Here is a 121,896-nt window from a genome sequence, read left to right as displayed (position 1 = left end):
TGCACTCATTTACATTCTCACCAGCAGTTTAGGAGGGTTCCCTTTTCTCCATACTCTCTCCAGTATTTGTTATTTGTAGACTTTTTGATGATGGCCATCCTGAAGGTCTCATCTTTAGAGAAGGAGTTGGCTGCTTTCCATTTCCACTCCCCTCTTCCTACTGGGTGGGAAATGGTAACAACAGGAGCTGACAGTTTGAATCCAGAGAGGGCAGCCCTGTGTTATGGCTGGCAAAACCCAGGGTTGTTGCATGAAAAAGAAAAACAAAGCAAAACAAACTTCTCTCTTATTTAAGGCATTGCATGGTAGGCTCTATTACAGCACTGAACCCTTCATGATACACTATCCTTTAAGAATTTCCTTGATGACTCCACAGGTTGACTATCTTTGTTCTATATTCCAGTAGCATGCCTGTGCTTTCCTTCTTGTTAATACCCTGACCCATGCTAAGAAATTCATGAGGCCAGGAATCCTATCTGTCTTCATTATGGTCATATCTTCCTTTCCCTCCATAATGATTGACACACTGTGTACGCTAGATGCTATTTGTTGGTTAAATAAAATGAATGATTGGGCAAACAAATGAATATATTGAAACAGCTTGGGTGTAATGGTAGAAAACTTTTTGCTATAAGCAATAATGACTTAAACAAATGGGGGCTTATTTTCTCACATAACCAGAAGTCAGGAGGTCAGTGATTCCATGCTAAACAGTGCAACAGTTTCAAAGTTCTTTAGGAATTTTTTTTTCCTTGACCTTTGCCTCTTGGCTGTTAGATGGCTCCAACAGCTCCAAGTAGCAGTTTTTTACATGACAGCATTCCCATTCCAGGAAGGGAGCAGGAAGGAAAAGAATTCCCCTTCCAGGCATTTCTCCTTTGTTAGGGAGGGAAATCTTTTTTCAGCACCCTCCCAGCAGATGTCCCTTATATCATGTGACCGGAACAAGGTCACATGACCACCCTTAGCTACATGGGCAGTTGGGAGAGGAAATGTTTTTCATTTTTAAGACCCAGCTGTGTTTTGCTACAGTGGGGCCCACTGAGGCTGGTAGGAAGAAGCCAGTTCTAAGAGCCCATGCCTTTCTTTAGCCAAATGGTCCTTCCATTCGGGAAGTCCCAGGAACCACAGGGTATCATGATGTGGTCACAAATAAGAGCATCATGCACTGTGCTTAATGCTTGCTGGAGAATGTCACTTTCTGCCTCTTGAAATTCTTTCCTCAACACTGACCTTCCCAGGAGCCTGAGCTCTGCCAACAAGCTTACCTGTTCCAGTAAAATCCATTGACTATCATCTCTGTGGTCACAGCAGTAACTGTCCACCCACCACGTGCCCATGTGCCTGAGGACTGAACCAGTGAAATAACCTCATTGTTCCTCCTCCTCCTTGTTTGTCAAATGGGGCTAGTTATCTCATAGGATTGTTGTGAGGATTAAATTAGTTAATACATGCAAAGTGTACCTGGTGCACAGGGCTAAATAAGAGTTTGCAGTTGTCATTTCATTATATCCCAGTCTCATACATGAGATTATATGCTCAGAAAGGTTAAACAGCTTGCCCAAGGTCATGCAGCTGGGGGAACCATCAGTCAAGCCTGGTCTGTCTGACTCCAGAGCCCATACCCTTTCTTCTCCGACTACAGGCCTACTCTGAGATAAGTTTCTCCTGAATGTCCCAAGGGTGGGGTGTCTGGCCACAGACACTTTAGGGCCCGGATGGAATGCTACCTCCTTCCAGAAGCCTGTCTGGAGACTTGCCCTCTACTCCTTACTGGCATGTGGCAGCCTTTCTGGAGAACGTGAGAACTGCCACTTGTCTCTTCCTTTGAGGCAGAGAAGGTCAGTCTTGTCCTCTGTTGTGATCATCAATACAGATACACTGTTAGTCCTCCAGGAGCACCTCGTCATGGTAAGGACACTGATGCCTGGGTAAGCTGCTCACAGCAGGTCGGACAGCCAGTACTGACAGAGCCGTGCCTGCAGCTCCCACCGCAAACTCCCCATTCAGTAGCCCCTGCTCAATGCTCCTTCCATGAGGTGAGCACTTTGCAAGGACAGCGGCTTATCCCAAGGAGACCTTATTCAAGTTGGGCCAAGCATGGGGCTCCCTGGGAGATTGTAGCCTGAGCAGTAAAAAAAGATCATCTCTGATTGCTCACCTCCAGCCCCTGTTCCTCCCTGGGCCCAGGTCCTGGGTCCATCTCCTGCATGTGTGTCAACTGACGCCTGAGTGCCTGTAATACAGATAGTGACACCAGAGGGCGACATCATTACTTTAATCCTTGTGAGCACAAGGGCTTCAAGCAGCCTCTCAGACTCAGATGATGAGGAAGATGGTGATGATGATAACCACGGCCAGGGTTAAGATTTTTTAAGCCAAACCTCTTTGTAATAAGCATGCATCACCTCTGATCAGGAGATCTTCCTGCGTGCACCCCCTTTCTCCTGCTGTGTTCTGCATCTCAGAAAACTGACCACGTGCCCCCAGTCACCCAAGCCTGAAACCTGGGCATCAGAGACCGCAGCTTCTACACTTGCTCCCCACCCAGTATCACTCACTCCTGTCCACTCTACATCCTAAATCTTAACCCATCCACTTCTCTCCATTCCCACTGTTTGTTCTCTGCCTCCAATTCCTAGTTCCACCTACAGAGAACCACAGGCTCTGGCCTCAAGCTTGGTGTAGGCCCGTGGTTCCCAAACTTTGCTGCTCATTAGAACCACCTGGGGAGCTTTGAAAATGCTTGCTGCCACATCACAGCTCAGATGAGTTAAGGCAGGAGGCGGAGGGCATGGGTGCCTCCCTGGTAGCTCAGCTGGTAAATTCAATTCCTGGGTCGGGAAGATCCCCTGGAGAAGGGCTGGGCTACCCACTCCAGTATTCCTGGGTTTCCCTGGTGGTTCAGACAGTAAAGAATCTGCCCGCAATGTGGGAGATCTGGGTTCGATTCCTGGGCTGGGAAGATCCCCTGGAGGAGGGCATGGCAACCCAGAATAAATGCTTCAGTATTCTTGCCTGGAGAATCCCCATGGACAGAGGAGCCTGGTGGGCTACAGTCCATGGGGTCGCAGAGTCGGACACGACTGAGAGACAGCACAGCACGGAGGGCATGGGGGTGGGAGCCAGGCATCAGTACTTTTTAGAGATCCCTAGGTGGTTCCAGTTTGCAGTCAAGTTTGGGAACCACTCTCCCCTTGTTCTGAGATCCTCTTGCACATCCTTTCACTGGGGCAATGTCCACTTAGTCTGGCAGGCTTCTTTTTAACATTGCTGCCTCCTGGAAGCCTCCCTGAACACACAGATCTAAGCAACTGCTCCTTCCCAATGTTGACACTTAGCACATTGTGTTGTTATTGCTTTTTCAAATGTCTGTCTTTCCCCCACCTTCCCCCACTTACCACCACCTCCTTCCCCACTCAGTGGATATGTGCATGCAACTAATCTTCACAACAAGAGGCAAGTTTTATTAACCTTATGATTTTGAATGTTGCCCAGATTTTAATTTTTGCCATTTATCTGTTTACAGTGTTTGAAGCATGAAGAAAAGCATTTTCTCTTTAAATGTGGATATAGATACAAAGGGGGCTTCCTAGGTGGCACAGTGGTAAAGAATCCACCTGCCAATGCAGGAGAGGTAAGAGACACAGGTTTGATCCCTGGGTCGGGAAGATATCCTGGAGGACGAAATGGCACATAGATGTAAAGATGTCTGTTCTTTGAACTCTTCAAGCCAGTTTTTATCTGTTTCCTATTTGAAATTCCCAAGTGGTGGCTAATAATTACCCAGGGAACTCGAGACTGGGGAAAACACCCTGTATTTAAAACTGATTTGTTATTTCCTGTCGATTATCTGTTGACATTGCTTCTCTGGTGTCCAGATTCAAGAGCTAAAAATGAAAACTCTAGTGTTTGTTTGATGTTTGTTTCTCTTTTAAGGAAGCTGCTCTCTCTGCTGTAAGACTGTAGTTTTTTCTCTTTTTCTGTAGAATTCAGGTATAAATTGACAAATTTATATCAGGTGTATAAGGGTATTGGTTTTGAATATGATACTCAGTGAGCCCTTTCAGTTTGAAAACAAGTTTTTCTTCACAGGGAATTTTTCTTCTATAATTTCTTAATTTCTTATCATATTATGTAAGAATGTAGCAGAACAATTGAGTGAAGAATGACTTGAATAAATAGGTGCTTATTTTCCTTCCCTCACAGGGCTCTGGGCAGGCAGCTGCTGACTTGGGTTCTGTTGTCTGACAGCATCAGGGTTTCGACTGGTATCTCCTCACTTCTCTTGGCCTCTTTCTTATGGTTACAGGATGGCTGCTGCAGCTCCAGGCATCATGTCTGCATTCAACATAGGAAGAAAGGGGAAAAAAATGTGACACTAATTGTCACGCGAGTGTATGTTCCTCGATTCTTTGTCTCGTCACAACGAAGATTTGGAGTGACAGACATTTAAAGTCCCCTTGGTGAGTCACAGCTCTCAGGTCTTGGATAGACCGTGTTATAGCTCTTAGACAAATCAGTGTTACAGCTCCTTTTTATTTAGAAGATAGCAGGAAAATCCATCTTTGAGGCGTGAGGGCATGTCGATGTAAAGACACGAGGAGAAGAGCGCCCCAGCACGCAGGAGAGAGAGAGAGCTGGCTCTGGCTCCTCTATTTATATGTTTCTCTCTCCCTGGGCCTGTCCTATGTACGTTGGGCCAGCCAGGAGTGGTGTTTGTTTTACCTGAGGTCCTCACTCCGGTCCTCGGACCTTCTTTTGTTTCATTTCCGCGGGCTTTTCCCTTCCTTGTCTTGTAGCCACCGCCATATTGGACTCCTCTTCCCTGTTCTACCTACCTAACATTCCCCCCTCAAGAGATGGGAGGCCCAATTCTTTGGGAATAGGGGCGTCGAGGTCTTTCTGGCTACTTCCTGCTGAACTGGGGCAGCGAGGGGTGTTGGGCCTCCCCCTCTTGCTAGTCTCAAGCCTCAGAGTCCTTATAGCAGAGTCCATCTAAGGGTGTGTGATATTTCCCATGGTCGGCTGGAGTTTTACATCTTTGTGGAACTGGCACTGTATGTTGTAGCTGGTTGACCTGGGCAGAGACAAAACAGGTTAGACACCTGAGAGTACATGGAATAATCATAAGCATCATCAATATAGCATAACAAGGACTAGTAGGGGCATTAGTCATTTTTAAATTCACATCGCCAGGATGGCTCAAGTCCCTCCTTGTTCAGGGATCAGAAGATCTATCTCCTGTCTGTTTTGGAGTACAATCTCTGTCAAGCTGCGTGGGCTCTTTAGAGCTATCCTGAGAAATCTTATCCCCAGAAACTAGATTTTGGGGGTGCTCATTAGAATGGCACTCATTGGTAGTCCTGAAGAGGTATCTGAGATATCCCAGGGGCTCACAGGTGTATTGAGTGTCCTCTTCTGTCTTCTTCCCTGGCTTGACTCGTGAGTAGTGAATTCAGGAGTCGTGTCCTGGTACCTTGACTGTTGCGGGTAGAAAGTATTACAGGGTAGGGGCCCTTCCATGTGGGCTGGAGTTGAGCTTTTGGGAACCCATCTTTCCAGACTTTAATTAGGACTTGAGTCCCTGGAGCATATAGTGTTGACTCCTTAGAATCTTTTGGGTCCTGGTTCATACCCCACAAGCGTATATCCTGTTGGAATTGCCCAGTGGCCATGGTATAAGACTGGAGGGTCTGAGCCTCGGATCTAGGAAGAGGTCATTGACATAAACGAGAGGTCTCCCATATAGCATCTCATAAGGACCAAGACCCAGCTGTTCCTTAGGGGCAATATGGGTGCAGAGGAGGGCTATCGGTAAAGCCTCCTTCCATCCCAGGGAGGTCTCCTGGGTTATCTTTTTTATTGCTGATTTCAAGAATTGATTGGCACTCTCTATTTTTCTCGAAGATTGAGGCCTCCAGGCACAATGGAGATAATAAGTAATTCCCAATGCTTTTGAGACCCCTTGGGTGACCTTAGAAGTAAATGATGTCCCATTGTCACTTTGTAATGACCTGGGCAGACCAAATCTTGGAATGATTTCATGGAGCAGTTTTTTTACCACCTCCTCAGCTTTCTCAGTCTGGGTGGGAAAGCCTCCAATCCATCCTGTGAATGTATCTATCATGACTAATAGGTATTTATACCCTTGAGAAACTGACATCTGGGTGAAGTCCATCTGCCAGTCCTCTCCTGGGTAGGTCCCACGTCGTTGGACGGGGTGGGCCAGCTGGGGTCTTCGAGCTCCTTGGGGGTTGTTTAATTGGCAAGCGGGACAAGAAGACACCACCTGTCTTATAGTTGTTTGGAAGCCTGTTCCTCTGAAGGACCTTTCTAGTAATCTTTGGAAGGCCTTTTCTCCTAAATGAGTAGTGGCATGTAAGGAGTTAACCAACCTCCATTGGAGGTTCCCAGGCAGAAAAAGGAGTCCCTCCGTTTGGAACCACCCCATATGATCTTCTTGAAAGCCCTTGCTTTAGCTTTAAGAGTCTCACCTTCAGTATATGAAGGAGTTTCTGGCAAATTAGTCTGTGGAACTAAGGGGGCAACCCCTATTAGGTCATGGTTCTGTAATGCTGCTCTCTTAGGTGCCTGATCAGCTGCTTGGTTCCCTCATGCCACTTCTGTGCTCCCTTTTTGGTGTCCTTTACCGTGGGAGACTGAAACCTCAGTGGGCAGATGGACTGCCTCCAAGAGTCGAAGAATCTGATCACCATATTTGATTGGGGACCCTCGGGTGGTCAAGTGGCCCCTTTCTTTCCAAATAGCTGCATGTGCATGTAGCACCAGAAAGGCATACTTGGAGTCAGTGTAAATGGCTATTCTTTTTCCTTTTCCCAGCTCTAAAGCTCGAGTCAGGGCTATGAGCTCAGCTAATCGGGCTGAAGTACCTGGTGGCAGAGGCTTAGCCTCTATGGTCTCAAAATTGGAGACTACTGCATATCCATCTCTTCTTTTTCCATCCAAGACAAAGCTGCTTCCATCAGTGTACCAGATTTCCTCAGGGTTGGTCAGAGGATCTTCTGACAATCCTTCTCGGGGTTTTGTCCAGTGGTCCAAGGTTTCTAGACAAGAGTGAAAGGGGAGAGAGCCCTCGGGGGTAGGCAGGAGGGTGGTTGGGTTAAGAACCTCACAAGGGGATATAGTGAGGCCTGGATTTTCCATCAGCATTACTTGATATCTAAGGATTCTTTGATTAGACATCCATAAATGGCCTCTCCCATTTAAGAGTTGTTTTACTTGGTGGCTGGTAAAAATAGTTAGTTTGCCCCCAAAGGAGAGTTTTAAAGCATCTTCTAGCATGATTGCAATAGCTGCAAGATTTCGAAGGCAGCCTTGGGTAGTTGGATCAAGCTTTTTGGATAAGTAAGCTACAGGCTGGCGCTCAGATCCCAACCTTTGAGTTAACACTCCCAAGGCTATTCCCTCTCTTTCATGGACATAAAGTTGGAATGCTTTTTCTGGGTCTGGCAACCTCAAAGCAGGTGCCCGAGTTAAGGTCTGTTTTAGTGTAGCCTCTGCCTTCTTTTGCCGAGTTCCCCATATCAGTGGGATTGAATCATCTCGTCCCTTTAAGCTTTCATATAAGGGCTGGGCAATTAGACCATAGTTGGGTGTCCAGATTCTACAATATCCAGTTAGCCCCAGGAAAGCTCGCAATTGTTTTCGAGTCATGGGGGAGGGCAACTGGAGGATTTCTTGTACCCGATCAGAGGACAGCCTCCTGGACCCGTGTATAATCTGAATTCCCAGGTAAGTGACCTTTGTCTCGACCATCTGTGCCTTAGCACAGGAGACCTTATATCCATTTTCTGCTAAGCAGTTTAGAACCTGAACTGCATGTTGTTGGGCACTTTTCTCATCTGGAGAGCATATTAGTAGGTCATCTACGTATTGTAATATTTTCCCATTAGGTCCCAGGTCCAGATCTAGGAGATCCCGGCTAAGGGCCTGTCCAAACAGGTGGGGGCTATCTCTGAACCCCTGAGGTAATACTGTCCAAGTCATCTGTTGGTGTTTTACTCCTGGGGCCTCCCACTCAAAGGCAAAAAGATATTGGGATTCTTTAGCCAGCGGTATGCAAAAAAATGCATCTTTGAGATCCAAGACTGTAAACCACTTGGCACTGGGTGGGATTTCTCCCAGGATTACATAGGGATTGGGTATTGTGGGATGGAGGGGGACTACAGCTTCATTTATGATCCGGAGATCTCGAACCATTTGCCAGGTTTCGTCCTTTTTCTTTACTGAGAGGACTGGGGTGTTACATGGTGAACTGGTGGGGACCAATAGCCCACAGGCAAGGAATTTATTTATTAAAGGCTGTAGTCCCTCTTGAGCCTCTTTTGAGAGGGTATTGTTTCCGGTTAGGAAACCGAGTGGGATCTTGGAGGACAATGATGACTGGTTCAGCTTGGTGGGCTTGTCCAGGAATCCACTGTTCCCACACTTGGGGGTTAATTTTGTCTTCCCATAGTTTTTGGTCCCTCTCTGTTGAAGGTGTAGTGGGTTTTTCAGTAGTAACCAGGAGCCGCAGGGCTCTAGGGGCTGAAAAACTTCCCATCACAAGGGTGGTCCCCAGTTTCGTGAGTATATCTCTTCCAATAAGAGAGTAGGACACTCAGGGACCACTAGAAACTGGTGGGAAAATATTTGTCCATCTTAGCAACAAAGAAGTGCTCAGGTGAATCTTTAGCACCCAAAATGGTACAGGTTTGGGAGGAGAAGGGTCCGGAGTAGGAGATCAAGACAGAGTAGGTAGCCCCTGTGTCAACCAAGAAATTTTCAGACCTACCTGCCACATCCAGTTGCACCCTTTGCTCCAGCCCCGTGATGGTTATCTGTGACAGGCGGGCTGGCTGGAGCGGGCCGCTTCACTCCTCTTGAACCATCATGAGGGTAGGCTTGGCGCTTGACCTTGAGGCTCTTGGGTCCCGAGGGCAGAGTGCCACCCAGTGTCCCAGTTGATGGCATTTGTGGCAAGCTGTTTTAGGAGACTTGTCATGGTTTAGACACTCTTTGGCCCAATGCCCCGCCTGTCTACAGATCAGGCATTTGTCTTGTGCCTGTCCTTCAAGGACTCGAGATTTGCCATAGGGCTTCCCTGGAGGGCAGCCAGCATCTGGGCATGCCTTGTCTCTTTCTTTCTCTCCTTCTCCTTGGCCTTGGGCTCCTTCTCCTGTTCTGTTATAAAAGGTATTGGTGGCTGTCTGGACCATCTCATCTAAAGAAGCAGCGGAGTCCTGCTGTTGTAGCTGTTGTACCTTAATTCTGATATCTGATGCACATTGGGACAGGAATTGGTCCTTTAAAATCACCTGTCCCTCGTAAGAGTCCAGATTGGTAAACTTTTGGAGTGCCTCTTTTAGCCTTTCCAGAAAGGCAATGGGGTTCTCATTGGGCTCCTGAGTTATTGCTGAGACCCGGGCATAGCTAATTACTTTTTGTTGGGCTGCTTTCAGTCCTGCCTTCACACAGATTAGAAAATGATCTCTTCCCCAGATGTGCTCAGGGTCATTATAATTCCAATTAGGATCGGAGGAGCGGACTGCAGTTTCCCCTACTGGGTATCTATCACTGGACACGTGAAGCCCTGTTGCATACCTCTGGGCCTCCTTTAAGACCCTAGTATGTTCAGGGTCAGATAAAGTTTGACTAAATATGACCATGATGTCTTTCCACGTCAAGTCAAAGGCCAAGGTAATATGTTGGAATGTATCTATGTATTTGCCTGGGTCATCTGTATAGCTTCCCAGATCTTGTTTGATCTGTCTTAGTTTTAAGAGGGAGAAGGGCTTATGGAACCGGGTTGGTCCGAATTCTCCTCCAGTTTCAACTAAAGGACATACTTGAGCTGGCTTTTGTAGAGGGGGTGCTCCCGGATATGAGGGCACGTTAGGATACAAGGAAGGAGCACCAGGCAACTCGGGAGCTGTGGGTGGTGAGCCTTCACGAGGGGGTTCCTTCTCTTGGTTGCCTGTGCCTAACACCATGTGCCTAGTGGGCTCACTTTTAGGGCGTACAACAATCCCATATTTAAGACAGTTCCTTCATATCCCTTAGTCGGAAGAAAATTTGGACATGGGGATCTCTTTCAATTTTTATGGGTGGACTTCCTTAGGGGTGAGTCTTTTTGAAGCTTATCTTACCCAGAACTGTTGCAACCTGAGAGCCAGGCGTCTCCGGGTCACGGTGCAGATCTCCAGGCAGGCTGAGGCGTGACAGCCTCCTAGAGATCGAATCCCTGGGCAGGCCGAGGTGTGACAGCCTCCCGAGAATTGGGTCCCTGGGCAGGTTGAGGCGTGACGACCTCCTGGGACCCCTGGGACTAGCGGATCCCCGAGCAGGTTGAGGCATGACAACCTTTCGAGGACCAGATCCCTAGGCAGGTCAAGGCGTGATGACCTCCTGGGACCCCCGGACTGGAGTTTGGGAGTCCCCAAGGTCTCCAGTGTGACCAGTACTAGGTAGGATTAGGGGGTTGGATATTATAGAGTATTTCCCTCCCAAGACCAGTTATTTTCTGGCTGTCTCTCCAGAAGATTGTAGAGGAAACCTTGTGGGTCTGGATGGGACTCAGGAAAAGAGCATGAAACAGGAGGAAAGGGGGCAGAGTATAACCTTTGAAAGAATGACATAGCACAAGGGTATAATGTAAACCAGTTAAAATCAATTGGGTCTAAGATGACAAATCAAATTCAAGTAGACCTTAATCTCCAATCTATAAGCCAACAGACACACCCAGAGGTGGCAGGACAGCTCCAAGGCACTGTGAAAGAGATGGAGGAGTGGGTGGTTCCCCAATGGCTGGGATGATCCTCACACTCGTTAGCATATGAATTTGCCCCTCTAGCAAAACCGAGCCAGGCCGCATTCAATGGCCAGTACCCCGTAGAATGCAGCACTTTTTTCTGAATCTTAACAAATCTACCTCTTATCTATCGCTTTGCCTCTCAATGAATTTTTGTAATGAGACCTCAGAGCCTGAACTTTATTAGTTTTGGCCGGGCTTGAGTCCCGGGAGAGAGCTGAAGGACAGGAGGAAAAAAGCAGTGGGAAAAACATGCCAAGGAATCCCATTCATAGCCCGCCGGAAAATTTGCTAAATATCTGACCGGTGCTCACCGTTTCTTTGGTCTGATCCTTGGCACAGAGAAGAGAAAGGACAGAAGAACCCCCACCGGCTTGTGTAACAGCTACTGGGGCTCAGCAGATAGTGCCTTTGGGACATGCTGAGGAGTAGCCCCTCCAGAGTCCCTCAGTTGTGCCCCCTGCAGCCCGCCTGTTCGTGGGAGGTTCGAGGAAACAAGAAACGAGAGGTTGTAAAGGAATTAAGATTTCGTTAGGCATGTCCCTCAAGCCAGAACAGCGAGGACCTCTTACCTTAACTGGAGGTCTTCTGGGATCTGAGACTGGGCCGCGTGGGCTTTCCGCCGTCCCGGTTTCCAGCACGATGGGCCTTCCCCTGCGCTGGATTTTCTTCGCATTTCGCCTCTACCGCGGGAGCTTCGCTGAGTTGGGCTCTGGCTGTGCTTGGCCTCTTCCACGCGGAGATTGTTTCAGCCAGGTTATCTCCGAGTCACGGCCCCATAGATGTCGCACGAGTGTATGTTCCTCGATTCTTTGTCTCGTCACAACAAAGATTTGGAGTGACGGACATTAAAGCCCCCTCGGTGAGTCACAGCTCTCAGGTCTTGGATAGACCGTGTTATAGCTCTTAGCCAAATCAGTGTTACAGCTCAGTGTTACAGCTCTATTTTATTTAGAAGAGAGTAGGAAAATCCATCTTCGAGGCGTGAGGGCACATCGATCTAAAGACACGAGGAGAAGAGCGCCCCAGAGCGTGGGAGAGAGAGAGAGAGGGAGCTGGCTTTGGCTCTTCTATTTGTATGTTTCTCTCTCCCTGGGCCTGTCCTATGTACGTTGGGCCAGCCAGGAGTGGTGTCTGTTTTACCTGAGGTCCTCACTCCGGACCTCGGACCTTCTTTTGTTTCATTTTCACGGGCTTTTCCCTTCCTTGTCTGTGGCCACCGCCATTTTGGACTTTTTCCCTGTTCTACCTACCTAACACTAATTATATCAGAAAAGACAAAGAATCTTTCTGGATGTCTACGAACCAGAACCGTTTCAAGCAAGGGAAGCTGGTAATAAGTATACTTCACGTGTCCAGCCTCCACAGTGAAGTCAGAGTGGGAAGGAGGAGGTTGGGAACAGAGTTGAGTTAGCAGCAGCATCTACCACATTCGTCCTGGACCTGGCCTCCACATCTCTTCATCTTTTTCTTCTAATCCACCTCTTTGTGTTTTTCCTCTGAATTCTGAGATACTTCTCTCTCTGCCTTTCAGACCATTGACTCAATGTGCAGCACAAACTGTCTCTATTGGATTGTTATATTTGAAAGTCATACTTTTTAGTTTGCAGGAATCTTTTTGTGTGTGCTCCAACTACGTCTTTCCGTGACCCTTTTTTCTCTCTTTGAAGTCCTCTTCTGTCTGTCTTGCTAGTTCTAATTTACACGTTCACCTAGGGCTTCCTCCCGTTGATACTGAGTCCTTTTAAGCAAGTGTGATTTTTCTTTACTTGCTCATATTTTTTTTCCCTTGGTCCCCCTAGGGGTCAGGCTGTTGACATGCCCAGAGCGGGGCCGAGCCAATAAGTGGTGGAAGACACAGCCCTTTCTGCTCTCCTGGGCCTTTGGCAAAGCAGGGGTCTGGCAAACAGTCATTCCTTCACCGCTGTCCACCCGAGGCATCCTCAGATGTTCACTGGCCGCCTGGGATCCACCGGTCCCCCAGCGCAGTTCCCCTCTGGTCCATGGTGGTCAGCTGGGTGGGGCAGGCCCCCCAGGACCACACACAGCTGGAAGGCAGAAGCAGTCCGCTCCCTGAGAAGAGTTAGGGTTCTACTGTGGCGGGGGGGCGGGGGGGGGTTCACCTCTGGGAACCAGGAGTTCCTTTCTACCTCATGCCAAAAGGAGCTGTGCCTTTTTTCCCACCACTGGTCCTTGAGCTGTGACTCTAGAGGGTGGGGCCCCAGACCTTCTCTTGTCCTTGGAGATGTAGGGGCTCCCTGTGGCCTTAGATGCTCTTTCCTGGCTTCCTGGTTATTTCACCCAGAGTGAGTGGCAGGCAGGGGGAGGGGATATGCACTCCGTGCTCGGTCAAGGCAATCTCAGGATTCACTTGAGCCAAGTTTGTATGGGTTATGCTTTTGCTTAATACCTGGGTAGTCTCTGTATAAACAAATGTTATAGTAAATCCTGGTGTAACTTACCTGTTTGCTGAAACAGGCCTGGCAGGGCTTCTCTGGAGGCATTTGGTCAGCAGTTTGAATTAGTGATTTCAAACAGTGGGTGACGACTAGTGTTTAAAGGGAGACCGTAGAAAATACAGGAGCGCGTCCTGCGGCAAAGGTGACTTTGTTTCATGCAGATTTTCTGAGTTGCGTGTTTTGTACACTGGACTGTAATGTAAAATACAGTTCTGCATCATGTTATAAAAAGTTGTTTAAGCCGGGGAATTCCCTGGCAGTCCAGTGGTTAGGGCTTGGTGCTTTCACCAAGTTGGAGTTCAATCCCTGGTTGGGGAACTAAGATCCCACAAGCCACCGGGTGTAGCAAAAACAAAACAAAACAAAACTATAAGCGGTGTTGAATTGGAGGATGTTCTAGGGGCAGTTGTTTTGGCGTCACATGAAAATAAAAATAGAAGAGGATTAGATCCTTTACCAGAAGAATTCCATGACTCCCTCCACCCCAGCTGCTTTTAAACACAGGTTCCTAAGACATCCTGAACTAACTAGTATTTAGCAGCCTAAATTTTCAGTGTTCTTTCCCCAGCCCCCACTTGACCCTCCAGAAGTGAGACTAGCCTGCTTTCTCTGCAGTTCTTGTGAAGGTTTGGGGTCATTTGCTGGGGGCAGAGAGGGAGCCCGCTTTGTTCCAGTGTTTGGGGGGACGACTGAGGAGGCTCAGCAGGAAGCAGAAACCAGCCCTAGCCTGCGTGTAGACTGTAGGGCTGCGTGCCTTTGGGCACACACTCCTCATGAATAAAGCAAGAATTATCTTCCTTGTCTAGTTTTGCACCCAAGGCTATTCTGATGACCCATGGAAAAGGAAAAAAATCCCTCAGTCAATACATGTTTGTAACAGAAAATGGAGTTTTGCTAATGGAAAGCCTTTTATTTTCTCTGAGCCGGACAGAGAGGGACTTGGCAATGTAAGACAGAGAGTAGCAGCCGTGGCTGATGCAAATTGCTCAGCAAACAGGAAAGAGGAAGTTGAAACGGCCTACAGGGAAATGTAGGCCTTAGGAGTCTGCAAGTCTGGGAGAAGGGAACTGGCTCCTCCCAGGACATGTTTTACATTAAATGTCTGTGGGACTAGGTTTCTGGTGGAAGCCCTGGGGGAGGGCGGAACCTGCAGTCTGAACGAAGCTGCAGGCAGAGGTGGCTCATGTGGCCGTGTCCACGTTTAATGAGCAGCTATGTGTGTTCAACACTCCACCAGGCCCTCAGATGCCAATTGGTGAGATGGTCCTTGCTTCATGGTGCCAACAACCATGGGGAAGGAGGGTGATAGCCAAGTAAATCTAGGAGTGGTGAGGGCTCTAATATGTGGGTGAAAGCACTGTGTCAGCTCTAAACTGGGTGGTCTGCCCTTAGGCCTACCCTTGCTGGGGGTCCCCTAGCAGCCAGCACAGGGCAGGATGCTGTGGCTTGTAAACCTTCCTGACATAGATCAGCAAGTCCATGAACGTTTTCTGAGTGTAAAAGCCTTACATCCCTTCCTCAGTAGCTACAGGATCAGGTTCAGACCCCAGTTCTGTGTTCCCCAAGGCCCAATCTTGGTACCTTCTGACTGCACTGGGGGCCCAGCCAGCTCCTCTGAGGCTCCCCTCCCCCAGCAGCACCCAGTCTTCCAGAAGCAGCTGCCCTGCTCTTCCGCATGACAGGTGGAACCACTGCTGCAGCCCTGATGCCCGGGTGCCCGCCACTCCCAGTGAGTCACACAGCCCTGGCCCAGCACCAGTGTACCCAGGCTGCTTTCCCAGAATTCCCGGCCAGGCCCCAGTGAGGTCAACCCCTGCAAGTGGCCAGCTCCGAGACCCTTCCTCTGTTTGAGAGGCCAGCCTGGAGTCTTCTCCAGAAGGGCCCCTCCCCTATGGGAAGAAGAGGTGGGAATGGCATTTCCCCCGTCTGTCAGCCCTTGGCATTGCCTACTTAAAGGAATCTATTAGTTAATTTTAAAATGTACAAAGGGGAAAAGGGGGCTTCCCTGGGGGTTCAGTGATCAAGACTCTCTGCTCCCATTGCAGGAGGCATGGGTTGGATCCTGGTATCCCACATGCTTCACACCGCAGCCAAAGAAAAAATATACAGAAAATAAAATCATAAAATTTGTAAAACTACAAATGACTAATCAACATGTAAAACTACACTTGACTTCACTAATCATAGAGGATATGCATATTTAAAAACTGTTCTTTTCAAAAAAGAACAGTTTCTTTTATTGTGCAATATAACACATATAGAAAAGGGCATTAGGTGTAAATAGACAACTGTGAGCAGGATGCTGGCTTCTTTTAGCTTGAGTTCCTCTGTTCATTTATGAGAGGGGTGGACTGAATGATCTCTGAAGATCCTCCCAGCTTGGCCACTCCCTGAATCACGACTGTCAGACTTGATTTACTGCTAATTTCCTCTCTGGTCTGTGGGGATGGGGTTGATGTCCTAACCACCCTCTTTTCTCATTTGTAATCAGGCACACAAACACGGAGTCAGCCTGCCTCCCAGTGCTGGCAGGTGGCTCCAAAAAGTTTGAAGGAGAAAACCAGCCAGAGGATAAATGCCCTGGGAGGGTCAATGCCAAGCACAGGGTCAGCACCCAGGCTGTGAGGGAAGGGAAAGTCTGTGAGGTCAGTCCTACCACCCACCATGTCTACTGGTCCCCATTGGACTGGGCCAACTGTGGGCAGATCTGACTCAGTTCTTTAGGACCAGCTTTGTTTTAAGTACAATGCTCGATAATTTCATTTGGTTACCTTGTAGGGTCCCATTTCACAGATGGCTTTGGTGTCTGAGGAGGGTAACTCGGGTTCCCAGAGCCTCATTCAGAGTTGATTGGCGTGTGGTAGGGCTGGCATGTAACCCTGCCCCTACCCCAACCCCCCCAATCCTGAATCACTGTTTTTCTCACAGCTGTGCTGCTTCAGGGAGCTTGACTCATCCTCAGCATGTCTCCTTGGTCCCTGTCCCAAGGGATCCCTTAGAATGAACTTTTCCCTTTCCTCTCATGACAGCCTCCAGAACCTGAAGACACTGGTCCTGTCCCCTCAGTGTTTTCTTCCTCTTTCTGTGACTTTGGGGGGCACAGTCTGAAGCTGTCTTGCCCTGGCTACACCCCTCTGAACATCTGTGAGATGATGGAAAGGATGGAAAGAAATAGGATGACCAGTTGTCCTGCTTTTGCACTGGTCCTTCCTAGTTTTAGCACCCAAGCTCCTCCAGTCCCAGGTGGACTGTTATTTCTTGGGACTGTCCCAGTTTTAAATGTCCCACAAACCACTAACAGACACTAGTGTTTGAGATGTTAAAGCTGGTGTCTGGGGGAAGATAGAGGTGTGCAGTCAAATATAGTTGAGAAAAGCTGCATCTCCCTCTTTCTTACTGGAGAGAAATAATATCTGTTCTCATGGTAAAGGCTTTGAAACAGTCCTTCAGCATTTCCCAGACTTATCTGATAGATCCTTTTTAACAAAACACTTATCTCACAGAACTACTATCTTGCAGTAATGCACAGTAATGCTACGGAAAGTTGCAACTCTAACCAGTATTGAACTCAGTATCTGAGCTATGGTGTATTATTCCAGTTGCTTTTTAAGCCACATAGTTAACTCATTTTACTGTAGCGCAGCTGGGCCACATCTGCATTCGGTAGAAAGCACATTATTTGCTGGCTCATAGAGCATTTGGACTTCCCACTGGAGAAAAATCAGTTTACTTCTTTGAACCTCAGTTTCCTTCATCTTTCAACTGTAAAGTGGGATTCATCAAATCAAATTCTATGGGTGGTGAGAAATTAAGAGGTAGTTATGTGAAAGCCCTGATGCTTAATAAATAACTGGTCGGGAATAAACAGAGATCCTTGAGAGTTAAGATGGCATGCGAAGGAAAAGTGGCCTAAATTCTGAGCCATGAGATGGCCCCCAAAAGAGTCACAGAAAACCTGAAGGACAGCAAAAGTCCCTCCTCCAGAAGAAATAAATTGACTCAAACGTGCAGTACTTTAGGGGAAAAACTGGAGGAATGATTTAAATTGATCTGATGACTCTCAAACTTATATCATCTAACTTAAACTTCACTTCTGAGTTCCCTGGACAATTCTACCTGGGTTTTAAGAAGGTATCTCAAAAAATTAAATGGCCAAAGTAATTGATTTTTGACCCACATTCCCCCACCTCCCCCCCACCCCCTGGCAGCAGCATTCTTCGTAACATCCCTCACGTTTGTAAATGGGAGCAAACTTTACCTGGTTGCTCAAAGCAAAAACACTTCGGAGTATCTTGATTTCTCCCTTCCTCACATTCCACACCCAATCTGTCAGTAAACCCTGGTGGCTCTGTCTCCAGGATACATCCCCAGTGCAGCTACCTGTCACCATTCCCAGTGTGCACCACTAGTCCACAGCCCTTCACACTGACCCTGTGCAAAGGCTCCCTAACCAGCCTTCCTCACCCCCAGCCCTGGCCCCCTCCCATCTGTCCTCCATGCGGAAACTGTCTTCTTTTTTTTTTGGTTGTGTGGCATGTGGGATCCTAGTTCCCTGACCAAGGATCAAACCTGTGCCCCCTGCAATGGAAACTCGGAGTTTTAACCACCAGACGGCCAGGAAAGTCCCAGCTGCAACCGTCTAAAATTTAAATCAGATTCAGGATCACGTCCCTGCTAAACACAGTACCCATGGCCCTCACTAAACCTGGAAATAAATCTGAGCTGTTTACAAAAGTTGTGAGGATTCTTCCCATGCCTCTGATCTCTCCCCATTCTATTATATTCTCCTGAGGTCCTTGCACAAGCCACATGGACCTTCTCAAAGCTGCAGCTTCTCTCATGGCCTTTGTACCTGTTGCTTCTCCCACTCAGAACGTCTTCTCCTGCATCTTCAGCACTTGTCAGTACCTGAAATTATCTTTGTCTTGTATTAGTGGTCATACATGTTGCATATCCCCACCCCACCCCCCACCCCTCCAGTGCCTCAACAGAAGAGAATAGGCGCTGTTGTCTATCTTGTTTATTGCTGTATCCCCAAAGCCCTGGGCAGGGCTTGAGTCACAGGAGAAGCTCAGCGTTTATTTGCTGACTGATTTGTCTGTGAGGACTATAGCTAAGATTGTTAGAACTAGAAAAGAAACAGTCCAAACTGATGGTTTCACAGAGGGGGAAACAGAGGAATGGATGCCAACTTATGCCAGCCAGGTTGGTTGTGCATAATCGGTAGGTTTCTTTTTCATAGGCGTAGTGGCCACTAAAGGTGAGATTAGTTATTTCCCCCTACAATCTCCCTGCCAGGTTATCATGAATTAGGTATCAGAACAAACTCTGCTACCCATGTAAGCATACAGCAAGCATTTCGAGCAAGGAGCCACAAGACCAGTTCATACAATGTGTTATTTGAAGTCAGTGAAGCCCCAGTTCCCTGTATCATCTTGCATGAAGAGTCCAATCAAGACAGATACAACAGGGACTTCTCTGGTGGTCCAGTGGCTAAACTCCATGCTCCCAATGCAGGGGGCCTGGGTTTGATCCCTGGTCAGGGAACTAGATCCCACACGCTGCAACTAGGCACTCGTACCACAAGTAAGAGAAGTCTGAGTACTGCGACAAACAGCCGGCATGCCACAATGAAGACCCAGTACAGCCTAAATAAATAAAATTAAAAATGTAAAAAAGACTCAATCTCTTAAAAAAAAAAAATACAGTATCCTAGAGGCAGAATTCAGTTAGCTAGATGGTCACATTAGGCAACCAGAATCCCTCAGGATTTGGGATGCCTCAAGAGTTTAGCCCAGTGCATCACCCTTAAGTAAGATTTTTTTACTCTGAAGAAAGAATCAGTAGTGCCCTCAGTCATTTTAGCCAACCCATACATCTTGAATGCGACAGGCACACCTTGTTTTCTTGCACTTCACTTTATGGCATTTGGAAGATACCGTGTTTTTTACAAATTGGTTGGTGGGAGCCCTGTGTCAAGTCCAGCAGCATCTGCTCACTACATGTTTCTGTCACATTTTGGTAATTGTCACAGTAGTTCAAATTTTGTCCTTATTTGTTATGGTGATCAGTGATCTTTGATGTTACTATTGCAAAAAGATTACAACTTGATGAAGGTTCAGGTGATGATTAGCATTCTTTAGCAATAAACTATTTTTATTTTTTTATTTTTATTTTTTTTAATAAACTATTTTTAAATTAGGCATCGACATTGCGTTTTTAGACATAATGCTACTGCACTCTTAATAGACAATGGTATAAACCTATCTTTTATATGCACTGAGAAACAGAAATTCATGTCACTCACTTTATTGCAATATTGGAATCCTCAACATGAAATATCTCTGAGGTAAGCTGGCAGTAAGTTCATCAAAGAATAGCTCATTTCTAACACCTGTTGTGCTAATTAATAAGCCATGGGTTTCACTGATGCATTCATTATGGCACTCCCTATGCTAATCAGTATTGAGATAAGGAAAGCTGTGGGGCTGTGTTGAGCTGTTTGGGTGTGACTGTGCACATCTCAGACATGGTGGGAGTATTTACACCATGGAAAGTGGCAAGAGTCCCCCTCCGCACCCCCTACCAGAGAGCTAGTTACTTAACTTTGACCTGCATACCACTGGATAGCTGAGTCTCCTCAGGAATGTGACCTTTCTGATAAAATTCTGACTGACCACCTCACCCTCATGACTACCTCTAGACTGGCAATGCCTGCTCTTTAGAAATTACCTGGGACCTTTACAATAATACTGATAACTGATACGCAGGTCCCTGTTGGTGGAGATGCTGACTTGACTGGACTGGGGTGGGGCTTGGAAATCAGGAAACATTGAAAGCTCACCACGTGGTTCTAAACTGCAGCCAGGGTCACACTCATGCCTGTATGTCATATTGGGTTGGCCAAAAATTTCGTTCAGCTTTTTTTTCTGTAAGATATTCGGGAATACGATTTATGCCACATATTCTAACAAAGTTCATGATTGAACCCGGCTTGGCATCAGACCTGCTGACCCGCAGCCAGGAGTTTCTGGCAAAAGGAGAGAAAAACTGGCACTTCCCTGGTGGTCCAGCAGCTAAGATTTTAAGCTCTCAATGCACAGGGCCTAGGTTCGATCCCTGGTCAGGAACTAGATTCCACATGCTGCCACCAAGAGTTCACGTGCCACAACTAAACATCCTGCGTGCCACAATGAAGATTAAAGATCCCATGTGCTGCAATCACCCAGTGCAGCCAAATAAAGGGAAATAATTTTTTTTTTAAGTGGAGACAGTGAAAATACGTTGTCACCGCTTCTGAGATCTCAGTGTTTGCCAGTGTGACTGAGGAGTACCCCATAGCACTTGTGATCAGGTCGGGGATAGGGAGGGACAGCAAACTTGCTCAGGAACTGGGGAAAGGCTGTGCTAGCCCCAAAGAGCTCCAGGCTTCCTCTGCAGGGGTGTCTCAGCCTCATCACTCCAGGGGTCATTGTACAGGGGCTCAGGGATTGCTGAGAGGAGCCACTCAAATGAGTGCATGTCATTAGGGAAGATTTGTAGAGGAGCGAGTGCAGCTAGCTAGAAGGCCAGGACTAAGACAGGGACAACTGAAAGAAAATCCCAGTAGGGAAGGAGGCTAGAAGGTTAACCCCAGGGAGAAGGAGACAGACAACCCCTCCGAGGGCATGGTGCTGAGTCAGTCCTCCTGGGGATGGAGCACCTCAAAGAGTAGGTGTAAGGTGAGGGCTGGTGAGGAAAGTTAGTCCTGTAAAGAGGGGTAAAGAGTTAGCTTCTTCCTCCTTAAAGGACAGAATATGGGCTTCTCTGATAGCTCAGTTGATAAAGAATCTGCCTGCAAATGCAGGAGATCCCGGTTCCACTCCTGGGTGGGGAAGATCCCCTAGAGAAGAGATAGGCTACCCACTCCAGTATTCTTGGGCTTCCCTTGTGGCTCAGCTGGTAAATAATCCACTTACAATGCGGTAGACCTAGGTTTGATCCCTGGGTTGGGAAGATCCCCTGGAGAAGGGAAAGGCTACCCACTCCAGTATTCTGGCCTGGAGAATTTCATGGACTGTATAGTCCATGGGGTCGCAAAGAGTCGGACACCACTGAGTGAAACCATTCAAAGGACAGAAATGACAACTTCTAACCTTGCGGTAGGATGCCTTTGAAGCCCCAGGTTATTCATTTGAAGGTGACCCTCAGCAGTCCCTGGTTCCATGTCTCTATCCAACCTTGCAGGGTTTGCTCCCTTGTACCAGGAAACTGGCTTCCTTTCAACCCCTGGGCATGACATTGCTTCCCTCCCCACCCAGACCTTACTTGCTTCCTTCTACAGTAAAACCGGCAGAACTCTGGGGGCTGGGCCGCCGGTCTCTATCTGTCTCTGGCAGGCTTGGGAATTCAGATCCCGGGAATGGGACAAGAGTGCCATTCCCGAAGTCGCCACCAGGGACCACACCCAGCCCTGCCTTGAACTCTCATATTTAATTCCTGAATGCCACAAACATGGATTGCCTGGTTCCCAAGTCCCCAGATGAGCTAGGCCTGCGGGGAAAGGAAAACAGCAGTGAGTCAAGCAAGGGCCGTGGGAGAAAGACTCACAGCCAGGAAGACAGACTTTGACCCCAGACAGAGGAAAGGCTGGGCGGAAAGAGGCTGGGTCAGACCTGGGCTGTGTGCAAGGGCTGAGGCCCCTGAGTTGGGGCTAGTGGGTGAGGGCTTCTCGGAGGAGGAGGCCATGGGGGCAGGGTTGCTACCTCACCTAGTCCCAGTGAAGGATAGGATCGGGGACTTGGGGGAAAGCCTCCCACTTTTACAAAAGGAACTGTGGGGCCTTCCATGAGGGCCCTCTGCCCTACCCTGGTCTGCGGCGCCTTCCCAGATGCGACCCTCCCGCCCTGCTTAGTCTGAACAACTCCATTTCCTTATTCCATTCATGGCTTGCACACTTAATTGCACATTTTTTAACGCCTTAAGCCATAAATTCCTGCTCTTTCCCCATGGTCTTCCCTCTGGACCGCAGTAGAAAGCGGGCATTCTGTGTGCCCCGAATGAAGCACACTAGCTCTCTCCGTAGCGACGCTCTGCACACTCTCTCCCACGCCCCCCAACGCGCCTTAGCACGGGCGCTTCAAGATTTGCCCGCGACCTGGTTCGCACCACCCTCGCCCCCGCCCCTGCCTTGGCCTCCTCTGGGTCCAGGGCCTCCGCCCCGCCCCAGGCCCGCCCCCTCCCCGAGCGCCCATTGGCCGCTGGGGCTGGCCGGTCCCGGGCCGGAGCTGTGATTGCGGCTCGCCGGTGTCAGTCCCCGAGCGAGCGCGGGTGGCGGGGCCGGGAGCCGGTCCGGCAGCCGCAGGTGGGGCTGCTGGCAGCGAGGGACCCAGCCCGGGAGCCCCCCAGGATGCCCCGCGGGGACTCGGAGCAGGTGCGCTACTGCGCGCGCTTCTCCTACCTCTGGCTCAAGTTCTCGCTCGTCATCTACTCCACAGTGTTCTGGGTGAGTGACCGCAGTCGGGCCCCGGGATGGGAGGGGGAGAACGCACTCCCTTGTTCACCCGCACGATGCGCCGGGGGGTGGGGGGATGGGGGTTGGGTTGGGGGCAGACTTGTCTGCTCCAGGGAGGGGGCAAGAAGCGCACAACTGGATTCTCGTCCCACTTTCCTTGGGAACCAGGAAATTTTGGCTGCTCGAGCTTAGCCTGAATTTCAGCCGCCGGGTGGGGAGCCTTAGAGCTCGTTGGCAAGGGCTACGACGAAGGAGCTCCGCGTGGCTCACCTGTGTGCACCTGACCAGCAGTTTGGTTCTAGGAGTCCACCAGCCTGCGCTGGTGCGGTAGGCTGTGGTTACCACGTTTGGCCGCTCCCGCCCCGCCTGCCGGGTGTTACTGAGTTCGCCTCCCCATCATTCTGTGGAGCAGCGGTCAGGCTTTGTGGTCTGGGGTTGGGGGACCTGGACTCCTTATCCTGTTCCACTATATACCTGCCGACGTCCTCCAGGATGCCTCCCCATTGTGCCGCTGTTTCCTCTAGGGTGGAAGGAGGATGCCTTGTGGGAGGCGTGGTCAGGCGGATTCCACCAGAAGTGTCTGAGGATATCTCCAGCTGCTTTTAGGTGCTCAGATCTTTAAAAAGCCCCTGCACTTTACCTTCTCTTCTCTCCTGTTGGGGGACAGGATGGTTGTGGTTGGACATGAACCAGCTTCAAATCCTGCCACTACCACTTTCCAGCTGAGTGATAGTGGGGAAGTTACTTCCTCTCCTGAGGCCATGGTTTCCTCATGTGCCAATAGAAACAGTGATGATACTCAACTTTCAGAATGGTTGTGGGGATTAACTGAAACAGGTCAAATCCATTGCTTACTACAGGGACCAGCAAAGAGCTCAAGAAATCTCAGCCATTGTTATTATGGACAGGGGAGCTGACCCTCCTGGTAAGCTGACCCAGTAGACTGGGTTTCACTATGGAGATTTCGGACTGGGCTGGGCCCCCTCCTAGAAATGAGGACTTCTTTCTACAGGCCAGTGCCAGCCCTGCCACTCTAGAATAGTTCCCCTGCCCCCAGTATGCCACAGGGCAGACTTGCCCAGGTACCTGACACCCATCCCCTGCAAACACATGAACACTCTGGTCTCTTTCTCAACCTTCATTGAGTCTTTTCTTCTGGTGGGAACTGCGAGATCTGCCATCAGGCTTTCCTTGTGACCCCTCTGTGGATGTGACCTTACCTGGTGTCCAGATCCAGATTCTCGATTTGTTCTGTTACTGACTCAATGGGAGATCTTAGGCAAGTCACTTCCCTGTTTGGGGCCTCAGAGCTGTGAGTTGACTCACCCAGCTCCCAGTTCAGTTCTCTGACTCTATGTAATGAGCAAGAGTGATGAGCAGTATGTATGGGGGCTGGAGCACAGACTCACTGATGGATGGTCCAGGGAGGCAGAAGTGTTTCGTTTTGTTTTTTAATATTCTTTTATTTTGGCTGCGCTGGGTCTTCGTTGTGGCACGCGGGAACTTTAGTTGCAGCATACAAACTCTTAGTTGCAGCATGTGGGATTTCCTCAGTCAGGGATCAAACCTGGGCCCCCTGCATTGGGAGTGTGGAGTCTTAGCCACTAGACCACCAGGGGAGTCCCAGGGGCAGAAGGTTTTATGTGAAACTGGGATGGGGATGATCTGAGCTGTCACTCAGCGGTTCTCTCTCAAAGTTACACCAGAATCAACTCAGAATTTTAAAAACACTCTAGATCCCTGGGCCCTGGCGTACATATTTATTTAAACTTATTTAACCTCCCCAGGTAAGTGTATAATAAGCGTTAAAAACTGCCGGGCTAGATGGTCTCATGGGCCCCTTGATTCTGATTCTGGGATTTTTGTTGCCTGCTCCTTGTTTGTCTGGCCTCAGAAGCTCCTTCCCTGGAGGTCGGAGTTGGCAGGGAGAAGGCTAAAGTTGATGGGTGGGGAGAGGGGGAAATAGGAGAAGACCAGGAGTCAGAAGGTGGGGGTTACTTTTTTGGCTTCACTGCTTCTCTCAACATTGTCACTGTCAGTCGCTAAGTTGTGTCCGACTCTTTTTGACCCCATGGACTGCAGCATACCAGGCCTCCCTGCCCCTCACCATCTCCTGGAGTTCTCAAGTTCATGTCCATTGAATCAGTGATGCCATCCAACTGTCTCATCCTCTGCTACCCTCTTCTCCTTTTGCCTTCAATCTTTCCCAGCATCAGGGTCTTCCAATGAATTGGCTGTTTGCATCAGGTGACCAGAGTATTGGAGCTTCAGCTTCAGCATCAGTCCTTCCAAAGAATATTCAAGGTTGATTTCCCTTAAGATTGACTGGTTTGATCTCCTTGATGTCCAAGAGACTCTCAACAGTCTTTTCCAACACCACAATTCGAAAGCATCAATTCCTTGGCACTCAGCCTTCTTTATGGTCCAACTCTCACATCCATACCTGACTACTGAAAAGACCATAGCTTTGTCTCCTAATTTCTTTGCATCTCCATTTTTCCATCTACAAAATGGGTAACTGATATCCTGCCCCACACCTCAATGGATTGTTTTTAGGGTTAGCCATGTGGGGAGAAGGTGACACGTGGACAAACCAAGTGCTATAAAAAAGAAAGTCACACAGTTAAAATGAAACTTGAATTTTCAAGACCCTGCTTGCCACTGTCCCTGCAGCCGTAAGAAAAGACCACTCTCTGGCCCTTGCTCTGTCCCTTCCGGAGCAGGGTGGGACTCAGAACTCAGAATCCTCCCTTTTCAGCCACCTGAGACTGACTTTAAAAATCTTTAACTTCCCATCCCTGGAGGTATTAGTGCTTAATAATCTCCTTATGCATGCCAAGAACCCAGCCACCTGCCAGGGCAACTTCAGGTGCCAGAATTTGACTTCAGGGTGGAGGCCCAGTTTAAGTGATTTGTCTTAGACTGGGTTTCTTGTTATTTGGAAACCATTACAGGAAAGCTTATTAGCTCAGTGCCATCCCTTGGGAGGAGCAGTGGGGCCAAGGGTTACTTGCTTTGTAAGCCCAAGGAGCTAGCATTTTCATCTCAGTTATCTAAGGAGCTAAAAGGTTTACCATAGCTATGCACCTTCCGTAGGACTTTATGCTTTAAAACTTATTATCAAATAGGAAATACAAGGACATTGTACAAAATTTAAACATATGAAAGAGTAATCATCAGTTATAAGCCTTCCTCCAGTCCCTCTCTGGTATGCCCTGTCCATAACTGTTGTGAGTTTCTTTAGCCTTCCTATTTTTTTTGGCCTTGTCTTGTGGCATGTGGGATCTTAGTTCCCCAACCAGAGATCAGACCATGCCCCCTGTATTGGAAGCATGGAATCTTAACCACTGGACTCCCAGGGAAGTCTCTGTTAGGAGTTTCTTGTGATTCTTTTCTGAGATACTATCCCAGGCACAAACATGTTCATGTGTTATATGGCCCCCCCCCCTCCCCGCCCCGCATAAAATAGCATTCTGGGCTTCCCAGGGGGCCCTAGTGGTAAAGAACCTGACTGCCAATGCAGGAGACTTGATAGCCATGGGTTCAATACCTGGGTCAGGAAGATCCCGAGGAGAAGGAAATGGCAACCTGCTCCCGTATTCTTGCCTGGGAAATCCCACGGACAGAGGAGCTTGGCGGGCTTCAGTCCTTGGAGTTGCAAAGAGTCAGACACGACTGAACACACACACACAAAGTAGCATACTAAACACAGTTCTGTCCTTACCTTTTCACTTAAATTTAAATCCGTGTAAATTTTGGAGCTCTGATAGGGGCTGCCTCATTCTGTTTGATGGCTATGTAGAATTTACTGTGGATGCGTGCTAAGTCGCTTCAGTTTGTGTCCGACTCTGTGACCCCATGGACTGTAGACCGCCAGGCTCCTCTGTCTATGGGATTCTCCAGGCATGAATACTGGAGTGGGCTGCCATGCCCTCCTCCAGGGGATCTTCCCGACCCAGGGATCGAACCCACATCTCTTTTGTCTCCTGCATTGGCAGACAGATTCTTTACCACTAATGCTGTCTGGGAAGCCCAGAATTCACTGCAGGCTATGCCAAAATATATTTCATCTGTCTCCAGCTTGGGGACTCAGGACTAAATCTTTGATTACTGCAAATAGTGCATTTTTGAATGTGTCATTTTACACATGTGTGTGTATGTCTGCAGGGTGATTTCAAGAGGTGGAATTGCTGGGTTAAAGGCTATATGAATACATAATATACATATAGGAATGCACTCATCTTAAGTGTATACAACTTAGTGAATTTTTACAAAGTGAACATCACTGTATAATCAGCCCCCAGGTCAACCAACAGAACTGTCAGCAGAACCAGAAACCCACCTTGTGTCCACTGCCAGTTGCTACCACCCCTCACCAGTAGTAATCACTATTGGGATACCTAATAACACAGAAAAGCTTTGGCTGTTTTTGTACGTGCATTAAAACTTTTCATTAATGTTGTTAAAACAGCCATACTAGAAGTTATACGTATTATAAATTATTTATGTGTAATATTATATTACTTTAAACTGATTCACTTTTTAAACTTAAATTTATTTCCCATGTGACTTGCAGGATCTTAGTGCCCCAACCATGGAGTGAACTTGTGCCCTTGGCAGTGAAAGTGTGGAGTTCTAACCACTGGACTGCCAGGGAATTCCCTACACTTAAATTTATTTTTAAAAGGAGGCTTTATATCACTACTTCCAATGGAGAAGGCTTCCTAAGTGGTGCAGTGGTAAAAAATCTGCCTACCAGTGAGAGAGAAACAAGAGACTCGGGTTCGAGCCCCAAGTCAGGAAGATCCTTTGGCGGACTACATGGCAACCCACTCCAATATTCTTGCTGGAAAAGTCAATGGACTGAGGAACCTGACGGGCTACAATCCACAGGGTCACAAGAGTCAGATACGACTGAGCGCGTGCGCACACACACACACACACACACACACGGGGAACCAAAATTCCTCATCGAAAATAGCTGGTAACAGTGACAGTAATACAGTGCAGGGAGCAAAATCACACTGTGACGTCCTAGCTGGACACTGCGGGTGCTGGAGGCTGCGAACCTGAGGCTTGCCTGGGTTGTCCCAAAGGCAGCTTGGCAGATGTCTTGAGAGGTGTAAAGACAAACTGACACCAAAGCCGAGATTTGCTCCATGATGAGACTGGAAGGATCAGAAGGAAAATGAGCAACAAAAACTTCTCTTAGACTGGGAGTCAATATGAACATGACCTTGAACCACTTATGAGATCTCTTTTGCCATGCTTGGGGGCCCTCTCATTTTTTTTAGAGGGTGACCCCAGGGCTCCGACAGGGCATGTCTCAAGGTCACTCAGCACAGCTGGCACTAGCCTTCAGGTGTCCTCGTTTCCAGTTCAGTGAGAAATGAGCTCATCCACAGGCTCTTGGAGCCTCCTCTTCCCACAGCACGGGTGAATCATTCTGACACATGTGCCCTCAGCCCACTGGGGACACACCTCTAATTATAGCACCAACCACAGGGTATCCTAGAGATCTGTTTACATGACTTTTTTCTCACTGGACTGTGGGCTCCTGGAGGTCAGGGGAGTAGCTCTTTCATGTCCTCTTCTGGTCTCAGGGCCGGGCACGCAGTGGATACTCAGGAAAGGCTTGTTGCATTGGGGTGGCTGAGTCCCGACCTATACCTAGGAAGCAGGGATTGGAGATATGGGCGCCTGGATCAGAGGCCAAACTGGGTGTGTAGCCAGCAATGGTCAAGTTTGCTGATGCTTTGAATTTGCAAAGTGGGCTGGACTGATCATGGAGACACTGGCTGTCTAGAAAGCACCAAGCCTATCCCCTTACAATGAGGTAGGGTTTTCGGTTGGGTAAGGGTGTCAGGGCTGAGCGGTGTCTATAATTGGGAAGGCAATGGGTGCGGACAGGTGGTGGAGGTTATAAATGCCGGAGGCAATATTAAGTCTTTCTTGTCCCTTCAAGGATGGGCCTCATTACCAAAGTTCTTGTTACCCAAAGTTTAATGGTTAAGAGTGTGGACTCTGTACCAAGCTATCTGGGTTCAAATCCGGACTCTGACACTTACAGGTTGAGTGACATAGGCATTAACTTCCATCTGCCTCAGTCGTCTTATCTGAAAAACAGGTGACACCAGAACCTACCTGAGAGTCGCTGAGACCCTTAAATGGATTAATTATTGGAAGGGCTTAGAGCAATGCCTGCCACACGATAAACACTACACCAGCTACTTAAGAGTTAGCCATTCTTTCCCTGCCCTTCCTTTCTATTCTTCAATTAGAAGGGCCCGTGAAGGCACCTCTAGTGTGAACTTTTCATTTTACTGAGAAGGAAACAGGCCTGGAGAGGAGAAGCAAAGATCGGAGACCCCACAGCAAGTTAATGACAGACCCAGACCAGGACTTAGCCACCTGACTTCAGTTTCTTCATGGGGTCACCGTGACCTTTACCAGCAATGGTATCCCCCTCCCCCATCCCCCGGTGGCCCTCCACTTGTCAGGGCTCCAGGTATAAGTGGACAACAGCATTTCTGGAAGGAGCTGGGTAACTAGCCTCCCTCTTGAGCACAGCAGGAATTTTTAAGTTTTGAAAAGAGCTTTGTTTGTGCAAGAATAATATGTGGCGCATAGTTGAAAAAGAATTCCAACCAATTCAGGTAAGCACAGAGATGAAAATAAAAGTCACTTTCAATGCTATCAGTAAAAGGACCATTATTGGGGTAAATACTCATTTGGACATCTCATCACACATTTATGCGTGCGTGCTAAGTGACTTCAGTTGGGTCTGACTCTTTGCAACCCCAGGGACTGTAGCCTGCCAGACTCCTCCGTCCGTGGGATTCTCCAGGCAAGAATACTGGAGTGCGTTGCCATGACCTCCTCCAGGGGATCTTCCCAACCCAGCGATCGAACCCCCGTCTCTTACGTTTCCTGCATTGGCAGCCAGGTTCTTAACCACCAGCACTACTTGGGAAGTCCCTTCCTTGTACATATATGTAGATATTTAATTTTTTTTTTTTTACTGTGTTTGATTGATTGGGAAGTTTTATTTCCTTCTTGTTCTAGGCAAGCATTTCAAAGAGAAAATAGTGAAACTCAAGAAAATGAGGCAGCCTAAATAGTGGAGATGGTCACGGTGCCTCATGGGCCCTCCCCTAGCCGGGCCACAGGACCTTTACAATCCAGAGAATCCAGAAGGCTGCCCCTGAAGGGGTTTGGAGAATTGTCTAATGCTCTCATTTTCCAGATGAGCAAGTAAGGCCCCAAGAAAGTTTCTTTGTGCTTAGTCGAGGCTTCTGTGGGTAAACCCGCCTTTTCCTGGAAGAGAAGGGTTGTTTTATGCTGTAGGACTGGGTTGGGAGCTCACTGCTACCTTCGGTTGTTGTTCTTGAGAAGCAGGAGTAAGTAACAGTCTGCCCTTCTCCTTCCCCCTGCCCAGTGCCTCTTCTCTCTGGGTGGCTCACAATGCCGACCTGGGGTAGGACTCAGAGTCAACCAGACTAGGGACTGATAATGAAATTTTTGGAGCAGCTGGCTCCAAATACAGGGGAGAGATGTCTTCTGGGTAAGCCTGGGCATGGGGGATTGAAAAGACAGACTTTTCCCAGAGAGCACCTCTGGATGTGAGTGGGTTGGAATCGACGTCTTCATGGAAGGCAGGAGAGTCCAGTCTTGACACGCCATTCCCTCCAGGGTGGGGATCATTTGTTTGCTTATTCAGTCAACAAAATAGTTATTTAATGCCTACTGGGTATACCAGGCACAGTGATAGTTAACCAGGAAACAACTGTGAACAAGACAAACCACTAAATACACATAGCTGCGATAGGTGTTAAGGAGCAAATTAGGGAGGAAGCGGGGAAAGGTGGAAATTCTTACTTTAAATGGGGTGGTCAGGAAAAGACTTTATGAGGAGCTCAAAGACTGAGAGGCTTCCCAGGTGGTTCAGTGGTAAAGAATCAGCCTGCCAATGCAGGAGATGCAGAAGATGTGGTTTTGATCCATGAGTTGGGAAGATCCCCTGCAGGAGAAAACGGCAACCCACTCCAGTATTCTTGCCTGGAAAATCACATGAACAGAGGAGCCTGGCGGGCTACAGTCCATAGGGTCGCAAAGAATCGGACACAGCTGAGCAACTGAGCATGCATGCAAAGACTGAGAAGGAGCCAGCCACACAAAAGGCCTGTAGAGAACATCTCAGATGGATAGAACAGTAAGTGCACAGGCCCTAAGGTAGGCAAGTATGGTTGCAGCACATGAGGAAGCCTGCTGCTGCTGCTGCTGCTGCTGCTGAGTTGCTTCAGTCGTGTCCGACTCTTTGCGGCCCCATAGACAGCAGCCCACCAGGCTCCCCCCGTCCCCGGGATTCTCCAGGCAAGAACACTGGAGTGGGCTGCCATTTCCTTCTCCGATGTGTGAAAGTGGAAAGTGAAAGTGAAGTCGCTCAGTCGTGTCCAACTCTTCGCGACCCCCTGGACTGCAGCCCACCAGGCTACTCTGTCCATGGGATTTTCCAGGTGAGAATACTGGAGTGGGGTGCCATTGCCTTCTCCGTGAGGAAGCCTGCTGCTGCTGCTAAGTCCCTTCAGTTGTGTCTGACTCTGTGCAACCCCATAGATGGCAGCCCACCAGGCTCCCCCTGTCCCCGGGATTCTCCAGGCAAGAACACTGGAGTGGGTTGCCATTTCCTTCTCCAATGAGGGAAGCCTAAGAGGACCAAATTATGGGAGGAGAGACTGGTGGGAGTCTGGTCATATGAGGAGTCTGGGGTCTGAGTGACCTAGGGGGCGGTTTCATTGTCAGGACTTGATGGCAGTGCCATCTGGAGACATGGATCAAGTGCTGGTTCTGCTGTGACTCTGAGTAAAGAGCGGACTCTCTGAGCCTGCTGGATGACTCATCTATGGATGCTGTGGGGAGGATCCCACAAGATGAGAGATGTGGAAGCTCCCAGCTCACTGTAGGCCTGGTCCACGGAGGTGATGGAGACTTACCTGGGGAGCCTTACAGAGCTCAAGGGAACTGGGACATTAGATGTGATAACTTCTGGAACTTGTCTTATCAGAGGAGGTTACTTTCTGCTGAGGATGCTCTGCCTGCTTAGAGCAGATGGCTGTGGCTTTGCCCTCGGGCGGAAAAGTCTGACCCCTTGGGAGAACATGTGGCTTCTTCTAGGAGCTGGGCCCTTCCTACTCTTTACTTCCTGGCTTTAATGGTGCACCAGTAGAGGCTCTGTGCCATATGCTGAGCATGTGAGTCTAGCTTAACCAGAAGGCGCTGAGAACACCCAGATGAGAGAAGAGGGGATGGGAAAAGCACTTCTGGGAGTCTAGAGGCGGGGTCTGCCCTTGCCAGAGAATGTCAGACAGATGATGTCAACAGGGGCACTGTTCAGCTCCAGGCTGGGCCTTCTTGCCTAGGCCAGGAGGAGGAGACCAAGGAGCAGATTAGGAGAAGAGAAGATGAAGAGGTCAGCCCACGAGGGAGATGGAAACTGAAATCAGGCAGCAGTTGCCAGCTGGAGCTGGTGTGTGGTTTTCTGCCGACTGTCTGGCTGTGACTGCAGAGGAGCCCTGGGGACACTTCCAGGAGGTGGGAGCTGGGCTGGAGGGGCGCAGAGGCCAGGCTGAAAGGAGTGGAGATAAGCTTCGGGAGGGGAGGGTGGGTCACTGCAGAACTGGATGTTTCTTGGGCCCGGTTGTTGAGGTCAGAAACAGCCACTGGGGGAACTAGGCCTGGAGGCCCAGCTCTACTAGGCAACTAGTTAGGAGAATGAGTGCTTCTTGTTTGATGGGTGGGGAGCAGGTCTGATTGACTGAGTGACCGTGGACAAGTCACGAGCAACTCTGTGCCTCAGTTTCTTGTCTGTGGAAATGAGGTAACCCTTGTACCTTGAACAGAACCAGGCTTGGGTGGGCAATGCTTCCAGAGCTCTTAGCAGGGTGTCTTGTGTAATAAGCATCAGCATGGATGCCGGGAGAAGTGGCATCATTGGGTGGGAGCCAGGTGGCAGCTTGCTGGGTGTTGGCAGAGAGGCTGGAGGGTGGGAGGAGCCTCCACTTTGCACTTACATTTTGCACTTCACTTCTCTGGGTTCTCAGAACAACCCTGTAAGCTGGACACTCGTCCACTTTTACAGCTGAGGGGACTGAGGCCTAGAGGGAGACATGACTGACACAACCCACTGTTTGCTTCCATCCCTGAGACCAGAGCTGTTTCACTGTGAAAATTGTACCTGTTGTGTTTTGTTTAATTCTTTCCAAAGGAGACTTTCTCACTAATGGAGATATTTGCATCTTAGTCTGCGGGGAAGTAAATATTTGCCCAGAGGGTAGAAGGAGAACAGCCTTGGCCTGGTCATTCTCAGAGCCCTCCCCTTCCTGCGGGAAAGCCCCTCCCAGATGTGGCAGGTGGCCTTGGACAAGTCAGGGCTCCCTGTTGCTGTTTGCCATCCCTACCAGAAGATGGGCTGTACTGGGTTCAGTGCAGGGGGCTGCGGTCAGTTCCTGTGCATCCACTGAGAGCTGGGCTCTGGGCCCAGAGAAGGGCCCATTGTGCTTGGTGGTGGGCAGACGGCAGCCTCCAGCCTGACCCATCACAGACTGGGGCCAAATACCCTGCTGTGGTGGAGTGGGGTGCTGGCTTCCGAGGCTGGCACGAATTTAGAGACTGGGTCACTTCCTGAGGTCGAAAGACAGGACCTTCTAGGCCATTGGATCTGTGAGGCCTCCCGTCTCACGGATTTCACAAGCACATGTATCTAAGATCCATTTTCACATCTGATTCCATGGGTCTGGTTTGGGGCCCAAGCACCTATAATTTTTAAACTTCCCCAGGTGATTCTAAGGAGCTGCTGGAATAAAACCGCTCATGGCAGTGTCTGTGAGGGAATTCTGGTGGAGTGGCCTGCTTTCCAAGCCGACTTTCTCACTAGCTGAATCCTGATTGATTTGCTGAACGTTTTCCCAATCCTGCTGACCATCTGGACAGTGTGTGGGCTGGGGAAGGCGGTATGCCTGTTTGAGGGAAGCTCGCTGGGAGGGAGCTGTCCTGGAAGTGGAGGGAGCATGCTAGGTGGGCATGGACAAGTCGGGGATGTGAGGGGTGTTGGCAGCACCCAGTCGGGGCTGGTGGAGGTTTGTAGAGACTACCAGCCTTGGCATTTGGGTGACTGTGGAGGCTGGGCTTCTCTGGGGATCTAGATGTATCTGGTTGTGGGTGGGTATCCATAGTTCTAGAATTCTGTATTCCTTTCGTTATCTTTACAACATTCCTTTATCTGCTTTAAAGGCAACGCTTCTCTGTAGTTAACTTTGTAACTTGAAGACGTTTCTATAGAACCAGACTTCAAGTTTCTTGAGTCAGGGATTCACACACTTAGAGGGTGAGCTGTGATCATTTCTCCCCTTCAATTATGTCTCCAGTTTGAGAACAGCTGATCTGTTAGCATTGTGTTGGAAGGCTAACTGTGATCTACTGAGTGTCAGTGACCTAAAGTAATGACCCTACAGGGGAGGTGCGGCAAGGAGGGAAGCAGAGTTTCAGATGGCTGTGATGAACCTGCTTGGGGTCACTGTAATGGCCCAGTTAGTGGAAGGATGAGGACTTGACTTCTGACTCTGACCATGAGCTCTGTATTGGGTTGAATGGTTCCCTCCCCCGCATCCCCAACAACAACATAAAAGATATGTTCATGCTGCAGAACTTGTGAATGTGGCCTTATTCAGGAAAAGGGTCTTTGTAGATATAATTGGGCTCAGAATCTTGTGATGAAGTCACTCTGGATTGACAGAACATGGCTTAAACTGAAATGACAAGCATCCTTGTAAGAGAAAGGCAGAGGGAGCTTTGAGGCAGAAGAGAAGACGGACATGCCGAGGGGAAAGCCGTGTGAATGCAGAGGCCAAGGAATGCCTGGAGTCACCTGCAAAAGCTGGAAAAGGTGAGAGAGGATATTCCCCTGGGCCCTCTGGAGGAGGCATGGCCCTGCTCCACCTTGGTTTCAGGCTTCAGTGCAGTTCAGTTCAGTTCAGTTGCTCAGTCATGTTCGACTCTTTTTGACCCCATGAATCGCAGCACGCCAGGCCTCCCTGTCCATCACCAACTTCCGGAGTTCACTCAGACTCACAGTCAGTGAGGCCATCCAGCCATCTCATCCTCTGTCGTCCCCTTCTCCTCCTGCCCCCAATCCCTCCCAGCATCAAAGTCTTTTCCAATGAGTCAACTCTTCGCATGAGGTGGCCAAAGTACTGGAGTTTCAGCTTTAGCATCATTCCTTCCAAAGAAATCCCAGGGCTGATCTCCTTCAGAATGGACTGGTTGGATCTCCTTGCAGTCCAAGGGACACTCAAGAGTCTTCTCCAACACCACAGTTCAAAAGCATCAATTCTTCAGCGCTCAGCTTTCTTCACAGTCCAACTCTCACATGCATACATGACTACTGGAAAAACCATAGCCTTGACTAGACGGACCTTAGTTGGCAAAGTAATGTCTCTGCTTTTGAATATGCTATCTGGGTTGGTCATAACTTTTCTTCCAAGGAGTAAGCGTCTTTTAATTTCATGGCTGCAGTCACCATCTGCAGTGATTTTGGAGCCCCCCAAAATAAAGTCTGACACTGTTTCCACTGTTTCCCCATCTATTTGCCATGAAGTGATGGGACCGAATGCCATGATCTTTGTTTTCTGAATGTTGAGCTTTAAGCCAACTTTTTCACTCCTCTTTCACTTTCATCAAGAGGCTTTTGAGTTCCTCTTCACTTTCTGCCATAAGGGTGGTATCATCTGCATATCTGAGGTTATTGGTATTTTTCCTGGCAATCTTGATTCCAGCTTGTGTTTCTTCCAGTCCAGCGTTTCTCATGATGTACTCTGCATATAAGTTAAATAAGCATGGTGACAATGTACAGCCTGACGTACTCCTTTTCCTAGTTGGAACCAGTCTGTTGTTCCATGTCCAGTTCTAACTGTTGCTTCCTGACCTTCATACAGGTTTCTCAAGAGGCAGGTCGGGTGGTCTGGTATTCCCATCTCTTTCAGAATTTTCCACAGTTTATTGTGATCCACACAGTCAAAGGCTTTGGCATAGTCAATAAAGCAGAAATAGATGTTTTTCTGGAACTCTCTTGCTTTATCCATGATCCAGCGGATGTTGGCAATTCGATTTCTGGTTCCTCTGCCTTTTCGAAAACCAGCTTGAACATCAGGAAGTTCACGGTTCACGTATTGCTGAAACCAGACTTGGAGAATTTTGAGCATTACTTTACTAGCATGTGAGATGAGTGCAATTGTGCGGTTCTGGCCTCCAGAATTTTGAGAGAGTGCGTTTCCGTTTTTCTAAGCCCTTTGTGGTAATTTGCTGTGGCAGCCCAGAGAACCAGTGCAAGCCCTTTCTGCTTCACCCGGTTGCCTGGCTAGGGAGGGGCCCAGTTGAGCAAGGCCTTGAAAATTCCTTTCCCTTCAGCAGGTGCTGAATGCGGAGGAGAAGGGGTGGGGTGGGGGGAGGAGCCTGGCTGGCCAGGTTGAAGGCCCATAGTCCCACCCCACTGGGGCCCCGCCCCTCACGAAGCCCCGCCTCTCAAGCGGCCCGGCTCCACGCAGGCCCCGCCCCTTTCCAGCCTCTGCCCAAGCAGATCGAAGGCTGTGTTCTACAGCTGATTTCTCAAGGGTTTTTCCTCTGCGAGGAAAGCCTGATGGAAAGAAGTTAAAGCATGGGAAGGGAGTACAAGTTAGCTCTCAGGAAGGACTTCCAGATTCTGAAAATAGTTAAATCTAAGCTGCTTGCCGAGCGGAGCTGTGAAACACCCATTGTTCCCCTACAACCTCTCAGAACAGGAGTGTCACCCACCCCTTGGGGCATTTAGGATGTGGTGGAGTTCCAGTTGGGCGAACTTCGAAGGGCCATGGAGAGCATCTGGTGTAGCAACACCTTCCTTCCGGAGCAGAGGGTACTGAGACCAGACCACACAGAAAGTGCCTCTGGTTCGAATACCTCCATTCAGAGGGGACAATAGGAACTGCTTCGTGATTTCACCCCAGTGACAGCCTCTCTTGCTGGCATTGTTGGTGTCCTCCCCTGTAAACGGGCGTGCTGCTGCACCTGCTGCAGAGGCCTGATGTGTGACCTGTCACAGACTGGCCTTCTCTGCAGAGCTAGAAAGAACTCAGGCAGCGGGAACTCTGTACCTGCCGCTGACCTGGTTCTCTTCAGCCTTTGACGAGGGAGCTCTATTTGCCTGACGCTATGCTGGGTCAGGGGACAAATGTTCCAGTCATGTCCCTGTCCCTTGAGAGGCTGGCACTCACTGCGTCCTAGCAGTGTGCTCAGGACAGCGGCAGACGTTCTGTGATTGGGGTGGAGCCGGCCGGCAGCTCCCAGGAAGCTCCGGCTGATGGGGAGGCTTATAGGGAGGCTTAGTCAGCAGTGGAGGCTTGGGTTCTGGGCGGAAGCAGCCACTTGACTTTCCATCCTGGAGAGGAGATGGGCTTAGCATCAGAGCAGAAAGAAGACGAGGACAGGAGTTGTTCAGGGGCCCACAGTCCTGAGACAGGAGCGGCCCTGTTTTTGTCTTCCTTTTCCACTGCAGTCGCCTTTACTCACCTTACTTAGAATTAAGCTTTCCCTTTGCAATTAGAAAACCTCCCTTGTCTGCCCTCTGTCTAATCTGGTTGTGCCTTGTGCTTCCTCTTTTGTCTTTTTAATTTTTATTCCAACTGTATACGTTTAAGGTGTACATAATGATTTGATGATGGTTTGAATTAAATCATGAAATGATTATCACAGTAACTTTAGTTACCATCATCTGATATATCAATAGATATAAAATTAAAGAAATAGAAAAGAAAATTTTTTCCTCATGATGAGAATGCTTAGGATTTACTCTTTAAAAAGTTTCATGTATGACATACAGTAGTGTTAATTATATTTATCATATAGTAAATGACATTTCTAGTATTAACTTACCTTTTAACTGGGCATGTGGGATCTTAAGTTCCCTGACCAGGGATTGAACCCGTGCCCCCTGCAGTGGAAGTGAGGAGTCTTAACCCCTGGATTGCCAGGAAAGACTCTTGTCTTTTAAAAGCTAACAATGAATGAGCCCTTCCTACGTGCTAGACTGTGCTCTTTCTTAGACATTCTTTCCTTTAATCCTCCAGCAACTCTGAGAGCAGTTTTAGGCTTATTGCCCCACTCTACACTGAGGTAAAGAGAGGCTCAGAGAGGTTAGGGAACTTGCAAGTAAATGCAAAGCCTTACTCTCTCTTCTGGCAAACTTCTCAATGCCTTCCTGTCCCAGGTATTTGTCCTTAGGAGGAGAACACTTTTAAGGGAGGTGGGCTGTTTGGGGATGAGTTGTTTGTTCTTTGGTTCTATCCTTTAGTTACTCATTTAACATTTCCTAAGCATACAGGAAATACTTGGGGGCTTCCCAAGTGGCGCTAGTAGTAAAGAACCTGCCTGCTAGTGTAAGAGACGTGGGTTCGATCCCTGGGTCGGGAAGATCCCCTGGAGGAGGCATGGCAATCCATTCCAGTATTCTTGCCTGGAGAATCCCATGGACAGAGGAGCCTGGTGGGCTACAGTCCATAGGGTCGCAGAGAGTCAGACACGACTGAAACAACTTAGCATGCACACGTGCATGCAGGCATACAGGGTCTGTCAGATTCTCCCTAAGATGCTGCTAGAGGAGAAAGGGCACTGGAGTGGGGACCGACTTTCTGGCGCAGGGACCCTGGGCTCCTCAGGGAGATGGGTTGACTGCCCCACTCTGTGGAAAGGGCAGGGGCAGCCCTGAAGTGGCCCAGGTGCCCTGGGCCCAGGTGCCCAGTCCTCTTCAGGCTGTAGGCTCCCTGGAGCTACAGGAAGGGAAAAATGGAGCCTTCAGAAACATCACTGTCCTTCAGAAACAGGTTTTTAAAAATTTTTCTTTTAGGAGAGGATGTGCCAGGGTGTGAGAATTCTTTATTCCCAATGGGAAAAGGCAGCTTGCCGTGGAGAGAGCACTGGCCTTGGGAGTCTGGAGGCCTGGGTCACAGCTGCTGACCGAAGGCTAATGTGCTGTGTGACCTTGTGGGAGTGACTGCTTCTCTCTGGGCCTCAGATGCCCATCTGCCAAATAAGAGAAGGGGGCTGGAACAGCACCATCTCCTTAGTGCTGGTGGCCCACAGTAATTTTAGGTGCTTCTGGGGGGGACATTTTAAAATTTAATATGTGTGTATTAGGTGTAATGTGTATTAAAGAAAATAATTAGTACTTCAGATTTATGACTTCATAGATGTAGATTAGGTTAGGTCAGGACCGTATTTATCTTAGTAAGAAAAGTCAGTCAATTTAAAGAAAAATTGTGGCATTTCCCGGTCAGGTGTAGGCACTTAATAGTCTTTGTATCTGCTGAACCTTAATGAAAGAATGGGGATTCTCATTATGTGTTACAGCACTTTACAAAGGAACTTCCCCTTCTCACTGGGTCCTTTGAGTGACCGTTAGGCAGGTATTATCATTCCTTTTTGGGTGCTCTAGTGGTAAAGAGGGCTTCCCTGGTAGCTCAGCTGGTAAATAATCTGCCTGCAATGCAGGAGACCCTGGTTCAATTCCTGGGTGGGGAAGTTCCCCTGGATAAGCTACCCATTCCAGTATTCCTGGGCTTCCCTGGTGGCTCAGACGGTAAAGAATCCACCTGTAATGTGGGAGACCTGGGTTTGATCCCTGGGTTGGGAAGATCTCCTGGAGGAGAGCATGGCAATGCACTCCAGTATTCTTGCCTGAAGAATCCCCATGGGCAGAGGAGCCTGGGGGCTACAGCCCATGGGGTCACAAAGAGTCAGACATGACAGCGTGTGCACATGCACACATCATTCCTATTTAGCAGCAGAGTCAACTGACTCTCCAAGAGGAAAGTCGTCTATCCAAGGTCACACAGCTCCTAAGTGGGCTCAGCTGGCACATGCTCTTTGCCCACCAGCCCAGCCTCAGGGAGTGCAGTTCACATGGCCTTTGGCTGACACCGGCTGACCTCATATTGTTGGTTTCCCATGTGCATCTTCTCTGTTCTAACTTCCTTAAAGCAGAGAAGGATGCAATTAAAGGTGACGAGAGACTCTCTCTGTCCCTTCTCCAAGCTTTTCCCCCAAGCATAGGAGGAGCATGTCCCACAGCCCCGGGTGCTGTTTTCCTGTGTTCTTGCTGGATGGGTAATAGGCAGGTTCCCAGCACAGCCAGTATTTAGTCCTGGTTGGCAGTTAGTGGAACATCTGGTGAGGGCATCAATTCCAGGCCAGAGGAAGCTGCCGGCCCTGAGCCCTCGTTGAGCCGGCCCCTGGCTGTGGCCACTGAGACCTCCCAGGCCAAAGGGAGACTCAGACTGTGAACAGATCCTCTCGTAGAAGAAATGGAACTTGGACCTTGCTTGCTGCTTCAATATTTTTATTGTAAAAAAAATTGTAAACATAAAAAAGGTGAAAGAATGATAGTGAATACCCATAAGCTTACTTTGCTGTGCTGTGCTTAGTCATTCAGTCCTGTCCAACTCTTTCGAGCCCCGTGGACTAGCCCGCCAGGCTCCTCTGTCCATGGGATTCTCCAGGCAAGAATACTGGAGTGGGTTGCCATTTCCTTCTCTAGGGGATCTTCCTGTCCCAGGGATTGAACGCAGGTCTTCTGCATTGCAGGCAGATTCTTTACCAGCTGAGGTACAGGGAAGCCATATATGCCCACTGCTGCTGCTGCTGCTGCTGCTAAGTCGCTTCAGTCATGTCCGACTCTGTGAGATCCCATAGACGGCAGCCCACCAGGCTCCCCCATCCCTGGGATTCTCCAGGCAAGAACACTGGAGTGGGTTGCCATTTCCTTCTCCAATGCACGAAAGTGAAAAGTGAAAGGGAAGTTGCTCAGTCGTGTCCGACTCTTAGCGACCCCATGGACTGCAGCGTACCAGGCTCCTCCGCCCATGGGACTTTCCAGGCAAGAGTACTGGAATGGGGTGCCATTGCCTTCTCCAATATATGCCCACTAGCCAGAATCAATCATTTTAACATGTGGCAATGTCAGAATAAGTTGCAGACAGTTCACCCCAGATATCCAGGATGCATCTCCTTTTAAAAAAAGTGTCCTTAGATATAGCCACAACACCATCATCATGCCTAATAAAAAAACAAGTCCATGTGAAAACTTTGCCAGTTGTCCTTAAGATGTTTCTCACGGTGCATTAGAAAAAGTAATCAGGATCCAGTAATACATTGAATCTCATTTTGACAAAAAAGGTCCCAGTGCATCTGAAACACGAGGGGTGATCTCTGAGGCCCCAAATGATACAGATTCTGGAGTCCCAGGAAAGATGATCATGTGTTACTTGCCTACATTTGCCTAATCCACCAAGAACTACTAGGGCCTGGCTTAGGGAAATTCAGAAAGTGGAGAAGGAGGAGCTTCCTTGGTGATCTGGTGGCTAAGACTCCGAGTTCCCAAAGCAGGGAGCCTGGGTTCAATCCCTGGTCAGGAAACTCGATCCCACATGCTGCAACTGAGTTTGAATGCCACCTAAAGATCCTGCTCGACGCAATGAAGATCAACTATTCTGAGTGCCGAAACTAAGACCCGGTGCAGCCAAATAAAATAAATAAATATTTTTTTAAAAAGAAAGAAAGTGGAGAGGGAGAGGCTTGCTGGGCCTGGATATCCATGTGGATCTGCCGGCCCTGCCTGCACAAGCCCTCTTCCTGTCTCTTCCTGTTGGAAGGAGCACTGCTCAGTGGCTGGAGCCTAGACACTGGACTCCCTGAGTCCCACCCCTTCACCCCGCCCCAATCACCAGTGGCACGTGCTCGGCCCTGTGCCAGGTGCTGTGGGGCGATGTTCTGAAGAGCTATGAGACCTGGGTCCAGCTGCCCGCAGTCTGCAGGGACACCCCATAGATGCTCTGTTTGCAGATAACCAGCGTGTATGGATCGGAGAAGGCAACGGCAACCCACTCCAGTACTCTTGCCTGGAAAATCCCATGGGCGGAGGAGCCTGGTACGCTGCAGTCCATGAGGTTGTGGTGTCGGGCACGACTGAGCGACTTCCCTTTCACTTTTCACTTTCGTGCATTGGAGAAGGAAATGGCAACCCACTCCAGTGTTCTTGCCTGGAGAATCCCAGGGACGGGGGAGCCTGGTGGGCTGCCGTCTATGGGGTCTCACAGAGTCGGACACGACTGAAGCGACTTAGTAGCAGCAGCGTGTATGGATGTGTGGGGTGGAGCCTCTTTGTTCCTTGGCTTGGCTGCCTGGGTCTGGTTGGGTTGGAGTGGGAGAAGCTTCTTGCGTAAGATGGAAAGCACTAAATCAATAGTGCCTAATTAGCCGTGACAGGGAAATGAACTTTGAAAAAAAAATTTTAAACCCATAGAAAATTTGAAAGAGGAATTCAAAGAATACCTGTATGTTATTATTAGCATCTTGTTTTAATATCTCTCTCCCTATCTTTCTTCCCCCAAACCCTTCTCTCTTAATACTTCTTTTTTTTTGACTGCAGCTTTTGTGACCACAGCCTTACATACCCCAGGCAAGCAGGTTTCCAAAAGGGGCATTTTTCCACATGCTGCCATTGTCCATCTGAAAACAAATTACCGTTAGATAGAACCTATGCCGTCCATATCCAGATTTCCCTCCTTGTTCACCAAATGTCTTTTGTAGTGAATATTTTACCCAATCTAGGTCCACATGTTTCGGCTGTGACGTGTCTCTTTCATCTCCCCTAACCTAGACTCTCTTCACTGCTTTTGATTCCTTTGAAGCCTCCAGGCCCTTGTTCTGTAGAATATCAGCATTCTGGATTTACTTTATGATCTCCTGGTAATTAGGTTCAGGCCATACATTTCTAGCTGTGGTGCTGGAGAAGACTCTTGAGAGTCCCCTAGGTAGCAAGGAGATCAAACCAGTCAATCCTAAAGGAAATCAACCCTGAATATTCTTTGGAAGGACTGATGCTGAAGCTGAAGCTCCAATACTTTGGCCACCTGATGTGAAGAGCTGACTCAAAGGAAAAGACCCTGATGCTGGGAAAGATTAAGGGCAAGAGGGGAAAGGAGCAACAGAAGATGAGATGGTTGGATGGCATCACTGACTCAATGGACATGAGTTTGAGCAAACTTCGGGAGATAGTGAAGGACAGGGAAGCCTGGTGTGCTGCAGTCCCTGGGGTCACAAAGAGTCGAACATGACTTAATGACTGAATAACAGCAACGTAAATTTCCCGTATGAGTGCTTCACAGGGTATGTGGAAGGTATAGGAAGCGTGATGCTCAGCCACTCAGCTGCTCTCCATGCCAGCCTTGACCCCCAGCCCTCTCCATTGCAAGCATGCATTTCCCCGTGATAACGAATGCCTGAGCTGTGGGTGACACCTGAGGCTGTGTGAATATTCTGTCTACCAAATAACTTTTGAAAGCAAATCTGAGCATGGGACTCCCTGCTTAAATGATGTCAGTGATTTTCCTTCAGAATATATCCAGTCTGCCTGCTTCTTGCTACCTGCACATGCCCGTCCTTGTCCAGGCCACCATCACCTAGCATCTAGGTTGCTGCAGTAGATTCCTGACCATTCCGATCCCGTATCTCCATCCCCCAGTTCTCAGCACAGCAGTTTCAGAGTAACTCATTTAAAAATCAAAGTCAGATCAGATCACTCCTCTGCAAACTTGGAGTGCCTTTCACCCACGCAGAGCAAAAGTCAGAGTCCTCTCCATAGCTTCAAAGGTTCCGCCTGCTCGCACACCGCTGCCCTCTCCCCTTCTCCCCTCCGTTCTCCCCACCACTGGGCTGGAGCAGCTATTCTCTGAACACATGGGCACATTCCAAGGTCTTGGTAGCTGCTTGGATGTTCACCTGTGTATCCGTGTGGATGGTAGAGAGCCCCCTACCCCTTCACGTCTTCACTCCAATATCACTCTCCCTGGCTGTGGTATTGAAAATGCCAGCCCCCTCCATCAGCCTTCCTGGCCTCCTTTCCTGTTTCTGCCTTCATAGCCCTCATAACCAAGACATACCATATACTTTTTGTTTATTTATTTCTCCCCAACTGGAACATGAGCTCCCCCATAGCCGAGACACTTGTGTTTGGTTGGTTAACTGCTAGCTGGGCCCAACTCCCCATCCCACACCCCATTCCATTTTTTTTTTTTTTTAATGTGGAGCATTTTTAAAGTCTTTATTAAATTTGTTACATTATTGCTTCTGTCTTATGTTTTGGTTTTTTTGGCCAAGATATGTATGGGATCTTAGCTCCTCAACCAGGGCTCAGGCCCATACCCCCTGCACTGGAAGGTGAAGTCTTAACCACTGGACCAGCAGGAAAGCCCTCCGCACCCTGTTCTTAGCTGCTCCCAAAGTGTGCTCCAGGAATCCTTGGTGGGTGGAGCCTTTTCAGGGGATCTGTGAAGTCAAAATCATTTTTCTTGGTAATACTAGGATGCTATTTACTTTCCTGCTGTCATCCTCTCAGGATTGCCTAGGGGAATTTCAAGGATGTATGATGGTGATGTGGCAGCAAATTGAGTGAGGAGCAGCTTCAAGAATCTACCAGCTCATCTCATCAGACAGATATTTACATTTGCAAAAATGTAAAGCCCATGCTACCCTTCCTCTCGCAATTTTTTGGGAAAATTTTTAACAAAAAATATGCTATTTATGTTTACATGTAACTCTATTATTGTTATTTCTAAATTTAGTTCAGTTCAGTTCAGTCACTCAGTCATGTCCAACTCTTTGCGACACCATGAACTGCAGTATGCCAGGCCTCCCTGTCCATCACCAACTCCTGGAGTTCACCCAAACTCACATCCATCGAGTTGCTGATGCCATCCACCCATCTCATCCTCTGTCGTCCTCTTCTCCTCCTGCCCCCAATCCCTCCCAGCATCAGAGTCTTTTCCAATGAGTCAACTCTTTGCATGAGGTGCCCAAAGTATTGGAGTTTCAGCTTTAGCATCAGTCCTTCCAAAGAACACCCAGGACTGGTCTTCTTTAGAATGGACTGGTTGGATCTCCTTGTAGTCCAAGGGACTCTCAAGAGTCTTCTCCAACACCACAGTTCAAAAGCATCAGTTCTTCGATGCTCAGCTTTCTTCAAGTCCAACTCTCACATCCATACATAACTACTGGAAAAACCATAGTCTTGACTAGACGGACCTTTGTTGGCAAAGTAATGTCTCTGCTTTTGAATATGCTATCTAGGTTGGTCATAACTTTCTTTCCAAGGATTAAGGGTCTTTTAATTTCATGGCTGCAATAAATATTTAAAGTAGGTCTTTTAATTTCTTATATAGTAAATAATCGATAGATATAATCACCCAAAACAAAAACTCTAGGGCCCTCAGAAGTTTGTAAGAGTAAAAATGAATCCTGAGACCAAAAACTTGGAGAATCACTGGCTTACACAACCTCTCAGTAAAGAAAGATCAAACAAATGAATGAACTTCTTGGTTTAGGCTGAGAGACTTTGCCATGGTGGTCTGACTTCTGAGCTCTTCCCTGTCCTCCTCCATCCCCTGTCTGCCTCTTCTCGGTTCTAACTATGCCGACCTGCTTTCCTCGTGGCACCTTCATGGGCATCTAAAATTCCTTGTCCATTTCAGAAATTCTTGCTTGTCCATTACATTCATCGAATGGAACTCAGTTTGAACTCACCTCTCCCAGGACACCTTCCTTGATCTCACTGGTATTGCCCGTGATTTAGCGTCTCCTCGTATCTAGCTCTTCTGCACACTCAGTTACCTCTACCTCAGTGTCCCCATTTCTGTTGCATTTGTTGGCATACAGATATGTCTTACCAGACTGAGCTTCTTGAGGACAGAAACTAGATCTTACCTTTTTGTGTCCAGTGCCTGGTACATACTAGGAGGCACTTTCTAAAATATGTGTTGAATCAGTGAGTGATGCCTTGGAATTCAGAATAGGGACTTCCTTTCTTCTGATTTATCCTTGGACCAAAGTGCCTCTAAAGGGGGCATGGTTTCTGGCATCTGATTTGAGTCTTGAAATGTCAGGGTGACAACAGTGCTTCACCTTCACTCAGAAGTAACGTTTATTGAGCGCCTGCTGGGTGCTGGGGAATTTTGCGTGGTATCTTGTTTCAGGGGCACTGTGGTTCATTAGGCCATTGTGAACTGGCTTGGGCTCTAATCACTTTTCATATGGTTTCTATGGGGATAACATGGTCTGGGAGCTAAGCTAAACTTCCTGTGAACTTCTGGGACTAATGTATTTGTATTATACATGCAGACTGTGAGGTTGTTGAAGTCAAAGATGGTGTGGTAGGTGTGTTGCTGGGTCCTGCTACCATGCTCTGTATGCAGTAGGTAGTAAATAGCTGGAATAATTTGTTCAATGGGCATAGTTAGTACTGGAAATAACAGTACAATCAGGGCTTCCCATTGGTGGTTTCATAGGTGATCATAAGTGGAGAGAGATTTCTATAGCTGGAGTGATCCAGGAAGTCTTCCCAGGAGAGGAGTCTTTGAGCTAAACTTTGGAGGATGGGTGTTAGCCCCTTTCATTTTTGCTATTTCCAAAAACACTTGGTCTCCTTTCCGTGGCTGCTGTGGGAGGCAGTGCCGGAGTCTTATGCCTTGATCAGGCTGGAGTGGGAAGGATATCTCTGTTCCCTGTAGGACCTACTCATGCAGAAGTGTGACATCTCCTGGCCAGGTGGGAAAGCAAGGGCGGACCCATGGAGAAGGACTCAGTAGCGGAAAAGACTTTGGACTACCATGGCCTGCTGATGGCTGGGGTTCTTGCGAGGGCTGTCTGGGCATGGGTTTCCATGGGTTCCTGGAGCTATGAAGGGATCCTAGGGCTTGTGGCCAAACATCTCCCTTTTTGAGCAGGGAAATTGAGGGCCAGAGAGGGGAAGGGACTTGCCCAAGGTCACATGGGAATTAGCGACAGAATTGGGATTAAAGTTTAGGGCTCCCCTCTCATCTGCCTCCCCCAACCCTCAGCGCTCTTTGTAATGTATAATGCTGCCTCTTTTCCCCTTTTTCCCTTTGACCTCTTTGGAGTCATAAGCCTTTGGAGTGGGGGATCTTTGGGTCCCCAGGGGTAAATCCTGTGCTGTCTCAGGGAAGAATGGGGGATGCCTGGCCCAGTTCCTGGTGGGCAGGTGTGGATTCTGGGACCTGAACTGGAGGCCATTGTTGAGGACAAAGTCCACTTGTCACCTCCGTGAGCCTGTGGCTGCTTTTAAAATGTCTGAGTGAAAGGGAGACTTGGGCCATCTGACTCACTCCTGCCTGCGTCCTGCAGCTGTGAGCGAGGAACCTGTGCCATCTGGGACAGAGGACCAAGGAATGGGGACCAGCAGTGGTCTGGCACAGAATGTACTCCTGAGTGTACCCCAGCAGGAGGCACTGCCCCTGGGCTGAGACCTGGGGAGATAATCACCCAGGTGCCAATACAGCGCCGGGAGGTGGGCTCTGACTTTCCTGGTGCTGACCTGTGGACGGTGGAGAGGAGGGGGCTCCAGAGAGGGAAGGGAAAAGGAAAACCAGGGAGAAGTGTCTGTTGGGTAGAGGTGAGGTGTTCTTGGCTCTTCTTTGCCCCTTGGCTGTTTCTCTTTTCAGATTAACCAGATAAGTCATCTTGTTAGTATTATTTTTAAATGTAGGTTCCTCTGGGAAATCTGCTCTTATTCACCGTAATGAATTAGGTCTGCCTCAGGTCTCAATGACATAAGACACCTATCTTTCTGAACACCTCGATTCTCTTTTTAATGCAAGTTTTCAGGACTGTAAGTCATTTAATCTTGAAGCCTCAGAGTACTCTGGAGCGGGATCATTAGCTGCTTCTTTGGGTTTATAGGCATCTAAAGCAATAGCGTTTCTCACATTCATTCCTCTGATAGGTCTGGCGGCTGGTCCCTGTGTTGGTGGAGCGTCCAGTAGTGTGAGGTCAAAATCCTGTGCAGGCTCAGCTCCAATGGACCTGCTCTGATTTCCCAGAAGGAAGAGACTGCCAGGCCTCTTGTTTCAGAATATTTTCCCCAGCTGTTTGTTATACCATTCTCCATCTGCCTGCCCCTGAACGCTTCTCAGAGAGAGTCCGGGCTCCATCAGATCTTAACCTCCAGTGTTTCATTTGTTTATATTTGTTTGTGATTAGACATTCCACTCTGCTCCTGCTGGGTTGAGTAGCTGGGGCTTGCAAACCTCCCAGCGTAGCTCTTTCACAGCCTGGAATGTGCTGCGTGCTTGTGGGAGTCTTTTTATTATCATTATTATTATAGGAATGTGGAAGATCATTTAGAGAGAGAAAGGGACAAGGCAGACCTCCAAAAAAACTTAACAATATAGAGAACAGATATGTGTGTGGGTCTTTTATCTTTTTAATTTAATTTTTATTTTATATCAGAGTATAGTTGATTTACAGTCTTGTGTTAGTTTCAGGTGTACAGCAAAGTGATTCAGTGAGATGTATATATACACATATATTCATTCTTTTTCAGATTCTTTTCCATTATAAGTTATTTAAGAATATTGAGTAGAGTTCCTTGTGCTATAGTGGGTCCATGTTGATTATCTGTTTTACGTATAGTAATGTGTATATGCAGTCTTCCCACAGACACTTCCAGTAAAGAACCCTCCTGCCAGTGCAGGAGATGTGAGAGACACAGGTTCAATTCCTGGGTCAGGAAGATCCCCTGGAGGAGGGCATGGCAGCCCACTCCAGTGTCCAGATTCTCCAGTGCCTGGAGAATCCCATGGACAGAGGAGCCTGGTGGGCTGCGATCCATAGAGCTGCAAAGAGTTGGACATGACTGAAGTAACTTAGCACGTGCACAATGCACAAGTGTGTATATGTTAATCCCAGACTCCTAATTTATCATGCAGGAATGAGTGTTTGTAACTGTTGGTGACAGGAGGGTAAGCAAAACAGGGTGTTAAGTCCACTTTGCTTCTTAGAGAGAAGGCCATGTTTCCCACCCCGGGCCGAGCTGGAGAGCCAAGCCTGGGAAATACTTCTAGAAGTTTCTCCCCGAATCTGTCTAGACAGCCATGGGAAAGCTTGAGGGAGGTGGAGACCACTGTTGTTAGAGAGGTCATGATAAAGATGATGTAAATAAAGAAGGAATAAACCAGGCCTATGGGCGGGAAAGCCTGGTAAAGGTGTCGATTTTCTCCCAAGGGATCTATAGATCCAGTGTGATTCCAGTCAAACCTCAGGAGATTTTTTCAAGGAACTTGATAAGATGATTCTGAAATACGTACACAAGAGTCAAGGTCTAAAAATATCCAGGATGCTTCCAAAGAAGGCAGGAAGGAGGGGCGTGGCCCTGCAGATGCCACAGTGGTATTATAAAACTGCAGTCACTACCGAAGGGAGGTTTGTTTAGAGACAGACTGACTGATGGGAGAGACTGGGAGCCAGAAAGAGACCTAGGCATGTGTAGAACCTCAGTGTATACAGAAGAGTTGTAGCAGATCCATGGGGACAAGAGGCCTAGTTAATAAGTGGTGCCTGTTGCATTCCAAACAAAAGCAGATTGTCAGAGAATGTCATGGACCAAGGGTTGCAGTTAACCAAGTTCTCTGCATGGATGTCAAGCTTTTTTTGTTTTGTGTTTTAAGAAGAAGTTCAGGGTCAAGGCAGAGTTGACAGCAGAGTATCGGTGACGAAGACCAGGGACCGGCTCTTTTGCTGGCAGCGGCTGTCTGCTGCTGCTTCCTCCAGGGCTGGCTTTGTCTTGGGCTTGAGAGGAACCGTATTCCTCCAGCACAGACTGCCTGAATTTAGCGCTGGGGCCAGGCCAATGGCACCAAGTCCAGGGCCCCAGAGCTTAGAATACTGCCCTGTCCTTCTGGAGGTGGGTCTGGCACCCTCCTGGGAGACAGAATGAGCCCTAGATCAGTTTGGGTTGGGAGCTCTGGATCTGGTCTGTCCTGCTGTTTGTAGTGGCAAGAGAAGTGGGGTGGCAGGAGCTGAGCTTTCTTGGGGAAAGTGAGAGAAGAGATTACTTTCTCTTGGATGAAAGTCATTGAATATAAACTTCCTCTAGCCAGTGGTAGGATGATTAGGGCACATGACTCTTTGACAAGGATGGTCTCTACCATCAGAAAGGAGCAAGGCAGGAATGGTAAGGGGCAGCATCCAAGTGGCCACCAACTACCCCTGTCACATCTAAACTATCTTAAATGAAGTAAAATGAAAAATTTGGGCTTCCCTGCTGACTCAGTGGTACAAAATCTGCCTGCCAATGCAGGAGACACAGGTTCAGTCCTGGGGTTGGGAAGATCTCCTGGAGAAGGAAATGGCAATCCACTCCAGTATTCTTGCCTGAAAAATCTCATGGACAGAGGATCCCGGGAGGCGACAGTCCGTGGAGTCACAAAAGAGTTGGACACGACTTAGCAACTAACCAATAACAACAAAATGAAAAATTCTGCTTTTCAGGCACGCAAGCCGTGTTTCAAGAGCTTGCTAGTTCCATATGGCTAGTGACTGACCACACTGGATGTTTCCATCATCATAGAAGATTCTGTTGGGAGCACTGCTCTGCTACCGGCACCTTTGTATTTTGCAGAGACATTTCGGACCCATTCTCTCCCAGATCAAAGTGAAAGGCCCATCTGGTAGATTTAGTGGCAGGCAGACAAGTTTGGGCTGTGCATCCTGACTCCGCCTCTTATAAGCTCTGTGTCACTTAACCTCACTGAGTCTGGTCTTTAAAAGCAATTAGCTGTATCTTAGACGTGCCAGGGTGTGTGACAGTCAGGGAGATGCTGGTATGGCACTTTGTAGGCTGTTGGTGCTGCGTAATCACTCTGTACATGGGAGCGGACATTACTATTTTACAAGTGAAAAGTGAGGCTCAGAGAGGCAAAGTGACATGGCCAAAGCCTCTGAACTAATAAATGAAGGCCCAGAATGCCAACTCCCATCTCTTATTTTACCTCCATCCAGCCCCAATCTGTGCAGGACAGACACTGGCAGAGTGTGTTGAGCAGGAGCACACACCTGCAGGGTGGGCTCGGCCCTGGGCCAGGCAGGATCAGTCTGGGACCAAAGGGCTGGTGGGTATGAGGTCCAGGACTTCCTGGATGGATGCAGGGGCCCTGCTAGCCCCACCTTATTTAAAATCTCTTTCAGGCCTTGGAGTTTATCCTTTTAAGCTCAAACTTTACAAAAGTGCTTTGTTTGGGCCATATAGAGCCTTGCAGCCTTTGAGCGCCCCTTAGGTGGTTCCAATGTGGATCAGTTATTGGAGACTTCAAGAAAACACTGGCTCCTCCAGGAAGCTCATCCTGATTTTCTGAAATTTCCTTTCGCCCCCACAATTTTGTTCAAATTCCCAGAGTCTTCCCCATGGGAGAGATTCAGCATGCCTAGATCTGAGATTCTTCCTCTTTTTTTGTGCCAGGAACATTTCAGTTGAAGGATAATGATAGTAAAGTTTGGCTTTTTTCTCCATCCCCAGTTCCGAGATCCCTGAATCCCATCCATCAGGCCATAGAGATCATTTCAAGACTCTCAACCTGTCTTCCCCCAGACTTAGCCCATGTACAGTCTTGTGACCCCTTGTGACCATCAGGGTCTGGGACACAGTAGGTGCCTGGCATGTGCCTTTGGGGGTAAGGGTAGGCCTTGTGGGTCCCCTCTGAGTGCAGACCTGCCCCAGCTGGGGGTGAGCCAGCCGGAACCAGATGCTTCCTGAAGGGGGAGGCAGTGCAGGTGCTGGAAGGCCTCACATGCTTGCCAGCAGCGGCATGAAGCTGGGCCTCAGCTTGCAGAGGAGGAAGACAGTTCCCAGGCTGCAGGGCTCAGAGGGGACTTCAGGCCTGGTTCACAGTGGGCAACAGGCTCCCATGCAGCCTTTTGAAGATGCCACGTGGCTTGTGGCAAAATCTGGGGCTCTTAGCCTGGCCCATGGACTCTTTCCTTCTCTGGCCCCAAATGGGCATGGCCGTGTGCCCCTCACCCCCAGCCAATTTTAGCTGAAGCTGTCCTGCTTGACAAATGGGCCATTTGCTTCCTGTGCTGGAGCTGAGTGGCTGGGTGCCCAAAGAGAGACTATAATTAGCAGAGAAAAGGGGATGGGATTGCACTCTAGCATTGACAGTTAATTTTGTACTCACAGGGAAACATAAACTAATGTTCTCAGAGATGTAAATATCATTTGGAAATCATGAAGTTCCTGGGAAGGGTATGTCAGCCTCTCCCCATGCCTGCTGCTCCTGGAACCCTTGAATAAGGAGGCTAGATCTGCTTGTGCTGTGTGTAGCGCCACCTCAGGGGCTACCCGGTGGCTTCTGGAAGGACTGAGGTGGCAGCACCCCTGGCTGGACCAGGAGAGATGAGCCTGTGATGGCTCAGTACACAGTGGTGCAGGAGCTCAGAGGTTTGGGTCTGCACTAGAAAGCTGCAGTAGCTTTTTATGGCTTTAGTGGTCTGGAAATGCTGCAAGGCTGACTCGCAAGGAAAATGTGATCTTTTGTAACAGGAGGGAGATCAGACCAAAGAAAGTTTTGTTTCCTGCCAGGAAGGCCATTCTGGAGTGGGTCCCGGGGCTCTGGAGAGCTTATAAAAATAGAAGAAGCCACTGACTGCCTTTACAAAGAGGGCTGGGGTCAATTCTGCTCAGAATGCAGGCCTACAACAGCTTGGTGTTTTGGGGATGGTTTCCAAAGCAGGGTACCTGAACCCAGAAGCATAGCGTCAGATAGGAAGGAGGGGGGACAGCCTAGGATGGTGGTTAGATGTTGCTTTTTTATCTAAACAAACAAACAAAAATACTGAAACACAGAAGTCTCAAAAGTATGTGGAATCAATCCTGAAAATATTAAGGTGTTATCTTGTTGGTTCAGTGACAACATGCAAATTACAGTTTTCACCAAGATAGAGGATAAAACGCCACTTCTGTTGCCCGAGGCACACCGTGTCCTTGCATATTGATTACATGCTCTGCCTGGGCTCTGATGATGTGGGGTTCTTCTTTAACCATCAACCCTGACTCTAGGGCTGAAAGATCTCTGGGTTCTGTGTCTGGTTCAGGGTTGCTGCTGCTGCTAAGTCGCTTCAGTTGTGTCCGACTCTGTGCGATCCCATAGACGGCAGCCCACGAGGCTCCCCCATCCCTGGGATTCTCCAGGCAAGAACACTGGAGTGGGTTGCCATTTCCTCCTCCAATGCAGGAAAGTGAAAAGTGAAAGTGAAGTCGCTCCGTCATGTCCAACTCTTCACCACCCCGTGAACTGAGCCTACCAGTTTCCTCCGTCCACGGGATTTTCCAGGCAGGAGTACTGGATTGGGGTGCCATTGTTCAGGGTTAGAGTTGAGTAATTCCTTGTAAGTGCACTAATAAGGAAGGGGAAGATTTGGCTCTTTAAAACTTCTTGCCCTTGTTCTCAGAGGACCCGCAGGGCTTAGGCTGGCCTTGAACAATAATTTCACCATGTCCTGGGTTTTGGAGCATGAACTGACCAAATAACTTGGGTTAATATTTTTCTATCAAAAGTAGATTTTATTTCTTGTGGTCCTCATTTTCCTATAGAGGGCCTTGTGTGTGTGTCTCCTAACTTTTTAAATTTAAATTAAAAAATTTATCCAGTTGAGTGATTTGGATGACATCATTTCACTCATGGTTTTCCCGACATGGCCAACTTGTTAATAAGCAGTTCATGGCCAAGTTTGTCAATGCCTTTAGCACCTCTTGGCCTGTGTGTGCTGGGAAGGCATTCCTTTTAGACCTGGGGAGTAGGTATCAGTAATCCCAGATTATCCTTTCAAACTAAGGAGAATGGCACTTAGCACTGACATACAGCAGAGCCCTGGACCGGAGGAGATGGCTTCCCGGTAACCCTCTGTTACCCGATGTTTCCAAGTAAGTAAGTTTGGTCTGTTTGACTTTTGGCATCCCTGCCACTTGCAGAGCTTAGGGGAAGCAGGCACTTCCCTTTGCCCAGAACAGTCTTGGCGCTCTTTAGAAGGCCATTGAGGAGATCTACTTTGAGGGCACATTGTATAATGCCATTTTAAGCTGGAGGTAGACCAGGAGTAACTGGAGGAGCCACCACCTCCTTGGTGTTCAGGATGTTGACTCTAGGGTGGCTGTGCTCATGGCATGTCTTGCCTATATCTTGTCTGTATTATCCCTCATTTCCTTTACTTAGACCTTCACTGACAGCACCATGGCTTCTGACTCCTCTCCCACACTGCCTCCAGCTCTGTGGAGAAGTCCAGTGTATCTGCTCTTGGGAATGTGTGGCCTGGAATGCCAGAATCACTGGACAGGCAGAATGCTGGGTAGACAGCGCTGGACTCAAACCCAAGCAGGGATCTACTGGGAAGCCTGGCTTGCATCTGTTCAACAGACATTAATTATAAATGTCTGTTGTGCTTCCTTAATGTCAGGGCTGTTCTGGTGCTGGGGATGCCTTAAACAGTTGAAAAATTCCTCCTAGCATGGAGCTTATGTTCTTGTGGGGAAGACAAACAGTTAAAAGAGAAAACAAAAAATGTAGTACGTTTAATACTTGTCAGTGCAAAGGAGAAATAAATCAGGAAACTGGGATTGAGAGTTTCAGGGAGAGAATTTTCTGTGTTTAAACAAGATGACCCCGAAGGCCTCACTGAGTAGGTGAGAAGTGAGCAAAGATGAGAAGGAGGTGAGGGAGGGAGCCGTAGTGCCATTTGGAGATCAGGAGAAAGCACATTCCAGGGAGTGGGAACAGCCTGTGCAAAGGCCCCTAGTGTTTGGCCGGCAGTGAGGGGCCCAGTGCAGTTAAAGCTGAGTGAGGAAGTGGGGGGAGTGAGAAGAGAGCTCAGCTAGGCTGTGTGGACTGTGATTAGGGTTGTGGCTTTTACTCTCAGGGCACAGAGAACCAGCTTGTCCTGATTAGATTTTGCTTGGTCAACTCTGGTAGGAAGAACAGGCTGAAAGGGGCCGGTTAGAACACTATTGTGAATCCCAGGGTGATGGGGCAATGCAGTCCCAGACATGTCTGAGGTTTTGGGGTGACAGCCGCCGATAGGGCTCCCTGAAGATTTAGTATGAGACTTTGCCAGCTGAGAGCAGGAAGGGGTCCTCCAAGAACTTTTTTGCCTCATTTTTCCTGATGGGGAGTTACAGTGGTCACCTTTCCACTGTTAGGAAAATTGATGAGGAGGAATTTGACTTAAAAATCTCTTCAAAATCCCTCCTGCTCCAACTTTCAGTTTTCCTGATGATCATTCTGAAGATAAATCCCACTGAGTGCACTGCCCGTCCCCCTGAGCAGGTCTGAAATTTCCTTTGGTGTTCTGCCTGTGTAAGACACACCCCAGGGCTCCATGCTTTCAGGTTCATAGTGTTTCCACTGTCCTTATCTCACTAAAGCCTTGCAAAAACCCTTGGGTGAACAGGGCAGAAATGATAGTCTTCATACCGATTTTTCAGATGAGAACACAGACTCGTGTGGTCCAATGCTTGTCCAAAGCCCAGGGTTAGCAAGTGGCAGAGCTGGGACTGCGGCCCAGGTTCTCTGATCCTCTAGGCAGTGGCATTTCCCCTGAGTCACCAGTACTTCCCACCAAAGCAGCATTTCCAAATAGGGTCTGTGTTAATTTACTAGGGCTGCCGTAATAGAGTACCACAGACTGGGCGGCTTAAGCAACAGAGGTTTGTCGTCTCTCAGTTCTGGAGGCTGGATGTCCAAGATGAAGGTGTGGGCAGAGTTGGTTTTCTCAGAGCCCCTCTCTTTGGCTTTGCCAATGACTGTCTTCTCTGTGTGTCTTCACGTGGTCTTCTCTCGGTGTGTCTGTGTCCTAATCTCCTCTTATGAACATTCATAGTGGATTCAACCCGAGTCGTAAGACCTCATTTTAACTTCATTACCTCTTTTAAGCCTCAGTTTCCAAGTACAGTCCCATTCTGAGGTTCTGGGGGTTAGGACTTCAGCTTGTGAATTTTGGGAACACAATTCAGCCCATAACAGGTTGCCTCACATCCGGTGACCTGGGGTGACCCCTCCAACGGCAGGCATCAGAACCCTCCCTTGAGTCCTTCGTAGGAGAATCAAGCAACTGCAGTCCTTCTCCTCTCTCACTCCTTGTTTTCTTGCTGCAGCTGATCGGGGGCCTGGTCCTGTCTGTGGGGATCTATGCAGAGGTCGAGAGGCAGAAATACAAAACCCTGGAAAGCGCCTTTCTGGCCCCGGCCATCATCCTCATCCTCCTGGGGGTCGTCATGTTCATCGTGTCCTTCATCGGCGTCCTGGCTTCCCTCCGTGACAACCTGTGTCTCCTCCAAGCGGTGAGTCAGCCCCAGGCACCCATCAGCTGGTGGGGCAGGGGGTGTGATCCTTGGAGTCCCTGGGAGAGCTGAGAGACCACCCCTGGGCCCTCGGGGAGCACAGTTAATCAGTCCTTGCCTCAAACCAGCTCTACTGGAGGGTTTCATGGGTCAGCCTGTCCATATTGGCCCAAGAGGGCTCAACTTCCTCCACTTCTGCTTAGAAAGGCTGATTCAAAAACTGTTCTTAAACCCCATGTTGGTCTGGTCTCTCTGTTGGAAGTGGGAGAAGGTATGCTCAGATGAGAGCAAGCAAAACCAAGAAAAGTTGTTAGTGGTGACTCATTAGCTCATGTAACCAGCAAGTCCACCCTAGGTCCAGGGGTTTAGCTGATGCCCTGGGCTTTCTCTTGCCACCTCCCAGCTGGATGCCAGCTGCTGTCCTCAGGTTCTCTTTGCGATGGTCACCAGTAGCCTTAGGCCAACAGTCCTTATAGCTCAGGGTCCTGGGGAGTCTTTCCTGGTAACTCTGGCCAAGATCCTAGGACTTTGATGGGACTGCTTGGCCAAGTGCCTGCCCTGGGGTCAGGGATAGGGTCAGCCTCCCTGCCCCCTTACTGTGGGGTGAGGGATGGCTTCTCAACACAGGGGGGTGCCGGATAGGAGATCTGTTCACTCTGCACCCACATGTGTGTTTGACCTCATTGTTCCCCTCACCCGGGAAGCCCCTAAAAGCCCCTGTGAGTATGGTCTCAGTGATCCTTCCTGAGGCTGGAAGTTGTTGACATTAGTTTGGACAATGCTTGTTTCTGTGCTAAAGAGTGGTGTATATACTCAGCCTGAGACAGCCCCTCATCTGCCCTTGGGGTCTGGGAAGTCACTTTGCAGGGGCTTTGCTGGCAGAGCTGGAAACGCTGCTCTAACCTGCTTGTCAAGACAGGCCTGTCCCCTCTGGGTCAGCCAGAGGAGGACCAGCGGCTGCTCAAGGTGTGGGGTTGGGGGAGCGGATTGTGTTTTTTCACCCAGACCCCACTGAGGACTTCTGGGACAAACCTCGATAACAGTCTGGCTGGGACAGCTGAGTCACTCTTCCTCATCACAGGCTCCAGCGACGGGCTTTCCTGGGAATGTCTGTCCACATCCTGTGCCTCACAGGAGGAAGGGGTGAAAGGCCCAGGAACCCATAAGAGCTCTGACAAAGATGATTTTCTTACTGTGCTTGACCTTGAAGCAGATGGCACTTCCCTTCCCCTCTCGGTGACTCACTGAACTTTGTTTTGCAGTTCATGTACATCCTTGGGATTTGCCTCATAATTGAGCTCATTGGTGGCGTGGTGGCCTTGATCTTCCGGAACCAGGTGGGCCTCTGGCACATTTACCAGTCCCGTGGATGCTGGGCACCCGCTCTATGTGCGCCCTGTTGCAAACTGGGAGTGTAGCGGAGAGTGGGGTGGATAATCCCTCCTGTGTCTATTGGGCTGGGGAGATAGGCACTGAACAGGTAGCCCAGAAAACAAGAGAACAAAACAGGCTGATGGCAGAGTGCCTGGGGTGGAGGTGGGGAGGATGCTGATGAGAAGGAGCCAACCTGCTGGGGCTCAGGGGGACAGAGGGAACCATGGAGGCAGAGGGAGCTTGGTGGGTTTGTGCACAGTGTGGAGGCTGCTTGGCTGAAGGTGAGTGATGGGAAGTGGGTAGAAGGTGAAGCTGGAAGGACTGGCCGGGGCAGATCACGTAAGGCCTTGGAATTTTTTTAAAAGGCAGTGGGAGCCTGTGGAGAGTTTTATGCTGGGAAGTGATGTGATCTGATTCACGTTTTACTTGCTGCTGCATGGAGAATGGACAGTAGGGACACTAGCCGTGGGTGAGCCTTAACCATGGGCGTGTCTTAGCCTGGGAATCCAAGGGTCTTCTTCCTGTTTCATGAGTACCAGGAAAGGGGAGGGGAGATTCCCGTCACATTGATGGAGTCACTGGGGCGCAGAGAGGTTAAGAAGCCCTCCTAAGAGTACATAGCAAGAGGGAGGCAGCTCAGGGATGCTTTCCAATTTCTTTTCATTTCTTTTTTCCTCCTCTGCCCCAGCCTTATTGAGGAATAATTGACAAATAAAGTTATGTTTAAACTCTACAATGTGATGATTTGATATATGCATACATTGTGAAAGGATTACCATAATCAAGTTAATAATACATCCATCACCTTGGATAGTTAACTTTGGGGGAGGGGTAAGATGTTAATATTTATGATCTATTCTCTAAGCAAATTTCAAATATATAATACTGTATTATTAACTATAGTCATACTGTTCATTAGATCCTCAGAACTTATTCATCTTGTAACTGAAAATTTATACCATTGACCAACATCTTCCTGTTTCCCCCACCTCCTATCCCCTGACAACCACTTTTCTACTCTCTGGTTCTATGAGTTTGACTCTTTTTTAGATTTCAAATGTAAGTGGCCCCATATAAGAAGTGTTTGTCTCTCTCTCTCTCACTTATTTCTCTTAGCATAATACCCTCAAGAGTCACCCATGTTGTTCTAAGTGGCAGGTTTTCCTTATTTTTCATGGCTGAATAATATTCCATTATATATATATATACATTCTGTATACACAAACAATGGAATATCTGTATCTATCTCACATCTTGATCCATTCATCTGGCAAACAGACAGGTTGTTTCCATATCTTGGCAATTGTGAGTAATGTTGAGATGAATGTGAGAGTTCTTTTCACGGCAGATGACTCTTTGAGATAGTAATTGCATTTTCTTTGGCTATGAGTGGGATTGTACCACATATGGTAGTTCTATTTTTAATTTTTTGAGAAAGCATCATACAGTTTTCCATAGTGATTGTACCAATTTTACACTCCCAGCAACAGTGTACAAAGGTTCCCTTTTCGCCTCACCCACATTTGTCTCCTGTCTTTTGATAATGGACATTCTAACAGGAGTGAGATTATTTCTCATTGTGGCTTTAGTTTGCATTTCCCTGGTGTTTAGAGATGTTGAGCATTTTTTCATATACTTGTTGTTCATTTGTATGTCTTTGAAAAACTATCTATTCAGGTCCTCTGCCCATTTTTTAATTAAATTACAGCTGATGCTTGAACAACATGGGTTTGAACACTGTATATCCACTTATACACAGATATTTTTCAATAAATATAGTATCTGTATTTCATTTTACAGATCTTTAAATCAACCAAGTGTGAGAAATGTTTATGTTCATTTTACAGAACTTTAAATCAACTAAGTGTGAGAAATGTTTATGTTCAGTTAGAGATCACAATGCTGCTGCTGCTGCTAAGTCGCTTCAGTCGTGTCCAACTCTGTGCGACCCCATAGACAGCAGCCCACCAGGCTCCCCCGTCCCTGGGATTCTCCAGGCAAGAACACTGGAGTGGGTTGCCATTTCCTTCTCCAATGCATGAAGGTGAGAAGAGAAAGTGAAGTCGCTCAGTCATGTCTGACTCTTAGTGACCCCATGGACTGCAGCCTACCAGGTTCCTCTGTCCATGGGATTTTCCAGGCAAGAGTGCTGGAGTGCGATGCCATTGCCTTCTCCGAGAGATCTCAATATGTGGAGTCAAAAGGACTAGGGTTTGAGTCCTGATTCTGTTTAAACTGTTTTAGCTTCCTGCCCTTCAGTGAGTTATTTATCAGTTCCTTTGTTCAGAGGCAGTATGCAGATTCTCAACTGTACTGGGGATTGGCACCCCTAATCCCTGTGTTGTTCAAAGGTCAACTGTATTTTTTTGTTGTTGTTGCTATTTTGCAACTGTAGTGGTTCCATATATATTTTGGGTATTAACCCCTTTTCAGATATATTGTTTACAGTTCAGTTCAGTACAGTCGCTCAGTCATGTCCGACTCTTTGCAACCCCATGAATCGCAGCACACCAGGCCTCCCTGTCCATCACCATCTCCCGGAGTTCATTCAGATTCACGTTCATCGAGTCAGTGATGCCATCCAGCCATCTCATCCTCTGTCGTCCCCTTCTCCTCCTGCCCCCAATCCTTCCCAGCATCAAAGTCTTTTCCAGTGAGTCAACTCTTCGCATGAGGTGGCCAAAGTACTGGAGTTTCAGCTTTAGCATCAGTCCTTCCAAAGAAATCCCAGGGCTGATCTCCTTCAGAATGGACTGGTTGGATCTCCTTGCAGTCCAAGGGACTCTCAAGAGTCTTCTCCAACAGCACAGTTCAAAAGCATCAATTCTTTGGCACTCAGCTTTCTTCACAGTCCAACTCTCACATCCATACATGACCACTGGAAAAACCATAGCCTTGACTAGACGGACCTTAGTCGGCAAAGTAACGTCTCTGCTTTTGAATATGCTATCTAGGTTGGTCATCACTTTTCTTCCAAGGAGTAAGCGTCTTTTAATTTCATGGCTGCAGTCACCATCTGCAGTGATTTTGGAGCCCCCAAAAATGAAGTCTGACACTGTTTCCACTGTTTCCCCATCTATGTCCCATGAAGTGATGGCACCAGATGCCATGATCTTCGTTTTCTGAATGTTGAGCTTAAGCCAACTTTTTCACTCTCCTCTTTCACTTTCATCAAGAGGCTTTTGAGTTCCTCTTCACTTTCTGCCATAAGGGTGGTGTTTACAGTTATTTTCTCCCAATTCATAGCTTACCTTTTAACTCTTTACATAGTTTACTTTTTAGCAGAAATGCTTTAGTTTAACATAGTCTCACTTATTTTTTTTGCTATAGGCAACATTGCCTATATATTTGATGTCAGATCCAAGAAATCATTGCCAAGAACAACATCAAGGAGTTTTTTCCTTTATTTCCTTTAGGAGTTAGTTCTACTTGAGGTCTTCTGCTACATTTTAGTCTTTAACTCATTTTGAGTTGTTTTTTGTCTATGATATAAGGATCCAATTTCATTCTTTAGCATGTGGATTTGCAGTTTTCTCAACATTATTTATTAAAGAGAGTTGGCATCTTTGTTGGGAATGAGTTGACCATGTATGTTGGCTTTATTTCCAGACTCCCTTTTCTGTACCATTGATCTATGTGTCTATTTTTATGTCAAAACCATACTGTTTTGGTAACCATAACTTTGTAATATTGAAATATATGAAGTGTGATACCTTCAGCTCGGCTCTTCTTATTCCAGATTGCTTTGGCTACCAGGGTTGGTTGTGATTCCGTATGAATTTGAGCATTTTTTTCTGTATCTCTGAAAGACGCCGTCTGAATTTTGGCAGGGGGATTGCGCTGAATCTATAGGTTGCTTTGGCCCATTGGTTGTCCTCCCGATTCAGTTTTGCTATCTGTTCCTCCCTTTTCCTCTTTTCTGCTTTTCAGACCATCTGCTCTGGGCTGGCAGACCCAGGGTCCTGGCTCATTTTTCAGCAGCCTTGAGGAGAGAGAGATGTTTATTCCATTTGCCCATGAGGATGCCTTTCTGTGCAGCCAGCAGGGCTCCTGGCTGCCCACAACTTTCCAGAGTTATGAGTTAGTGCTTTACTAACTAGAGCCCAAGTCCAGGCCACGGTTAGCAGCATCAGTGGCTTAATAAACAATCTCCTAAGTGAATAGCAGTTCTCGTTTACAGGGTGCTTTCACAAAGATTGATGACTTATTTTCCTTGCCCGTAGCTCAACAGGGGCTGTGACACCACTCCTTTCCAGGGAGGAGCTAAGTAAAGGCGAAACCTCCAGGGACCTTTAGTCCTCACAGCTGAGGATGCCATGGGCTTGAGGTCAGGGCTGAGAGCTTACATTATCCCCAAACACGGAGGGCACGACAGAGTGAAGTGTGTTCCTTCCCCTTGGGTACTGTGTCCCCTCATGGGACTATGTCAGTCCAGGAAGGACCCTCATCGTCAGGGCTCTCAGCTCTTTTGGAGGCTTATGATGGGCTGTGCTCTCATATGACAGTGATATATAATTCAAAAATGTAAAAATGAGATACAAAACTGTAAATGTAGGGACTTCTCTGGCAGTCCAATGGTTAAGACTCTGTGCTCCCAACGCAGGGGACATGGGTTCAATCCCTGGTTGAAGAACTAAGATCCCACATTACTGCACACCATGCCCTAAAAGAAAGAAAAAGAGAGAGAGAAAAAGAAAAAAAAAAAAAGCCCTGTAAGTGCAGTAAGATCTCCACAATGAAAAAAAATAGGCCTGAAAAAATCTGGAAGGAAATAGAAATATTAACATATTAAATCATATTTTCCCTGAGGGATGGAACTAGGGTGATTTTTATTTCCTCCTTTATATTTTTTTTCCCTAGCTCCCAAATTTTCTTTTACATTTTTTATAATCAAGAAGGAAAATACCATATAAAGGAAAATAATGTCCCTGCCAACTGTGATGCCATGTGATTTCGTAAAACAAGAAATGGGCCAGTGGCGAGGATAGGGAAGGAGGAGCCTGGCCACTGATGGTGGGGAAAGAGGTGAGGCACAGTCAAGGTCGGGTTCCAGGTGAATTCCCAATTCCAGTTTTTCTTCCCCAAGAGGAGAAGACAGATTTCTCTGAGTCACAGTGTAACAAGTTCGGTCTCCAGCCCCCCAGGCTACCTCTTAACTCTAAGACTCCACTTGTGGTGACAGATGAAGACAAATCATCAGGCTGATGACTTCACACAGGGCTCCCAGGAAGGTGCAACCGTGGTCACCTCCAGGCAGCAAAAGATAACTCCCGGGTGTGAGGCAGAAATTCTGTATCAGTTGCTGACCCTGGGCACAGTTTCTGCCGCTAGGCATGACCCAGGAGTTGGATTGAAGCAGCTTCTCTACTTATGTGGGGTGGAGTGGCTGTGTGATGGGGAACTTGGTGCAGAGCTGGTGGCCCCAAGGATCCAGCCATTAAAAGGCGGATAAGTGCAGAGAAGTGCAGCACCCTGGACCCAGCAGTGGGTGGAGAACCTGCATGACTTCCACGGGTGTCTGGGTCTCCCTGCTCTTTATTTTTTTAAATTAATGTATGTTTTGGCCGTGCAGGGCTTCCCTGGAGGCTCAGTTGGTAAAGAATCTGCCTGCAATACAGGAGACCCAGGTTCAGTCCCTGGGTCGGGAAGATCCTGGAGAAAGGAATGGCTACCCACTCCAATATTCTTGGCAGGATGATTCCATGGATGGTGGAGCCTGACAGGCTACAGTCCATGGGGTCACAAAGAGTCAGACACAACTGAGCGACTAACACTTTCACTTTGGGCTTCTCTGTGGCTCAGATGGTAAGGAATCTGCCTGCTCTGAAGGAGACCTGGGTTCGATCCCTAGGTTGGGAAGATCCCCTAGAGGAGGAAATGGCAAACCCACTCCAGTATACTTGCCTGGATCTTACTTCCCTGACTAGGGATTGAGCCTGCATCAGGGAAGCATGGAGTCTTAAGCACTGGACAGCCAGGGAAATCCCCAGGTCTCATTGGTTTTGACCTGACATCACCCCAGCTTGCTGTGAGCCTCCCTGAAGGAATATTGGGGGTGTTGGAGGTGGGCAGCTCCTGCCCATGTGTTCCCAGCGAGGCAGGGCTGAGCAGGGACACCCAGAAGACACTGGGCTATGGCTGGTATGTCTGTACCCATCCCTGGCCTCCTTCCCTCTACCTCCTGGACAAGTGGAGGAGTGACCTCTTTTCTGGCCTTGATTGGATGGTGCCATGGTCACACCCAACACCAGCCAAGGAACAATGGGCAGCACCCAACCTGTTTATCTTGGCACTGTCACCAGCTGGCTCTTGGCATGACCCTGAGGTTGGAGCAGGGAGAAAGGAGACCGCATGGCCTGCTTGTCCTGTTTCCACCTGGAGCAAGTAGAGAAAGTTCTACACTAATGTGGATGGGCTCCTGCAGCTGGTGCATCCCACTGTCAGCCATTTGGAAGTGAGAGCTGGGCTCCAAACACCTGGGAAACCAAAGCATAACCCTCCCCCACCATGGGGATTAATCCTGCGACTTCCAGCCAAGTGTGATAGGCTTGCCTGGTGGCTGATCTGCTCGTGGTGGCTCGTGGTGAAGCATCTGCTTGCCGTGAAGAAGACCTGGGTTTGATCCCTGAATTGGGAAGATCTCCTGGAAAAGGAAATGGCAACCCACTCCAGTATTCTTGCCTGGAAAATCCCATGGACAGAGGAGTTCATGGAGTTGCAAAGAGTCGGACACAACTGAGGGGCTAACACACAGTCCAGCCAGGTCTGAAGAAGGGACTGGCAGATATTCCTGAGAACCTTGCAGTGTTCACACCTCTTTCTTTCTCTCTCTTTGGGTTCCTCTCAACCCTTGGTTGTCTGATGGGGGCCCATCTCAGGGCTGGAGCAGAGGCTGGGGTCTGGAGGCAACAAGGATGAGTCTTCACCCTCTGGGGGATGCTGAGGGGAGCCCAGAGATGCTGGCTTAGCCCAGGCACTCAGGGAGGAAGGAAGTCCGAGTCTGAGCACCGTCCTCTGTGTTGTGAGAGCTGAGCTGGCGATGGTTCTGGCTGAGCTGCTGGCTACTGGGCCTCCCCAGTGTGGGCCCCAGAAGCTGACATGAATCGATGGAGGCCGGCTGGCAGCCTGCAGGAAACTAGGGCAGCTCCGTCCCCAGAGGCCTGGTGGGAGGCTCCAGCTGCTGGCTCTTCCACTCCTCCTTTCCTGCTCCTCAGCCTCCCATCCGGGGGAGCTGCCACCCATTCCCCCCAACCCCCAAAGCCTTATTTATTTGTTCTTCAGGCTTATAAAGGCTTTATTGACGCATAATTCACATACCATATAGTTCAGGTTTCCCCGGTGGCTCTAGTGGTAAAGAATGCACCTGCCAATGGGGGAGACCCAAGGGATGAGGGTTCGATCCCTCGGTTGGAAAGATCCCCTGGAGGAGGAAATGGCAACCCACTCCAGTGTTCTTCCCTGGAGAATCCCATGGACAGAGGAGCCTGGTGAGCTACAGTCCATGGTGTCGCCAAGCTTCGGACATGACTGAGCGACTGAACGTGAAAACTATACAGTTCACTCATTTGAAGTGTCCATTCATACATGACCTGTTGATTTTAGAACATTTCCGTGGCTTTGAGAAGAAATCCGCCACCCCCGAGCTATCCTGCTCGTTCATCAACAAACTGTCCAGTGCCTCCACTGAGGGGAGTGATGCAGAGGCTTCGGGCATCTTTAAAACTAGATTGAAAGACAGGACTAGAAAGGGCAGTGCTCTGTGGCTCGAGTCTGGTAGCTTGAACAATGTGCTGTGAAAATCCCATGGTTTTGATGATTGCTTACTCTTTGTTTTATTTAGCCCAGGCCACATGCCTCTGAGGCCACGCCAGCCATTCATGAAAGGTGGTTTTCAGGTCCTCACTGGAGCTGCCCCACTGCATGACCTGGTTTAGAGCCGGGTGGGGGTGGCCCTGGGTGCGTTGCCCTCTGAGACAGCAGAGGAAGCCAGAATTCGCTTTTCCCTGCTGAGCTCCCACAGGACATGTCCTCTGAGTGGCTCCCTCAGTCCCTCAGAACACTGTGGAACATAGCAGCGCACTACAGTTGATTATAGTTAATTAATGAACCATACAACCCCCACCCCTGCAGGAACCACCCAGAGATTCTACGCGTCTCCCTGGTGTGGACGTGTGCACACACACACACACAGACATGGTGCCAAGCGCAGCACGCATGTGTAAGAGCCAGCACAAGCCAGAGAGCTCCCTGGTGGGAACGGGGGCAGCTGCCGCCCATGCAGTCTGGGACCATCTGTTCTTCCTGTCCGTCCAGAGAGGCCTCCAGTGGGGCCTCCCTCCCCCGCAGGGTCCAGCTCAGCTAACCTGATGGAAGGCCTGATTTGCACGAAGAAGCCCTCTTTCGGAGTCCACGCCTTTGGAAAATACCCAGAGACTGAGACGTTTTGGGGAGAGAGGTCAGGGCTGCTCACCAAAGAGCGGGGGAGAGCTTTTCCCCGTGGGGCTGCCGGGCATCCGCTCTGCTGCTTGTCTTCCTCCCTGCCCTGGGCCTCCTGCCCTCATCCCACCCTGGCTCCTAACCGCATGTGACCCCATGGGAAGGCTGAGGGGTGACCCAGCGGAGGGACTGTGAGGTGGCCAGTGGGCTGGGATAGGAGGGCCAGGACGGCCTGCAGTGCCTTGAGACTGAAGGGAAGCCACTTCACCCGCCACAAGTGTGGCCCTTGACATATCCCTGACCTTGGACATCATCCCCTGCCAAGAGCCCCTTACAGCATGCCATGTAATCCTGTGAGCTCATTCCCTGGGTGACAGACTGATCCAGCCTGGTGTCCTGTTTCTTAGCCACCCCCAACTATGCCCCAGCTGGCTGGCCTTTCCCTTCATCATCACCCCAGGGAACAGGCACCCAAGACTGGAAAGGCTGTGGGACCTGGGGACCTCTGGGAAGGATAGACCTGAGAACCAGGCGGGTCCCTGCTCTGCCCAGGTCGGATGGCCAGCAAACAGCCCTTCCACTGAGCCCCTGCCCCAGGATCCAGAGCCAGACCCAGGTGGGGTGGACGGCTGGTGATGGCAGAGCCTGTTACAGGGAAAGAGGGCTGGCCTGGTGCCTCCCGAGGCTGGCGTGATCCTCCTCAACTCCCAGGTCTGCTCCTGAACGGTGATTATCATCAACAGAGGGTTTTCCTTCTGAGCTCGGAGACTGGTTTCCTTGAGCCAGTCTGCTTTGTCACCTTGGCTTTGAGCAGTGTATGAATGTCAGGAAGGAGGTGGCTATCACATCCTTGTTTCTCTCTTCCTGATACTGGAGATAGTTTGGGGAGCTGGCCCTGAACTCAACCTTGGGTTCTTGGCTTCTTAAAGCGTATCAGGATGCGATTTTGACAGTTTGGTTCCAGCAGCTCTCTGCCCGTGATCATTGGGGTGACCTTAGACAAGTCACATTACCTCTTTGAGCTGCAGGGAGTTTGGGAGGGTTCCCAGATCAGGAGTGGCTCTTGGACAAGACTTAGGGTCTTGATTTCTTTTGGGATTAGCCACTTTCCACGGATGCCATGATGGGTATGAAGTGGTACTACCTCCTGGAAAAAGAGAAAAATCTATCATAATAATACGTAATAATGCTATGTGCCTGGCATCGTGCTAAGCACTTTCGTTGCTCTAGTCTGTTTGAGTCTCAAATTCCTCTGAGGCAGAGGATCCCCTTTCCCACCCTGTAGGGGAGGAAAAGTGTCAGTCACCCAGTCGGGTCCAACTATTTGGAACCCTGTGGACTGTAGCCTGCCAGGCTCCTCTGTCCATGGAATTCTCCAGGCAAGAATACTGGAGTGAGTTTCCATTCCCTTCTCCAGGGGATCTTCCTGATCCAGGGTTCAAACCAAGATTTCCTGGATTGCTGGCATATCCTTTACTGTCTGAGCCACTGGAGGTTCAGAAGTTAATTGATATTCCTGAGGCAGGTGTGGTGCAAAGACTGTTCTTGACCACGAGGCGTGACAGCCCCTTGCAGCTTAGTCTTTGATCTTTGGCGCTGGAAGGTGTCTTAAAGACAGGCCTGCATGACTGATTCACAAGTGGGGAGCTGAGAGTGCAGGAGTGGGGTGGGGCCTGCAGTCCTAGGGTGGGGCCTGGAACTCAGGACCCTCTTGTCCCCACGGAACCCTGAGGGCGCCTCCCCCGGGAATTGTCTGGCTCCAGAGTTGAGAATGCGCCCTTTGTGCCAGCACAATCTCTGATGATCCACCGGCCTCCCTGCTCTGAAAGCCCTGATTGTCCCTGTGAGTTTGGAGCCGGGCTGCCCACACTCCCGCCCAATCCCTTCCCGCTGTGGGGCCTTTTGTGCTCCGGGATCTCAGCACAACAGCCGGGCTGTTGATCCCGAAGGCCCAGCGTGACTGGGAGAGGGTGCCCTGCCAGCACCCTTCCCGGTGGGGATTGTCCCAGTCCGAGAGGGAGGTGGGCCCTGTCGTCTGGGCCGGAGCACTGCAGCGACAGAGAGGCCCGGAGGGAAGTCAGGACACCTGGTTTCCAGTCCTGGCTGGGCCCCTAACCAAAGCCAACGCCTGCTTGGTGACCTGGGAAGAGTCAATCTCCCTCTCTAGGCCTCTTCATCTGTAAAAGAAGAGCTTATATAGGAAAGAAGAGTGGAGAGGGGGCTGGAGGGCAAAGGGAAGGTTCTGCTGCAGGCCTGTCTTTAGCTACAGTAGAAGGCACACTAGGGCAGCCCAGCCCCAGCCCTGGCCTGGCTCCTTCGGAATGGTGTCCCCCAGGCAGGGCCTCACCCTCTTGGGTCCTGGGTTGCCTGATCTGTAAAGGAATGGGATGCACCATTCCTGCCTCTGATGGGCACTGGGGACATGGAGAGGGTGCTGGTGCCGGGAGGTCGTGGATGGGAATGGAGGTGCTCTCTGCAGGTCGTGGGGGGAGGCCGCCTGGGAGGTGGACTCTCTGGTTCAGTCCTGATCTGTGAAATCTTGGGTTGGGCCCTGGGGTCGTGTGCTCTTCCTCCTTTATAATTTCTCTGTCTACATAGACCATCGACTTTCTGAATGACAATATTCGCAGAGGAATCGAGAACTACTATGACGATCTGGACTTCAAAAACATCATGGATTTTGTTCAGAAGGAGGTGAGTCAGGAGCTTGGGGTCAGAAATTTGCCTCCCACGTCCTTAGCTCTGCTCCCACTGCGCCCCCCCCGCCCCACCGCCCCCAACTTAGGACCCTGCTCAAGAGGGTGGGGGCGAGAGGTCAGGTGGCTTATCCATCCCCACGTGGCTGGCCAAGTTGGGAATTGAGGGTGGGCCATGGACAGCCGCCAAGGGTGGGGATGCCAGGGCATGCCTGGCCCAGCATATACTTGCCCTGCTTGTTCCTTTCCAGCTACACAAACCCTCCCTTTCTGAAAAAAAAGAAAGAAAAAGGTCAGAGGGAGCTACAAACCACGTGGCAGAGTCTCAGGGTGCCCCTCTTTAGTGGGCAAAGAATCCTCTTTGAGGTGGGAGTGACCTCCAAGCCACCCAATTCAAAGTTCCCTCTGCCGAGACCCTTCAGGGACAGGGAGCTCCCTCCCTTGCCAAATCAAGGACAGCCCTGATGGGGAGAGAGCTCTCCCCTGGTTCCATTTACCCCTGCATGCGGAATAAAGCAAGTCTCCTTTCATCCGACGGCACTTCTTTGAATGTGATGATTGTTATCCCTCCTCCCCACGGTCCACTCAAGTCTGTGGGTGTAACAGTAACAGCAGTGCCTGCTGCTGCCGTCGGGGGCTTCTACACACCAATCTCACTTAGTCCTGAGCCTCAGGTTCCACACCTGCCCCAGCGGGATACTGATGGTCCCTTCTACTTAGTGTCGCTGTGAGATTTGCCTTGATTTATTTCAGAGGTGGTTAGAGCAGGGCCAGGCATGTGGTGAGACTAAATCAGTGTCAGCTGGGGTGATCATTGTCTGCCTGTCCTCCTAGGTGAGGATGAGTGGAGTTTTAGAGCTGAGGGCCTCCTCAGCCCTGGCAGCGCTTCTTGGGACATGACCTTAGGGGCGTCAGCTGACCTGATCCCCGTGATAGCCCTCAGTGGGGGATCAACATCTCCCTTCACCCGGGGCCATCCATAGTGGCCACCCCCTTGGCTCAGGCCTTCTCTGTAGTCATAACAGGTGCAGCCTCTGGGAAGCCCTTCTCTGCCAGGGATGCGCCTGCCAGCTCTGGCCATTGGGTGGGGCAAGATGTTTTTATTGGAAGCAACCTTCAGCTGGCTTGTGAATTTCATTTCTCCCAGGGTGGAATGGCAAGATGACTCATGCTCACTGGGCACCTGCTTGGGGCCAGGTCCTAGGCTGAGTGCTTCATGCTTGGCTTATCTTTGTACTTCTCAGCTCAGCTGTGCAAAGCTGGCATTGCTCTTCCTGCTTTACAGTTGAGCCTCTGAGGCCCAGAGAGGCTGATTGACTTGCCCAGCATCACACAGCATGGAGTGGTGGTATGAGGATTTGAATGCTGGCCTGTCAGGTGGCAAAATAAATACTCTGCATTGCACCCCACAGAGGCACTTCCTGGACCCCTAGACTGATAGCCTGAAAGGCTTTGTGGAGACTCTGGAAGGGCATCTACTTTATTTCTACTAGAACCTCTGACCATATCACTCCCCTGGTTAAAACCTTCTCCAGTAACTTCCTGTCACTAAGGATACTACCCCTGTTCCCTGCTTATTTTGGCTGACAAAGCTTTCATGGTCTGACCTCAACCCCTCTTGCTCACTCTGCTCCAGTTACGCCTGCTGCTGAAATATCAGTACAACTAACTCATCTCCGTGCGGGGTCTTGGCATGTCTTGACTGTTTTTTTTTCCTGTTCATATTTCCGATTAAATGAGATCTCCTCAGACCTTTCCCAACCTCCTGCCCCCTTCCCCCATTTGCCATATCCCTGGTACCCAGCACTGCCTCACACCTTTTTCATGTGGTGGTTCCTCTCCATCTCCCTCAGGGCTGTGGCGCGTTCCCTCCCCCTTGGTTTTCGGGCGCACAGAACAATGCCCGGCACACAGCAGCAGCCCAGTGGAGTAACTGCTTCCCCCAGGTGTTGGCATCTGTACAGGGGGACATGCAGGGCAGAGCTCAGCCAAAGGGAAAATGATGCCAGCTGTGCCATCACTTCAGTCCTGAGCCCCGACCAGGGGGTGTGTGTGTGTGCCCCCTTTGCTAAGGGTGGGATAGGCAGAGCTGGGTGGGTGAGGTTCAGGGGCCCCTGGATTGTGGGGCTCCCCTAGAATCCTAGTCTCTGGGACTTTAAAGGCCAGGTCCTGGGGTGGAGCACCTGCCCTGGGGATGTGAAGATGGAGTCCGGCTGGCAAGAAAGGGCTTTTCCTCCAGCATTTAGACACCACCCACCATCCCACCGAAAGGCTACCCAGCCTTGGCTTGCATGCCTCCTCAGTGACGGGGTGCTCGCTACCTCCTGGGCCACTATTCTGCTTTTGTTGAGCTCTGACCTGTAATGATGCTTCACGTGCTCCCCATGATGCCCCCTTACCTGTGTGACCGGCATCATAAATCACATCGTCCCCTGGCTGGGCCCCTCCCTGCTGTCTGCCTGGGGGCCTTGGTAGTGACGGCAGCTCTCTTCCCCACTTGCTTCCTCCTTCAGTTTAAGTGCTGTGGCGGGGAAGACTACCGAGATTGGAGCAAAAACCAGTACCACGACTGCAGTGCCCCTGGCCCCCTGGCCTGTGGCGTGCCCTACACTTGCTGCTTCAGAAACACGGTATCCACTGTTCCTGGGGCACACCTCCTGGCGGGCCAAACGCTTCTCTCACCTTCCAGGGCCGGGGCGGTGGGACTGGATAGGAGGGGCAGGCAGGAGGTGGTGGTCCTTGCCGAGGCGAGGCTTCCTGAGCCTCAAGGGCTACTGAGTGGTGTGAATCTGGGGGTAGAGGATGGGGAAGACTTGTCTTATTCGTAATGGTTGTTGATATATTGAGCACTTACCACGTGGTGGCCTGTTCTAGGTTCTTTAGTTGTTTTAACTCGTTAAGTCCTTTCAACAACCCTGTGAGGTAGGTATGGTTATTTTACCCACTATACAGATGAGAAAACTGAGGCACCCAAAGGGGAGGTTGTTGGCTCAAGGTTGATAGAGCTAGGATGAAATTCAGGCAGCTCTTGTCAGAGCCGTGCCCTGGACTACTGTGCACGCCAGGCGAAGAGAGGGAGAGAGTCCAGGCCGGGGGTCTTAGCAGGGTGGCCGGCTTGGCAGCCATAGCTGGGGGCCAGGGCAGGGCCTGTACTTTGAACGTTGCTGGTGGACTTTGGGCTTGACGTCCTGGTGATCATCAGCAACGAGGTGCTTGGAAGCGGCTGGTGATGTAAATGCCAGCCTCTGCCTCTCCCCAGTGGGATCCTCTCAGCTCTGTTGCCTCCTTGGCCACTTGGGAGGCTGCCCTGTGCCGTCACTGCTAATAAATGAGAGGCTCGCTCAATCCTGTGTTTGACTAATGTGTCCAAAAGCTGCCTGGTTTCTGGAGTGGAATGAGGCGGGGAGTTTTGCAATTACTCATGCCTTGAAGAGTCATGGAAAATTTCTCATCTGACGTCTCCACCATCCTGTGCCCACTGCTGGATTCTGTAAACTGAGCAGCTGCTGGTGGGGGTGGGGGCCTCACCCATGACTCAGGGAGCCAGTGCCAAGTGCATGAGCCCTAAAAAGGCTGGGCCAGGAGGGAAGGTTTGTTTGGAAGTTGGAGCTGCCATTTTAGGGTAGCTCTTTGTGCAGGGGGAGTGCTGAGGAGGAGCCCAGGGTTTTCAGAGAGGCCTGTGGAGGGGGCGGGGATGACTCTGAACTTCATCATCCAAGGCAGTGGCACCTGAATGTCCAAGTTGAGATGTGAAAGCCCAACGTGCATTCGTTCATTCATTCATTCATTCAACAGGTATTTACTGTTGAAGACCAGCCAGAGGCAGTTTTGTGTTCTAAGGATACAGGAAACACACAGAACTCTCTGCCCACATGGAGCTGACATCCTTTCTAGTGGAGAAAACTAAAAAGCAAAATAAATAAGTAAAAGAGATAATATTCTAAGAGATGATAAATTCTAAGGAGAAAAATAAAACAGGGGCATGGAGGATTGCATTTTAGATACTGAGAAGGTTGGTTCTCAGTGAAAGCCTGAAAGTGAGGGAGTAAGCCATGCTGTCTGGGGACGGGAATTCCTGGCAGAGAGAAGAGCAAGTGCAAAGGCCCTGAGATGGGACCTGCCCTTGTGAATTTAAGAAACAGCACAGAGACCAGCTCCAGTGTGGCTGGAGCAAAGTGAGCTTGGGGGAGGATAGTTGTAGATGAAGTCAGAGGTCATGGGTACCCTGAAGGTCATGATCAGGACTTTGCTTCCCTTGAGTGACAAGAAATCAAGTGATAGGGCTTTAGTGGGCGAGTAGCAGATTTTCCTTAGGCTTTACCAGCACCACCCTGTCTGCTGTGGTGGCAGAGATGACATGGGTGGGCAGTCCGGTTAGGGGCTAGTGCAGTGATCCCAGTGTCTCAGCCAAGGCTGTCTGGAAAGCAGGCTCTGAGATGCTGGTTAGTGAGCAGGAAGCTTGGTAGGAGGTGTGCTCAGGATTGACACCTTAAAAGGAGGGGATAGAAGCTGGGCTGGGCAGAAGGAGAGGCTGAGCAACGATGCAGTCTCAGTGGGCATCTCAGCCAAATCCATGGGGATGTCCTGGGATGATCCTGCAGAATTGTCCCATGTTGGGGTGAGATGGGCAGGCCTTCATACCTCCACATTCAGCAGGCATTACATGAGTTTAGTGTTTCACCCAGGAAGGGACTTGCTGGCTTGTTTAGCAGAAAAACAGAATCAATAGGACGTGTGTGTGTGTGTGTGTGTGTGTGTGTGTGTGTAAAGAGGTTTATTATAAGAAATTGATGCACAGAATTATGGAGACAGGCAAGTCCCAAGACCTGCAGAGTGAGCTGGCAAGCAAGAGCCCAGGAGAGCCAATGGTTTACTTCCAGTGTGAGTCCACAGGCCTAAGAACCAGGGGAGCTGATGATGCAGCTCCTGTTTGAGGCTGGCAGCCTCAAGGCCCATGAAGAGCTGATGTTTCAGTTCAGGCTTGAAGTCAGACAGGAAGAATTCTTCCTTACGTGGGGGAAGGGTAGCCTTTTTGTTCTATTTAGGCCTTCGACTGATTGTACGAGGCCCACCCACATTAGGGAGAGCCATCTGCTTTACTCAGCCTACTGATTTTAATGTTAATTTCATTAAAAAATGCCCAGAATAACATTTGCCTGGATATCTACATCAGTTCCTCTGGGGCCTAGAGAAGAGTCTTTTGGCTCCGGGTGTAAGGGAGGCCTCTGCCACAGCATGTCCGTTCCCCAAGGGCAGGAGCCGTGGTTCTGCCTCCAGGTCTGGAAGCAGCACAATGAAGAGTAAAGTTACTCTTGTCACCTTCTTACGTATCAGACAGTTTACTTATTTATTACGTTCATCGCCTATCTCCATTCCTAGAATAAAAGTTCATGAAGGCAAGGATCTTATTTTGTTCTTCTGTATTCCCAACACCCAGAACAGAGAATGGTACATAATTGATGCTCAATATCTGTTCAGTAATGATTGAATGAGTGAACAAATAAGGCAGGAAGCACCTGCTCCCATCATGCCCTCCTACCTCTGCTACCCAGGCTGGAGCTTCTCCACTGGGGTCTGTTTATGGCCTGGAGGGGCCACTGATGCTGACTGACGTGAGGTGGATCCTGGGTGTTTTGGGGTCTGAGGGTTCCTGGGGTTCAGTCTAGACTGAAGGAGGTTATTTTGTCCACACATCAAGCCTTGACATTTAGACTGATCTAGATGACATCTGCGGAGAAGGCAATGGCACCCACTCCAGTACTCTTGCCTGGAAAATCCCATGGACCCGGGAGCCTGTGGGCTGCAGTCCATGGGGTCGCTAAGAGTCGGACACGACTGAGTGACTTCACTTTCACTTTTCACTTTCATGCATTGGAGAAGGCAGTGGCAACCCACTCCAGTGTTCTTGCCTGGAGAATCCCAGGGATGGGGGAGCCTGGTGGGCTGCCATCTATGGGGTCGCACAGAGTCGGACACAACTGAAGCGACTTAGCAGCAGCAGCAGCAGCAGCAGATGACATCTGAGGTTCAGTTTATGCTTTTAGAAAGAGTAGCAGCCGTCCTTGACTTCCAGGGTCTGGGATTGTGTTCAAGGTCAGTCCAGCCAGTGTGCCATGCCCTTGGACAATCATTTTATGTATATATCTCACTTTATATTAAAAAAAATTCCCATGGGTACATTCAGAGATTATGATTGCTTTATTGAAGAGTCCAGGGAACCTATCCATTCATTCATCCAACAAATTCTTATTGAGTGCCTCCGTGTGCCTGTCCCTCAGCGCCACACCTAAGGTTGGTCACAGAGCTCCTAAGTGGCAGAGCAGGGCCTGGACTGGGCAATGTGATGCCAGAGCCCACACTGGCCACTCTGCCCACCTACATCACTGCTGGCACCTATGGCACCCTGATCCCACAGTAGCTGTCACTTAGATGTGAATGGGTTCATTGAGCTCGCTCTCACCTTCTAGAAAGCAGAGGAGACTCCACAAGGGCTCAGGCTGTGATGGGAAGTGCCCCTGCCAGCCCTGTGACCTAGGTTAGCTGGGAAGAGATTTGATGAGCCCAGGGCCAACCACAACTTCCACCGTGCCCAGATTAGTCAGCAGCTAGAAGCTCCTGAAGGCAGCTGTCTTCCCGGGCAGGAGGTTGAACAGCCCTACTGGCGGGTAGCGGTCTGCAGGGACCGGGAAGTGTGGTCAGAGGCCTGGCCTTGCCCTCAGGTAAACCCCAGCTGGCCAGGGGCCTGGCTGTGGTCTGGGATTTTCTTTCACAAGAGCCAGCAGACTGGAGCAGCCCAGTCCTGACCTCAGCACATGACCATCTCAGCAAAGTGAGGCTCTGGCAGCTGCAACAGAAGAGCCTGGGGCTGTGCCCTTTCCTCTGGGCTCCTAGGCTGCCACTGGTGGAGCAGTGGGTCTCCCACCCAAGAGCCGCAGAACTGGTCTTCCCACCTTTTCTCTCTGGGTATTTCTTGGATCCAGAAGATTAAGATGCAGCCTTGAACCAGGCAGCTGGGATGGGACTCTCAGCTCCATTCATCCTGGATAGTGCAACTCTCTATGCCTCAGTTTTTTCATCTGTAAAATGGGGGAGTTGGGGGGTTGGCTGTGGAATAAGTGTCTTCTGCAGGAATCACCATGTAAGTGTTAGCTAATACACATTTCTGTTTCAGACAGAAGTTGTCAACACCATGTGTGGCTACAAAACTATCGACAAGGAGGTAATGTCTTTGAAATCTCTTTTCCCCAGAAAGGCTGCCCTTCCTGTTCCATCACCAGGGTGATTGGAGGGGCTTCCAGGGGTGAGGCTCCTGGCTGTTGAGATCTCCCAACATTCCTGGCTGTGAACAGGAGCCAGGGACTGCCCACTATCTAGACACAGAAGGACTTGGGGAGCCAAGAATCCCCCCCAGGTTGGGAGAAGCTGGCTGCCAGAGTTGACTGAGCAACTAATGTGTAAGGCCACCATGCCCTTCTCGGTGCCCGCAGTGTGTCCCCATGCCCAGCTGCATTCACCAGCCCGCCTCTGCGCTTGGAGCTGCCAGTTTGCAGATACACACTGGTTCCCTCAGCCTGGGACCCAGGAGTCCCCCGGGGAAGAGAGTCTTTGGCTGGTACCTTCGGGGTCAGCTTCCTGGGCATTTCTTCTGGACTTGCAGAGAAGATGGGGTTGTGTTGAGAAGGGAGCTAAAAAATAATGATGACTTGAGATGGCCTCTGAGCAGTGGTTCTCAAATGAGGTCCCCAGACCAGCAGTAACAGCAGCCCCAAGGAGCTTGTTAGAAACGTGCACTCTTGGGGTGGGGCCAGTGGGTGACTCTGACAAACACCTAAGATGCTGAACCACAGACCAGCAGTGCTTCTCCAAACATGGGACCCAACGGCTAGTTTTTATAATAAACACTTGGTAATGCCCTATTTGGGCTTCCCAGATGGCACTGATGGTAAATAACTCGCCTGCCAATTCAGGAGATGCAAGAGATGCGAATTCGATCCCTGAGTCGGGAAGGGCCCCTGGAGGAGGGCATGGCAGCCCACTCCAGTAGTCTTGCCTGGAGAATCCCATGGACAGAGGAGCCTGGCGAGCTACAGTCCGTGGGATCGCAGAGTCAGGCACCACTGAAGTGACTTAGCATACACAATGCCCTATTGTTTTTTGTTATTCCAAAATGACACTCACAGATATGATAACCTACCTACACACCTAATTCCAAAACAAGTGGCATAATGATTTGAGACAAGTGAAAGTAGCTCAGTCATGTCCGACTCTTTGAGACCCCATGCACTTATACAGTGCATGAAATTCTCCAGGTCAGAATCCCTTCTCCAGGGGATCTTCCCAACCCAGGGATCGAACCCAGGTCTCCCACATTGCGGGCAGATTCTTTACTGGCTGAGCCACAAGGGAAGCCCAAGAATACTGGAGTGGGTAGCCTATCCCTTCTCCAGTGGATCTTCCCAACCCAGGAATGGAACTGGGGTATCCTGCATTGCAGGTGGATTCTTTACCAACTAGCTATGAGGGAAGCCCCTGATTTGAGATAAAGGGAGAAATAAGATAAAATGATTTATAACTATATACATGCTTAGGTGCTAGATAGAAACAGCTGCTGCTGCTGCTAAGTCACTTCAGTCGTGTCCAACTCTGTGCGACCCCATAGACAGCAGCCCACGAGGTTCCCCCGTCCCTGGGACTCTCCAGGCAAGAACACTGGAGTGGGTTGCCATTTCCTTCTCCAATGCATGAAAGTGAAAAGTGAAAGTGAAGTCGCTCAGTTGTGTCCAACTCTTAGCGACCCAATGGACTGCAACCTACCAGGCTCCTCCGTCCATGGGATCTTCCAAGCAAGAGTACTGGAGTGGGCTGCCATTGCCTTCTCCAAGATAGTAACAGCAGAAGACAGCAAAGTTGATCAGGTGTTTGCACTGTCAGGGGCTTCTGTTGCCTAGGAGGGGTGCTGTGTGGGCAACTTGCATAGCATGGGCATATTTTTTGCCATGGACATGGTTTTTAAAATGGTGAACAATTCTTGGATAAAGTTCCAGACAAAATCGAATATAATTATCCCTTAGTTTACCTATTTCTATTTCTGTAGAATTCAATGTATAGTAAAGCCAAGCAGAAAACACTGGTTTTTATGCCCCTGGAGTTAGGCTTTGGGCTCAGATAATTATGGATGGGTTATCACCCATCCAGATGCCCGGGGGACATCTAAGAGGCAGGTGGTCTGGGTGGCTGTCCCTCGAGAAGGATTGCCCTGAGCTCTGTAGTCCTTCAGCCCCCACCCCTATCTCTGTGACAAGCATAAGTGCCACCACAATGCCAGCAGGCTCTCTAGGGAACAGTACTGCCTGTTGAAGGGCTTCCCCGGTAGCTCAGCTGATAAAGAATTCGCCCGCAATGCGGGAGACCTGGGTTCGATCCCTGGGTTGGGAAGATCCCTTGGAAAAGGGGACGGCTACCCACTCCAGTATTGTGGCCTGGAGAATCCCATGGACAGGAGCTTGGCAGTCCAGGGGGTCGCAAAGAGTCGGACACGACTGAGCAACTTTCACTTCCTGTTGGGATCCTGTGGGTTAGAGTCAACTTCTCAGGTTGCATATGAGAAACTGAGGCCCAGAGAGGCGGTGGGACTCACCTGGGCCTGGGATGAGTGGCAGAGCCGGGACTGGGGTTGCCAGGCGGGCGCTCAGCCAGGCTCCTCCCCGCAGCGCCTCAGCGTGCAGAACGTCATCTACGTGCGGGGCTGCACCAACGCCGTGCTCATCTGGTTCATGGACAACTACACCATCATGGCGGGCCTCCTGCTGGGCATCCTGCTCCCCCAGGTGGGCTGGTCCCTCCTCCGCCAGGGAGGGCCCGGGGGTGGGGTGGGCAGGCTGTGGGCCGGGATGATGTGTGGCTTGGTGATTAGAGTGCAGAGGAGGGACAAAACTGGGGTGAAGGGGGCTCGGCTATGCTGGGCTCAGACGGCGAGGGCTGGGGGGCTGGAAAGAGAGGGCGAATGGCCCGGATAGTGAGTGACACCCACCGCGCCCCCTCTCCTCAGTTCCTGGGAGTGATGCTGACATTCCTGTACATCACCCGGGTGGAGGACATCATCGCGGAGCACTCTGTCACCGACGGGCTCCTGGGGCCCGGCACCAAGGCCGGCGTGGAGGCGGCAGGCACGGGGTGCTGCATGTGTTACCCCATTTAGGGCCGTGGCCTGGGCATCGGCTCCAGAAGGACCGTGACAGGACCGCTCTGCTGAGGCCGCGTCGGGGGCGGATGGGGGGCTGGACAGGCCTGCGGCTCCTCTCAGCATACTCAGCACTGACCAAAGCCCCGGCTGTGTTTGCTCAGGGCTCCCAGACTACTGCGTGTCTGGAGGCAGAGCCACTCCCCAGCTGCGGGACTCTGTGCCTGCCCACCCTGCTGGGCACGGGGAACCGGCGCCCCTTCTCCAGGCTCCAGCCGCTGGGAAGGGGGAGCTCAGTGCTGGGCTTCAGACCCACCTCATTTCTGGTAGTGCCTTGGCCTTGGGGTTTGAGCCCTTGAAGGCAGTTTTGTACTGACTTGTGATCGGGGAGCGAGGAGACACACGTGCCCCGTGGTGAAGGAGGGGAGGGTGTAGTCCCCGGCCCCCTGTCTTTCGGCCTCACTCCTGAGGCCAGGGTGGGCCTGTTTCTCAGCCTCCCAGGTGCCTTGAGCCCTCCCCAGGGCTGCTGCTTTGCTGACCTGTTTTTTTACATGATTTTTGTAACATTCATTTTGTACACAGTTAATAGGACTTTCCGACTAATCAAAGCTGGATGTTACCCGCCCCTTACAGTCTTCCCTCTCCAAGCCAGTACATTAATCGGACAATAAATATGTGATTTTTTTTTTTCTGGTGTTTCATTTGTGCTGTTTGGGTCAAGGGTGGGTGAAGAAAACCTCAAGTTAGGCTTGGAAGTCCCTCGTTGGTGCAAAGATTGAAGGGGGGGTCATCCTGGAACCAAGATTTGGGACAGTGCAAGACACTGAGGCTGGGAGGAGGGAAGATCACCGAGGCCTCCTGCTCCCTGCTTGGAAACACCTCCCCCATCCTTTGGTGTTGCTGCTTCAGGAAATGGCTTTTCCCAGCTGTGCTTGTGGGCAGGGCATGGAGCCTCTCCTGCCTGTCATTCCTGCTAAGAATTCACTGTGGGACCTCAGGGAAAGAGACAGTGATGACAACCTGTTTTACAAACTGGGAAACTGAGGCCAAGCCACCATGGCATGAGTCTCCACTTCCAGGAAGTGGAACAGATTGGAACTAGGAAAGTCAGGCGTCCAGGAGGGAGCAGTGCCCACAAATCCGCCTGTGGCCGTTGGGCTATAGAACTAAAATGATTCTCCTGCTGTAAACAGCCCATTGTTCCCAGGGCCTGGGGTGGGGCTGAATATTGCTCACTATTAGCAAAGGGTGGTGGGTGCTCGTCGCCCCCTGCTGGAGATGACAGGACCTGCATGGATCAGCCCTCTCAAGCCTTCCTGCTCCAAGACCTGGGTTCTAGATTTGCTCTGAGGTTCTTACCAGCCAGAGCAATAGAAATAAACAGCATGAGCCCCAAACCTGAAGAAATCAGTTTAAGAATGTTAAGGGAACTGCCCATCACACCCAGCATTTACATAGTGGCCATATGTACAAGCCTGCATTGTCTGACATGTGGGAAAGGGCTGCTGCTGCTAAGTCGCTTCAGTCGTGTCTGACTCTGTGCGACCCCATAGATGGCAGCCCACCAGGCTCCCCCGTCCCTGGGATTCTCCAGGCAAGAACACTGGAGTGGGTTGCCATTTCCTTCTCCAATGCATGAAAGTGAAAAGTGAAAGTGAAGTCGCTCAGTCGTGTCAACTCTTGGCGACCCCATGGATTGCAGCCTACCAGGCTCCTCCATCCATGAGATTTTCCAGGAGGGCTATTTTTTAAAAGGATAGAATAATAACAAGCACATCACTGAGCACACTCTGTCTCAGAAACTTGTCTAAACACAGATATCAATTCCTTTCACCCTTAACCGCTGTATGTGGTAATTCTTGTTATCTCCATTTTATTGATGGAGAAACTGAGGCAAGTTGTGGTTAAGTAACTTGCCCAAGGCACACGCTGGTAAGTGTCAAAGCTCTGACGTAAGTCTGGGTGGAATTTCTCTTGTGTTCAGCCCCTCTGTTCCACTGCCTCCATTGCCTCATGTGGACACATGGTACTAAGCATGACAAACCTGTGATAGCTGCTACTCCAGCTGTCTCCAGCGGGTGGTGATTGCAGCCACCGCTGGAGTCTCTGCCTGGTCCCCATTGTGATCAGTGCACACGAGACCAGGTCAAACTCTGTGGCTGGAGGCCTCATGGCTGCTCTCCGAGGATTCTCTCTGTGCTCAGAGGGGGGTGGCAGCTGCCTCGGGGACAGCAAGATGACAGAGCCACTGAGGAGGCTGGGACAGCAGAGTCTGCTTATCCAAAGTCACGTTGCCCTGGTACTTGTAAGCTTCTGGTTACCCTGACCTCCCTCTTTTCACCACTGCTCACCAACACCCCCAGCTCCCACTGTTGCTGCCGCTATGGATCAGGGATCACAGATAGGTGTCCACAGGTGGCTGAGCTGCTGTGGACACTTAGCTCTTCTTTTTCTTCCAAACCTCAGCCACTCACGTCTCCAGAAAGCAAACAGAAGCCACAGAGAGGACTTTTTCAGTCCTGTGGTTGGGGTGCCCCTGATTTGCACCCTTTGTGCTTCCAAAGCAGTTACATCATCCTGACCTCTCATCACACAAGGATGGAAGAATGACCTTCAGAATGAGTCCTTTTCCCTCACCATGGCACACAGACAAAATGACGATCTTAATGCTGCCTGCAATAAGCTGGGGGAGATTTGTAGGCTTTGATTTTGGACTTCTTTTGTTGTAATATATTTATAAGAAAAAACAGTAAAATGCATTAAGGAAGACTGGCTTTGTATAAAAACTGCAAATACAATATTCTCCAAACTTATTTTTAACAGTGTATTGAGGTATATTCAACCTAAAATAAACCACACATATTTCAAGTGACAAATATATCACTAATGAAACCATCACCACAATCAAGATAATGAACAAACCTATCATGCTGAAAAATCTCCTCTTGCCTGTTGGTGATGTTTCCTCCTCACCACCCCATCCCTGTCCCATCTCCAGGTGACCTTGGATCAACTTTCTGTCTTTATACACTATTTTATATTTTCCAAAATTTTATATAATGGATTCATACAGCATAGACTCTTCTTTTTGTCTGCATTATTTTTGCTCAGCATAATTATTTTGAGCTTTATCCATTTCATGGCAGAAATCGGTAGTCCATCCCTTTATATTGCTGAGTAATATTCCTTTGTGTGGATATGCCACAGCTTATCCATTCGTCTATTGATGGACATTGGTATTGTTTCCAGTTTTTGGCTGTTGTTAATACAAATAAAAGCTGCTATAACCACTCGTGTACCTGTCTTCATACACACTTTCATTTCCCTTGGGTAAATATCTCAGAGGGGAAAAGCTAGAGCATATGCTAAGTGTATGTGTAGGTTTATAGGAAACTGCCAAAATGTTTTCCAAAGTGATTGCTTGATTTTATATCCCCACCACAGTGTAGAGTCCCAGTTCCTTTACCTCCTTGCCAGTATTTGGTATGGCCAGTCTTTTAAATTTTGGTCATTCTAATGGGTGTGTGATGGTAAATCATTGTGGTCTTATTTTGCATTTCCTTTTTTGTCTCTCTCTCTCTCTCTCTATATATATATATATATATATAAATTGAAGCATAGTTGGTTTACAATATTGTGTTAGTTTCAGGTATACAGCACAGTTACACATATATAACTGATAATATAGTATACTATAAATATATTGCTTTCCAGATTCTTTCCCCTTACAGGCTATTACAAAAAATATTGGGTAGAGTTTCCTGTGCTATACAATAGATCCTTGTTGATTAGATGTTTTGTATATAGTAGTGTATGTATGTTAATCCCAACCTCCTAATTTATCCTCCCCTCCCCCTACCCCCCATCTTTGAGAAGATGACTCCTTCTTTAGGTGACTTCTCTCCAGGCAGAGTGTCAATTAAGTAACAGCTGCCTCTTTTTCATGTTTGTTACTCACCAGCTCTGTGCTCATCTCTTCACCTGTAATAATGGTGTATAATAACCATGCTATGGAAAGGGGGATTGGTACAAGAAGGGTTGAGGAACATGTCTAGGGTCCCCCATCTAGTAAGTGGTACTGCCGGGATTTGAAAACGTGTGACCCTGGCATTGGAAATCCTACCTACCATTCTGGCCTCATCCTTGAACCTTGCTGCCATAAGCAGGTCCCTGGACTCGCCCAGTTCATTCTTAACTCACATGGTTCTACTTATTGTCTCACCAGAAAGATCCAGCTCTCAACTCTTCCATATTCCCTCTCCCCATTTTCTTAGTGTCTCACTTCAATTCTCTGTGTTCAGTTCAGTTCATTCACTCAGACGTGTCCGACTCTGTGACCCCAGGACTGCAACATGTCAGGCTTCCCTGTCCATCAACTCCCGAAGCTTACTCAAACTCATGTCCATAGAGTCAGTGATGCCATACAACTATTTCATCCTCTGTTGTCCACCTCTCCTCCTGCCTTCAATCTTCCCCGGTATCAGGGTCTTTTCCAATGAGTCAGTTCTTCACATCAGGTGGCCAAAGTTTTGGAGTTTCAGCTTCAGCATCAGTCCTTCCAATGAATATTCAGGACTGATTTCCTTTAGAATGGACTGGTTGGATCTCCTTGCAGTCCAAGGGACTCTCAAGAGTCTTCTCCAATACCACAGTTCAAAAGCATCAGTTCTTTGGCGCTCAGCTTTCTTTACAGTCTAACTCTCACATCCATACATGACCACTGGAAAAACCATAACTTTAACTAGACGGACCTTTGTTGGCAAAGTAGTGTCTCTGCTTTTTTAATATGCTGTCGAGATTGGTCATAGCTTTTCTTCCAAGAAGCAAGCCTCTTTTAATTTCATGGCTGCAGTCACCATCTGCAGTGATTTTGGAGCCCAAGAAAATAAAGTCTGTGACTGTTTCCATTGTTTCCCCATCTATTTGCCATGAAGTGATGGGACCAGATGCCATGTGTGTGGAAAGACTTATTTTTATGGTTACCTGTTTTGCAGATGGAGAAAACTGAGGCCAGGCTAGTAAATTGTATACCAAGTGGCTTCACCAGGAACCCCAGAACCTGGCTCCTTCCATGCCCCTGCCCTGCCTACCACCCCCTCTGGGAGAGAGCCCAGGAAGGCAGAAAGCACGTCTCCTGGCAGGCCGCATGTTGCCACTAGGTGGCGCTGCAGACCCGCCTCTGAGCCCAGCACGCTAACTCCACTGCTCTCGCTCCACACCCCCGAAAGCCGCACCGGCGCTGTGGCGGTTGCTGGAGTGTGCCCTTCAGTCCCTCAAGGCGCGGGCCAAAAGGTGAGCGAGTCTAAAACGCTGGTATCTGCGTATAGTGGTTGCTGTTCAGTCGCTCGGTCGTGTCCGACTCTGCGACCCCATGGACTGCATCACTCCAGGCTTCCCAGTCCTTCACTATCTCCTGGAGCTTGCTCAAACTCACGTCCGTTGAGTCGGTGATGCCATCCAACCATTTCATCCTCTGTCGCCCCCTTCTCCTCCTGCCCTCAATCTTTCCCAGCATCAGGATCTTTTCCAGTGAGTTGGCTCTGTGCAGCAGGTGGCCCAAGTATTGCAGCTTCAGCATCAGCATCAATCTTCCAATGAATATTCAGAGTTGATTTGCTTTACGATTGACTGGTTTGATCTCCTTGCTGCCCAAGGGACTCTCAATAAATAATCGTTAACTGAGAAACGGAGGCCGGATACTAACGAGGTTTCTATTACTGACGGTCGTTTGGACACTATGTGTGTGTGTGTGTGGGCGGGGTGTACACCGTGCTGAGCACATCCTCCTTAGTCGCTGCAGCCGGGAGGCAGGCTCCTTATTCCCGTTTTGCAGGTGAGGAAACTGGGGCTGAGTCAGTTAGTGGTGATAGAGGGAAGAGCCAGGATTTGAAACACTCTGCCTGCATCCTCTCAGGATCGCCTGTTGGTCCAGTGCTGTCTCCTCGTCCACCTCAACCGGGACCACCTCGCTCCACCAGCACAGCCTCGGGCCCCTAGCATGGTGTGACCACCAGAGGGAGGCCTCGGCCTTTAGGCGGCTGCAGAAGGGCCTCAGGTAAGGCGCTGGGAGGCTGGCGGGCACCTATATGCCAGAGAGAGGCAGCAGGACTCTGGAGGGCAGTTTCTGTCTGTGCAAGGATGATAATTGCTCCTGCCCCGGTGAAGGGGAGGCCACGCACGCCAAGTTGCTGCTCTGCGAGGGCTCCGCAGCTAACCCTGCCCCAAGCCCTTGCCCCTGGCCCTGAGCAGGCACACTGACAAGCAGCAGTCTTAACTGGCCGCCGCATGTTTTATCTGTTTACCTGACTGGTTTTGCTGTTACCAGTCTCTCCCACTGACAGGCAGGGTTTTGCCTACATCGTGCAGTGCTGTCTGCCAGCGCCTAGATCAAGGTGCCTGGTGCGTGGTGGCCTCTCAGAGAGCAGGTGTTGGCCAAGGGATCGTAAGTGACCTGGAGCTTGGGGCACCTGTGCTCGGTGGGGCCCCTCGGACTCAGTGGACACCACCCCCCTACTTGTGAACCCCAGAGGGCCAGGCTTGGTGCATTGCACTGTTGTACAGGTTGTTGGGCTGGTCACATCTTTGTCTCTCTCAGGGCTTCTCTCTCCTCCTCTCTGGCTAAGTTGCTAAGTCGCTTCAGTCATGTCCGACTCTGTGACCCCATAGATGGCAGCCCACCAGGATCCCCCGTCCCTGGGATTCTCCAGGCAAGAACACTGGAGTGGGTTGCCATTTCCTTCTCCAATGCATGAGAGTGAAAAGTGAAAGTGAAGTCGCTCAGTCGTGTCTGACTCAGCGACCCCATTGACTGCAGCCCACCAGCCTCCTCCATCCGTGGGATTTTCCAGGCAAGAGTACTGGAGTGGGGTGCCATTGCCTTCATCTAAAGGTTTTCAGGTGTGGTGGCTCAGGGGGTGGCTATGCCAGAGGTAAGGATGACCTTTCATGCCACCTGTCACTGGTCATAGCTTGCCACCTCCTCCCTCTTCCTGCCCCTGTATCCTTTCCTCTATCTATCGAAGTGGGCATGCTATGGCTTCCCCTCCCCCTTCCAGTATCCAGTGAAACCCCCTGTGCAAATAGAAACATGTCTGCATAAATTTAAGAAACTAAGCCTGTGCTTGAGGCAGATTTTGTAGCAACTTCTAGCAAGGACCCAGACTGAGACACCGTTAGCCAAGAGCTGGTAGGGCTTGGCTTCCTGGATGGGGCTTTTATGATTTGGCCTTAGCTGTCCTTCTGATGCTGATGGGTAATGCTGGGGAGGCTTTAGCAGTGGAGATTTCTTCAAAATCATTTGGACCCTCCTGGCAGCCATGGTGGGTCTCAGAAACCAACTCCATTGAGAAGAGCCACCCGCAGGCTCCTGTACCATGTTGCCTGGAGAACTAGAACTGGGCCTCACATCCAGAAGGGGAAACAGCCTATGGAGAATATTGGCCAGAAGATCCCCTGGAGAAGGGTATGGCAACCCACTCCAGTATTCTTGCCTGGAGAATTCCATGGACAGAGCAGCCTGGCGGGCTACAGTCCATGGGGTCACAAAGAATCAGACATGACAGAGTGATTAACACTTTCTTCAATGTCAACGTTGAGCATCCTTTCATGTGCTTGTTGGCTATCTGTATATCTTTGAAGAAATGTCTGTTTATATCTTCTGCCCATTTTTGATTGGATTGTTTGTGTTTTTTTGACCTTGAGTTGTATGAGTTGTTCATATAGTTTGGATATTAACCCCTTCTTGGTTGCATCATTTGCAAATACTTTCTTCCATTCTATAGGTTGTCTGTTCTTTTTGTTGGTGGCTTACTAAGCTGTGCAAAAGCTTTTAAATTTGATTAGGTCCCATTTGTTTGATTTTGCTTTTATTTCTTTTGCCTTGGGAGACTGATCTAAGAAAATATTGCTAGGAATTATATCTGAGAATGTTTTGCCTGTGTTCTCTTCTGGGAGTTTTATGATGTCATGTTTTATATTTAGGTGTTTAAACTATTTTGAGTTCATTTTTGTGTCTGATGTGGAGGATATTCTTTTGCATGTGGATATCCAGTTTTCCCAAAGTATACTGTTGAAAAGATTGTCCTTTCCTTACTGAATAGCCTTGGATCCTTATGGAAAATCTATTGACCATATATGACAGGGTTTTTTTCCAGGTTCTCTACTTTATTTGCTTGGTTTGTACACCTGTCCTTCTGCTGGTACTACACTGTTTTGATTATGGTAGCTTTGTAGTAAGCTTTGAAGTCAGGAAGTGTGGGTCCTTCAACACTGTTCTTTTTCAAGATTGTGCAGGCTACGTAGGGTCACTTTTCAGTGCTTTTTAACTTTTCAAAAGAGAAAGCACAGGACTGATGGGTAAACTCAGAATTTACTCTGTACTAGGCAAAAATTTAAGAAGGAAATCCAGAGTCTGGTGGATGTTTTAAGTACAAGACATAAATACAAATCTCTAAAAATATAAGCAGAAAATAATGGTTATCTACAAATTAACAAAATCAGGGAGACTTTACTTGACGGTTTAGTATTAGGAGATTTAGTTGTATTGTGTCAATAGGTCAAGTCTGATACCCATTTCTAGAAGAAAAACTTCTTTCTTATGAAGAACATAAAATAGTCATAAACTTTTGCCAAATCACACAGCAGCAAAAACTTCTAAAATTACAAACAAAACTTAAAAATAAAGAACTAAAAAAAAAAAAAACAAAAACCCTCACAATCCTGTGGGTGATCGAAACAGAAAGCTTTTAGAATCTGACAATTCAGTAAACAAAAAAAGGCAAGGGAATGGAGGATTTGAATAATTATAATAATAAGATCATATATAGACGTATCTTATATGTGTAAATGCATCTTATATGTACATATATATGCATTTCACATTATTTTGTGAAACTTATATAAAACTATATTGCTGCTGCTTCTAAGTCACTTCAGTCGTGTCCGACTCTGTGCAACCCCGTAGATGGCAGCCCACCAGGCTCCGCCATCCCTGGGATTCTCCAGGCAAGAACACTGGAGTGGGGTGACATTTCCTCTTCCAAAGCATGAAAGTGAAAAGTGAAAGTGAAGTCGCTCAGTCATGTCCAACTCTTCACAACCCCATGGACTGCAGCCTACCAGGCTCCTCCGTCCATGGGATTTTCCAGGCAAGAGTCGTGGAGTGGGTTGTCATTGCCTTCTCTGAAAACTATATTAAAAACTAACAAAAGTTGATTGTTCACTTTATCAAAAAACAACCTTAATAAGTTTCAAAAAGTAGAGGTTTCTTTAGGCCATATTCACTTAATTCATTGGAATGATAGCTGACTGGTGAAAAGATTACTTTAAAAAGAGTGTAACGAATTAAAAAAAATACTTTAAAACTAACCCCTCAAAGAGTAAATCAAACTGGAAATTTTAAATTAATAATACAAGGGGAACAAATTATATAAGACTTACCAGATACATTTAAGACTCTTCACAAGAGAAAACATATATTGTTGGCAATTTGATCTCTGGTTCCTCTGTCTTTTCTAAATCCAGCTTGAACATCTGGAAGTTCTTAGTTCACTTACTGTTGAATTAAGATAGAGAACAATAAAGGAAATAAAATAGAAAGGACAGCATAGGGAATTTTTAAAAAGTAAAAAGTTGAAATAAATACATAGAAAAAATTATAAAAATATTAACAAAAATCTATTTTAACTTTTATAAAAGAGTTAACCTCTGACAAGCCTTATTAAGATTGGGAGACTAGATGAGAAGAAGTTGAAATCTACAGCATTAAGAACAAGAGATATGATACAACCACAAATATGCAAAGAGATTAAAAGAATTATAAATGAATATGGTATGCAACTGTAGCGAGAGAGTTCCAGAAAAACATCTACTTCTGCTTTATTGACTCTGCCAAAGTCTTTGACTGTGTGGATCACAACAAACTGTGGAAAATTCTTAGATGGGAATACCAGACCACCTGACCTGCCTCCTAAGAAATCTGTATGCAGGTCAAGGAGCAACAGTTAGAACTGGACATGGAACAACAGACTGGTTCCAAATTTGGAAAAGAGTATGTCAAGGCCGTATATTGTCACCCTGCTTATTTAACTTATATGCAGAGTACATCATGAGACATGCTAGACTGAATGAAGCGCAAGCTGGAATCAAGATTGCCGAGAGAAATATCAATAATCTCAGATATGCAGATGACACCACACTCACGGCAGAAAGCAAAGAAAAACTAAAGAGCCTCTTGATGAAAGTGAAAGAGGAGAGTGAAAAAATTGGCTTAAAATTCAACATTCAGAAAACTAAGATCATGGCATCTGGTCCTATCACTTCATGGCAAATAGATGGGGAAACAATGGAACAGTCACAGACTTTATTTTTTAGGGCTCCAAAATCACTGCAGATGGTGACTGCAGCCACGAAATTAAAAGATGCTTGCTCCTTGGAAGAAAAGTTATGACCAACCTAGACAGCATGTTAAAAAGCAGAGACATTAGTTTGCCAACAAAGGTCCATCTAGTCAAAGCTATGGTTTTTCCAGTGGTCATGTATGGATGTGAGAGTTGGGCCATAAAGAAAGCTGAGCACCAAAGAACCGATGCTTTTGAACTGTGGTGTTGGAGAAGACTCTTGAGAGTCCCTCAGACTGCAAGGAGATCTAGCCAGTTCATCCTAAAGGAAATCAGCCCTGAATATTCATTGGAAGGACTGATGCTGAAGCTGAAACTCCAATACTTTGGCCACCTGATGTGAAGAACTGACTCATTGGAAAAGACCCTGATGCTGGGAAAGACTGAAGGCAGGAGGACAGAGGATGAGATAGTTGTATGGCATCACTGACTCTATGGACATGAGTTTGAGTAAGCTTCGGGAGTTGGTGATGGACAGGGAAGCCTGGCGTGCTGCAGTCCATGGGGTCACAAAGAGTCGGACATGACTGAGTGACTGAACTGAATTGAATAGCAAAACATTTAAAGAACAAGAGAAATGAATGAATTTTCAGAAGAGTATAAATTACCAATACTCATTCAAAAAGAAAAGAAAACTTGGCTAGATCCATAACAATATGCAAGATTAAAGTGTGATTAAAAGTCTATGAAATTAAAAGACGCTCCTTGGAAGGAAAGCTGTGACAAACCTAGACGGTATTAAAAAGCAGAGACATCACTTTGCAGACAGAGGTCTGTATAGCCAAAACTATGGTTTTTGCAGTACTCATGTACAGTTGTGAGAGCTGGGCCATAAAGAAGGCTGAGCATCGAAGAATTGATGCTTTCGAATTGTGGTGCTGGAGAAGACTCTTGTGAGTCCCTTGGACTACAAGGATATCAAAACAGTTATTCCTAAAGGAAATCAGTCCTGGTTATTCATTGGAAGGACTAATGCTGAAACTGAAGTTCCAATACTTTGGCCACTGATGCAAAGAGCTGACTCATTGGAAAAGACTCTGATGCTGAAAAAGATTTAAGACAAAAGGAGAACAGGGTGGCAGAGGATAAGATGGTTAGATAACATCACCAACTCAATGGACCTGGATCTGAACAAACTCCAGGAGACAGTGAAAGATGGGGAGCCTGGCACGCTGCAGTCGGTGGGGTCGCAGAGTCAGACATGACTTAGCAACTAAACAACGGGAACGACAGAAAGTCTATGACTTAGTACAACTCAGTAATAAAAGACAAAACACAATTTTAAAATGGCGGATTCTGAACAGACATTTCTCCAAGGATGGTATGTAAATAGCCAGCAAACTTATGAAAAGATGCTCAATGTCATTAGTCAGCAGGGAAATACGAATCAAACTGCAGGGAGAGGCCACCTTCACACCCGCTAGGATGGCTAGAACCAAAAAGTCAGATAATATTAAAAACAAATGTTGGTGAGGATATGGAGAAATTGGAACTCTTATTCACCACTGTGTGTTTGTGCACTAAGTTGCTTCGGTTGTATCCGACTCTTTGTGACCCCAAGGACTGTAGCCCACCAGGCTCCTCTGTCCATGGGATTTCCCAGGTAAGAGTACTGGAGTGGATTGCCATTTCCTTCTCCAGGGATCTTCCCATCCAGGGACTGAACCCATGTCTCTTACATCTCCTGCATTGACAGGCAGGTTCTTTACCAAAGTGCCACCTGGGAAACCCAGAGTTACCATATGACCCAGTAATTCTACTCCTAAGTATATACCCAAAAGAAATGAAACACAAACACTTGTATAGGAAAATTTTTATGACTGCATTGTTCATAATAGCCAACAGGTAGAAATAACCCAAATGTCCATTGATAGATGAATAGATAAAACCTATTATATCCATATAATAGAATGCTATTTAGCCATACAAAGTAATAAATTCCGGTACATGCTACAACATGGATAAACTTTTAAAACATCACGTTAGATGAAAGAAGCCAGTCCCAGAAGATCATACAATTACGTGGTTTGATTAATATGGGATGTCTAGAATAGGAAGAACTACAGAGACAGAAAGTAGTTAAGGGGTGGCCGAGGATTAGGGGTAGTGGTACTTGGGTTAGGGGTGATAGCTGAAGGGTATGGGGTTTCTTTTGAGGTGTCAAAATGTTTTAAAGTGACTGTGATCATGGTTGCAGTTCTGTAAATATACCAAAACCCACTGAATCATGTCCTTTAAATGGATGACTCATATGCTAATGAATTAGATCTCAATATAACTGTTAAAAAACTATGACTTACAAGTGCAGCAGGTCTAGATGATTTAACACTGATTTTAGGATTAAGAAGGCATTACCAGCTTATACTTCCCTCCTTTAATCTTAGGGGCTTAACACAGCAGAAGTTTGTCTTTTACTCACATAGAGACCAGGTGGGTGGTCCTGGTTGTTTGGCTGTTTCCCAACGGCAATTCAGGAATCCCTGTTTCTTCTGTCCTGTGTCTCCACCATCTTTAATGGATAGCTACTGGGATCATTGCAAAAGAAGGCAGTGCAAGGAGGATGGAAAATTGGAGGGTTTTTTGCCCCAGAAATGGAAGGGGTCTGCTTTTGCCCCATTCCATTAGCACAAATTTAGTCTCTTGGTACCCTATCAGTTCTGCCAAGAGAATGCACTGGTCATAGCAAACACCCTCTTCCAACAACACAAGAGAAGACCCTACACATGGACATCACCAGATGGTCAACACCAAAATCAGATTGATTATATTCTTTGCAGGAAAAGATGGAGAAGCTCTATACAGTCAGCAAAAACAAGACTAGGAGCTGACTATGGCTCGGACCATGAACTCCTTATTGCCAAATTCAGACTGAAATTGAAGACAGTGGAGAAAACCATGAGACCATTCGGGTATGACCTATATCAAATCCCTTATAACTATACAGTGGAAGTGAGAAATAGATTTAAGGGACTAGATCTGATAGAGTGCCTGATGAACTATGGATGGAAGTTCGTGACATTGTAAAGGAGACAGGAATCAAGACCATCCCCAAGAAAAAGAAATGCAAAAAAGCAAAATGGCTGTCTGAGGAGGCCTTACAAACAGCTGTGAAAAGAAGGGAAGTGAAAAGCAAAGGAAAAAAGGAAAGATATTCCCATTTGAATGCAGAGTTCCAAAGAATAGCAAGGAGAGATAAGAAAGCCTTCCTCAGCGATCAATGCAAAGAAATAGAGGAAAACAATAGAATGGGAAAGACTACAGATCTCTTCAAGAAAATTAGAGATACTAAGGGAACATTTCATGCAAAGATGGGCTCAATAAAGGACAGAAATGGTATGGACCTAACAGAGGCAGAAGATATTAAGAAGAGGTAGAAAGAATACACAGAAGAACTACACAAAAAAGATCTTCACAACTCAGATAATCACGATGGTGTGATCACTCACCTAGAGCCAGACATCCTGGAATGTGAAGTCAAGTGGGCCTTAGGAAGCATCACTACAAACAAAGCTAGTGGAAGTGACGGAATTCCAATTGAGCTGTTTCAAATCCTGAAAGATGATGCTGTGAAAGTGCTGCATTCAATATGCCAGCAAATTTGGAAAACTCAGCAGTGGCCACAAGACTGGAAAAGGTCAACTTTCATTCCAATCCCAAACAAAGGCAATGCCAAAGAATGCTCAAACTACCACAAAATTGCACTCATCTCACACGCTAGTAAAGTAATGCTCAAAAATCTCCAAGCCAGGCTTCAGCAATACGTGAAACGTGAACTTCCAGATGTTCAAGCTGGTTTTAGAAAAGGCAGAGGAACCAGAGATCAAACTGCCAACATCTGCTGGATCATGGAAAAAGCAAGAGAGTTCCAGAAAAACATCTATTTCTGCTTTATTGACTATGCCAAAGCCTTTGACTGTGTGGATCACAATACACTGTGGAAAATTCTGAAAGAGATGGGAATACCAGAGCACCTGACCTGCCTCTTGAGAAACCTATATGCAGGTCAGGAAGCAACAGTTAGAACTGGACATGGAACAACAGACTGGTTCTGAATAGGAAAAGGAGTACATCAGGCTATATATTGTCACCCTGCTTATTTTACTTATATGCAGAGTACATCATGAGAAATGCTGGGCTGGAGGAAGCACAAGTTGGAATCAAGATTGTCAGGAGAAATATCAATAACCTCAAATATGCAGATGACACCACCCTTACGGCAGAAAGTAAAGAGGAACTAAAAAGCCTCTTGAGGAAAGTGAAAGAGGAGAGTGAAAAAGTTGGCTTCAAGCTGAATATTCAGAAAACTAAGATCATGGCATCTGGTCCCATCACTTCATGGGAAATAGATGGGGAAACAGTGGAAACAGTGTCAGACTTTATGTTTTTGGACTCCAAAATCACTGCAGATGGTGACTGCAGCCATGAAATTAAAAGATGCTTACTCCTTGGAGGGAAAGTTATGACCAACCTAGATAGCATGTTAAAAAGCAGGGACATTACTTTGCCAACAAAGGTCTGTCTAGTCAAGGCTATGGTTTTTCCAGTGGTCATGTATGGATGTGAGAGTTGGACTATAAAGAAAGCTAAGCACCAAAGAATTGATGTTTTTGAACTGTGGTGTTGGAGAAGACTCTTGAGAGTCCCTTGGACTGCAAGGAGATCCAACCAGTCCATCCTAAAGGAGATCAGTCCTGGGTGTTCATTGGAAGGAGTGATGCTAAAGCTGAAACTTTTAGCGGCCCTTCTGATAGGCAAAGGGCTAACAGAGGAACAGAAGGTCTGTTTCGAAGCTGTAGTGTGGTTTTGGCCACAGACTATGCAGACAGACTGCCCGGGTGTGAATCCCGACCCCCTCACTTACCAGCTGTGGTGACCTTGGGCAGGTCCTGTAGCTCGTCTCTGCCCTAGGGGAAGTGACAGTACCTCAGTCACAGGAGTGGGAGGTTCCATGCAGGGCAAGTGCCCACGCAGAGGGCCAGGACAGTGGGGCCCACAGGAGGCACTCAGTCATGTCAGCCGTCATCATCTTTACGGTGATGCGGATGGTGCCACTAGAGAGGCTCCATGGGCAGCTGGCAGGAAAGGAGCTCCGCTTCTGGAGGGAATGGTCAGCCTGAGAGTTAAAGCCTCAGCAATAGATGAACCTGCCAGGAGTGTGTGCAAGTGAGAGGGAAAGAGAAATGAGCCGCAGAGAGAAGCTTGAGGCTGACTAGCCTGAGGAAGCAGAAGAGAAAGGAAGAGGGAGAGATTCCCAGCGAAGGGAGTGAGTAACAGCATCCAGTACTTTTTTCACTTTGCCCACATGGTCCCCCGGAAGTACTCAGCCAGATGTCTGAGTACACTGTGATCCATGTTCCCCCATCTCATCTTTCTAGCTAGAGAACTCTGAGGAGAAGCAGTTTGTGCTTGTCCGTGCTTCCAGCAGGGTTGGGTAGCTCCAAGTCTCCACCTTGACTTCCGCTTTGATTGACTCCATCACTTACAGTGATCTCCTAGGGAAGGTCAAGGTATCCATCCTTGTGTGTCAGCATCTGCCCTTTGCAGTCTCTCTCAGTCTGCTTTGCCTGCTTGCTTAGCCCCTCAGTCATGTCCAACTCTTTGTGACCCCGTGGACCATAGCCCGCCAGGGTCCTCTGTCCACGTGATTCTCCAGTCAAGAATACTGGAGTGGGTTGCCATTTCCTTCTCCAGGGGGTCTTTCCAACCTAGGGTCTGCTTTATAAGGGCCCTAGAGCCTTAGAACTTGTATTATGAGAACTTCCCTCCACCACCTTGAAATATGGGGAGTACTCTTAAAATCACATTCCACCAGTGCCTACTTGTGGGATGGGTGGTGGTGATCTTGGAGCCGCAGAATCCAGCCCCCCAGCCCTGGCCCTGTCAAGGCCACTTCCGAGGCGCGCTGGTGGGGCAGAGGCAAAGGAGTGCATTGTCAGAGAACCGCAGCTGCCCGGCTGGAGGTTGGGAGTCCTGAATAGCTTCACAGCTCTGGGCCAGCTCGCTGAATGGGAGCGTGCCCCTCCCTGGCGGTGGCCCAGAATAGATGACATTTTCATTGCAAACTAACAAGGGGAGAAATCCAATTACCTTACAAAGGAGCTCCCAAGGGGCCTCACAGCTTAGAGAAAAAGGGAGGGGAAGGAAAGGGAGAGGGTGTGTGTGTGTGTGTGTGTGTGTGTGTGTGTGTGTGTGTGTGTGTGTATGTGTGTGTGTGTATGTAGGCTCCCACCCAAGCCAGGAGAAACAAAGTCCTAGGGGGCATGGGAGATAGGCTTGAAGGCTGGAGAGGTGGAACTGGGGGGGGGTTTAATTCATTCCATTAGGCCAGAGGGTCTGCCAGGGAAGCTCCAGGTCCCTGGAGGCTCTGGGCAGACAGACCTCCTTCCTTGGAGACACATGGGTGGGGCAACTCCCCCCAGGCAAGCCCTAGCCTCTCCAAACCCCTCTCAGCCCGAGATTTCCCAGACTTGAATCATCAGGAATTCATGCACACATTGCCACATCCTGCTAAACTATTAATCTTTTATCTTAAAATTTATTTAGAGTGTATTATTTAAGTTTAGATTTAAAAAGAAAAGTTTCTATCTTAAATGCAAACAGGAAAAGTAGAAGATAATTCTAAAATGAAATATGATTCAATAACCAATGTTTTAAACTTCAACTAGGTATTGGGGTAACTGAGGGCTTTGGGGCTGGAAGCTGAGATAATTGAGGAGTGAGAGGGGTGGGAGTGGAAGGGGGTTGGGTGTTAGCAAGTGTTTGCAACAAACCCTGATTTCTCCTAGGTCTAACCCAGGAGGATTAAGACAGCTGAAAAGGAACACCTCTCCTCTAGGCCCTTCCAGCCCTGGCCCTGGAGTGGCGGGCGTGGCAACATCAGTCTGGTTGCCCTTAACCTTGGTTGCCCAACTGCTTGGTGGGGATTAGGGGCAAAGTGGAGGTCTACTGTACTACTGGACAGACCTGCTTTCTGTGCTTTGTGGGATGGCCACTGGGGTCCCTGAAAGTGTGAGGGGCCTAAGGGAGGGGGAAGATGATGGTGGTCCCAAGGCAACAACAAAGTCCAGCCTCCTGTTTTCCTCTCTGGACTTGGCAGGAAGGGCCGCAGACCCCCTTTGGGAGGAAATGATCATTTGCTTCCTCCAGGCCAGCCAGAGCAAATCCTCCTTGAAAGGCTGTCCTGCCTCGAGGCCACACAGCTTGCCCCTTTGTGGCTCCTTTCTGGCCCCACTCTCCCTACCCTAGTGAATTGAACTCTCCAAGCCAGACACCTGAAAATTAGCTTTCTGAGGCTCAGGGACCTGGGAGCTCTGAGTGGGGGTGGTACTTGGGATTATAGAGACACCTCTGCCAGTGCCCTTTCCAAACCGGGGACATCACCTGTTTCTTCTGTCAAATGGAGGGTTTTAGGGGAACTTTGGTCCCAGGGGAGCTTGGGCCCAAGGGTGGGACCACACCAACTCCCATCCCTCACTCTCACAGCCACCCCAAACCTTGGAGAAATTAAACCAAACTGATAAAGTGCTCACTAGGGGACCAGCTAAGATTAACCCCCACCACTCACCACTGACCAGGCAGGGACTGCTGTGGGCTTTGGGGGCTTCCTGCGTCCTCCTGCTCCTTGGGCCACCCCTGCTTTCAGGATGCTGCAGGATAGGAGGTTAGCAAGGGAATGCAAGCCTGCGCGTCAAGTCTTCAAAGGATTCTCCAGTCAATGAGATACTTGGGGAGGGAGGCAGAGTGGGCGGTTCAAGAAGGGGGTGATCTGCACAGGCTGAAGCAGTCAAAGAAGCTTAGAGAAGAAAAAGAGAGTAATCAAAACTGATAAAGCACTTCCTAATCGGTTGCTCTGCATTGTGTCAGATATTTCAATACTCTAGGAGGTGTTGAGGCTGGGGCTGACTTAAGAACACCATTTAGAAAATAGAAGAGTTCACTCTGTATTTCCTTGCCATATACCCATTTCTAGTCCCTATTTTTCACCTCCAGTGGCATTTGACTGTGTTGACACCCCTTTCTTTTTATATTCAGACCTCTTTGCTTTCAGGACTCCACTCTCTCCCTAACCTTTCCCTACTTCTCTGAGCAATCTGTGTGCATCTTCCAATGAGTCCAGCCTGGGTCTCTGCTGCCAGGGTTTTGTGTGTGGGTGTGTGTGTGGGTATGGATGTGTGTGTGTTTATATTTAGAAAACAGATGTTCTCTAGATGACTGTAGTAGTGTAATTTTGCAGGGTTTGTCCCATCCTCTGGCTGTACCTGGAGATCATTGCTTAACCTTCTCATCTATAACCAGTCTTATTGTTTTGATCTTATCTCTCTCCTGTGGACTCCCAAATTTATTTCCATCACTGATAAATCCCACAACCTATAAGATACATCCACCTGGACATCTCAACTCAAAAACACAAGAGACCCTCAAATGAACTCGTGTTTCCTCCAAACTTTCTTCTCACCATGAAATCTTCTGTCCCAGGCTCCCGAAGTGGAAGTTCCTGGATCCTCACTGATGCGCTTCTCTCTTGATACCTCTCACCCTCCTTTGTGACCAGAACATCTCCCACACCCTATTGTCATCCTGCTCAGTGACCATGGTAATTCCACCTCTTAAATTCCCCTTGTGTCAGCAGCTTCCTCACTCCCTAGGTCTCTAGCATCTCATACTGACTGCTGAAGAAGACTTGGAACAAGCGGCACCGCTCAGTCTTTCTCCAGCAAAGAGACTCCCTTAGCATAGAAATCTCCTTTTTCTTTAGCAGAGAAAAATCCCAGGTGAGGGATTCCCGGGCCCCTGCCTCACCGAGATGCATATTATCACCCTTCTGAATTCACTTGCCTGTGTATCCTACTCCTTCTATAAGCACATGTTTATACACTCCTGTCTTTTCCCTATTCATTTGTTTCTCCGACAAATATTTGCTTATTTTAGAAACTGTTATTTTTAATCAATCTTAGTTTTATCTTAAGGGGCTGGGAAAGTATAGCTTAAGACCACTCCATGGTTGTTCCTACCCATTCAGTGGCCTGAGCAGTGAGAGCTATAAACCCATTTTGAGCTACAGGCTAAGGGTTCTATCTTCCTTTGGAACTAAATAGGCATGGCAGGGCCCTGTGCCTTCAGACCCACCTGTGACTTCAGAATGGGCTACCCTGGTGGCTCAAACAGTAAAGAATCCTCCTGCAGTGCGGGAGGCCTGGGTTCAATCCCTGGGTTGGGAAGATCCTCTGGAGGAGGGCATGGCAACCCACTCTAGTATTCTTGCCTGGAGAATCCCTATGGACACAGGAGCCTGGCAGGCTACAGTCCATGGGGTCACAATGAATTGGACATGACGGAGTGACTAAGCACCCGTAGCAGTAAGTCCAGGAGCTGGAGCAGTCCATTCACCCTGAAATTCCTCCTTGTAACACAGCCTGTTCTTTCTCTGCCATCTGTTCAGGACCTCTGAGGAAGTAAGAGATTGTGCACAGCCTCCCATGGGCATGCAGATGGCACCAGGCATCTGCAGAACTTCCTGGGCCTGTATCCACCACATCAGACCCTGTGGGGGAGCTCCCTTGCTGGCGCAAGTGATGACAGCATCCTCATAGCACAGGTGAGTGTCTTCATTACATGGGGTAACAGTGGGCAGGTGACTGTAAGATGCCTCTGTGAGAGGCTGGCAGTCAGCCTAGCGATCAATAACCAATAGCCAGCTGTGAAAGTCACAGCTCCCAGAAAGCTGCCTGGTTCTGAATAGTGAAGGTTCCAGGAGTGAAGCAGCCAGCAATCGGAGTGGCCCCAGTGGCAGCAGCAAACTTCACTACAGCCTGGTGGCCGGTATCCTGGGGAGGGTGACACTGATGTCAGCCATCAGTTTTCCATGGCAACAATGGCAGGAGCCACCAGCAGAAGCTTCTCCTGGGTCCTTTCCAGGATTATGATGTGCACGCCATCACTCTTCCCTCTGAAGGTTCTGTTTCATTTGGAAGTCAAGGTTCATGCCATCTAGGGCTCCAGACATTGTGAAAGTTGCTCTTTAAGTTATGTGGGGGACCCAGAACCATGCTGTATGAACTCCTATATAGTTAGTGTAGTGAGACCAGCAACTACTTATTTGATGTCAGCTATGAGTCAGACCATGAGCTCACGGTGGGGGAAGATAAGGATGAAGCAGATCCCGGTCTTGGCTTCATGGAGTATGGAGTCTAGTCTTCATGCCATTGCACATGCTATTCTGCCATGCAGATATAGGTCTTTGCCCTGGAGAAACGCCTGCTCATAATTAGGAGATCTTACGCTTCCTTCCCACTCTCCGATGGATCATCCTATGCCCCCTTGGAGTGTATGCAGTCCACTTTGAAGACACCTGGACCAAGGCCTAGAAATAGCAGGTAAGTAGGCAGATTTTGTTGTTGTTGAAAGTGATAGAAAACCCACTCAAACCAGTAAAAAAGGGAATTGACTGGTTCATATAAACAGAAAGTGCAGAGGGGGAACCAGCCTCTGGGACTGCATAGATGTCACTCACGTTTCGAGGACTCCCTCTGCTCCTCTCCTCAGGCCTTCTTCCCTGATCTTCTTTACTCTAAGACTGGGGAGAGGAGTGGGATGTGGCTGCAGAAAACATTCAGACAGTGATGCCTCTAGCAAAAAGCTTTTTACTCCTAGCATCCATGTAAATATCTTAAAGATGGGTGTGATTGGTCCACCTTGGGTCAGGTCCTCATCCCTGAATAAGTACCCAAGGTAGAGGGATACAGAGGTCTGACTGGCTGGGCAGGGATCACATACCCATCACTGTCTCCTGCAGAGCAGGGCAACATGCATGATTGGCAGCCCAAGCAGAACCACACGGAATTCTCCAAAGGAGGGTAGATACTGTGACCAGGAGAAGGAGGGAAAGGATATGGGACAGATAAAAATTGTAAATGCTGCTACAAATAGTGAGGGGGCAGAATGAGATCCCTTCTCCATGATTCTCTCCATTGTACCACAGATACATTGTAGACAGATAATCAAATAGAACACTCCTTAACCCAAGTATGAGCCTAAAGTGGTCCAGGTCCTCATTCTCGCTCATTCTTGTACAGGGACTGTTAAATGGTAGAACATTGCCTCACTCCTAATATTTCTTTCTAGGTTTCTTTCAGCCATGAGGGAGTAACAGAGACAGACTTACCTAGAACACTGGATAAAACATATGATATAACAGGTTTTAGACAGTAGACAACAGATAGCACTGGATTATGATCCCTGAAAGAAGGGAAACAAATGAGATGAGCCCCATAAGCACCTGGCTTATGCCAGGAGGTGATTCTGATCTGTGGTGTACAGATGAGGAAGCTAAACAGAGACTGATGGTCTTGTGAACTGATGAGACAGACGCTAGAGTTCAGGGAATTGAGGTGGCTAGGATTTGCAGGGCAGAGGAATGGAGAGGAGGGGTCTTTGTAGAGAAAGCCCCCAAAATCTGCACAGTATTCACAGTACTGTTGAATATATGAAGCATCTTATGTATTTGGCGACAGATGCCAGAAGGGTCATATTTCATAGTAGGACTAAACTACCTCTCAAGAAAAGCTACTCTAGTCCTGCTTTTAAAAACAAGCCTCTAAAAGTTCATCCTGGTCTTTTAATGGCATGCCAGACTGGAGTGCAATCCTCTTTAAAGAATTATAATAAAATCCATTACTCAAAAGTAAACTTACATTGTGCAGCATTCAATCAAAAACGAATAGAAATGCAAAGATGCAGAAAAATTTTACCTGTAAACTAGAAGAAAAATAAATCAATGGAAATGTATTGAGAAATGACAGAGATGATGGAGTTAGTATTTAAGAATACTAAAATAATTCTTGCAAATGTACTTATCATGTTTAAATGATTTACAGGAAAACATGAACATAAGGAGGAAGTAAATAGTAAAAGCCCCAAATGAATTCCTAGAAATGAAAAATATTTGAAATGAAAATTTCATTGGACAGAATGAACAATTATTTAGACACTGCAGAAGAGAAGATTTATATACTTGAAGACATAGCCTAAGAAACTGTTCAAAATGAAGCAAAGAGAGAAAAACATTGAGAAAAAAATAAAACCTCAGTGACCTATGGGACAATATCACATTGTCCGACACACGTGAAACTGTAGTTCCAGAAGGAGAGAAGTAGAAACAGCAAAAACATTTGAAGAAATAACAGGCAAAATCTTTTCGAATTTGATAAACTGTAAATACACAGACCAAAGAAGCTCAATGAACCCCAAGCAGGATAAATACCAAGGAACATTATAATCACATTGCTGAAACCAGCAATAATGGCAAAATCTTGAAAGCAGTCAGAAATTTTAAAAAGACATTATGTACCCAGGAACAAAGATAACGGGCATCACTGACTGGAAGGACGTGAGTTTGAGTAAACTCCTGGAGTTGGTGATGGACAGGGAGGCCTGGCGTGCTGCAATTCATGGGGTCGCAAAGAGTCGGACATGACTGGAGCAACTGAACTGAACTGAACTGGACACAGACTTCTCGTTAGAAACTAGGCAGATCAGAAGAGAATTCAATATCTTTGAAGTGCTGAAAGGAACGGAAAAAACCCTATTAATCTAGAATTCTCTTTCCAGAGAAAGCAGCTTTCAAAATGAAGATTGGTTGTTTTTTTCATACAAATGAAAGGTAATAGAATTTGTTGCCAGTAGACCCATGTAAGAAAGGTTATAGGAAATTCTTCAGGAGAAGGAAACTGATACCAGGTAGAAACTTGGATCTACACAAAGGAATGAAGAGAACAAGAAGTGATAAATGTTTGAGTAAATAGAAAGTATTTTTTAAAAAGATAGTTGACTGGTAAAAAAGATAATTGACTGTATAAAGTAAAAGTAAAGCTGCAATATTTGGAGGTTCATAATATATGTAGAAAATGTATGACAACAATGGCGTGAAGAATGGAAGTGCACTGCTCTAAGGTTCTTATACATGAAACAGTATAATATAATTTGATGGCAGACTGTGATGTGTGACAACAAACCGCAGAGCAAGCACTGGGAGAATAACAAGAATAGAACTCAGCCCAAAACAGAGACACAATGGAATCTTGATGTTTCTTTCTGTCTGTAGGGAGCCCCATCAGCATAACACAGCTGGCCTCTCTTCTCTCTCTCCCTAATTCTTTTTTTAAAATTAATTAATTAATTTTGACTGTTCTGGGTCTTCACTGCTACTCAGGCCTTTTCTAGTTGCAGTGAGTGAGGGCTACTCTTTAGCTGCAGTGCACGGACCTCTCTTTTTGCAGAGCCTGGGCTCTAGGCAAGTGAGCTTCGGTAGTTGTGGCTTGAGGGCTTAATTGCCCCAAGGCACGAGGAATCTTCCCTGACCAGGGATCCAACCCATGTCCCCTGCATTGGCAGATAGACCTTTAACTACTGGATCAGCAGGGAAGTCCCTCTTTCCCTCATTCTGCTCCAGGAAATGGCAAGTGCGTTACCTGATTGTGAGTCAGACTTGTGTGGCCCAGCCCTCTTCTCTGGGTACAAACTGCCTGCCAGGAACACGTTTCTGCTGTGCCCCAGTGTGTGTGGGAGGCTGGTGACGGTGCACGCTTGTCTGTGATTTTGTCGGTGAGTCTGACTAGTTCTAGGCTTCTGCGAGGATGCCCACTTACCTGTAGCCATGAGCCTTGTTCTTCAGGATTTGCTTCATGTGGAGTAAAGGTGATATTTGGTCTCTATCTGTTTTGCTTGCTCTAATTTCTTAATTGGTTTGTATGTGCTAAGTTGCTTCAGTCATCTCCAACTCTTTGGGATCCTATGGACCTTAACCCCAGGCTCCTCTGTCCATGGGATTCTCCCAGCAAGAATACTGGAGTGGGTTGCCATGCCCCGCTCCAGGGGATCTTCCCAACCTAGGGATCAAACCCAAGTCTCCTGCAGCCCCTGCATTCCAGGTGGATTCTTTACCACTACCACCACCAGGGAAACCCCTTAATTGGTTTAGAAATCAGTATTTATTGAGATACCCCTCTGCTGTACACCACAGATAGTGGTTTATCAGTTAACTCCCTGACAGATCAAGGGTGCTCCATCTGTTCCGCACCTGCCTCGTGTGGTTGTGAGCAGTGGAAAAGGCAACAAGGAGCCCCCTGGTGCTGGACTCCTGGACTCACAGAGGCCTGGAGGGGCCTCAGTGAACCTACAGGGAGGGAGCATCTCAGTTTTCCTCCCCTCACTTCCTGCTCAGAGTCTCCAACACCTCCCCAGGTCCTCCCAGCCAGGCCAGTTATGACAGTGGCATAGACTGGGAGCCGAAGACCTGGATTTCTTGCCTAGCAGGGCCACTAATTCATCCTATACCTTAACCAAGTTATGCCTCTCTCCCCAGTCGGGCCTGAGTTTCCCCATCTGAAACAAAAAGGGTTATGCTAGACAGTACCTGGGCTTCCCAAGTGACTCATTGGTAAAGAACCTGCCTGCCAATGCAGGAACCACAGGAGATAGGAGTCTGATCCTTGGGTCGGGAAGATCCCCTGGAGGAGGAAATGGCAACCCACTCCAGTATTCTTGCCAGTATATTCCAAGGACAGAGGAGCCTGGTGGGTCACATGGGGCCACCAAGAGTTAGACATAACTGAGCATGGAGCAGACAGTATCTAATAGTGGCTCCTCTGGTCTTTATGGTGTCTGCATCTAAATGACAGACTCCAGCCTAGGCTACATGTAGACTTTTTCGGTGTTCCATTCTTTTTTTTCTCATTCTCCTTTTCATTTGATTTTTTTGTTCCTAGGCAGTTGCTAACTTTGGGAAGACTTCACATAAAAGTTTGAATTTCTAGCTTTTCTTGAAAAAGTCTTTGTTGTTGCATGACAATCACAAGCTGGACTTAAGTGGCAGTTGGCTCTTTTAGGGGTGCATGGCCCCTCCAGGAGGCTGCAGTCCCCCACTTGGCCATCTCCATCATGCTGCAGCCTGCAGGCCTGGCAGCACTTGTCCTGGGGCCTCTGCAGAGATGGTGGGGAAGCTGTGATGCAAACCCTGGTCTCTGGATTCCCAGACCAGGGTGATTTCTACTATGTTTTGTGGCCAGTTTGACTCTGCCCAAATGGGACGGAAGAGACAATTGAGTATTTCGGAACTGCCCGATGTTGCAGTCCTGGAACCTGGACTTAGAGTGGGGAAGACACAGAACTTCATGGGCTCTGTGGGTCCTGGTGTTCTACAGTGGACACCCATGCAGGAAACACAAGTGCAGTCAGAGGGGCCTGGTCTCTCCTTTGGTCCTCTTGCTCCCACCCCCAACCAGTGGCTGAGCCAAGAGGCTGGAGTTAAAGCCCTTCCCCCATTGACAGCTTTATAGATCGCTCCCAACCCCCCACCAGTGTGGTTAAATCATTGTCAGAGGCACAAGGTCGGGTCACCAGCTGGCTGCCCCATGCCGAGGAGACCAGTGGTGGTGTTAGGAGGGGTGGAGAGCCTATGGGAGTCCCTGTCTTCTATCTCCACAGCCCCAGACCCCACACTCCCCGGTCCTGCAGACCCTGCTTATAATCCAAAGGGCTCCTGTCCTATTAATAAGTAATGCTGAAAAGTAATCTCAACTCTGGTGACATCCTGGCCCAGGGAGGGAATAAGGGCTCTGGGAAGGTCAGACAGACCTGGAGTTGAATCCTGGCTGCCCACCAGCTGTGCCCACCAAAGCCGTTTACTGAATACTCCAAGCCTCAGTTTCTTCACCTGTCACCTGGGACAAGTAATATTCAATAACTCCACATCTCAGGGATTCTGTATAGATACAATAAATGACAGGAGTGTGGACGTGCAGTAGCAGCAGCACTTAATAGGCTCTCAATAATTGTCTGTTTTCTTTCCCTTCTTTGAGCCTCAGGGAGCTGCTCCTGGGAGTTCTCAGTTAATCTGTTGAGTCTCTGTGTCCTAAGTGTGTGTGCATGCTAACTCGCTTCAGTCGTGTCCATCTCTTTGCGACCCCATGGACTGTTGCCTGCCAGGCTCCTCTGTCCATGGGATTCTCCAGGCAAGAATACTGGCGTGGGTTGCCATGCCCTTCTCCACGGGGTCTTCCCAACCCAAGGATTGAACCCGTGTCTCCTGCAGCTCCAGCATTACAGGAGGATTCTTTACCCCTGAGCCACGGGGGAAGCCCCCTCTGTGTCATACAGGCAGACTGAATAGCCTAGAAACAAGAGCTTTTAGGACAGAAAACTAGAAAGCAACCTCTATTTAAAAAATGAATCTCTTTAACATATACACACTACTATGCATAAAATAGATAATAGGCACCTACTGTGTAGCACAAGGAACTCTACTCAATCCTCTGTAGTGACCTGTATGGGGAAAAAAAGTCTCAAAAACAACAGATATATGTTTATGTATCATTAATTCACCTCACTGTACAGCAGAAACTGACACAACATTGTAAATCAACTATACTCCAGTAATGTTTTAATTAAAAAATTAATCTCTTAGACTAGCCACAACTTACAAAGACCAGCCCCCCGCTTCTCACTCAGTCCCCACAGCTATTGTGTGAGAGTGATATAGCTGTCATCCCCATTTGCAGATGGGAAAACTGAGAGGCAGAGTAATTCAGGGAGCTGCTCAAGGTGACCGAGCTAAGTGTGGGAGGCGGCCTTGGCTGTCCCAACAGATCTGGCCATGGGGCAAGGCTCTGCCCTCCCAGAGTCAAATAACATGGCGGGGGACTGTGGCTACAGCTGAGGGCAGGCTCCGGCTGCCGCCATCTCTCACCTCCCCCCAAAATGTGGTGTGCTTCTCCAACCCTTTCCCCTACCTGGTGAATACTCCTGCTGAATAAACACATCCTTCTCCCCTCTCAAGGCTGGCAGAAATGTCACCCCCTCCGAGAAGCCTTCTCTGAGTTCATCTCCCCTGAAGATTTTCTCCTCTCTACTCTTACTTCTATGCTGCTCCCAGTGCTCACCTCCCAAGCCCATGGGGCTCCTTATCTGCCAACTCAATAGCTTCTTTCCCGGGTGGAAGCCTGGATGACAGCCCCCTGAAGGATGGAGTCCATGCTAGGTCGGCCTTATTTCCAAACTCTGTCCACAGGGCACCCCCATCCTACCTCTCTCCCTCACCCAAGTGTGGGATGGACAGGCCACAGGCTCCAGTAAATACAAGTCTAACCCTTTAGCAGTATGTATCAAAAGCCTTTAAAAATACACATGCTTTGACCTATAAGTTCTAGGACATTTTCCTAAAGAAGTAATGAAAAGATATATGTATAAAAATGTTCATCTTAGTGTTATTTATAAAGGACAAAATTTGGACAGAACTTAAACGTCCAGTAAGGAAGCTGAGGTTAAATATATTATTATGCTCGGGACTTCCCTGGTGGTACAGTGGTTAAGGCTTCAGCTTCTGCTGTAGCGGGTGCACATTGATCCCTGGTCGGGGAGCCAAAAAAACACAACAGAAAACAGAAAAAATATTGTAACAAATTCACTAAAGGTTTTAAAAATGGTTTACATCAAAAAACACTTTAAAAATTATATTATGATACTATGCCTGAACACTTGGAATATATGTAGCAATTGAAATGATGAGATGTATGCTGTGCTTAGTCATTCAGTTGGGTCCAACTCTTTTCAACCCCATGGACTGTTGCCAACCAGGCTTCTCTGCCCATGGGAATTGTCCAGGGAAGAATACTGAAGTGGGTTGCCATGCCCTCCTCCAGGAAATCTTCCCAGGCTGGGGATAGAACCCAGGTCTCCAGCATTGCAGGCGGATTCTTTACCATCTGAACCACCAGGGAAGCCCATGAATACTGTAGTGGGTAGCCTATCCCTTTTCCAGGGGATCTTCCCAACCCAGGAATTGAACCGGGGTCTCCTGCAATGTAGGCAGATTCTTTACCAGGTGAGCTAGGGAAAGCCCAAAATGATGAGATAGATCTACATTTCATTAACACCAAAAGACGTTCATACTGTGGTCAAGCTCAGTTGCTAAGTCATGCCCGACTCTTTGTGACTCCCAACGGACTGTAGCCCACCAGGCTCCTCTGTCCATGGGATTTCCCAGCAAGAATACTGGAGTAGGTTGCCATTTCCTCCTCTAGGGAATCTTTCCAACCCAGGGATCAAACCTGAGTCTCCTGCGTCTGTCTCCTGCATAGGCAGGCAGATTCTTTACCACTGAGCCAATGATGTATTAAGTGTAAAAAGAAGATCATAAGAAAAGAAGTATAGAGTGATCTCTCTTCATATACTTATATGTGTCTGTGTCTGTGTGTGTGTGTGAGGTGTCTGTGTATGGATAAAGACAGGTATAATATCTACCAAATGTTAACAGAGTTATCTCTTGGTGGTGAGATTAATGGGTGATTTATAATGTTTTACTAATCCACACTTTTCTTCAGTGAGTTACTTGGGAGGTTGAAGAAACAGGAGAAGCATTTATTTTGGAGCTGAGTGCCGCAGGTTGGGCTCCAGGGGCCTCTCTGCGGCTTCTCCCATTAGAGACTAAATGAGGCCCGGCGAGGCCAGGTGGAATTGGGGACAGGGTAGGCAGCAGGGGCAGCGTAGCTGGCTCCAGCTCACATCCGATCAGGTCTGAGCCAGGCTGAGTGACATCAGGTTTGGTTCTTGGCCTGGGTCGGGCTCCAGGAGGCACCCTGTAGCCAGGTGACTGTCCCGCCCCAGCCCGCACCTGCTCCATTAATCTTCCTTGTCCCAACCCAGCCGACAGAGCCCACTCTGTCTGTTGACCTAAGAGGAGGGTGCCAAGGGCCCAGGGAGGGGCTCCTGCTCCATACCTGCCGTTGCTCAGCAGCTGAGCCTGGAGCCCTCACAGGGGGCCAGGTTTGTCAGTGCTGATGGATGGGGGCTCAGGAAGGCCTCTCTATCCCGCCACCATTGCCCTACCTTCCCTCGCCCATGCTGTTCCTTGGAGCTTTCATCCCCTAGACAGGACGGCTAATGAAGTCCAACCTGCAGATGGCCATGACCCACACACAGACCCCTCCCCCAGAGCGCATCTGTGGTCCCACAGGTGTTCTCGTTTAAAACTCCTCTAAGCCCGAGAACATAGCAAGTCAGATACTAGCTTTTTTATAGATGAGAAAATGGAAGCAATTCACATAACAATTCAAATAACAAGGTAGATCTATGTTTTACTGAGATCAAAAGATATCTGTAGTATACTAAGTGAAGTTAAGCATAGTATGACAAAAGTAGAATATCATTTTTTCCATGTAATATGTTTGTATATATATGTATGTATGCATAAACATATACACATACATATATGTATATACATATGCATATATGGAAGGACATCTACCAGCTGTTAAGAGTGACTGAGCTGGTATTCGAACCAGGTGATTGGGCTCACATCCATGCTCATTTCACTGTCTGTCATTGCCTCTTTGTCCTGAGGTTCTTCCCTCCTTCAAAGCGCTACCACCTTCAGGTGGCCTTGTGGGACTCCTCCCCCAGCGCGGCTTGGACCACCTCACCACAGCGTCAAGTTTGTGTTCATCCCAATGCCTGTACCTCTGAGAGCCCCCAGCTGGTGCCATGGGGTCTTTGCCCCACCCCACTGGATGAGGCCTCCCTGCTCCCCATCCCCTCTGGCATCACCCTGATGGCACTAAGTCCAAGACTCAAAGCTCACACACTCAAGAGGGAAGGCTCCTCCCTTGGATGCCACTTATTCTTCTTTTGCATATAATCCTTCTCAGCTTGGATAACTGACGCCCCAGGCCACAGGTTTCTAGATGTTTTGTAGTGGAGTAATTTGCAAGTTCCCTTGCCTGGCATCTTGCTTAAACTCCAGTTTTTCCCACTTAGCGATATATTATGAATATTTCCCCTTTTAAGAAGCATTATTTTATGACATAATCTTCAATGGGGTATAGTTACCCCTTTGAATATATATAACAATCCAATATATAACTATGTGCATGCTCAGTTGCTCAGTGGTGTCTGACTCTTTGTGACCCTATAGACTGTAGCTGCCAGGCTCCTCTGTCCAAGAGATTTTCAGGCATTAATACTGGAGGGGGTTGCCATTTTCTCCTCCAGAGGATATTCCTGACCCAGGGATCAAACCCACATCTCCTACATCTTCTGCATTGATAGGTGGATTCTACTGTGCCCCCCGGGAAGCCGTATATATATTAGAGTATACAATAATCTAATCTGTCCTCTATGATTGAACATTTCTTCTGTATTCAACTTTTAGATACATATCTGCTGCTAAGTCACTTCAGTCGTGTCCGACTCTGTGCGACCCCATAGACGGCAGCCCACCAGGCTCCCCCGTCCCTGGGACTCTCCAGGCAAGAACACTGGAGTGGGTTGCCATTTCCTTCTCCAATGCATGAAAGTGAAAAGTGAAAGTGAAGTCGCTCAGTCGTGTCTGACTCTTAGTGACCCCATGGACTGCAGCCTACCAGGCTCATCCGTCCATGGGATTTTCCAGGCAAGAGTACTGGAGTGGGCTGCCATTGCCTTCTCCGAGATACATATCTAATAATCTAATATTTAAAATATAATGTCTAATATATAATTATATAATTTGTTCTCTATGGTTGAACATTTATATCTACCTTTCTGCCATTCTAAAAGGTGGTATTATAAATACCTTTGTTGATACATTTTTATGCAGTTTCTGATGATTTCTGTAGGCGGAATAACAAGGCCAAGAAGTTTGACCATTTTCAGGCATTTGATAATTCCATCAGCAAGAAAAGATGGGTCAGTTTTTAATATAATTGTTGTAATATATGAACATGATAAAAATTTTAAAATACCAAAGGACAGTAATCATGATAGTCACCATAGCTAACCTTCACTGACGGTCTCATACAGGCTCCTCCTTTTGTATATTATTATATTGTATATAGTGTAGACTTGTTGGATTGTATTCTACTATAGAAATGGCAACCCACTCCAGTGTTCTTGCCTGGAGGATCCCAGGGACGGGGGAGCCTGGTGGGCCGCCATCCATGGGGTTGCACAGAGTCGGACACGACTGAAGCAACTTAGCAACAGCAGCAGCATAGATCCCAAGAGAGAAGAATTACAATTATTCCTATTTCACAATGACATCAAGGCTTTAAAGAGGTTACCTGTGGTCACCAAGCTGTAGGTGGCAGGTCTATCATGCAAGCCAGGGAGCCCGACTCCTAAGCCACGCTGTTGACACTACGGAAGAGAGATGGGCAGCTCACCTCTCCTGTGCGGGGAGAATGACAGGAGCAACAGTGAGAAGGCCTGTGGGCTGGACCAGAGGGAGAGGGGACAGGAGGGCTGCAGGCAGGGACCTCTGCGTGGCTGCACAGCAGTGCAGTCCAGAGCTGATGGAGAGCCAGGGCGGCTTCGTGGACATTGCTGAGGCAGAATCCACAGGGCTGGGGGGAGGCTGGGCACCCAGGTTTCTAGTGTGGGAGGTGGGTGCTCATGGTGGTGCCATTCACAGGGGTGGAACCTTGAGGAAGAGGTGTGACCAGGTCAGAAAGGAGAAGCCTTGTACTGGGGGTGTGCCTGTGACCTGACCAGGCCCTCCTGCTGAGGCCCGTGTGGCTGTCTTTTCCCACAACTCGCCCAGGGCCTGGCATGCACACGACACACTGAGGGCTGATGGAGCCAGAGCCCCTGTCAACCCGTCTGCTTCTCTTTCCTCTCCTCCTTCTCTTTTACTCCCTCCTGTTTCATGCTGCCTTGGTGCGATGCCCATTCTACCTCTCTCCCTGTCTGAGGCTCTGATGATTCTGACCTATTTGTCCTGCCCCTGGAGAAGGGCAGGTACACCCCTCTCAATTCCCCCAGTGTTGATTGTTCTTAGAAGGGGAAATGGCTGGAAGGGGCTCTGACTGCTAAACACATAACCCCTTCTTATGTACTGTCCCCTCTCCCTGGGTCCAGGAAACACCCTGGGTCCAGGGAACATCCTGGGCCTGGCAAAAAACTGCAGCCCAGAAGGTGACTGATAAGAGGTCCAGCCAGTCGGGAGCAGCCTGACTCCTGCATTCCTTCAGGTCAGTTTCATAAAAAGCATCATCACTGAATGCCTACCATGTAAGCATCCAGGGGACACTGGGATGAACTGGACATGGCTCCTGCCTTTGAGCTATGACCCTCTCCTCATCAGAAAGCTGAGTCATGAAAGAAAAGTAAACTCAGTACCTTGGACATGGAGGGGTAGCCTGAATTCTGCATCGCGAGTCTAGGCTGCGAAGCTGGAACACTCAGCTCTGGACCCTGATCTGCCACTGACTCTGCATGTGACCTTGAGCCAGTCTCTTCCCCTTTCAGGGCTTAAGTTTCCGCAGCTGTGAAGACAACATCCCGACTGAGGGCTCCCTGAGGCCATTTCCAGCCAGAGCAATAGGCAGTTCTGTTCCTGGACCTGAGTCCTTTTTTAGCCGCTGCTGACTTTTTCCTCCCACTCTTTAAAAGCAATGAGAAGAGGCTGGGGGAGGGGGGGGCAGGGGACACGGGGACTGTGAAGAAATTCCCAGACTGATCTGTTGTTTTTTGTGTGTGGACAGAGGAACTGGGGAGTGCTGGGGGAGGGTGGAGGGGAAGGACAGGGATGAAGTGAGGAGGGGGTGAGGAGGGTGCCCAGAGTAGACAGAAGAATGAAATAAAGGCGAATCCAACAAAAGAAAGTGAAAAGTGAGTGACAAGTTTGAGGCTGCAGGCCTGAAGCCGGCCAGGCCTTTAGGGTGAAGAATGGAGACAAACGAGCTAGATTTTCATGCTTGGTGGACGGTGAATGAAGAGCATCTTTTAAAACCCTATCAGGAACTCTTTGGATTGTCATTAGATCTGGAGAGGGGAAAAAGACAGAGGGAGGAGACAGCTGAGTTTGGCCCCCTGGGTGTGAAAAGATGCTGATTCTCTGATGGCTGCTGGGGGCTTTGGGCCTTCTTCCTGGACCCAGGCACGCCTGGGCCCCCTCAAAGCTTTTGGTAAATTAGTTATTTCGAGGGCTCTTGAAATTCAGTGGCAGGCTCCCCCTGCTCTCGGTGGGTGACACCACACTGGAGCTAGGAGGCAGAGGGAGGGCTGGGTGGACGTGGGGTTTCAGGTTCCTTGTAAGGTGAACTGACCATTGGGGTTTGCTGGGGATAAGACTTGCAATTCTGAGACAGGGAAAGTCCTAGGCAAACCAGCATGATTGGTCACCACACTTTAGGGTGAGACTGGTAGGTAAGGGAGGGAATTGTCTTGTCCAAAGCCAGTCCCACTAAGGCGTGGAGTCAGGGCTGGCCCAGTCTTGGTCATGGACTTGGTCCTGGCCTGCAGCTGACTGCCCAGCTGACCTGCTCAGAGGGGAGAGAGGAGATTCTAAGATGGAGATTCTTTGTCTAAAAAGATGATTGGAAACATTTGAATATGACTGGATATTAGATCGTGTTGTTGTCGTTTAGCCACTAAGTTGTGTCCAGCTTTTTACACCCCATGGACTTTAGCCCTCCAGGCTCCTGTGTCCATGGGATTTCCCAGGTAAGGATACTGGAGTAGATCGCAATTTTCTTCTCCAAGGGATCTTTCTGACCCAGGGATTGAACCCACATCTCCTGTGTTGGCAGGAGGATTCTTTACCACTGAGCCATCAGGCCATATTAGATCATATCACAGAATTGTTAATTTCATTAAGTATAAAAACTGACAGTTTTTTTTTTAATGTTCTCTTATTAGACATGGACACAGAAGTCTTTACAAGTGGGATGGTAGATATCTGGGATGTGTTTGAAAAGATTTCAATCAAATAAAAATAGAAGTGTGTGTGCAGGGTTGGGGTGGGTGGGAGCAGGGTGAATACATGAAACATAGTTGATCCTGACTTGACGGCTGTGGGAGCTGAGTGACGGTGCATGAGGTCACAGGATTCTGTTCTATTTTGTGCATATTTGAAAATGTCCAAAACCAAAACTTAAAAAGAGGAAAAATAGAGCATTCCAGTGGTGCAGTGTAGCGGTGGTTAGGACTGCTGCCTCCAGGGCAAAAGAGCTTGGGTTCAATCCAGCTCCACCTCTCACTGGGTAACATGTAACATGTTAATTGCTCTCAGCCTCAAGTTCATCATTTGTAAAATGGAATGATAAATCTGATCTCATAGATTAATTAACAGAAAGCATTAGAACTGTACTTAGATATAGTAAACGCTCAGTAAAAATTTGTTGCTATCCAGAAAAGGGAATAGGGCTTCCTGATAGTTCAGTTGGTAAAGAATCTGCCTGCAGTGCAGGAGACCCCCATTTGATTCCTGGGTCGGGAAGATCTGCTGGAGAAGGGATTAGGCTACCCACTTCAGTATTCTTGGGTTTCTCTTGTGGCTCAGCTGGTAAAGAATCCGCCTGCAATGCAGGAGACCTAGGTTCAGTCCCTGAGTTGGGAAGATCCCCTGGAGAAGGAAAGGCTACCCACTCTAGTATTGTGGCCGGGAGAATTCCATGGACTGTATAGTCCATGGAGTTGCAGAGAGTTGGACACGACTGAGTGGCTTTCACTCACTCACTCAGGAAAGGGGAAATTTGAGTGAGCCCTTTCAGCCCAAGAGAACCCTTTGGAGCTTTGATGCTGGGGGAGCGGTTGATATCCTGAAATAACCTTTCTCGGACCAGCTATCAGGACTTACTGTATTGTGCTCAGTTGTGTCCGATTCTTTGCAACCCCATGGACTGTAGCCCATCAGGCTCCTTTGCCCATGGGATTTTCCAGCCAAGAATACTGGAGTGGAGTGCCATTTCCTGCTCCAGGGGATATTGCTGACCTGAGAGGCCATTATTAGGACTCAGGCCTCCTCTTTTCAGTGAAACTAGATAGGCTGCCTCCCTCTCCCTTTCTGCATCTTCCATGGAGCCCCCACCTGCCTCTCTCTTCTGTTCTCAACCTAATGTGTTTGGCCAACCTTAGTTTCTCCCCACTGTCTCCAGGAGGTCTTAGTACCATGCTCATGACTTCATGCCTTTATTTGACCAGTTTTCATCTGGTCTCTGTCCATCCACCACAAATGTAAGAGGGCAGGTTTTAGTTTCCTAGTAGAGTCTCTCTCACAGGCTGAGTGCACAGAAGCATGAGAACATGCTGGTTCACGCATAGGGACATCACACACTCAGACACACATGCACACACACACAGAGGCATGGACACATGCATGCACACACAGATACATGCAACTTTAAGGTAGGTGTATTGATACCTGCTCATAATTGGGACCAGCTGCCAAGAGGTCATGAAGCCTAAAGCTACAAGAAGAGAAGGAGGGTGGTGCCTGGTCTTGCTGGTCCAGGGGTCCGTGGTGCAGAGCCGAACAGGGCTGCGGGTGGTAGAGACTGGAGGCTGTCAGCACTGACACCAAGCTCACTGCTGAGGTCTGTGTTCTTAGAGTCTGGTGCCAGGCAGAGAGTGGTAGTGACAAGCCTCTTGCCTTTAGGCCAGGAGACAGCATCAAGAGACTGGATGTTGGAGGCCAAGAGCTGACTTCCTGCCAGACTGGAGCCATTGCTGATGGTGCAGTGGTGGCAAATATGGAAACAAAATAAAAGCCTCCATCTGCACTGCACCTGGCACAGATGCTGAGCACTTGTATAATTTCATTTAGTCCTGACAGTTACTCTCTGAGGTGTCATTGCATCCTTTTATAGTTGAGGAAACTGAGGATCAGAGACATTAGGTTACTGGCTGAAGGTCACACAGCTGGGAAAGAGCAGATCTGGGATCTGAACCTAGAGGATCTGTCTTCAGAGCAGCTCTCAGCTGCTACACGCTATTATTACATTTACACTGAACAGAAAACAAACAAAATCTAACACTGGGGAAGGATTTGTGTTGAAATTGTATGATGTCTCAGGTTTGCTTCAAAATAATCCACAGAAGTAGTGCTGAGTGAAGTGAATAGTTATGTGCGTGAAATACAGCTGCCTTTGAGTCAATGACTGTTGAATTTGGGTGATGGATACATAGAATTCATTAAAAAGTTCTACTGGTAATTTCCTCATAATACATTTCACTGGTCCTGGACTCTGCCTTGCCTTTACCATCACTGGATGACCTTGAACATGTTGCTAAACCTCTATATGCCTCTATTTTCCCACTGGCCTTGTCCCATCTATTTCCAACTCATTGCAAGACTGCAAGTATGCTTAATTTATGCCCATGGATTAAGGGGTATGGAACCTGGATCTGCTGAGACACAACCCCCCCCCCCTTTAAGGACAGCCATGGACCCCTTCTAACTGAACATCATTCTTTGCCTCTCACTTTCAAGAAAGAAAAATTATGGAAGAGATGCCTTTGTGTTTGGTCTGTGTCAGGAATCCTGGACTGGAAAATAAAATGTGTGTGCGTGGGTGTGTGTGTGTGTGTGTGTGTGTGTGTGTGTGTGTGTGTGGTGGGGAATGGGCAATACACTGTTCACTCCACCTGTGCGGGTCTCCTCTTCTCTTCCAAGTCGCCACCTGTTCATTCCTCGTTCAAAAGGAGCATAGGGGCCCCAAGCAGAAGGGTGGTACTCAGACCCTGGGGGAAGCAAATGAGGCTCTGGGCCTCCCAAACACTAAGGATGATAAATGGGGTCCAAGTCTTTCAGGCTTCATTATAGAGTCACCATGGGTTTGCCCAAACCATGGCAACCAATTCAAGCAATGATTAACCTAATAAAGCAGAGGCAAAGGGGAAAAAGATGCATTCAAGACCTCAAGTCAGGCCCTGGTTCTCTAGAGGCAGTAAATTTCCCTTCAGTGGGTACGGTGTCCAGGCTCCAGACGTCCTAAATCTTTGCCTCTGGGAGTGGGGGTGGGGAGGCCTGTGAAAGCATAGATGAATGTCAGAGATCAGCTGGGGTGGCTCCAGTGCTCACTTGGTGGTGCCCCTCCTAGGCCCTTCTTGGAAACAGGCCCAGCACTAGGGGACACGGAGGCATCTGCTTTCCCCGGAATCAAATCACCTAGGCTTTCTTCTGAATTCTGATCCATTTGGTCCTAGGGAAGTGTAGGTTTGTGAGTGTATGCATGCACACTTGTCATCTGTCTGCCTATCTCTGGGGTGTGGAGGGCAGGCAGCAAAAATTCTGCTACTGCCTCTGTGATGGGCATCTCTGCCTCTAAGACGGACCCCTGTGATCCCTGCCTCCTGGTATCCATGCCCTTGTGCTGTTGGCTGGATTTAGTCATTTCTAGTGGATAGAATGTGGCAGAGGTGATGTCACTTGTGAGACTGTTGTGAGATGTCACTTGTGAGACTGTTGTTTTTGTTGTTCAATCAGTAAGTCATGTCTGTTTCTTTGTGACCCCATGAACTGCAGCACTCCAGGCTTCCCTGTCCTTCACCATCTCCTGGAGCTTGCTCAAATTCATGTCTCTTGAGTTGGCGATGCCATCCAACCATCTCATCCTCTGTTGCCCCCTTCTCCTCCTGCCTTCAATCTTTCCCAGCATCAGGGTCTTTTCCAATGAGTCAGTTCTTCGCATCAGGTGGCCAAAGTATTGGAGCTTCAGGTTCAGTATTAGCCCTTCTAATGAATATTCATTATTGATTTCCTTTAGGATGGACTGATTTGATCTCCTCGCTGTCCAAGGGACTCTCAAGAGTCTCCTTCAGCACCACTGTTCAAAAACATCAGCTCTTAGGTGCTCAGCATTCTCTGTGGTCCAAATCTCATATCCGTACATGACTACTGGAAAAAACACAGCTTTGACAATATGGACCTTTGTCAGCAAAGTGATGTCTCTGCTTTGTAATAGGACATCTAGGTTTGTCATAGATTTTCTTCCAAGGAATGAGATTAGATTACAAAAAGATTAGCTTACAAAAGACCATGCCTTCTGTCTTGAGTGTCCCCCTCCCTCTTGTTTGTTTGCACTGAAGGAAGCCAGTTTCCATGTTATGAGCTGACCTATGGAGAGGGCCATGTGGCAGGGAACTGAGGAAGGCTTTTAGTCCAAAGTCACTGAAGAACTGTGGCCCTCAGTCCAATGGCCCTTGAGGAATTAAGTCCTGCTAACAGTCACATGAGTGAGCTTGGATGTGGATCTGGCGCCAGCAAAGCCATCAGGTAAGACCACATTCTTGGCTGACACCCTGACTGCAGCCTCATGGGACACTTTGAGCCAGAGTCACCTGTCTAAGGTATACCTGGATTTCTTACCTACAGAAGACCCACATAATAAATGCTTCTTGTTCTAAGTAGTAGAGTTTTGGGTAATTTGTTATGCAGCAATAGATAACTAGTCCAACAGAGGTAGTGTAGCTGGTGATGATGTTAGGATAGCAGGGGCATAAGTTTCTCTCCATAATTAACAGGCTTATGGGCTTGGGCGAGTCATGTAACTTCTCCCTGATTAATGGGAAGTCGGTCCTGGTCCATGCCTTCTTAGTTAGTCTTCTCTAGGAATAAGATAGAGATAAGGTGGGTATCATAATGAGGTCTGCTTCAAATTGCAGGCAGGCTCATGAAGTGTATGGATATACCTGCCATCTCATCTGAATCCTCATAAAACTCTGTGAGGTAGGTGTGATTTTCTGCATTTTTATACATAGAGAAATTTCTATATGTGGAGGCTTGGAGAGGCTAAGTAACTTTCTCAACTGATGGAATTAGGAAGTGCTAGAATTGAGATAGATGTCAGGCCCATGATCTAATGGACTAGCTCAGGAGAGATCACCCACACCCGACTATTGGAATGTTTGCTGGTGATCGCCAAAACAATGATTCTCTTGTGATAACCCAGTCTCACCAAATCACATGTGGCATCTTCTGAAATGAACCCATAGGCAGCCAAAGACAGGTTATTTTGGTGCTGAGGAGGGTATGAGGGAGAAGCGGTAACAGGTCTCTGTTCACTCACTCTGTTCATTCACTTGTTCAACAAATATTCATTGACCTTTATATAGCAGCCAGTCAGGGGAAGGAATGAAATTTCTAAACAAATAATTGAAATACCTTCCATTCAGTCAGTCCATTTACTGACTCATTGAAAGTGAGAGTGAAAATATTCACTGCTCAGTCATGTCTGACTCTTTTTGGCCCCATGGATTGTAGCCTACCAGGCTCCTGCATGGAAGCATATACACTACCATATATAAAGTAGATGGCCAACGGAAATGTGCTGTATGACTCAGGGATCTCAGACTGGGGCTCTTTAACAACCTAGAGGGGTGGGAAAATGTGGGAGATGGGAGACAGGTTCAAGAGGAAGAGGACATATGTACACCTATGGCTAACTCACATTGTTATATGGCAGAAAGCAAACCAATATTGTAAAGCAATCATCAATCAATAAATTGATAAATTTATTTTCAATAAGTAAATATAATTTTGTTTAAAAAAAGAGTACTGGAGTGGGTAGCCATTCTCTTCTCCAGGGTTCTTCCTGACCCAGTGATCAAACCTGGGTCTCCTGCATTGCAGGCAGATTCTTTACTGTCTGAATCACCGGGGAAGCTCTATTGACTCGATAATTCATTCTAAAAACATGTGGCATATGGTTAGAATAAGTACTCATTGGAGACATGAAGGATACTTCCTTTTGTCAGGAGGGCACAAAGGAATGATAATTACAAATGCTACCTGGAAAGTTCAAGGATATTCACATGTGCAGGATATTATGGGAGCAGGAGCAATGAGGGAGAAACAGTTCAGAGAAAGATTCTGGAAAGAGGTGATATCCACACTGGAAATCTGGGAAGGGGGAATGAGGGTTTGGGCAGAGACAGCACTATGGGAAAAAGTGTGGGAGGGGTTCTGACTGTGTGTGAGGGGAAGACTTCAAGCAGGTCAGTATTCCTGGAGGGTAAATGCCGAGGCAAACAAGGCATTGTGAGAAAAAGGCTGTTGCAGCAGGACTCTGGTCGTAAGCATAAATGATTCACAATGATGAAATAATAGCATATATAATCCAACTTAATCCTGACAACAGTCCTGGAGACTGTTGCTGGAGACTGCTGACTCACCCTTTCTTTACTTCTTCCTTGCACATAGCCCCTAGTCCAGTTAACTTGAGGGAATATGATCATGTATTCCTAGAGGAATATAAGCATAGGTGAAACATGCTATTATACCTCTGAGTCTAACCTTTAAGACTGTGAATGAGGTTCCCCCATGACTTATTTCCTATCCCCACTGGCTCAAACCCATGGCAATGAGCCTCAACCATGGATGGCAAGGGCCCAGCCACTGAGGGAGGAAGATGGGAGAAATGTAGGTCTCTGAATGATGTCGCAGAGCAGAGCTATCCACCCACATGGAATGCTCACCTCAGAGTAAATTATTGGTGAGTCTGTCATAGCACCCTGGCTTACCCTATCAGGGACTATTATAGTGGGAAGGACAAGTCAGTAGGATTTAAAGATTAATTGGTTGTGGGTAGAAAGAGAAAAGGGTCAAGACCAACCGTGTGCTTAGTCACTCAGTCGTGTCCGACTCGTTGTGACCCCATGGACTGTAGCCTGCCAGGATATTGTGTCCATGAGGATTCTCCAGGCAAGAATACTCGAGTGGGTTGCCATGCCCTCCAGGGGATCTTCCCAACCCAGGGATCGAACCCAGGCCTCCCACATTGCAAGAGGATTCTGTACTGTCTGAGCCACCAGGGAAGCCCAAAACCCTAGATTTTGAGTACGTATGACTGAATGATGCTAGATAGTGAGATCAGGAACAAGAGGCAATATTTGTTTGAAGTTAGAGGATAATAATTGTATTTTGGACATGTCTCATTTGGGGTGCCCAAGTAATGTCTGGATATATAATCTTGAAGCACAGGAAGGGTAGATCACATCTGGGGAGGGTCACAAGGAAGGGGTGGGTGGCCCTTGGCCTTTATGCCAACTTTCACTGCACAGTAATGCAGAAGAAATTCAAATTCATACAAAAGCAACCTCCCTACCCCCACCCTCACCCCCCAAAAAAACCCTTGGGAGAATGAGAAGAATTTGAGACAAATGAAGGTGATTATAATAATAATAATTATTATTATAACCATTTATGGCAGCTTAATATGCACTAAAAGCAAGCACATTTAATCAACCCAATTAAATGGCTACTATTTATTGTCCCAAATCTGCAGGTGAGGACAATGGGCCTTAGGGAGGCAAAGGGGTATAATTGAAAACCACCAGTTAGTGGCAATACCAGGCTTTGAACTAATGTCTGTGTGATCTGAATTATTCTTAACTACTCTGCCATTAGTGTGTGTGTGGAGGACTTCCTTGTGCCTTTGTTCTTGGAATAACTAAAACTTCATTTTAACCCAAAGAATGAGACCCCTCTTTTTTTATATTTAAGAAATATATTAAGGCATCTTATCACAAAGATAGAAGCACTTACAAATTAGAAACATGCAACTGTCTTCCACAGTTGAGTTAAAGTGTTATATATATACATATATATTTTCCTGTTTTCATAGCTGAAAACTTCATATCTTATGCCAAACTCACCCACCCTAATATTTAATTCATTCTTTTTGAAATTATCCAGGCCAGCAAATAACCAAAATACAAACTATTGTATAAGGAAAGCACAAAGTTAAAAAAGAATATATGTAGAAAATGCCCCCCTTTCCACCTGTCAATCAAAGGCAAACAATGGCTCTTTGCTATTGCTTAACCTGCTGCTGTTGCTGCTGCTGCTAAGTTGCTTCAGTCGTGTCTGATTCTGTGCGACCCCATAGACAGCAGCCCGCCAGGCTCCCCCGTCCCTGGGATTCTCCAGGCAAGAACACTGGAGTGGGATTGCTTAACCTAGATTGTCTTAAAAAACTATTTAAGTGCAAAGTTCCAAGCCAGTTTTCTCAATTAGGCCTGCTGCACCCTAAACTTCCAATGTTGTTCCACTTCAGACCTCTTAGACCTCCTCATCTGGCAACTCAACTCTAACTCCATCATTTATAAAGGAGGATGGTTTGGACTAGCTAAGAAAAGGGCCTTTCTGGGGTTACACAATGAGTTAGTAGCAATAGAGTCCACACTTTCCCCACCACATCAAGGAAGCCAACAGCTTTCTGGGTCTACATGTCCACAGGGATTCCCTAGGGACTCGGACCTGGAAACATGGGCAGAGGCAGTAGATAGGTGGTTTTCCTTATGAAGAATGGCCTCGTTCCTAGGAGTGCCTCTCGCTCTGAACCAACGCAGTCATTTCAGCACCATGGTCAGGGCCACGCTGCTTTTTTTTTTTTTTTCCCAGGACCTCAGACTCGACCAAGTTAGCCTTGCAGATGCTCTCTCTCTCTGACCGTTTTGGTCCTAAGATCCCAGAAGCAGAGGGGTACACAGCAGCCCGTGAATCTCACTAGCGTTCCAGTGGGTAGTCAAAGCATAAGAGAGGCTCTTATTTTACAAGACTCAGAGGACCCAGTTCAAGCCAGAGCACAAACTTACTATTGGTTGTGTTGGCACAGAGGAGACAGCTCTAAACTAAGCCTAGAGCGAAGGTCATGCTTTTGGTTTGCTCCAATAACTCCATCAGTGACTCAGGGCTTTGGGCAAGTCACCTACTTCCAAGACTTTGGCTCTCTATTTCCATGGGTGTCACCATCCTGCCTTGCCCACCTCACCGACTGTAGGAGGGGCCCTGAGATGAGTGTCCAGCCCTCAAACCTCCCACTGTCTGTGCTCTTGGCCTTCTAAAGGTGGGCAGGCAGGCAAGGTTAGCGAGTGTTCCCACACTGCCCCACCCCCTTCTAAATCACTGGCCACAGATATGTAAAAGGGGAGGAGAGGGAAAAGAAACACAACAGAGAGTACTAATTACATATATGTAAAATGTAATTATGGTATACTCAGTGTTTATTCTGCAGCACATTCTCAGCCAACCCCCCCTT

At 48.3% G+C, this 121,896-nt stretch overlaps 1 protein-coding gene and 1 pseudogene across 3 annotated transcripts; one reads left to right on the top strand and one right to left on the bottom strand.

The window, feature by feature from the left end:
• Window positions 1-22,588: 22,588 nt before the first annotated feature.
• Window positions 22,589-79,361, top strand: TSPAN15 (tetraspanin 15). 3 transcript variants are annotated; one of them, XM_068982234.1, is made up of 8 exons: window positions 22,589-22,756; window positions 55,839-56,024; window positions 57,287-57,361; window positions 68,433-68,528; window positions 71,044-71,160; window positions 75,702-75,749; window positions 78,241-78,357; window positions 78,579-79,361. In XM_068982234.1, exons 1-8 carry the CDS (start codon window positions 22,661-22,663, stop codon window positions 78,726-78,728), a joined length of 885 nt encoding a protein of 294 aa, XP_068838335.1. In that variant the 5' UTR covers window positions 22,589-22,660; the 3' UTR covers window positions 78,729-79,361. The 3 variants fall into 3 exon arrangements, with proteins under 3 accessions (XP_068838335.1, XP_068838336.1, XP_068838337.1); XM_068982235.1 differs by having other exon boundaries at window positions 75,706-75,749; window positions 78,579-78,709; XM_068982236.1 differs by lacking the exons at window positions 55,839-56,024; window positions 57,287-57,361.
• Window positions 79,362-98,447: 19,086 nt separating this feature from the next.
• On the bottom strand, window positions 98,448-99,110 carry LOC138087316 (small ribosomal subunit protein uS2B-like; annotated as a pseudogene).
• Between the last annotated feature and the right edge of the window lie 22,786 nt (window positions 99,111-121,896).

Source organism: Capricornis sumatraensis, chromosome 10 (assembly GCF_032405125.1).
Source record: "Capricornis sumatraensis isolate serow.1 chromosome 10, serow.2, whole genome shotgun sequence".
Classification (NCBI taxonomy): Eukaryota; Metazoa; Chordata; class Mammalia; order Artiodactyla; family Bovidae; genus Capricornis; species Capricornis sumatraensis.
The sequence above is the reverse complement of the archived record's forward strand: the minus strand, read 5'-3'. Positions and strand labels throughout refer to the sequence as shown.

Coding starts and splice junctions, on each gene's coding strand:
- TSPAN15 (XM_068982234.1), top strand. CDS start 22,661: ATGCCCCGCGGGGACTCGGAGCAGGTGCGCTACTGCGCGCGCTTCTCC. Junction 56,025..57,286: donor ACCTGTGTCTCCTCCAAGCG/GTGAGTCAGCCC, acceptor TTTGTTTTGCAG/TTCATGTACATCCTTGGGAT. Junction 75,750..78,240: donor ACAAAACTATCGACAAGGAG/GTAATGTCTTTG, acceptor TCCTCCCCGCAG/CGCCTCAGCGTGCAGAACGT.